Source organism: Coloeus monedula (genome assembly GCF_965178545.1).
Source record: "Coloeus monedula genome assembly, contig: HAP1_SCAFFOLD_81, whole genome shotgun sequence".
Lineage (NCBI taxonomy): Eukaryota > Metazoa > Chordata > Aves > Passeriformes > Corvidae > Coloeus > Coloeus monedula.
In genome coordinates, this window is record NW_028120817.1 from 187,355 (window position 1) to 329,022 (window position 141,668).

General features: G+C 52.7%; 1 pseudogene across 1 annotated transcript; it reads right to left on the minus strand.

Annotated features, from left to right (window-relative positions):
- Positions 1 to 37,710: 37,710 nt before the first annotated feature.
- On the minus strand, positions 37,711 to 105,774 carry LOC309585622 (epidermal growth factor receptor kinase substrate 8-like protein 2; annotated as a pseudogene). Its single transcript has 6 exons — positions 105,634 to 105,774; positions 104,748 to 104,867; positions 103,750 to 103,897; positions 102,479 to 102,662; positions 101,940 to 102,072; positions 37,711 to 37,743 (listed from the first exon to the last, which is right to left on the minus strand). The product of its transcript is annotated as an epidermal growth factor receptor kinase substrate 8-like protein 2 (transcript).
- Positions 105,775 to 141,668: the final 35,894 nt, after the last annotated feature.

Genomic DNA, 141,668 nt, shown 5'->3' on the forward strand with positions numbered 1-141,668 from the left:
AGCTCTTGGGTTCTCTTCATTCCCAGATATTCTGATTCCTGCCCAAGTCCAAGTTCATTGTGCTGTGCAGGATGCAAGTTTAATCAGGTTTTAGTGCTGGTTTAGCTGAGTGTTTCTAGGGCTTGAGGATGAAGCCAAATGCTCTGCACTGAAAAAGTGATGGATGTTCAGCACAAGATTCTCTTCAGGAACTGGCACGAAAAGTGGTTGCTGAAGCTGAGGGAGGAGCAATTCACAGCTTGGCTGGAAGAGGGAGAAGTGCTCACTGCTGGTCTGTCACTTCATCCTCATGAGTGAGTCTGGGAGCTCCCGAGATCGGCCAGGCTGCAATTTCAGATAGTTTAGATGGGCTGGCCTTGAAAAAATCATATTTTGGTGCCTGGAGCAAAAGCTGAAGGTGGCAGGAAGTGGCAGCAGTGGCAGGGAACTGAAGTGACACCACCCTGAGCTCAGAACTAATTTTGGTTGTGACCTTGAGCAGTCCCTGGGCCACACCAGAGCTTTTTGTGTCACCTGCTTTGGGAGGTTCTTCCTTGCCCGTGGAGAAGTTGGGTCTGGCACAGGTCTGCTGTGGAGCACCTGTGCCACCACCTTTAAAGAGCCACCCTGGAGGTGTCAGTGAGCCCCTCAGTGCCTGCCCAGCCTAGAGCAGGGCTGGGAGGCCAGGGGGCTCAGGGAGTGCTCATTCCTGGTGGTGTTGGAGCTCTGAGCCCAGCCCTGAGCTGGGTTTGTGGCTCTGAGGGCACGGGGAGTGTCTGGAGCAGGCCTGGCCTGGGCAGAGTAGGAACTCCTGGAGTAACTCCTGAGTAAGCCACACCTTCCACGCGAGAGGGAGGCACTCCCAGAGTCAGGCGCTGTCTCCTCAGAGGTGCTTTGGGGTTTAATTCTGTTCTCACAGTGACTCCTCTCACCTGGGAACCCCGTGGTTACCTCCAGAGGGTCTGAGGCCTTAGGGATGTAAATATGGACAGGAGGGGTTGGAATCTGCCTATCAGGGAATCTTCCCCTTGCCCACAGGAGAGTGTGTAGAACTCTTCTGTGTGATGATAATGTTTTCATACTTTAGGTGTAAAAATAAAAAATGGGAGAAATCTCGTTTTTCTGGCAGCACGCAAAGAACTTTCTTCTGTGTCACCGCTAAAACTCTGTGAGGGGATGAATACCTGGGAATCTGAAAGAGACATAGCTGGAAAGCATCAATATGAATGGATTTTTCTGCTTCTTTTTGCACTTGAAAGAAAGGTGAAAGTTACAGGCTGAGTCAAGCTTTTACCCTTTATTTCAATCAATTCAGTTATTGCTAAATATGGCTACACACAGGTAGCCCAGGTGACAGAGCTGCTCCAGCTGCTCCTTGGCCCCAGTGTCCCACGCGGGATGCTTGAGTTATCCACTGAGAGCCCCCTTGAGACTGGAGCACAGGTAAATCTGCCTGTCTGAAGGGCAGGATTGTGTCCTAAGTCCCTCCTCATTCCTTCCTTTCCTCAGGCCCCAGCTGTGGCTGGGCCCACCATTGTGGCTTGGGTGGCAGTGGCACGTTGGAAAGGCCTGGGGGTGCCAGCTGGGGGTGAGAGCTCGGGGTGCCAGCCCAGGCTTCACCAGCACTTGGCCCACACTGGGGCACAGATTGAGAGATGAACTCTTGGAAGCTTGTCCTGAGTGCGGGAGCTTTGGGGTTCAGTCTGGACCGGGCGGTGACGAGTGGAGACGAGAGATCTCTGAAGTCAGATCTTGGAACATGCGGTTTATTGCAAAGGGCGTGGGTACAGGGGCACTGCTTAGAGCTGCCAGCTGCAGCTCTGAGCAGGCCCAAGAGAGCAAGAGTGTAAGTGGGTAAGTAAAGAGAGAGAGAGAGTGAGAGGAATGAGAGTGAAGAAGTAGTGAGAGAGAATGTCTGAAGTCTTGGTTACAACACAATAAATCATCTTCTGTACTGAATATTCTAATTGTCACTAACCAATCTAATACAAGATACAAATCCTATAGCATTTACATACAGCCTGTAAGAGTTCTTGTATTACCATAGAGTGTTACATCTTAACTCTTAAAAACTACTCTTTGGACCCCTTCTGCTGAGCTAGTAGGGTCTGCTCTGACCCTTGGACCTGCCTGCAAGCAGAGGGTATTATTCAATCAAGAGGGGATTACCTTCAGTCGGCCATACCATTGTTTTCCAGTTGTTCAGTAACTAAGATTTGGTATTTCAAAAATGGCTTTCATTTCGATGTCGCTTATAGTTTTCATATTGTCAAAATCTTTTGTCAGGCAATCATATTTATAAGGCTTTCCTGTTTCATCTTCCCCAACACTGAGGAGGATGAATGGTACCTGCTGGCAAAATTCAGTGCTTTCACAGAGCTGTGATAAACCCCAAAGTCTTAGACTGCCAACCTACAGCCTCTGCACCGTCACATTCCCCAGTTGCATTTTGTATTGGAATTTTACCTGCTCCCACCTGCGTCCTCCTGCTGGCAGTGCCAGCAGCCCACGTGCTGCCTCTCCTGAGAGCAAGTTCCTGCCTGTTTCCTCTCCCAGCCCCAGCTCTTGCTTCCCTCTGGCAGAGGCAGCTTTAGGTGCAATATCCTGATGTTTCTGGGAGTGGGTTTTGGAATAAACCTACACACGGGATGTTCATGGGTTGCTGCTATGGATTCTGTGAAAGGTGATCAGGAAAAGCAAGTTCAGAGTTACTCAGGGGATCCTCTGATTCCTGCCCATCTCACGGAGCTGCTCAGGGTGAAACTACTACTCCCATGCTTTTTATTTTGCTCCTCTTAGTGCTGGTTTTTCCCCAGGTAAGTCAGTGCTGGAGCAGCCCTTGTGGGTTTATCTGTGATGAGCAGTGGTTGCGTCTGCACACGGAGATAGCAGATTCCAGCTGTAGTGTGCAAACGTCGGTGCTTTGTGCCTTAGTGCACAGCCACATTTGTCAGCTGACAGGGCTGATGCGATGAGAAAACCTCGCACTCTCCAATAACCTGAGCACAGGCACTTCCTGCGTTGTTACATTTAACCAAAGCTCTGATAAAAAAATACTACATTAATTTTTCTAATGGAGACCAGATTCCGCATTATCATAATTTATGTTTTTGGATAGTCTTTGATTGACTCTGGTGGGAAGGGAGGTGAATCAGTATCTTGTACTTTAGGGAAAGATCTAGGGGAGAACTGAATTGTACTTCCTTGGAATTCACATCACCCGCCCTTAGTCGGAGATGTTGATCTTGAGAACAACAAGCAGAGAACAGCCCAGGAAGGGCTGAACGTGACAAAACAGTGCAGAGCATACAGAAATCCTCTTTGCTGTGTTCATCATTCTGTCTTCATCTTGGATTGTTTCCACCCTTCTCCTCCACCTGGAAGTCACAAGCATCCTGCAGTGGCAGGTACTCTGGGTTCTTCAGCCAGGAGTAGTCTAAGAACAGCTTTTGCTGGGAGTGGCTCTGACCTTGCTGAAATCACTGCTGAAACCTCCCCTGACTCTTGCAGTGCCAGAATTTCAGGGTGCCAGTGGTGAGGCAGGGACTGAGCCTGGTTCATTGTCCCCAGAGCTCGGGTAGTACAGGACAGTCAGGCCAGTAAAGCCCCTGCTCAGGGCTGGGAACGAGATCCTGGCCGGCTTTCCCTCTCTGCCCCTCTCTGCAGTCCTGCTGGGCTATGTCATGCTACTATGTTACAGCATTGTTCCATGTCTTTTTTTTTTTTTGGAAGTAATGCCGGATATTGGCAGTCAGGGGCGATGGAGCGAGGTGAGCAGTGACCGGTGGACAGAATGAGTTGTTACGGCCTCGGTCTCAATGTTTGGAGCAGCTCTAAGCATCCGTTGTTGTTTGTGTGTTTTAGGTGGTCCACTTGCAGGATGTCCTGGCCCTGGATGCTGGAGGGTGCAAGCCTAAGGTATAGGTGTGGTGTACTTCAGTCGGAGCAGGGAGGCTGTGGTTTCACAGTCTCTCAGCATGTTTTGTGTGTTTTTGCTTTGCTTCTCTGCAGGTGTTGCTGCTGCCCTGGGCGTGCCAAGGGCCAGAGGCGAGCAGGTGAGTTGGCATTTAGGTGGGGTGGCTGATAGGCCAGCGGTCTATGGCAGCGTGCTGAGCGTGTCCCTTTTCATTGTGCAGGTTTGTCCTGGCCACCTCCAGAGTCAGATCAGGATTTGAGGTGAGCCGGGGCAGTGGTGTGGAGTAGCCCGGGGATGCTCTTCTTGAGGGCAACAGTGACGTTTTCTGTTTTGTTGTCTTAGGTACCGTGAGCAGGTGTGGAGCTGAAGTTTGGAGAGAGCAGGTAAGCGCTGAGCCTCGGCAGTTTCGAGGGAGGGGGCCTTGCGGAAGGGGTCTCTTTTGGCGTGTGTTGTCAGAGGCTGAATTTTCTCCTTGTTCTCCATCTTTCGCAGCTGCCAAAGCGGACCGTGGGGAACGTGTTGACATCCGAGGTGCTGATGCATTTTTTCTGTCAAGGATGGATTTTGTCCGTTTGTCTTCAGAAAGCTAAGTGTTGGGAGCGGTGGTTGGGAGAAGGGAAAGGCCTTTGGAGTTCCAGGAGGCAACTGGAAGTTAGCTTAGAGGAGAGGGCTGTTGTGGGAGGGCCCCTTGGAAGTAAAGGGAGAGGGTTTCTCCTCAGCATCACCCGAGCCTTTGCTGGGCAGGGCAGTTCCCACCCATCTCTGTCATCGGCCTTTGAGTCTCGACATCATCGTGGATCTTTTTGCCCGAGGAGCTCGCCTTCGGGTCTGGCACGATCGCCACGGTCTCCATTTCACCTACTCGCTGGCGTAGCCGCCCGCGGGCATCTTGGCCACTTGCTGGTTGGTCACGTTTTGCAACGTCACTTCAGCCTTTGGTGGCAGAGTCCTTCCCTAGGGATCCCTTTGTATCACCTGGCAGTCATTGCCTCCTTCTCTAGGCCTGCCGAGCTTCTCAAGCATCCTCTGAGCTGCTTTGGCACTGCCTTCTTGGAAGGAGTTACGTTTCACTGCCGCGTGCTGTTGCCATAGAGCCTTCTTTCCTTCGGCATCGCCAGCTTCTGGCTCATCTTGCTCTAGGAATCTTGTGCCCGTTGCTGGGCAGGTTCAGCTCGTGTCTGTGTTATGTCATTTGTGTCTGTGTTCTGTAGTTTGTGTCCATCCTCTCCTGTGTCACAGGGCTTTGTTACGTCTCGGTGCTTTATCGGCCTCGTTCTGGGCCGTAGCGGCAGCGGGGATCTCTGCTCGCGTCCTTTCCCGGATCGGGCTCATTCCGGCATCTTTACAGTTTTGCTTTTGGAGAGCAGAAGGAGTACACAAGATGTTCTCATCCATCTTCCTTCTCACTTTTGGTAGTATCTTTTTTTCATGGGCCATGGACTTCTCTGGACCCTCCTCACTGTGGTAGTTCCATAGGTTCCATTGCCTCCAAGCATATCGGGTCTAGAATTTATCTTCTGGAGAGTTATCTCAAGTCCTCGTGTCATCTTTGCTTCTATTTGGTGTGCTTACACTTGGAGCTGCCCTGCCCTGGCACGTAGAGTCGTGGCTGGGTTGAACAGTTGTAAAACTTTGTGGTTCATCTCTTGTCTGTGGGGTTTTGTGTAGAAAACTTACGGGCCTGGTGTATGGGGATAACTCCGAGCTGTCAGCTACTTGTAGACTGCCTCATGTTGTCTTGCAGGTCCCCAAGGCCGATTCCGATCCCTGCAGTCACCGATGCTACCGCTTTTCCCAGAATCTGCCCTTCCACGTCAGGGAGCAGCAGTTGGAAGATGTGTTGAAGCATCTTCATCAGTGGAGTGTTGTGAGTAAGGGCTGCAGTCAGTGTGTAAGCTGAAGAAGGGGTGTCTGTCTGTGAGAGTGTGTGTCTGTCTGTGTGTGTGTGTGTCAGTCTGTGAGAGCGTGTGTGTTGACTGGTTCTAACCTTGTGTGTGTGATTATTGCCTTTCAGTTTTTTCAACTGATTTTTAACTTTATAATAAGAAAACAGCCAGCTGTGAGGTTTTTTTTCTCCCCCATCTGGGTTTTGTTTTTCCTTGGTCCCGTCCTGTCTGTGAGGCGATGTTCATCGCCAAGGTTTGGGTGCAGCCAAACAAAGAGCCTCCCTAACAGGGTGGAGAGTACACAGTGGAGGTTAGGAATACAGGGAAAAGGTGCACCAGCCCTTACACCACCCCTAACAGCACCATTTTCCCCCCACCAGCAGCACAATGCAGCAACCCTGGAACCCTCAGTGCAGCACAGCTCAGTAAGCCTGGTGCTGGGATAACCCTGGAACCCTCAGAGGAGGCCAAGCCCCACACCAAAAAGGTGGGGATGACATCTGCAGGCTGGAGAGTGACAGGTACGAGTTGGGGGCTGGGGTGTGTAGAGCAGGAGTGAGGGGTTCCAGGCAGCAAGAGCAGTGCGGGGTATAAAGTAGAGGGGGTTAAAGGTTAGGGGATAAAGGGACAAAAGTCAGGGCAAAGGTTGGGGGGTCAGGGAATCAAAGGTCAAAGTCCAGGGGTCAAAGGTCAAGGTGGTCAATGTCAAAGCACAGAGGTCACATGTAGAAGGTTGGGGCAAAGGTCACAGGGCTCAGGGGGGTCAAAGGTCCTGGGGTCAGGTGTCATGGGTCAAAAGGTAAGGGTCAAAGGGCTAAGGTTGGGGGTCAAAGGTCAGGGATCAAGGTGTAAAGGTGGATGGTCCAAGGTCAGGGGTCAGGGATCAAAGGTCGGGTTGTCAAGGAATGGGTCAAGGGGTCAAAGGTCAGGGGATAAAAGGTCAAGGCTCGGGCTCAGGATTAGAGGTTCCAGCATGATTTTCCGTGGTGGTTCCCAGTGTGGGGACACGGGGTGTGGGGTCAGTGGCGCTGGGGGCGGGCAGGAGCCCCGTGGGCAGTGGCCGGCAGCGGCGGGGACGCCTCCGTACGGTCGCGCCCCTCCAGTGCCAGCAGAAGCCCCCCTGCGCCGTGCGGTGCCCGGCCCCACTCCTTGCCCTCCCCGCCGCTGCCTTCCCGCACTCCCACCGCACCCCCTGCTCCCCTCCAGCCCAGGGAAATGCAGGAAAACACAAAATCATCGAGGTGGAACAGTCACCGGAGCTGCCCGAGCCATCCCCCCGCCTGAAGGCGGCAGCTGCCCAGAGCCAGGGGCACCCAGCAGGATGCAGCTCCCCTTTCCCAGGAGCTGGAGGCAGGGTTTCCCAGGCAGGGGGAGCAGGGAGAATTTCAGCTCCCAGCAGCTCTCTGTGAGTGCTGGATGGACTCTGGGCTGAGCCAGGTGGGAGGTGTGGGTGGTGTTCATGTCCCCAGGAGCTGCTCAAATCCACCTTAAACTCCTGGAATGGTCTGTGCTGGCAAGAACCTTACAGACCATCCTGTTCAGCCCCTTGCCATGGTCAGGGACACCTTCCTGGGGTGTCTGTGCCAGAGTGGTGGAATGGGCAGGACTTTCTCCCTGAGCCCAGTCCCGGGCAAGATTGGGGTTCCCATGGGAAGAAGCCTGTGAGCTGCATTTCCGGAGCTGGGAGCCTCCATGCCCGGGAGTGTTTCCAGTACTGTTCTTTGGCTTTTTCCATAACTGGGCATGATGTTTCTCCCCAGAGCAAGGTGGTTTTCCCTGGATTGTTGGGGTAAGACACTGGCTGTTTGACAGCTCTGTTGTCTCTTTGTCCTGAATGGAAGAGTGAGGAACGGGGGATGCTCCCGACTGTCCCAGGGATGTGGGAACAGCCCAGTTCCAGTGAGGAATGTGACGCCCAGCTCATGGCGTGTGCCCTGAGATGGTCTTTGCTGTTGTTTTGTCCTTAGAGCCTGTTGGAGTGCTGGCCTGGATTTGGGAGGAGCCAAGTAGCCTGGAGCAGTGAGGTTTTTCCTGTCAGAAATCCATGCTGGGGATGTTTTCCCTGGCTGTCCCAAGGGGAAGGAACAGCTCTGGAGTTTTTGCAGCCACAGGCTGGGGATGCATCCCCTGAAAACCAGTTCAGGATCGTTCATCTGACTCTGTCCCTGACCTGTGGCTTCCAGGGAGCCTTCTGGTCTTCCGGATATTCCCAGGAGAGGATATTCCACCACCTGACTTTTAAGCCAGGAATTCCAAACCCAGTAAGTCGGTCACATTCTATGGGAGCTGCCCCAATGGTGGGATGGCAGAGGGCACACCCCACGCTGCTGTTTGGGACATTCCTGACTGGAACGGGAGCCAGCTGGGCATTTTGGAGCACTGAGGCCACCAGGGCAGCCTTGAGTGGCATTCCCAGGCAATGCTGAGGCATCCCATGCCTGTGGCAACACATGCCTGATGTGGAGCAGAGAGAGGAAGGGAGAAATTCTGAGTTGATGGGAGGAATGGAATTGGGCTTTCCAGAATGGAATTGGTATAGGTGCTGATGGTATCATGGAATCATGGGGTGGCTTGGAAGGGACACAAAGACCCTCTGGGCTCTGTTATCCCATCCCGTGGCAAAGAACACGTCCAAAACTGCCTCCTCACCCTCATGGAATGGCAGTGGGTGTTGGGAGCTCTGGCTGGAGCACCTGGAGACCAGGTAAGAATAGCAGTGGCATTGTTTTGGCTGCTGCTGGATGTGGTTTTCTCTTGTCAAGATGTTCCTCTGATTGATGTTTTCACAGTAGCTTGCTAGGCCTCATTTGAGGATAATTCCAAGAATTTGGAAGTCGTTGGAAAAGAATGAGGAAAAAAGGTGAACCTGATCCATTTCTAGTAATTCTGAACTTCTCTTGCAGCACCGTTCCAGGGGAAAGCTGGTGAAAGGATAAAGATGCAGAGGAACAAGTGTTGTAAACCCCCTTGCCTCCCTGACAAAGCAAACCTTTCTGCAATCCCAGTAAATCTCTTGGAGAAACTGTGGGATCATAAGGTTTCCTAGGAAAGGAAAACTAAGGACAGAGATGAGGAAATAGGCTTCCAATTAACAATGATTTGATGGAGGTAGGAATGATTCTTGTATGTTTGATGCACCCCTTTTTATTCCTGGGATAATTTTAAATGATTTCTTTAAAAAATCATTTCGATTTGGGAATTCAGATTAGAGAGGAAACGATGCAAAATAAATGCAGGGAGAGATCACAGAATCATCCTGGAATGGCGGAATAATTTGGGTGGGAAGGGACCTTAAGGATCACCTCATTCCATCCACAGGGTGCTCCAAGCTGCGGCCAGCCTGGCCTTGAACACTTCCAGGGATGGGGCAGCCACGATTTCCCTGGGTTTACGGGCACAAGAGGAAATTTCCAGCAGGAACTGAGGGGTTTCCCTTGCTCTGCCTGGCCCTAGCAGGGCTTTGGGAGGCAGAGGCTGTGGGGACAGGAGCTTTGTCCATTGCCTTGGGGGAGTCTCTGATGTCCCAAAACCCAGCAGAGCAAGTGGTTGTGGTTTAACATCCCGTTCAAAGGAGATGCCAGGCCAGGAACGGGAATGGACTGCAGAGCAGGGATGGTGGCCAGCAGAGGGGTGAGTGTCCAGGGGGTCCCAGCAGTCCATCCCTGCTGCCCAGGTTTGGGATGAGCAGGCTGGTGAGTGTCCCTGTGCTTGCTCTGCAGGATGAGGAAGCCAGGCCTGCTGAGGAGGAAGATGAGGAGGTGTGGGAGGATGGAGACAGCGGCCACCAAAGGCTGGGGAAGGCACAGATCCAGGTAGGAGACGTTGCCTTGCGAGGAGAGGGACTTGTCTGTCCCGTTGGAATTTGGGGCGTGAGGCCAGTGGAACAAAGGCTTTGATTCCATTTTCTTGCTCGGGTTTTCACGTGCCTTAAGAGAGCTTTGTGAAAATGTCATTATCCCTGATTGAGTCTCTGAAAAACAGGGATTGAAGCTTTCAGAAGGGGCCCAACCCTGCCTGCATGTATCCAAGTGCAGCCCCCACTCCCTGTTTTTGTGTACAGCTGGGATGAGACCTCAGCTGCTGTTACTTGCCAGCTCACAAGTTGTGTAGCTCAGAGCCTCAGCCATGAAGGGCCAGGCTGTGTTTAAAACAGCCCAAGGTGCCAGAGAGCTGGAGTAATTTCCTAGCAGGTAACTTGACTTGGAAGCTGCATTCTAAAATTTGTCCGCATTTAATTGATGTCCCACATGGAGACACCTAAAGAAGCAGAGGTGGGGTGTTCCTAAGAAAAGAGCATCTAAATTCTTTGGTGGTAGAGGGCTTAAAGTCTGAGTGAGGTGCCTTTAGGACACTTCCATTCCAGTATCTGAATAGAATTTAAATGAAGTAGCCAAATCCTGACAAGCTTGTATGAACTCCAAAGCCTCTGCAAGTGGTTTACAGCCAGGGAAGGAGATAAGAGTCTGGAGTCTCTTCCCCAAAACCTGGCTCCTGGTTTCTTTGGCCAGGCATAGGAAGAATTGTGTATTCCCTGGGGCTCTCCTTATGGGGAGAGGTTTACTTATGTGCCCTGGGTTTATTCAGTGCATCTTCAAAGTGATGGAAACTGATTGCATTGAAATGCCAGGGGTGCCAAATGTTTTCCCCAGGCAGAGCTCGGAGCCAGCCCAGTGGGAAGGGGTTTAGTGGCCATTTTCCCGCTCCCTCGGGGCAGCAGCACTGGAGCACTCGCAGCCACCCGTGCCCGAGGTGCCGAGTACTGGCAGGAGGCAAAGCCAGGGACTGGGCAGGAGGAGCTTGCAGTGCTCCTGGAATCGCAGAGCTGGAGCTGTGGGTTAGAACTGCCAGGAGCTGCTGCCTCACTCAAACCTTGTTTAAAGCTCAGCATCCCTCCTGCTCCCTTGGAATGATTGTTGCTTCTGTTGTTGCTCTTTCCCGATCCATTATGATTATTATTGTAAATTCCCACTCCATTTCTTCCATAGCCCTTTGCTTCCCAGAGGTGGTGCTTTAGGCAAGCCCCTCCAGCCTGGGAAGGGGCTTTTGGCTCCAGACTCAGTCCCAGTCCCCATGAGCAGCTGGAGCTGTGCTGTCCCCAGCAGGTGCCTTTCCTTCCTTCCCTGCTGCACTTTGGCTTTTTGAGGGCTCTCTAGGGGGCTGAGGGAGAAGTTCTTTGTCATTCCAGGGCAGCATAAGCCCTGATCCCACTCAAAGCAGGAGGAATCATTCCATCCTTGTTTTTGGATACACCTTTGGTGTTCTCTCTCTTTTGCTGACACTGTGTGGTGAAGCAGCAGCTCCCTGGAATAACTTTTATTTGTAAAACAATGAATTCCCTGCTGGAATCCCAGTCCCAGCCCCCCAGATCAAGGTGCAGTTTAAGGCCTTACACCCTGACCAGGACAAGTTCCTGTCCTTAGACATGGAAAACAGGGGAAAACTCAGACTGGATTGGAGCCAGCATCCAGAATGGGGAGAGTGAGGCAGCGTGCTTGGCCCAGGCTGGGGCTGGTACAGGGGGTGTTCCCCATAGGATGACACCCGTTTGGAGCAGATGCTTCTCTTCCTTTGTCCAAAGTCCAATGGCAAAGGAGTGAAGAACCCACAAGTGGGGCCTGGAAGGAAAACGATTCTGTTAAAATTAGGCAAAGAATGCACTAAGAAAAAATGGACATCCTTTTATGTATGAAAGTAAGTAGGGGAAAAATGTTGAAAAAGAGCTCTTTTATTTGGTGCCACCTCTCATTTTTTTATGGATAAAACCCTCTAGTGAGCAATCAGAACAGGAGTGGGAAAGCCAGGAGCCTTTGACTTCCACAGTGGACTTAATTGCCATGCTTAATTTCAACAATTTCTTCTCTCTCTCAGGACAGGAAAACCCACTTAACTTGTCCCATCTTTGCCAAAAGCTTTGGTGTTTGAGCAGCCAAACCCAATGGGCTCTGGCCCCACCAGCCTGTACTGGAGGGCCCCTGGTCCTGCCCATGGTGTGGGATGAATCCCCAATTGTCCCCAGAGGGGGCTGCCCTGGTCCCTGCAGTGCCCAGCACCTGAGACACAGAGAGAGCCCTGTCCAAAGGGGCTCCTTGTCAGGAATGTGGCAGCAGCCCCAGGAGCAGGCTGGAGGTGAGAACTGGGGCTGTGTTTGAGACTGACCAGGTCAGCTCAGTGTTTACCTGTGGGGGGAGTTTGGCCCCCCATGCTGAGTTGAAGCTGGATCAGGGTGACAGATGCTGCATTTTGGGCACCCTGAGAGTTTCTCTCCCCCTTGGAGATTTCCTGCAGGGATGGGGCAGGGCAGGGAGCAGAATTAACCCTGCACCTCCTGTGGGCACTGCTGGCCTTTGTCTCTCTGCTGTGCCATCAGCCTGTGGGAATTTGCTGCTGCCGCTGCCACCCCACCTGGGGGCTGCGTGCTCCTGGCAGCCCTTCCCAGCCCCACACCCGAGCTCCAGCGCTGCCTCCAGGCTGTGTTGGGAGAGTTTGCTGGGAATGTGCCTCATCCCTGGGACTATCCTTTCCTTCCAGAGTGGCTGGATGGAGCTTCTGGGCTTGTCAGCTTCAGAGTTTGCTTGCAAAAGTCACTGCAGGGAAGAATGACAAGGAGGTTTGTCAGAGTGCTGCTGTCAGACCCCACCTGCCAGTCTGTGCTTTGGCTTGGAGGTTGTTGTGTATTGGCCCTGCAGGGAATGAATGTCCCCTTCCCACCTCAGCCCAGCAGATCCCAAGGGCTCTTCCTGGAGTACTTACTCTTTGCTTCCCTTTGGGATAACTTAATCTGCACCCTTCCAGGAGCAATTCCTTGGCTTCTCCTGGAGAAAACCCCCATGGCAGAGGCAGTCTGCAAAGGAGCCCCGAGCTGTACTTGGAGCAGGGAGTGCTGAGAGCTGCGTGTGCCTCTGCTGCCCCAGGCTGGCAATATCCCCATGGAACAGACTGGGCAAATGGCATTAGAGGGAGCACAATCCCTTCCTGGAAGAGGTTTTCTCCTGTGCAGATCAGGCATGGGGCAGGAAGGGAACTTTGGAGATCAGCTGAATTCCCCCAGAAAGCATCACTCACACCAGCATGGATGACATGACCTGTGCCCACTGCTCACCATGCACCTGGCCAGAATCAAGAGCAAAGGTGGGTTTGGGGGTGAGCACTTGAAATAACTTTGAAAGAGAAGCAATCACCTTTTGCTGCTTCTTTCTTTCTTGCAGATGCTGGGATTGCCTCTGGGCACATGGGCTGAGCTCTCCCTGCAGGGAACTGTCAGGCCTTAACAGCTGTGAGGTTGTGTTCTTCTCAGTGGGGAACTGGAAATAATTATTAATTAATTGCAGAAATGTTTTCTGAACCTTTCCCCTTTCCTGGTAGATCTTCTCTCTCTGCCTCTGAATTTACAGCTGTTCCCTGGTGTCATTGGCCCTGCCTGAATTCCTTGCAGCTCCTCACTGGGAAAACCTGGGATGACTTTGAGGGGACAGAGGAGACATTTTCAGCTGAAAACCTGGGGTGACTGAGAGGGGACACAAGAATTGTTTGTGTAGGAAAATGGGAGGGGATGTCAAGCAGAGCAAGGTGGCATTTTTGAGGGAAAAGCTGAGGTGATGTTTAGGGGAAAGAATGCACATTTTTGGGGCAGAAAAGAGTTAATATTGTACAGGAAGGAAAAACTGGGGGGTAAAACTTGATGTAATCTGTAGGGGACAGAATGAATATTTTGGAGCAAAAATGAGGTACTCAGTAGTAGACAAAGAAGGAAAATTTTGGAGGCCAAACTTGACAAAGTCTCAAGAGCAGAGAATGAACGCTTGGAGGGAAAAAGGAGGTGATGAATACTGAGCATGTGGGGAAAATTTGGGGGCTAAATCTGAGCTAATCTCTAGGGGAGAGCATGAACACACTGAGGTAACATGAGGGAATCAGTTGTGGGCAGATAGGGAAACTTGTGTAAAAATAATATTAAATAAGCTGTAGAAAGAACATTTTGAGGTAAAAATGAGGTAAGCAGTAGTAGACAGATGGAAAACTTTGGGGGTAAATCTTGATAGAAGCTACATGGTAGAAAGGAAATAAATATTGAAGGAAGAATGAGGGAATCAGTAGTGGACAGGTAGGGGAATTTTGGGGGGTCAAACTTGAAATGATCTAAAGGTTGAGAATGAATCTTTTTTGGTAAAAATGAGGTAATAAGTTGTGGACAGTTAAGGAAAATTTTGGGGGTTAAACTTGAGGTAATCTCTAGGGAGAGTGTGACCACTGACATGAACTGAGGCAATCACTGGGGCTAGGCAAGGAAATTTGGGGTGTAAAACTTAGGAAGATCTGTAGGGCAAAGAATGAACATATTGAGGAAGCAATGAGGTGATCAGTAGTCAAGATGAGGTAGAATGTGGGGGGCAAACCCTGAGGTAATTATGTAGGAACCATAAGTGGTTTTGAGAAAAAATCTGACCTAATTTGTAGGGGACAGAATGAACATTTTGGGGGTAAGACAGACATAACCTGCGTGGTTTGGGTTTTAAAATCTAGTCAGTGTACAGGGGACAAAATAGACATTTTGGTGATAAAATCCGAGTTCATCTGTAGAAGAAAGAACTCATGTTTTGAGGTAAAAAGGAGGTGATCAGAACTGGGCAGGTAGGGAAAACTGAGGGGGTAAAATGTGAGGTCATCTCTAGGAGAGAGCAGGAGCATCCTGAGGTAAACTGAGGGAATTGCTGTGGACAGGTGGGTAAATCTGGCAGGTAACACTTGAGGGAATCTCCATGGTAGAAAATGAGTATTTGGAGGTAAAAATAAAGTACTCAGTGCTGGAGATGTACAGAAAATGTTGGAGGTAAAATCTGAGGTGATCTGTAGCAGAGAGCATGCACTTGATGGGGTAAACTGAGGTAATCACTTATGGACAGGTAGGGAAGTTCAGAGGGGTAAAAATTGAAAGCATCTGTAGGGCAAAGAATGAAAAGATTGAGGTGGGAATGAGGAAAGAGGTAGTGGACAGGTGGGGAAAGTTTTGGGGGCAAATCTTGTGGTAATCTCCAGAGCAGAGAAAGAATGCTTCCTTGTAAAAAATGAGGAACTCAGAAGGAGGCAGAAGGGGACATTTTGGGGGTAAAATCTCAGGTCATCTCAAGGTGAGGGAAGGACTATTTGGAGGTCAACTCAGCACTCACTGTGTCTTCCTTCCTTGGCAGCAGCTGGCAGGGAAGGGAGAAGAGGCCTCAGGCTGGAGAGGGGCAGGAGAAAGGCACTGTGGGCAAAGGCACCTCCCTGGCATCCCCAGGGCACCTGTGGGGAACACAGTGGACACTTTGGGAGCAAAGGGAGGTGATGGCATTGTCCCTTTGGGGGATGCTGGCATTTAGATCATTCCATCCATTTGCCTGCTGACATTTCCCAGCCCAGGGGCTTTGGCTGCCAGGGCAGCACAAAGATTGTTCCCTGGGTGGTGCGCAGATTTGGGGGTTGGCTTTGCTAGTTCAGATGAATTCTACCCAAAGCCCTGAATTCCCTGCTGAATTGCCACTGGCATAGCCTCCCAGCGCCTCCTGGAGCATGGATATTCCCATGCAGAGCTGCCTATTTAACACCAGCTGTGGCAGGAACCAGCAGAGCTTCCAGGGAAGCTCAGCAGGGTCAGGGCAAGGACAGCTTCATGTTCCATAGAATTTGCTGTTTGTAACCCTCATCCCCCAGCCCCCCCCCCCCCCCCCCCCAATGTCCCTGGGGGCACCTGACAGAGTTCCCTGGAATTCAGCTGCCTGCACCCCCCGAGCTGGGGCTCCAGGTGATATTTGAAAGCAGGAACAGGCGCTGGCTGGACACGCTCCCAGCCCGTGCTGAGGCAGCCCCTGTGCCCACGGGAGGACTTCTCTCCCTGCAGGAGTTGATTTCATTCCAGAGCCTCAGGAGTGGCCTCTGCAAGTTCTTTTCCCTCAGGAAAGGGATGCACATCCCTGCCTTCAGGGCACCTGCAGTGGGAGCCACCTGGGAAAGCTTTCCATCAGTTGTGCAGTTCCAGCTGGCTCCCCAAAAACTCCCAACTCAATCCAAAGAGATTTCTCTGACTCTGACCTTTCATTTGAAGGCATCTCTGAGGGCATTGCTTGGCATTTCATTGCTGTGGGGGAAGCTTGCCTTGGCTTTAACACTGCTGAGGGATGATGGCCTCAGGCTGGAAGGGAAGGCATTTTGGGTGGCTGGGACATAGCTGGCAGGTGTGTGGGAGGTCAGCACTGGGAATTGCTGTCTGAGCCCCTCTGCAAACAGCCCATTCTGACATTGCCCAGTGCCAGCTGTTCCTTGGGGCATTTTTGGGGTGTCAGTGGGGTCTGTCAGGACTGAAGCATCTCTGGGTGCCTGTTCAGAGCAGCCCCTGGCCGAGGGGCCGCGGGCAGCCCTTTATCCATGTCCATCCCAGCGCTGCCCGGGCAGCCCAGTGCCCGTTCCGGGGATGTGTGTTTGGCACACTGCGTGCCACGGGCAGGACACTGCAGGCACAGCTCCTCTCTGCAAATCCAAAGCACAAGAGCTGCTGCTTCCCTTCCTGGGCCTCCTGGCCTTCTCCTTCCCCCCATTCCCTGCCAGCTGGGACACACGGAAGGAGCACCAAGGAACACTCCTGGCAGTGAGCAGGAGTTGCTGAGAGCTCTGTGCAGCTCTGGGCCACAAAAGCTGGCCCGGCCTCAGCAGCCCCTGGGATTTTGGGCTGTGAACACTCACCTGTGGGAAAGGCCCCTCTGCAGGCAGGAGCAGCCCTGACCTTCTCCAGAAGAGCTTTGGCCGTGGACCAAGTGAACCCTCAGGACTTGCCTTGCTCATTTCTCCCTGGAAAGGGCCATGGAACAAGCACCTTTGCAGCTGTTGGGTAAATCCTGGAAAGGGCAGGAAATCAGGGTTATGGGAAGAGTTCAGTGCTGTCACACAACTGCTCACCTGTGTTGTTGCATGATCAGGTGCTGGCCATGGAGCTCTGCCCTATGGCAATTACAGGGGCTGGTGTGGCAAGCAGCATTAGCATAAAAGAAGGAGTTGTATTTGCATAGGAATGATCTTGCTGGCACTTGGCATTCCTATCCCAGGCAGGACATTGCCAGGAGCTGAGATTGGCTTGGCTGGAGCAGGCTGCTGAGAGTGCCCAGGTGTGGGTTCAGTGGCCAGAGGAGCCATTCACATAAGGGTTCGACTTGGTGGTCCTTGTGTAGCCATTGCCACTCAGGATCTCCTGTGCTCTGGAAATAAAGAAGAAACATTTTTCCCTGGCCTTTTAAAGCCAGAGGTTTTTGCAGTGGAGCGTGCAAGCCGCAGAGAAAGCGGGGGGGAGGAAGGAGAGCATCAGGTCTCAAGCGGCAGTTGTGGGATGAGCGGCTCAAGCAGCAGCGAGCCCCGGCGAGGCCCCGGTCCCGCAGCGGGCGCAGTCAGAGCAGGAGCGGCAGCAGCGGCCTCGGCGCCAGCGGCCGGGCCGGGGGAGCGGCTCGTCCCGCTGCAGGCGCGCTGGTTGGGCGGGGGCGCGGCGGGCGGGAGGCCCCGGGGGAGCGGCCCGGGGCAGGGGGAGCGGCGGCCTCGGCAGTGCCGGGGCTGGGGGAGCTCCGCGTCCCCGCGGGGGCTGCGGGCGGGGCCGGGCCGGGAGCGCCGGCGCTCCGGTTGCGCCAGGGGGCGCCCCACAGGGCGGGCGGCGCTGAGGGAGCGGCGGCCTCGGGGGGTGCCGGGGCGGGCACGGGCGGTCCCCGCGGCCCGGCCGCTTCCAGGCGCGATCCAGCGCCTGCTGCGGGGAAGCGCCGCCCTCCCGGCGGGCCCGGCACCGGCACGGCCCCGGCTCCCCACGGCCGCAGCGGGAGCGTAGCCGGAGCTCCGGCGGGAGCCCAGCCCCGCGCTGGCCGCAGCCGGAGCGGCAGCGCCGGGCTCGGCGCCAGCGCCAATCCCGGAGCGGCACTTGCCAGCCGCGGCGATCCCGATGCCTAATGCCATCCCCCATCCCACCTCAGTTCTCCGAGCCCGGCAGCCGCACCCCGCCCGCCGAGAGACAAGCGGCTCGGCCCGGGACCCCCAGCAGACACCGACAGGACCCAGCCCCGAATCCCAGGGCCCGGGTCCCGTTCCCACCTCAGCGCCTCGGGCTCGGCGCAGCGCCGGGAGCAGCCCCCGGTGCCGGGCTCCGCACAGCGCTCCGAACGACGGTCCCGCCACAGCCCGGGAGGAGCAGGATGAGCATCCACCGCACAAAGCGGAGCGGGCGCGGATCCGCCGGCATTTACGGGCGCGGGCGGGGCGGGGCGGGCCCGGCACAGGTGTGAAGGGCGGGGTCCGCACAGGTGCGCGGGGCCCCAGAGCGGCTGCGCGGGGCGGGGCCGAGGGGATTTAAGCCTCGGGAATCGGCGCCGCCGCCATTTGCTCCCTCGGCGCTCGGTGGGAACGGTTGTGGCCGGACCGGGCTCTAGATCTCTGTATTTCCATATTTCTATGTCTCTGTAGTTCTTTTCCTTTATATTTGTGTTAGTTTGTCTTCTTCTAACCCTTCTCCGTTCTCCCCCCTCTGCCTCCCCTCCCCCACCCCCTACACCCCCCCCCCTACCCCCCCCCTCTCCCCCCTAGCCCTCCCCTCCCTCCCCCCCCGGCCCGGTCCCCCCCATCCCCCCTCCCTGTCCCCCTACACACCCCAACCCTGCCCTACCCCTCCACCCTCTCTCCCCTTCTCCACCGTTCCTTCGCCCCCATCGCGGGTCCCCCCTGCCCCCTCACCCTGCTCCCCTTCCCCTCCCAGTTCCCCCCACCTGCCCTCAATCCTCCCCCTCCGTCTCCCACCTTTCCTTCCCCCTCCACCTCCCCCTGTTCCTCTTCCCTCGTTTCCCCTCTGCACCTTGACCCCCCACTTGTGCTCCGTCCTCGTCTTCCCCCCGCCTCCTTTCCTGTCCCCCCATCCCACCTCTCCCTGCACACCCCGAACCCCCCACCTGCGCTCCTTCTTTGACCCCCTCTGCTCCCTTATTCCCGTCCTCTGTCCCGTCTTTCCCCCGCAGCCGCGGGGCACGGGGCGCCGGAGAATAAAGCCCAGAGGGCCGGAGCCCGGCGCCCCTGCCCTCGCTGGAGCCCCACACGGGCCGGGCCCGCTCGGCGGGTCCCCCGTGCAGTACAACAACAGCGCCGGGGCTCCGGCTTTCCACACATCACACTGGGGATCCCCTCCTCAGGAGGGGTTCCCGGGGGGGTGGTGGGTTTCAGGGAGGGTGGTGGGTTGGGGTGGGCCCCCTCCTCAGGAGGGGGTCCCGGGGGGTGGTGGGTTTCGGGGAGGGTGGTGGGTTGGGGTGGGCCCCCTCCGGAGGAGGGGGTCCCGGGAGGGGGTCAGGGTGGGCCCCCTCCGGAGGAGGGGGTCCGGGGGAGGGGGGTGGGGCGGAGGGGGGACTTTCCCCCCCTCCAGTCCCCGCCCCCTCTCCCGGACCCCCTCCTCCGGACGGGGCTCACCCCAGCCCCCTCCCCGGGACCCCCTCCTTCGGACCGGGGCCTCGGGGAGGGGGGTGGGGGGGGGGGAAGCAGAGGGGGTCACGTCACTCTGTAGCATGAACAGACATAGAGCTCACAGGCCAAACCAACAGCCCCTCCCGCCCGGACCCCCCCCCCACCCCACCCGCCCCCCCCCTCCCTCCCCCCGGGGCCCCGGTCCGGAGGAGGGGGTCCCGGGAGGGGGCCGGGGGGAGCCCCGTCCGGAGGAGGGGGTCCGAGAGAGGGGGCGGGGACTGGAGGGGGGGAAAGTCCCCCCTCCGCCCCACCCCCCTCCCCCGGACCCCCTCCTCCGGAGGGGGCCCACCCTGACCCCCTCCCGGGACCCCCTCCTCCGGAGGGGGCCCATCCCACCCACCCCCCCGGGACCCCCTCCTAAGGAGGGGGCCCACCCCAACCCCAACCCACCCCCCTCCCCGAAACCCACCACCCCCCCGGGAACCCCTCCTGAGGAGGGGGCCCACCCCAACCCACCCCCCTCCCCAAAACCCACCACCCCCCCCGGGAACCCCTCCTGAGGAGGGGATCCCCAGTGTGATGTGTGGAAAGCCGGAGCCCCGGCGCTGTTTTTGTACTGCACGGGGGACCCGCCGAGCGGGTCCCCCGTGCGAGGCTCCAGCGAGGGCAGGGGCGCCGGGCTCCGGCCCTCTGGGCTTTATTCTCCGGCGCCCCGAGCCCCGCGGCTGCGGGGGAAAGAGGGAACGGGGAGGGATGAGATGGGGTAGGGAGAGGAGTCGGGGTGGGTTGGGGAGAACGAGGGGGGAAGGGAAAGGTCGGGTGAGGGGGAGGGATGATGGTCAGAGGAGGAGGAAGAGAGGGGAGTCGGGTTGGGGAACGGGGTACGGAGAGGGGAGAAAGGAGGGGTGGGGGAGAAAGGAGGCGGGGGGGGTCGGGGATGCACAGGGGAGCAGGGAGAGAGGGTGGGGGGGCGCTGGGGAGAGGGCAGGCAGGGGGCTGGGAGAGACAGGGAGGGTGTGGGGGAGAGAGAAAGAAACTGGGGGGGGGTAGGAAAGAGGTGATAAGCGGGGGAAGGAGGAGAAGGATAAGGGCAGGAGAAAGAGGGGGAAGAAAGACGGGGAAGAAAGAGGGGGAGCGGGGGCCTCTCCCGGGCCACGCCGGGGGAGCCCGGCCCGGCCGCAGCCTCCCCGAGCTCTGAGGGAGCAAATGGCGGCAGGGGCGATTTCGGGGGCTTAAATCACCTCGGCCCCGCCCTGCGCAGCCGCCCTGGGACCCCGCGCACCTGTGCGGACCCCGCCCCGCGCACCTGAGCCGGGCCCGGCCCCGCCCCTGAAGCCGCCCCCGGCCCCGCCCGGCCCCGCCCCAGAGCCCCGGCCCCGCCCGGCCCCGGGGCCCGCCCTGCCCGGCACGGGGGCGGCTCCATCGCTCGGGGCCCCGCCCCTCTCTCCCGGGCCGGGCCCGCCCCGCGCACCGGGGCCGCACCGGGGCCGCTCTCGGGACCCTCCCCTCCGCTGACAGACACCGCCCCGCTCGCTCCCGCTCCTTGCCACGCTCGGCAGCCACCGAGGCCGCCGCCCTCTCGGCTCAGCCGGCACCGGGCGGCAGCAGCGCCGCCCAGCTCAGCCCGGGGGCAGGCACAGAGCACAGGGAAAAGCCGGCTCCGGGCGCTCTGCAGCTCCTGCAGCCCGAGCGTCTCGGCTCCTGGGGCCAGGCGCTTGCTGCTTTCCTTCCTACAGAAAAACGCCGGCTCCTTATTCTCAAAACCTGCGGATCTCTATTCCCAGCTTCTTATATTGCTGTATGTGACAGAGTAGAGAGAGAGGGCTGGCTCATTTCAAAATGAATTTACATCTAAATCAGTAGCATTTGCCTATAGATGTAAAAATGAAGAACTTAACAGGTTTTAGTATTCTGCACACAGCCCTCCCTGGGAGGAATGGTAAAAAGTTAAAAACAAATGAAACTTTAAAAGTAGAAAGTTAGAAACAAAGTTACAACGGCAGAAATTTAGAAACAAACAAAGAGGTAAAATACAAGAAACAAACAAATTTCTAAAGGGAGAAAGTTGAAAACAAACAAAGTTAGAAACAAACAAAAAAAAATTAGAAACAAACAAAATTAGAAAGGTAGAAATTTAGAAACAAAGTCAGAAAGGCAAGTGTTGAGCCTTTGACAGGGTACCCCTCCTTCACGGACCAGGGTGAAAGAGCAGAGGAGGCTGCTGTTCTGCTGAGTTCTTTATTTCACGGTCTCACAGCTGTCTTGAAGGCAGAGTTCGAATGGGGTTACATGATACAGCCAAGCAGCAGCAGCAGGCAAAAACAGCTTCTTCTATATGCTCCATACACTCTATTTTTTCTTATAGAAGTGTGGATTCCATTTGTTCATTGACCAGTAAGATTAACACACGATTCTAGTTTTCCTTAAACCCATCCTGGTCTAAATCTAACAGTCGTAAGCCTCACACAAGTGTCATCTGCCCTTGTTCCATAAGGAATCCCTCTACAGACAGGGAGTTGTCACCGGCCCCGTGCTCATGGGCTGCAGGGGACACCTGCACTGAGGAGGAAATGGAAATGGGAAAGAGGGAAATGCAACCGGAGGGGACGCACCTCTGGCACCACACCTCCTCTTGTTCCTGCTGTCCTGGAAAGTCCCAAGTAAATCCAGTCCCTCAGACCTTGCATCCCTGAACGCCAGGAGAGCTGGAGTTTTACCCAGATCCCAGTGCCCTGCACGGCTGCGCTGACACGAGCACAGGCCGATCGCTCCGCCCAGCACCATCCCTCATTTTCCTCCCACGGCTCCCCAAGCGTCCCCAAAGCACCCCAGCGTGTCTGTGCCGGGGCCAGGGCCTGCCCCGAGCCCGACCAGAGCCCTGCACCAGCTCCCACCCCCGGGTGAGCTGGGAATGCACTGAGAGCTCGGCTCCCCGGGCTCCCCAGCACCCAAACCGGTCCTCAGACACACAGAAATGCCCAACCTGCCCCTCTGGGCACAGCCAGACACCACAATTCCATCATCCCCAAGCAACTCTGGCACTTGCCTCTTCACCTCCGCCCATTTCCAGTAGCCGGGGCTAGGACCGGGCTGTCAGAAATAGCATTCCCTAGGCAGTTCATCCCAGCACAGAGGAGAAGAGGAGCCTGTCCCTGACCCACACCATGGGCAGGACAAGGGGGGCCCTAGCTGGCTTTGCCTACTCCAGCACCAAAGCTCTTGGTCCCAAAGATGGGGCGAGTTCAGTGGTTTTTCCTGTCCTGAAAGAGAGCAGAAAAGGGAAGTTAATCCCACTGTGGAATCCAAGACTCCTGCATTTCCTATTTCTGCTCTGATTGCTCACCGTGGAGTTTTAGCCATGGAAAAAAAAGGAGAATGACACCATATCAAATAAAAAGTTGATTAATCCACGTAGGGGCTGTGGAGAGGATACAAAGGAGCTTTTCCATGATTTTGGGGCTTGAAGAGGGACTGAATTTCCCTCAAAGCTGGGAAGGGCCTGAGGATAATAAAGCAAAGGAGCAGCTTCATCTCTCCCTGGCAGAGAGCTCGGGGCTCCATTATGGATACAAATCAATCCCAGCAGGATTTCAAAGGGTTTCTTTAGGATGTCAGGTCCCTCTTTATCAGATCCCTGCTGGGATTCAGGGCCTGCCTGGTCACGGGGTGCTTTGATAAGGGCTGGATTTAAATCCCAGATCTGAGAACAGACATGAAAGGTCCCTGGGTTTCTAGGGGGTTGAAAAACTCAAGCTGGATTCGCTGCAGAGCTGAAAAATCAGGGTAAGAGAGAGCAAGGAGTGGCCAGCAGGCCCAGGCTCCTGATCACGCCCCTGGGATCCACGGGATCCATAGGATCCACGGCCTCTGGCACGCTGCTCCAGCACCCTGCAGGGTGACTGACAGCCGGGCAGGGGAAGGAGCCACCAGCAGCTCTGCCATGTGCACCATCATTCACCTTGCACGTGGCCTAAACAGCCACCAAGCACTGATGGACTGACTGAGCCGAAAATATCGGAGAGATCTCAGTTTGCACTCCAAATTCCCTGCAGCCTGTTCCCTTCCTGATCCATCCCTTCAAGCAGCAAGAGTGGAATTCCTTCCATCGTTGCTCTTTCCCTCCTGTTTTCCACTCAACAAGAAAAAGAGCAGCCACGTGAACAGGAGTAAAAGCCCCAAACCCACAAAAAAGCACATTCTCAGCATCACTAATCCCTGCCAAACTGCCAGGAACCTTCCAAAACTACATCCAAGCTTGGAAACAGGGATCCAGTTGTTTGTTTAAGCAGCTATTGATCCAGTCTCTTCCAGCTAATTAAACTATTCACTATTTAAACTCATTAAACTGCTCATCCTGCTCCTGGCAGCCAGAGGCAAAGAAGAAATCGTGTCTAGATTAAATGGTGTTGGTGAATGTGCCCATCCCAGTCCTTGGAGAGGTTGGAATTGCATCCCTGTTCCTCTGCTCTCTTTTCCTTCCTTTTTCTTGGAGTGATTCCCACCCGGATTCCTCAGCTCCAGCTCTCTGAGCAGCCTCAGGGGGAGCATTTCATCCCCTTGGAGCCAACTCCATTTGTTGCATCCTTCATGCCTCAACCACCCCTAAAAGCAGGCAAGTGCTGATGGGCAGTGCAGCTGCTTCCACTTGGGAATGTTTCCAGTGGAACAGGGAGGGAATTCTGAGAAGCTTCCACCCACTGCACGTTATTGCTGGATAAAAGGTGAGGCAGCAAAGGATCAACAAAGGGAGATTTCAGCAAGACAAAGTCCAGACAGAGAGGCTGCAAGTGTGGCTGGGGCTGCTAAACTGGGAAAACTGCAAGGTCAGGCTGTGGGAACATGGATTATACTGAGGTCTGGAACTGGTGTTGGGAAGAGAGGGAGAAAGAAGGAGAAGGAGAAGGAGAAGGAGAAGGAGAAGGAGAAGGAGAAGGAGAAGGAGAAGGAGAAGGAGAAGGAGAAGGAGAAGGAGAAGGAGAAGGAGAAGGAGAAGGAGAAGGAGAAGGAGAAGGAGAAGGAGAAGGAGAAGGAGAAGGAGAAGGAGGAGGAGAAGGAGGAGGAGAAGGAGAAGGAGGAGGAGGAGGAGGAGAAGGAGGAGAAGGAGGAGAAGGAGAAGGAGAAGGGCCCGAAGTAACTGCACAGTGAATTTCCTTACCATGAGCCAGGCTCATTCCCTGAGCTGACCAATATCTCCGAGCTCCCCTTCATGGCACAGCCCTGCCAGTAAAGAACAGAAGTTCCTGCTGCTCCCACTGGAATTCTGTAGCGTGCCTGGCATTCCATACGTTCTGCTGCCTGAGAATTCCTGCAGCCGTCCTCGGGAAGAGCAGTTCACTGCCACAGGAGGAACAAGAGGAAAGCAGCTGCCACTCTCGGGTTCTGTGCCCTGTAAAAAGTAAAACCAGATAAAGATCAAAGCTCCATAAAGCTGGAACCATCTCCAACCTCGGGACAGCACTTCTGTGGGAAAAGCGTAGATGGGCAATTAGGAAGGAGATCATCATGCAAATGGGCAAGGGGGGGGAATTAAATTCTGCTGCTTTCTGATTGAGGCCTGCTTCAATTTGCAGCCTTTATAATATCAGTTTAATGGGACTTTTTGTGCTTTAAAGAGGTTTTTATTAGCTGGGGGTTGTCCCTGCCTGGACTGAGGCACAGCACAATGAGTCTCCTGCCTCCTGAAGCCGTGTCGTTATCCCAGCATCTGAAATTAAAAACCAGCACTCTGGGAAACCTCTCTACTCTGAGGAGAAGTGTGAGGAGCGTTTGGGTCTGTGGAAAGCCTGGAACAGCTCTGAGAGACACCAAACATCCTGTGGATCCCAATAAACAGCAAAACATTCCAGCAGCTCCTTCCAACGCCGCCCTTGTAGGGAACTCTGTCACCCCAGTGGGTATTTGTGGGAGTAAGGAAGAAATCCCACTGATGACCTCAGTGTGATCACCTCTGGTTCGTCTGGGGATAAATCTCCTTTATCCTTCTGGGAGAATAAAGGAATCCAATGCTGCCTTAATCCCCAGCTCCTCAGAGTCTGCATTTCCAGAATCCATCTCCTGGCCCAGCATGGGAAGGGTTGTCCAGCGCTGGAACAGCTGCCCAGGGCAGTGGTGGAGTCACCAACCCTGGAAGTGCTCATAAAATACATGGATATGGCACTTGAGTGTTCATAAAATACCTGGGGAAATACATGGGTAAATATAGGGATAAATTCATGGGTAAATACGTGGATAAAAATATGGATAAATGTATATGGATAAACATATATGGATAATCCATGGATAAATATAGGGATAAATATGTAGGGATAAATATGTATGGATAAATACAGACCTTGCTTCCCTGAACACCAGGAGAGCCGGTGTTTTACCCAGATCCCAGTGCCCTGCACGGCTGCGCTGACACGAGCACAGGCCGATCGCTCCGCCCAGCACCATCCCTCATTTTCTTCCCATTGCTCCCCAAGCGTCCCCAAACCACCCCAGCGTGTCTGTGCCGGGGCCAGGGCCTGCCCCGAGCCCGACCAGAGGCTGTCACCCAGCCCTGCACCAGCTCCCACCCCCGGTGAGCTGGGAATGCACTGAGAGCTCGGCTCCCCGGGCTCCCCAGCACCCAAACCGGTCCTCAGACACACAGAAATGCCCAACCTGCCCCTCTGGGCACAGCCAAACACCACAATTCCATCATCCCCAAGCAACTCTGGCACTTGCCTCTTCATCTCTGCCCATTTCCAGTAGCCGGGGCTAGGACCGGGCTGTCAGAAATAGCATTCCCTAGGCAGTTCATCCCAGCACAGAGGAGAAGAGGAGCCTGTCCCTGACCCACACCATGGGCAGGACAAGGGGGGCCCTAGCTGGCTTTGCCTACTCCAGCACCAAAGCTCTTGGTCCCAAAGATGGGGCGAGTTCAGTGGTTTTTCCTGTCCTGAAAGAGAGCAGAAAAGGGAAGTTAATCCCACTGTGGAATCCAAGACTCCTGCATTTCCTATTTCTGCTCTGATTGCTCACCGTGGAGTTTTAGCTATGGAAAAAAAAAGGAGAATGACACCATATCAAATAAAAAGTGCCCTTTTCCAGCATTTTTATTCCAGGCATTAAAAGGATGCTCATTTCTCTTCTAGCATTGTTTCCCTCATTTTAGGAGAACCGTTTTCATCCCAGGCCCCACTCGTCAGTTGTTCGATCCTCTGGCACTGGATTTGGACAAAAGAAGGGACGCACCTGGACTGCAGGAAATCACTGAGAGAAACCCTTCCAAAACGTGACAGAGAAAAACAACAGGAGATGCAGGAAGACACATCCCTCATTTGCACGTCTGCAACGCTTTACTAAAGACTTCTCTGCATCTGGATGCTCTTTGCTCTTGGCTTTCTTCACAGGAATGCATTTGCTGCTAAACACGTCTCAGACCCTTACCTGATCGGGATAAGGTGGGATGGAGATGAAGACTCCCACAGGGAATAGCCAGGGAGATGCAGGGCCTGGGAACATCAAGGACGGAGAAGAGAAGGAACAGGGATTGTTTCTCTTGTTTAGAGCCAGCAGTGCTGTGAGCTTGGAGAACACACGGCACCGCAGGGATCCAGGGCAGGAGCGGGATAACTGCGGGATAAGGGGAATCTGCTCCCACTCCAGGGCTGTGCCAGTGAAGGAGGGGAATTTTTTAGTGCCTTCATTACACACAAAAACCAAACCCAGCACCACCGAGCTGGGCTTTCGTGAGCTGCAAAACAAAGCGGCCCCTGGCCTTTGGGGGAACACAACCTCACCGAGTCATGGAGCCAGGGGATGACACTTGGGAATGATCCTTGCTGCTGCCTGCAGGCAAATCGGATGAGGGAGCCACAGGAGCTGCGGGGTTTCCTGCTCTTCCTGCAACGCCATCGGGCCAGACCAGGAGACCTTTCCTGGAACAGATCTTCCCTGTAAAGGGAGCTACACCAAAGCTCAAGCCCTCATTTAGAGACCCTTGGAAAAGCAAAGGTGAGAGGGGATTACCTGGAGCCCCAGGGGACCGAGGCGAAGGCGATGAAGAAGCAGACAGCAAAGTGCTTCCACTGCTTCTCACTCCAGCAAAGGGAACATCCCTGGAATTTCATGGCCGGCGTCGCTCCCAAACCCCACAGGTGAACCCACACGTACTCCAGGACTGATCTCCTTCAAACTTCCAGCAGCACAGACTCACCGGGAGGAACTGCAATCCAAGGACACACAGCAGCAACCGTCTTCCCGCTTGCCCCTCTCTCCACATTTTCCCTTTCCAGCGGGATGCAGGTGCCACCCCCCAGAGGCAGGAAAACTGCCTTGCAATCCGCTACAAAACCTGCCTGGAAAGCCCAGGATGCCCGGAGCCAGCAGCCGTTTCTCCTGGAGCTCCTGCTGACAGGCATTTGAAGCCTGCTGTGCCTCACAGCTGCTTTTCTGCCAAGGGCATTCCCATCTTTTCTTTTTTAGCCCAAAGAAAGGTTTGCAAAGCTGAGTTTTGTGAGAAGCGCTTCATATTTGGATCATTCTTAACTTGGAGTTTCCCTTGGCACCAAAATCAGGGGCTCACCTTTTGCTTGGAGCTTGGCTGAAGTCCTCAGCAATGCCAGGGAATGTGGCCATTGGAGGCTTTGGGCAGATTTGGCTCATCTGCCTTTTTAGGCCTTGTTTCTTTCTCTCAGCCTTCCCACTGGATTGTGGCCTCCGAGGAATACGTAAAATCCCATTCCATTCCTATTCTTTCGGACAATTTTTTGCACCGTCCCTGTACAAAACGAGGCCCCCTGTTCGGATGCTTTTCCCCACCGTTCCCCGGCACTTTTATCTGCCGGTGCATTCCCTGCGTTGCTTGGGCTCTTCCCAGCTCTCTGAGCTCCTTCACAAGGCAGGAGATCGATTTGGCCCAGGAACTAAACCCTCCCGAGGAATTGTCTGATGCCATCTCCGCATTTGACACCTGATCCTTGTGCTCAAAGGATCCCTCTTTCTTCCCTTCAGCCAATTCCAAGGCTCGCTGCCCCCAGCTGCGATCAGGCCCCAGCCTGATCCCTGCAGTCTTCCCTGCCGGGATCCTGCTCAGGAATCCCTGGGCTACAAATGTAAGAATTCGTTCTTCCCACCCCTGCCCAGTTCCAAAGGATTTGGTGTCTGCCTTACCCGGCTGGAGCCTGCTTCCAACTCTGTTCTTGCTGCTTCTGCTGCTTTCCAGTTCCCAGGAATTCCACCGACGGAGCGACAGCGTTTTCCAGCTCCGCCAGGATTCCCTCTGCTGCGTTTGGGTGCTGGAAGGATATCAAAACCAGGCTCTCTGGGGCTTTACTATCAGGAAATTACATCCCCGGATTTGTTCATTTCCAAATATTATCTCTTCCCAACGAAGCACTGGGCATCCAAGGAATACAGAAAGTGATGGGCTGACCACTGCTTACTCCTCTGGAATGTCAGAGCTTGGAAAAAAAGGGCACTTGAGGCTTCTCCTGGTGCTGCCCGTGAGGTGTATTTTACTTGAGAGCCCCTTCCCGTGTCTTTCCCTGTATCCACCAAAAAATCCACCCCTTCATTCCCCAGCTGCTTGCTTCCTCCCTCTTTTCCTGTATCCAACAGAATTTTAACAGGTCAATAGTCCCCTCCGCAAGAGCACCTTTCATTCCAAACCTAAGAACAAACGAATCACTTCCCTTCCACCGTCCTTATTAGGATTCCACTGAGAGCAGTGGATGGAAAATGATCCTCTCCTGGTCCCTGCTGGATTCCCGGAGCAGGGATCCTTTCCCTCTTTCCCCCCACCACGGTGCCCTCCTCCCCCTCCCGCCCCACCCCACACCCTTTTCAGGCTTTGTTCCACAGCTTTTGCCTCCAGGCCTCAGATCCTTTCGTTCTCCACGAGCTCCCAGCAGCTCCACAGCCTTTCCTCTCCCATCCCGACCATTTCTCCGGGAATGGAGCTCCGCATTTCAATTGCCTTCTCTTTTCTCTGACAATTCCCACCAATCCAGAAGACCTAAAGCTGACACAAGGAACACTCGGTGCCCACAAATCCAAACCCAGACCCGGCCATCCCCAAACCAGCAACTCCCGGACAATTTGCGTTCATTCCAACCTAACACTGAGGACTCACCCAACCCTTCAAAATTCCCAAGAAATATCCTGTTGCCTTCACAGCTCCCAGGGGATTCTGCTTCATGCTCACACGAAGGATTTGGGACTTCCCTGAAAAAACCCGTGCAGGGCACGCTGGAATCCCCGATCCCGTGAATCCGGGGAGCGTTAAAAGCTCGGTCCAGCCTGGGCCCCCGGAAATTTTTGCCAAGTATCCCCCAAGTCCTCGGGATAACAGAACTCTCTGGTACTGCATTTTTGGCGTTGTAAAGCCTGGAATTCCTTTATTCCTAGTGCTGGGCTCTGCATATGGCCGAGAAAATCCCGGCCTCCACACAGACCCAGGTTCCAAACTTTTGGATACATTTCAGCAAGCCGAGAAATTCACCTTCCCTACTTCTTCTTAAGGGCATCCTTCTCTTCCCTTACCCGGCGCGCTCTCTCCCACTGGGGGTGGGTTTTCCCCTTCCCATGCTAATTAGTCCCTACTTCTAGGAGGTTTAGGTACCTTTCTTCCCTGGGACGGATTTCTTAACACAGCTACCGAGGCTTTGGGAGTCTCCTTTATCTTCTACTTTCTGGATCCATAAATGCCACAATCCAGACGCCCAACTTCAACAAGACATCCTTTCTACCTAAAAACACACACTCTCAACTCTTAGATCTTTTAAAGTTTTACCCCCGCAAAATTCCCCTATTTTTCCACCACTGAATTCCTCAGTCCTGCTTCCAAGGATTTCTTGAATACCACGGGGCTTTTCTCAAGATTTACCCCCACGACCTTCCCTACGTGCCCACTGCTCATCACCTCATTTTTCCCTCAATGTGGTCGTTCTCCACCCCAGAGAGTTTGTCAAGTGTTGCCTCCAAAATGTTCCCCATCTCTCCACTACTCAGTTCCCCATTTTGCCTCCAAAATATTCAATCTGTCCCCTCCAGACTGCATCCACTTTTACCCCCAGCGTTTTACTTCCTCTACAATATTGATTCAACCTTTTCCACCCCAAAAATCTGCATTCTCTCCCTTAAACAGCACCTCAGCTTTTCCCTCAAAAATGCCCCAGAGGGAAACTCAGATTCAGCCCCCAAACTCCCATTTGCCTACACAAACAGTTCTTGTGGCCCCTCTCAATTCCCCCAGGCTTTCAGCTCAAGGAAGAACTGGAAGCCCATTCCCTCATCTCCACCCTTGTTTTGCTTTCCTGGAAAACCTTGCGATCCCACACTTTCTCCAAGAGATCTGCTGGGACTACTGGAAGGTTTGCTCTCTCAGAGCGCCAGGGGGCTTTACAGCACTTGTTCCTCTGCATCTTTACCCTTTTATCAGCTTTCCCCTGGAACGGTGTTGTGGGAGAAGCTTGGAACTACCAGAAATGGATCGCGTTCACATTTTTTCCCCACCAGTTTTTATCTGGTTTCAGATTCCTGGAATTACCCTCAAATGTGCCCTAGAACACTGCTGTGAAAGGATCAATGAGAAGAACAGCCGGAAAGCAGAAAACCACCTCCAGCAGCAGCCACAATGATCCCATTTCTCTTCTTACCTGGTCCTGCCAGAGCTCCCAACAGCCATTCCCATTCCAAAACAAGAGCTATGGAAGACATTCCTGCTGTCCGTGAGGGTGAGGCGGCAGTTCTGGATGTTCTTCGCTGTGCAATCAGACAACAAACAGAGTGTAAATGATCCTGGTGGTCCCTTCCAAGCCAAACCAGCCCGTGATTCCATGCGTGGATCAGCACCTGTCCCAGCTCCATTCCAGAAACCTCCTCCCACTAACCCAGAACTTTCCTTTTTCTGCTCAACATCAGGGGTTTGCTGCCGAGTGCCCCGGGCAGGGGACGCCTCAGCCTTCCCTGGGACCGCAGCATTCCCTGGGCTGCCTCAGCATCCCCTGCGCTGCTGTTCCACGCCCATCCCGTGGTCCAGCGCCTGCGCGGGCTGCAGTGCCGGGCTCTCCCCACGAGGCGGCAGCACCGGGAGCGAGCAGCCCCGGCCGGTCCCGCTGTCTCGGGGCAGCTGCGCCTTTAACCCGCCCTGAGCCGGCGGGGCCGTGAACACAGCGGGCACAAACGCCACCGCTCCCCTTTATTTCACCCTCAGAGGCACAGGATCGCAGCATTTCCTGGGCTGCAAGGGACCCACAGGGAGCATCGAGTCCAAATCCTGGCCCTGCACCCCAAGAATCCCACCCTGTGCCCGAGAGCCTTGTCCAGACCCAAACCCTGCCCCCAACACCCTGAAAACACAGCGGGGCTGGGAGAAGGATGACCACGGAGGATTTTTTTATACAGATCTCCTTGCACGATCGTTAAATAATATTATTAGACAGTCCAGGAACGCATCCCTGTGCCGGGACAGCCACCCCTGTGCCGGAACACTCATCCCTGGGCCGGAATACCGATCCCCCGCGGCCCCCACCGTCCGCTCGGGGCTGTCCCCGTTCCCCGCTCACCTCCGAGCCCGGAGCACCCGCCCCGGTGCCCCCGGCCCGGCAGCGCTGCTCCCCGGGCTCCCCGCCATTGCCGCTCCCGGCGAGGAAGGGCGGAAGTCACCGGTACCGCACCGATGTGGCTATTCGACCTTCTCAAGATGGCGGCCGGAAGGACCCCCCCCCCCCCCCCGCTCCGTCTATTCGACTGCCTGAACGCTCCCGCCTGCCCCAGGCGCCGCTGACCCCACAGTCGGTGTCCGCGTAGCGGGAAACGCCTCAGAAAATTGCGCGCAAGCGCTGGGCTGGCGTCGGCGTCGGCGTCGCGTTCAGGCAGCCGAGTAGACGCAGCTTGGGGGGGGGGCCTTCCCTGCCGCCATATTGAGAAGGTCAGAAAACAGTGCACACGACCGCCATCTTGAGTGTGGCAGTGACGACACTTCCGCCCTTCGCCGCCATCTTGGGTGCTGGCAGAAGCCACTTCCGGTCGAGCCGCCATCTTTACTGTGGTACACTTAGGGCCCCCGCCGCCCCTCACAAGGGCTTCTGTCTAGTCGGCTGCCTGAATCCGGCCCCAACTCCGACGCCGGCCCCGCGCTTTCCGCGCGATTTTCCGCCGTGCTTCCCGGTGCGAGGACACGGCTGGCGGGGTCAGCCGCGCCGGAGGCGGGCGACGGCTCCGCGACCGGCGGCAGGCATCGGCAGCGACACCTCTCGCAGGGGGCCTACTGCGTCCGCCATCTTGAGTGTGGCGGAAGTGTAAACCACCCTCTGCAAGGTCCTGGCAGATAATAAAATAATAAAATAAAATAAAGACTGTCATATTCTAATAAAAACGTCACTTAACGCCGTCCCGAGAGCGCGGAACTGCGCCTTCCTTTCCGAGCCGCCTCCTTGAGAGCGACACGCGGGCGGCTCGATTCCGACCGTGCCCGCCCGGTGCCTCCCGCCCGGGTCGCGCTGCGACCGCGCCTCTGCTGCCCGGCAAAACCGGCCCCGCCGGGCCGCCCCCCGCGCTGTCATTCCCCGCGGTCGCCGCCCCGCACGGCGCCCGTTCCTTTCCATAGCTGTGGCCCCGCTCATGCACGGCCGTGTCCCTTGGCGCTGCGAACCGCCCTTCGCCCCTCCCCTCCGCTGACAGACCCGGCCCCGCTCGCTCCCGCTCCTTGCCACGCTCGGCAGCCACCGAGGCCGCCGCCCTCTCGGCTCAGCCGGCACCGGGCGGCAGCAGCGCCGCCCAGCTCAGCCCGGGGGCAGGCACAGAGCACAGGGAAAAGCCGGCTCCGGGCGCTCTGCAGCTCCTGCAGCCCGAGCGTCTCGGCTCCTGCGGCCAGGCGCTTGCTGCTTTCCTTCCTACAGAAAAACGCCGGCTCCTTATTCTCAAAACCTGCGGATCTCTATTCCCAGCTTCTTATATTGCTGTATGCGACAGAGTAGACAGAGAGGGCTGGCTTATTTCCAAATGAATTTACATCTAAATCAGTAGCATTTGCCTATAGACGTAAAAGTGAAGAACTTAACAGGTTTTAGTATTCTGCACACAGCCCTCGCTGGGAGGAATGGTAAAAAGTTAAAAACAAATGAAATTTTAAAAGTAGAAAGTTAGAAACAAAGTTACAACGGCAGAAATTTAGAAACAAACAAAGAGGTAAAATACAAGAAACAAACAAATTTCTAAAGGGAGAAAGTTGAAAACAAACAAAGTTAGAAACAAACAAACAAAAAAAATAGAAACAAACAAAATTAGAAAGGTAGAAATTTAGAAACAAAGTCAGAAAGGCAAGTGTTGAGCCTTTGACAGGGTACCCCTCCTTCTCGGACCAGGGTGAAAGAGCAGAGGAGGCTGCTGTTCTGCTAAGTTCTTTATTTCACGGTCTCACAGCTGTCTTGAAGGCAGAGTTCGAATGGGGTTACATGATAAAGCCAAGCAGCAGCAGCAGGCAAAACCAGCTTCTTCTATATGCTCCATACACTCTATTTTTTCTTATAGAAGTGTGGATTCCATTTGTTCATTGACCAGCAAGATTAACACACGATTCTAGTTTTCCTTAAACCCATCCCGGTCTAATTCTAACAGTCGTAAGCCTCACACAAGTGTCATCTGCCCTTGTTCCATAAGGAATCCCTCTACAGACAGGGAGTTGTCACCGGCCCCGTGCTCATGGGCTGCAGGGGACACCTGCACTGAGGAGGAAATGGAAATGGGAAAGAGGGAACTGCAACCTGATGGGACGCACCTCTGGCACCACATTTCCTCTTCTTCCTGCTGTCCTGGAAAACCCCAAGTAAATCCGGTCCCTCAGACCTTGCATCCCTGAACACCAGGAGAGCCGGTGTTTTACCCAGATCCCAGTGCCCTGCACGGCTGCGCTGACACGAGCACAGGCCGATCGCTCTGCCCAGCACCATCCCTCATTCTCCTCCCACGGCTCCCCAAGCGTCCCCAAACCACCCCAGCGTGTCTGTGCCGGGGCCAGGGCCTGCCCCGAGCCCGACCAGAGGCTGTCACCCAGCCCTGCACCAGCTCCCACCCCCGGGTGAGCTGGGAATGCACTGAGAGCTCGGCTCCCCGGGCTCCCCAGCACCCAAACCGGTCCTCAGACACACAGAAATGCCCAACCTGCCCCTCTGGGCACAGCCAAACACCACAATTCCATCATCCCCAAGCAACTCTGGCACTTGCCTCTTCACCTCTGCCCATTTCCAGTAGCCGGGGCTAGGACCGGGCTGTCAGTAATAGCATTCCCTAGGCAGTTCATCCCAGCGCAGAGGAGAAGAGGAGCCTGTCCCTGACCCACACCATGGGCAGGACAAGGGGGGCCCTAGCTGGCTTTGCCTACTCCAGCACCAAAGCTCTTGGTCCCAAAGATGGGGCGAGTTCAGTGGTTTTTCCTGTCCTGAAAGAGAGCAGAAAAGGGAAGTTAATCCCACTGTGGAATCCAAGACTCCTGCATTTCCTGTTTCTGCTCTGATTGCTCACCGTGGAGTTTTAGCTATGGAAAAAAAAAGGAGAATGACACCATATCAAATAAAAAGTGCCCTTTTCCAGCATTTTTATTCCAGGCATTAAAAGGACGCTCATTTCTCTTCTAGCATTGTTTCCCTCATTTTAGGAGAACCGTTTTCAGCCCAGGCCCCACTCGTCAGTTGTTCGATCCTCTGGCACTGGATTTGGACAAAAGAAGGGACGCACCTGGACTGCAGGAAGTCACTGAGAGAAACCCTTCCAAAACGTGACAGAGAAAAACAACAGGAGATGCAGGAAGACACATCCCTCATTTGCACGTCTGGAACGCTTTTCTAAAGACTTCTCTGCATCTGGATGCTCTTTGCTCTTGGCTTTCTTCACAGGAATGCATTTGCTGCTAAACACGTCTCAGACCCTTACCTGATCGGGATAAGGTGGGATGGAGATGAAGACTCCCACAGGGAAGAGCCAGGGAGATGCAGGGCCTGGGAACATCAAGGACGGAGAAGAGAAGGAACAGGGATTGTTTTTCTTGTCTCGAGCCAGCAGTGCTGTGAGCTTGGAGAACACACGGCACCGCAGGGATCCAGGGCAGGAGCGGGATAACTGCGGGATAAGGGGAATCTGCTCCCACTCCAGGGCTGTGCCAGGGAAGGAGGGGAATTTTTTAGTGCCTTCATTGCACACAAAAACCAAACCCAGCACCACCGAGCTGGACTTTCGTGAGCCGCAAAACAAAGCGGCCCCTGGCCTTTGGCGGAACACAACCTCACCGAGTCACGGAGCCAGGGGATGACACTTGGGAATGATCCTTGCTGCTGCCTGCAGGCAAATCAGATGAGGGAGCCACAGGAGCTGCGGGGTTTCCTGCTCTTCCTGCAACGCCATCGGTCCAGACCAGGAGACCTTTCCTGGAACAGATCTTCCCTGTAAAGGGAGCTACACCAAAGCTCAAGCCCTCATTTAGAGACCCTTGGAAAAGCAAAGGTGAGAGGGGATTACCTGGAGCCCCAGGGGACCGAGGCGAAGGCGATGAAGAAGCAGACAGCAAAGTGCTTCCACTGCTTCTCACTCCAGCAAAGGGAACATCCCTGGAATTTCATGGCCAGCGTCGTTCCCAAACCCCACAGGTGAACCCACACGTACTCCAGGACTGATCTCCTTCAAACTTCCAGCAGCACAGACTCACCGGGAGGAACTGCAATCCAAGGACACACATCAGCAACCGTCTTCCCGCTTGCCCCTCTCTCCACATTTTCCCTTTCCAGCGGGATGCAGGTGCCACCCCCCAGAGGCAGGAAAACTGCCTTGCAATCCAGTACAAAACCTGCCTGGAAAGCCCAGGATGCCCGGAGCCAGCAGCCGTTTCTCCTGGAGCTCCTGCTGACAGGCATTTGAAGCCTGCTGTGCCTCACAGCTGCTTTTCTGCCAAGGGCATTCCCATCTTTTCTTTTTTAGCCCAAATAAAGGTTTGCAAAGCTGAGTTTTGTGAGAAGTGCTTCATATTTGGATTATTCTTAACTTGGAGTTTCCCTTGGCACCAAAATCAAGGGGTAAACCCAACATGGCCTCAAAGGGCCATAAGATCCCAGATATCCAATCCCCAGTTCCCTCAGGATTGGTTCATTAAAGCTTTTCAGGGGTAATTTGGCAAACTTCAGGGTTTGGTGATTTCACCATCAAAGCAACATGAAACCTGTGCAAAAGGAACTTAACTAAAGCTGGCTAAAAGTGGTCCCTGCTGATGACTCATTAAAACACCCCCTTAAAAAGGAGCTAGGGCTGATTCCATACTCACAAACCCCCCTTGCCACGAGCGGCGCTCTCTGCCCGCCAAGGACACGGCACCGGGCAGGGACATTTCTCCCACTCCCCGGCAGAGACCTCCTCCTGCCACATCCAGGGAACCGCAGCCGCTCAGGGAACACCAACTTGGTCCTGGGCTGGGAACAGGACAGGGACAAGGAACACTTTGAAGTCATTCCCACCTCGGTGCTGTCCAGACCTGGCAGAAAGCGCTTCCCACACCTCTCCTGGAATTCTCTTCCCTGGCCCTTCCAGCTTCGGACGGCTTCTGTGGGAGCCTCAAGTTTCGGTGCAGCTCAGAAGCTGCACGCGCCTAAAGCATCCCCACGGGAACGCGAAGCTTCCCTCGGGCATTTCGTTTCTTTATCCCAAATATTCTCCCCACTCAGCCACAACCTAGAAAGAACAAAAGGGAAAAGAAGGAAGACCAATTAATTCTGACAGAAGGAGTCTTGACTATCCCAACACACTGCCAGGTGAAAAAACATCCCTGCCCCTCTAACAAACCCCTCTGATACTGTCTCCATTCAGGATCAATTATTTAAACGTTGTATTAAGGAGCGTAAGAACACAACGCTTGGAATTCTCAAAAACAGCTCAGCTCTCGGCTGCTCCAAGCACTGTCCCACCCGGGGAGCTGAGCTGTCCCAGATTTAAACGCCACGTTTGATCCAAATCCGACAGAAATCTGATCTTGTTTGGCTACTGAGCTTTCCCAAAAGCTCTGCAGTCAAGCCTAGAAATCCTCGCTGAAGCTTTGCCATGTCACATTGGGATTTACCCTTGGGAAAACCCCACTCTGAGCACTTGGGTTTCAAGAGGTTGCACCCGATGTTACAGACACAGAATTCCTGTGGCGTTTGGCATTTCCTGCACCTCCAAACACGTGAAAAGAATGAAGTGCAGAGTCCCAAGGCTCCATTATTGCCATTCTCCTCACATCCCTTTCCTCAGCTCCACGTGGCTTTGTGCCTCCTCGGAAGGGCTGGAAAGGAATTTGGGAACCCCCCCTCAGTTTCTTCGGTTTTCAGCTTTTTCTCTGAGGCGGCCCAAAAGGCAAACAGGAAAAAAAAAAAACCCAGAAGTGCACAAAATCCCAGCCCCTCCCAAGATGCAGCTCCTCACACCAAACCTTGGGAGAATCCCTGGTGCTTCCAACACCGCTGCAATCCCACCTGGAGCTGAGCTTCCGGGGTGCTCTGCCTAATCCACATGCAAGCCTGGATAGCCCAAAGCCTGCAAGAAAAGAGGAGGCAAAGTGAAGGGGAGAGGGGGGGAAAAACGGAATTTTGGGTTTTTCCCGTGTTTGCAACAGGATTGAAGGGCAGGATGGAGAGGTTTTGTGGAAAAGAAGTACCAAAGGCTGCTTCATTGCCAGCAATTAGCGCTGCTCAGGTTGAATCCAAGAGGACAAATGCACCAGGATCAAACAGGAGCGGCCGACAGGATGGGTTATGACACAGATCTGTGAAGCTGGAGCCTTCTTTCTTCTCCCGGGCTCTCCCAGAAATTCTCCATGGCTGGACATGCTCCCGCTCTCCCCGCTGGGATAGCCCGGGTGACTGGTGAGCCTAAAACAAGAAAGTGATGCAGTGATCCAAGTGTTTTTCCTGAGGAAATGACATATTCTCTGGACCTGGGATAACCCATATCCCATGGCCTTCTCCAGGAAGGGTCCCAGCTGGATATGGTCTCCCAGAAAGGATTCCATAGGGGCTCACCTTTTGCCTGGAGCTTGGCTGAAGTCCTCAGCAATGCCAGGGAATGTGGCCATTGGAGGCTTTGGGCAGATTTGGCTCATCTGCCTTTTTAGGCTTTGTTTCTTTCTCTCAGCCTTCCCACTGGATTGTGGCCTCCGAGGAATACGTAAAATCCCATTCCATTCCTGCTCTTTTGGACAATTTTTTGTACCGTCCCTGTACAAAACGAGGCCCCCTGTTCGGATGCTTTTCCCCACCGTTCCCCGGCACTTTTATCTGCCGGTGCATTCCCTGCGTTGCTTGGGCTCTTCCCAGCTCTCTGAGCTCCTTCACAAGGCAGGAGATCGATTTGGCCCAGGAACTAAACCCTCCCGAGGAATTGTCTGATGCCATCTCCACATTTGACACCTGATCCTTGTGCTCAAAGGATCCCTCTTTCTTCCCTTCAGCCAATTCCAAGGCTCGCTGCCCCCAGCTGCGATCAGGCCCCAGCCTGATCCCTGCAGTCTTCCCTGCCGGGATCCTGCTCAGGAATCCCTGGGCTACAAATGTAAGAATTCATTCTTCCCACCCCTGCCCACTTCAAATTCCAAAGGATTTGGTGTCTGCCTTACCCGGCTGGAGCCTGCTTCCAACTCTGTTCTTGCTGCTTCTGCTGCTTTCCGTTTCCCAGGAATTCCACCGATGGAGTGACAGCGTTTTCCACCTCCTCCAGGATTCCCTCTGTTGCGTTTGGATGCTGGAAGGATATCAAAACTTTATTCCTAGTGCTGGGCTCTGCATATGGCCGAGAAAATCCCGGCCTCCACACAGACCCAGATTCCAAACTTTTTGATACATTTTAGCAAACCGAGAAATTCACCCTCCCTGCTTCTTCTTAAGGGCATCCTTCTCTTCCCTTACCCGGTGCGCTCTCTCCCACTGGGGGTGGGTTTTCCCCTTCCCATGCCAATTAGTCCCTACTTCTAGGAGGTTTAGGTACCTTTCTTCCCTGGCAGGGATTTCTTAACACAGCTACCGAGGCTTTGGGAGTCTCCTTTATCTCCTACTTTCTGGAAAAACACCCTGTGATCCAGAAATGCCACAGTCCAGACGCCCAACTTCAACAAGACATCCTTTTTACCTAAGAACACTCACTCTCAACTCTTAGATCTTTTGAAGTTTTACCCCCGCAAAATTCCCCTATTTTTCCACCACTGAATTCCTCACTCCTGCTTCCAAGGATTTCTTGGGGCTTTTCTCAAGATTTACCCCCTCAACCTTCCCTACGTGCCCGCTGCTCATCACCTCATTTTTCCCTCCATGTGGTCGTTCTCCACCCCAGAGAGTTTGTCAAGTGTTGCCTCCAAAATGTTCCCCATCTGTCCACTACTGAGTGCCCCATTTTGCCTCCAAAATATTCCTTCTGTCCCCTCCAGATTGCATCCACTTTTACCCCCAACATTTTACTTCCTCTACAATATTGATCAAACCTTTTCCACCCCAAAAATGTGCATTCTCTCCCTTAAACAGCACCTCAGCTTTTCCCTCAAAAACGCCCCAGAGAGAAACTCAGATTCAGCCCCCAAACTCCCATTTGCCTACACAAACAGTTCTTGTGGCCCCTCTCAATTCCCCCAGGCTTTCAGCTCAAGGAAGAACTGGAAGCCTATTCCCTCATCTCCGCCCCTGTTTTGCTTTCCTGGAAAACCTTGTGATCCCACACTTTCTCCAAGAGATCTGCTGGGAGTACTGGAAGGTTTGCTCTCTCAGAGCGCCAGGGGGCTTTACAGCACTTGTTCCTCTGCATCTTTATCCTTTCATCAGCTTTCCCCCGGAACGGAGTTGTGGGAGAAGCTTGGAATTACCAGAAATGGATCAGGTTCACATTTTTGCCCCACCAGTTTTTATCTGGTTTCAGATTCCTGGAATTACCCTCAAATGTGCCCTAGAACACTGCTGTGAAAGGATCAATGAGAAGAACAGCCGGAAAGCAGAAAACCACCTCCAGCAGCAGCCACAATGATCCCATTTCTCTTCTTACCTGGTCCTGCCAGAGCTCCCAACAGCCATTCCCATTCCAAAACAAGAGCTATGGAAGGCATTCCTGCTGTCCGTGAGGGTGAGGTGGCAGTTCTGGATGTTCTTCGCTGTGCAATCAGACAACAAACAGAGTGTAAATGATCCTGGTGGTCCCTTCCAAGCCAAACCAGCCCGTGATTCCATGCGTGGATCAGCACCTGTCCCAGCTCCATTCCAGAAACCTCCTCCCACTAACCCAGAACTTTCCTTTTTCTGCTCAACATCAGGGATTTGCTGCCGAGTGCCCCGGGCAGGGGAAGCCTCAGCATTCCCTGGGCTGCCTCAGCCTTCCCTGGGACGCCTCAGCCTTCCCTGGGACCGCAGCATTCCCTGGGCTGCCTCAGCATCCCCTGCGCTGCTGTTCCACGCCCATCCCGTGGTCCAGCGCCTGCGCGGGCTGCAGTGCCGGGCTCTCCCCACGAGGCGGCAGCACCGGGAGCGAGCAGCCCCGGCCGGTCCCGCTGTCTCGGGGCAGCTGCGCCTTTAACCCGCCCTGAGCCGGCGGGGCCGTGAACACAGCGGGCACAAACGCCACCGCTCCCCTTTATTTCACCCTCAGAGGCACAGGATCGCAGCATTTCCTGGGCTGCAAGGGACCCACAGGGAGCATCGAGTCCAAATCCTGGCCCTGCACCCCAAGAATCCCACCCTGTGCCCGAGAGCCTTGTCCAGACCCAAACCCTGCCCCCAACACCCTGAAAACACAGCGGGGCTGGGAGAAGGATGACCACGGAGGATTTTTTTATACAGATCTCCTTGCACGATCGTTAAATAATATTATTAGACAGTCCAGGAACGCATCCCTGTGCCGGGACAGCCACCCCTGTGCCGGAACACTCATCCCTGGGCCGGAATACCGATCCCCCGCGGCCCCCACCGTCCGCTCGGGGCTGTCCCCGTTCCCCGCTCACCTCCGAGCCCGGAGCACCCGCCCCGGTGCCCCCGGCCCGGCAGCGCTGCTCCCCGGGCTCCCCGCCATTGCCGCTCCCGGCGAGGAAGGGCGGAAGTCGCCGGTACCGCACCGATGTGGCTATTCGACCTTCTCAAGATGGCGGCCGGAAGGACCCCCCCCCCCCCCGCTCCGTCTATTCGACTGCCTGAACGCTCCCGCCTGCCCCAGGCGCCGCTGACCCCACAGTCGGTGTCCGCGTAGCGGGAAACGCCTCAGAAAATTGCGCGCAAGCGCTGGGCTGGCGTCGGCGTCGGCGTCGCGTTCAGGCAGCCGAGTAGACGCAGCTTGGGGGGGGGGCCTTCCCTGCCGCCATATTGAGAAGGTCAGAAAACAGTGCACACGACCGCCATCTTGAGTGTGGCAGTGACGACACTTCCGCCCTTCGCCGCCATCTTGGGTGCTGGCAGAAGCCACTTCCGGTCGAGCCGCCATCTTTACTGTGGTACACTTAGGGCCCCCGCCGCCCCTCACAAGGGCTTCTGTCTAGTCGGCTGCCTGAATCCGGCCCGGACTCCGACGCCGGCCCCGCGCTTTCCGCGCGATTTTCCGCCGTGCTTCCCGGTGCGAGGACACGGCTGGCGGGGTCAGCCGCGCCGGAGGCGGGCGACGGCTCCGCGACCGGCGGCAGGCATCGGCAGGGACACCTCTCGCAGGGGGCCTACTGCGTCCGCCATCTTGAGTGTGGCGGAAGTGTAAACCACCCTCTGCAAGGTCCTGGCAGATAATAAAATAATAAAATAAAATAAAGACTGTCATATTCTAATAAAAACGTCACTTAACGCCGTCCCGAGAGCGCGGAACTGCGCCTTCCTTTCCGAGCCGCCTCCTTGAGAGCGACACGCGGGCGGCTCGATTCCGACCGTGCCCGCCCGGTGCCTCCCGCCCGGGTCGCGCTGCGACCGCGCCTCTGCTGCCCGGCAAAACCGGCCCCGCCGGGCCGCCCCCCGCGCTGTCATTCCCCGCGGTCGCCGCCCCGCACGGCGCCCGTTCCTTTCCATAGCTGTGGCCCCGCTCACGCACGGCCGTGTCCCTTGGCGCTGCGAACCGCCCTTCGCCCCTCCCCTCCGCTGACAGACCCGGCCCCGCTCGCTCCCGCTCCTTGCCACGCTCGGCAGCCACCGAGGCCGCCGCCCTCTCGGCTCAGCCGGCACCGGGCGGCAGCAGCGCCGCCCAGCTCAGCCCGGGGGCAGGCACAGAGCACAGGGAAAAGCCGGCTCCGGGCGCTCTGCAGCTCCTGCAGCCCGAGCGTCTCGGCTCCTGGGGCCAGGCGCTTGCTGCTTTCCTTCCTACAGAAAAACGCCGGCTCCTTATTCTCAAAACCTGCGGATCTCTATTCCCAGCTTCTTATATTCCTGTATGCGACAGAGTAGAGAGAGAGGGCTGGCTCATTTCAAAATGAATTTACATCTAAATCAGTAGCATTTGCCTATAGACGTAAAAGTGAAGAACTTAACAGGTTTTAGTATTCTGCACACAGCCCTCGCTGGGAGGAATGGTAAAAAGTTAAAAACAAATGAAATTTTAAAAGTAGAAAGTTAGAAACAAAGTTACAACGGCAGAAATTTAGAAACAAACAAAGAGGTAAAATACAAGAAACAAACAAATTTCTAAAGGGAGAAAGTTGAAAACAAACAAAGTTAGAAACAAACAAACAAAAAAAATAGAAACAAACAAAATTAGAAAGGTAGAAATTTAGAAACAAAGTCAGAAAGGCAAGTGTTGAGCCTTTGACAGGGTACCCCTCCTTCTCGGACCAGGGTGAAAGAGCAGAGGAGGCTGCTGTTCTGCTAAGTTCTTTATTTCACGGTCTCACAGCTGTCTTGAAGGCAGAGTTCGAATGGGGTTACATGATAAAGCCAAGCAGCAGCAGCAGGCAAAAACAGCTTCTTCTATATGCTCCATACACTCTATTTTTTCTTATAGAAGTGTGGATTCCATTTGTTCATTGACCAGCAAGATTAACACACGATTCTAGTTTTCCTTAAACCCATCCCGGTCTAATTCTAACAGTCGTAAGCCTCACACAAGTGTCATCTGCCCTTGTTCCATAAGGAATCCCTCTACAGACAGGGAGTTGTCACCGGCCCCGTGCTCATGGGCTGCAGGGGACACCTGCACTGAGGAGGAAATGGAAATGGGAAAGAGGGAACTGCAACCTGATGGGACGCACCTCTGGCACCACATTTCCTCTTCTTCCTGCTGTCCTGGAAAACCCCAAGTAAATCCGGTCCCTCAGACCTTGCATCCCTGAACACCAGGAGAGCCGGTGTTTTACCCAGATCCCAGTGCCCTGCACGGCTGCGCTGACACGAGCACAGGCCGATCGCTCCGCCCAGCACCATCCCTCATTTTCTTCCCATTGCTCCCCAAGCGGCCCCAAACCACCCCAGCGTGTCTGTGCCGGGGCCAGGGCCTGCCCCGAGCCCGACCAGAGCCCTGCACCAGCTCCCACCCCCGGTGAGCTGGGAATGCACTGAGAGCTCGGCTCCCCGGGCTCCCCAGCACCCAAACCGGTCCTCAGACACACAGAAATGCCCAACCTGCCCCTCTGGGCACAGCCAAACACCACAATTCCATCATCCCCAAGCAACTCTGGCACTTGCCTCTTCACCTCCGCCCATTTCCAGTAGCCGGGGCTAGGACCGGGCTGTCAGAAATAGCATTCCCTAGGCAGTTCATCCCAGCGCAGAGGAGAAGAGGAGCCTGTCCCTGACCCACACCATGGGCAGGACAAGGGGGGCCCTAGCTGGCTTTGCCTACTCCAGCACCAAAGCTCTTGGTCCCAAAGATGGGGCGAGTTCAGTGGTTTTTCCTGTCCTGAAAGAGAGCAGAAAAGGGAAGTTAATCCCACTGTGGAATCCAAGACTCCTGCATTTCCTATTTCTGCTCTGATTGCTCACCGTGGAGTTTTAGCCATGGAAAAAAAAGGAGAATGACACCATATCAAATAAAAAGTTGATTAATCCACGTAGGGGCTGTGGAGAGGATACAAAGGAGCTTTTCCATGATTTTGGGGCTTGAAGAGGGACTGAATTTCCCTCAAAGCTGGGAAGGGCCTGAGGATAATAAAGCAAAGGAGCAGCTTCATCTCTCCCTGGCAGAGAGCTCGGGGCTCCATTATGGATACAAATCAATCCCAGCAGGATTTCAAAGGGTTTCTTTAGGATGTCAGGTCCCTCTTTATCAGATCCCTGCTGGGATTCAGGGCCTGCCTGGTCACGGGGTGCTTTGATAAGGGCTGGATTTAAATCCCAGATCTGAGAACAGACATGAAAGGTCCCTGGGTTTCTAGGGGGTTGAAAAACTCAAGCTGGATTCGCTGCAGAGCTGAAAAATCAGGGTAAGAGAGAGCAAGGAGTGGCCAGCAGGCCCAGGCTCCTGATCACGCCCCTGGGATCCATGGGATCCATAGGATCCACGGCCTCTGGCACGCTGCTCCAGCACCCTGCAGGGTGACTGACAGCCGGGCAGGGGAAGGAGCCACCAGCAGCTCTGCCATGTGCACCATCATTCACCTTGCACGTGGCCTAAACAGCCACCAAGCACTGATGGACTGACTGAGCCGAAAATATCGGAGAGATCTCAGTTTGCACTCCAAATTCCCTGCAGCCTGTTCCCTTCCTGATCCATCCCTTCAAGCAGCAAGAGTGGAATTCCTTCCATCGTTGCTCTTTCCCTCCTGTTTTCCACTCAACAAGAAAAAGAGCAGCCACGTGAACAGGAGTAAAAGCCCCAAACCCACAAAAAAGCACATTCTCAGCATCACTAATCCCTGCCAAACTGCCAGGAACCTTCCAAAACTACATCCAAGCTTGGAAACAGGGATCCAGTTGTTTGTTTAAGCAGCTATTGATCCAGTCTCTTCCAGCTAATTAAACTATTCACTATTTAAACTCATTAAACTGCTCATCCTGCTCCTGGCAGCCAGAGGCAAAGAAGAAATCGTGTCTAGATTAAATGGTGTTGGTGAATGTGCCCATCCCAGTCCTTGGAGAGGTTGGAATTGCATCCCTGTTCCTCTGCTCTCTTTTCCTTCCTTTTTCCTGCAGTGATTCCCACCCGGATTCCTCAGCTCCAGCTCTCTGAGCAGCCTCAGGGGGAGCATTTCATCCCCTTGGAGCCAACTCCATTTGTTGCATCCTTCATGCCTCAACCACCCCTAAAAGCAGGCAAGTGCTGATGGGCAGTGCAGCTGCTTCCACTTGGGAATGTTTCCAGTGGAACAGGGAGGGAATTCTGAGAAGCTTCCACCCACTGCACGTTATTGCTGGATAAAAGGTCAGGCAGCAAAGGATCAACAAAGGGAGATTTCAGCAAGACAAAGTCCAGACAGAGAGGCTGCAAGTGTGGCTGGGGCTGCTAAACTGGGAAAACTGCAAGGTCAGGCTGTGGGAACATGGATTATACTGAGGTCTGGAACTGGTGTTGGGAAGAGAGGGAGAAGGAGAAGGAGGAGAAGGAGGAGAAGGAGGAGAAGGAGGAGAAGGAGGAGAAGGAGGAGAAGGAGGAGAAGGAGGAGAAGGAGGAGAAGGAGAAGGAGAAGGAGGAGGAGGAGAAGGAGGAGAAGGAGGAGAAGGAGGAGAAGGAGGAGAAGGAGGAGAAGGAGGAGAAGGAGGAGAAGGAGGAGAAGGAGGAGAAGGAGGAGAAGGAGGAGAAGGAGAAGGGCCCGAAGTAACTGCACAGTGAATTTCCTTACCATGAGCCAGGCTCATTCCCTGAGCTGACCAATATCACCGAGCTCCCCTTCATGGCACAGCCCTGCCAGTAAAGAACAGAAGTTCCTGCTGCTCCCACTGGAATTCTGTAGCGTGCCTGGCATTCCATACGTTCTGCTGCCTGAGAATTCCTGCAGCCGTCCTCGGGAAGAGCAGTTCACTGCCACAGGAGGAACAAGAGGAAAGCAGCTGCCACTCTCGGGTTCTGTGCCCTGTAAAAAGTAAAAGCAGATAAAGATCAAAGCTCCATAAAGCTGGAACCATCTCCAACCTCGGGACAGCACTTCTGTGGGAAAAGCGTAGATGGGCAATTAGGAAGGAGATCATCATGCAAATGGGCAAGGGGGGGGAATTAAATTCTGCTGCTTTCTGATTGAGGCCTGCTTCAATTTGCAGCCTTTATAATATCAGTTTAATGGGACTTTTTGTGCTTTAAAGAGGTTTTTATTAGCTGGGGGTTGTCCCTGCCTGGACTGAGGCACAGCACAATGAGTCTCCTGCCTCCTGAAGCCGTGTCGTTATCCCAGCATCTGAAATTAAAAACCAGCACTCTGGGAAACCTCTCTACTCTGAGGAGAAGTGTGAGGAGCGTTTGGGTCTGTGGAAAGCCTGGAACAGCTCTGAGAGACACCAAACATCCTGTGGATCCCAATAAACAGCAAAACATTCCAGCAGCTCCTTCCAACGCCGCCCTTGTAGGGAACTCTGTCACCCCAGTGGGTATTTGTGGGAGTAAGGAAGAAATCCCACTGATGACCTCAGTGTGATCACCTCTGGTTCGTCTGGGGATAAATCTCCTTTATCCTTCTGGGAGAATAAAGGAATCCAATGCTGCCTTAATCCCCAGCTCCTCAGAGTCTGCATTTCCAGAATCCATCCCCTGGCCCAGCATGGGAAGGGTTGTCCAGCGCTGGAACAGCTGCCCAGGGCAGTGGTGGAGTCACCAACCCTGGAAGTGCTCATAAAATACATGGATATGGCACTTGAGTGTTCATAAAATACCTGGGGAAATACATGCGTAAATATAGGGATAAATTCATGGGTAAATACGTGGATAAAAATATGGATAAATGTATATGGATAAACATATATGGATAATCCATGGATAAATATAGGGATAAATATGTAGGGATAAATATGTATGGATAAATACAGACCTTGCTTCCCTGAAGACCAGGAGAGCCGGTGTTTTACCCAGATCCCAGTGCCCTGCACGGCTGCGCTGACACGAGCGCAGGCCGATCGCTCCGCCCAGCACCATCCCTCATTCTCCTCCCATTGCTCCCCAAGCGTCCCCAAACCACCCCAGCGTGTCTGTGCCGGGGCCAGGGCCTGCCCCGAGCCCGACCAGAGGCTGTCACCCAGCCCTGCACCAGCTCCCACCCCCGGGTGAGCTGGGAATGCACTGAGAGCTCGGCTCCCCGGGCTCCCCAGCACCCAAACCGGTCCTCAGACACACAGAAATGCCCAACCTGCCCCTCTGGGCACAGCCAAACACCACAATTCCATCATCCCCAAGCAACTCTGGCACTTGCCTCTTCACCTCCGCCCATTTCCAGTAGCCGGGGCTGGGACCGGGCTGTCAGTAATAGCATTCCCTAGGCAGTTCATCCCAGCGCAGAGGAGAAGAGGAGCCTGTCCCTGACCCACACCATGGGCAGGACAAGGGGGGCCCTAGCTGGCTTTGCCTACTCCAGCACCAAAGCTCTTGGTCCCAAAGATGGGGCGAGTTCAGTGGTTTTTCCTGTCCTGAAAGAGAGCAGAAAAGGGAAGTTAATCCCACTGTGGAATCCAAGACTCCTGCATTTCCTATTTCTGCTCTGATTGCTCACCGTGGAGTTTTAGCTATGGAAAAAAAAAGGAGAATGACACCATATCAAATAAAAAGTGCCCTTTTCCAGCATTTTTATTCCAGGCATTAAAAGGATGCTCATTTCTCTTCTAGCATTGTTTCCCTCATTTTAGGAGAACCGTTTTCATCCCAGGCCCCACTCGTCAGTTGTTCGATCCTCTGGCACTGGATTTGGACAAAAGAAGGGACGCACCTGGACTGCAGGAAATCACTGAGAGAAACCCTTCCAAAACGTGACAGAGAAAAACAACAGGAGATGCAGGAAGACACATCCCTCATTTGCACGTCTGGAACGCTTTTCTAAAGACTTCTCTGCATCTGGATGCTCTTTGCTCTTGGCTTTCTTCACAGGAATGCATTTGCTGCTAAACACGTCTCAGACCCTTACCTGATCGGGATAAGGTGGGATGGAGATGAAGACTCCCACAGGGAATAGCCAGGGAGATGCAGGGCCTGGGAACATCAAGGACGGAGAAGAGAAGGAACAGGGACTGTTTTTCTTGTTTAGAGCCAGCAGTGCTGTGAGCTTGGAGAACACACGGCACCGCAGGGATCCAGGGCAGGAGCGGGATAACTGCGGGATAAGGGGAATCTGCTCCCACTCCAGGGCTGTGCCAGTGAAGGAGGGGAATTTTTTAGTGCCTTCATTACACACAAAAACCAAACCCAGCACCACCGAGCTGGGCTTTCGTGAGCTGCAAAACAAAGCGGCCCCTGGCCTTTGGGGGAACACAACCTCACCGAGTCACGGAGCCAGGGGATGACACTTGGGAATGATCCTTGCTGCTGCCTGCAGGCAAATCGGATGAGGGAGCCACAGGAGCTGTGGGGTTTCCTGCTCTTCCTGCAACGCCATCGGGCCAGACCAGGAGACCTTTCCTGGAACAGATCTTCCCTGTAAAGGGAGCTACACCAAAGCTCAAGCCCTCATTTAGAGACCCTTGGAAAAGCAAAGGTGAGAGGGGATTACCTGGAGCCCCAGGGGACCGAGGCGAAGGCGATGAAGAAGCAGACAGCAAAGTGCTTCCACTGCTTCTCACTCCAGCAAAGGGAACATCCCTGGAATTTCATGGCCGGCGTCGCTCCCAAACCCCACAGGTGAACCCACACGTACTCCAGGACTGATCTCCTTCAAACTTCCAGCAGCACAGACTCACCGGGAGGAACTGCAATCCAAGGACACACAGCAGCAACCGTCTTCCCGCTTGCCCCTCTCTCCACATTTTCCCTTTCCAGCGGGATGCAGGTGCCACCCCCCAGAGGCAGGAAAACTGCCTTGCAATCCGCTACAAAACCTGCCTGGAAAGCCCAGGATGCCCGGAGCCAGCAGCCGTTTCTCCTGGAGCTCCTGCTGACAGGCATTTGAAGCCTGCTGTGCCTCACAGCTGCTTTTCTGCCAAGGGCATTCCCATCTTTTCTTTTTTAGCCCAAAGAAAGGTTTGCAAAGCTGAGTTTTGTGAGAAGCGCTTCATATTTGGATCATTCTTAACTTGGAGTTTCCCTTGGCACCAAAATCAGGGGCTCACCTTTTGCTTGGAGCTTGGCTGAAGTCCTCAGCAATGCCAGGGAATGTGGCCATTGGAGGCTTTGGGCAGATTTGGCTCATCTGCCTTTTTAGGCTTTGTTTCTTTCTCTCAGCCTTCCCACTCGATTGTGGCCTCCGAGGAATACGTAAAATCCCATTCCATTCCTATTCTTTCGGACAATTTTTTGCACCGTCCCTGTACAAAACGAGGCCCCCTGTTCGGATGCTTTTCCCCACCGTTCCCCGGCACTTTTATCTGCCGGTGCATTCCCTGCGTTGCTTGGGCTCTTCCCAGCTCTCTGAGCTCCTTCACAAGGCAGGAGATCGATTTGGCCCAGGAACTAAACCCTCCCGAGGAATTGTCTGATGCCATCTCCGCATTTGACACCTGATCCTTGTGCTCAAAGGATCCCTCTTTCTTCCCTTCAGCCAATTCCAAGGCTCGCTGCCCCCAGCTGCGATCAGGCCCCAGCCTGATCCCTGCAGTCTTCCCTGCCGGGATCCTGCTCAGGAATCCCTGGGCTACAAATGTAAGAATTCGTTCTTCCCACCCCTGCCCAGTTCCAAAGGATTTGGTGTCTGCCTTACCCGGCTGGAGCCTGCTTCCAACTCTGTTCTTGCTGCTTCTGCTGCTTTCCAGTTCCCAGGAATTCCACCGACGGAGCGACAGCGTTTTCCAGCTCCGCCAGGATTCCCTCTGCTGCGTTTGGGTGCTGGAAGGATATCAAAACCAGGCTCTCTGGGGCTTTACTATCAGGAAATTACATCCCCGGATTTGTTCATTTCCAAATATTATCTCTTCCCAACGAAGCACTGGGCATCCAAGGAATACAGAAAGTGATGGGCTGACCACTGCTTACTCCTCTGGAATGTCAGAGCTTGGAAAAAAAGGGCACTTGAGGCTTCTCCTGGTGCTGCCCGTGAGGTGTATTTTACTTGAGAGCCCCTTCCCGTGTCTTTCCCTGTATCCACCAAAAAATCCACCCCTTCATTCCCCAGCTGCTTGCTTCCTCCCTCTTTTCCTGTATCCAACAGAATTTTAACAGGTCAATAGTCCCCTCTGCAAGAGCACCTTTCATTCCAAACCTAAGAACAAACGAATCACTTCCCTTCCACCGTCCTTATTAGGATTCCACTGAGAGCAGTGGATGGAAAATGATCCTCTCCTGGTCCCTGCTGGATTCCCGGAGCAGGGATCCTTTCCCTCTTTCCCCCCACCACGGTGCCCTCCTCCCCCTCCCGCCCCACCCCACACCCTTTTCAGGCTTTGTTCCACAGCTTTTGCCTCCAGGCCTCAGATCCTTTCATTCTCCACGAGCTCCCAGCAGCTCCACAGCCTTTCCTCTCCCATCCCGACCATTTCTCCGGGAATGGAGCTCCGCATTTCAATTGCCTTCTCTTTTCTCTGACTACTCCCACCAATCCAGAAGACCTAAAGCTGACACAAGGAACACTCGGTGCCCACAAATCCAAACCCAGACCCGGCCATCCCCAAACCAGCAACTCCCGGACAATTTGCGTTCATTCCAACCTAACACTGAGGACTCACCCAATCCTTCAAAATTCCCAAGAAATATCCTGTTGCCTTCACAGCTCCCAGGGGATTCTGCTTTGTGCTCACACGAAGGATTTGGGACTTCCCTGAAAAAACCCGTGCAGGGCACGCTGGAATCCCCGATCCCGTGAATCCGGGGAGCGTTAAAAGCTCGGTCCAGCCTGGGCCCCCGGAAATTTTTGCCAAGTATCCCCCAAGTCCTCGGGATAACAGAACTCTCTGGTACTGCATTTTTGGCGTTGTAAAGCCTGGAATTCCTTTATTCCTAGTGCTGGGCTCTGCATATGGCCGAGAAAATCCCGGCCTCCACACAGACCCAGATTCCAAACTTTTGGATACATTTCAGCAAGCCGAGAAATTCACCTTCCCTACTTCTTCTTAAGGGCATCCTTCTCTTCCCTTACCCGGCGCGCTCTCTCCCACTGGGGGTGGGTTTTCCCCTTCCCATGCTAATTAGTCCCTACTTCTAGGAGGTTTAGGTACCTTTCTTCCCTGGGACGGATTTCTTAACACAGCTACCGAGGCTTTGGGAGTCTCCTTTATCTTCTACTTTCTGGATCCAGAAATGCCACAATCCAGACGCCCAACTTCAACAAGACATCCTTTCTACCTAAAAACACACACTCTCAACTCTTAGATCTTTTAAAGTTTTACCCCCGCAAAATTCCCCTATTTTTCCACCACTGAATTCCTCACTCCTGCTTCCAAGGATTTCTTGAATACCATGGGGCTTTTCTCAAGATTTACCCCCACGACCTTCCCTACGTGCCCACTGCTCATCACCTCATTTTTCCCTCAATGTGGTCGTTCTCCACCCCAGAGAGTTTGTCAAGTGTTGCCTCCAAAATGTTCCCCATCTCTCCACTACTCAGTTCCCCATTTTGCCTCCAAAATATTCAATCTGTCCCCTCCAGACTGCATCCACTTTTACCCCCAGCGTTTTACTTCCTCTACAATATTGATTCAACCTTTTCCACCCCAAAAATCTGCATTCTCTCCCTTAAACAGCACCTCAGCTTTTCCCTCAAAAATGCCCCAGAGGGAAACTCAGATTCAGCCCCCAAACTCCCATTTGCCTACACAAACAGTTCTTGTGGCCCCTCTCAATTCCCCCAGGCTTTCAGCTCAAGGAAGAACTGGAAGCCCATTCCCTCATCTCCACCCTTGTTTTGCTTTCCTGGAAAACCTTGCGATCCCACACTTTCTCCAAGAGATCTGCTGGGAGTACTGGAAGGTTTGCTCTCTCAGAGCGCCAGGGGGCTTTACAGCACTTGTTCCTCTGCATCTTTACCCTTTTATCAGCTTTCCCCTGGAACGGTGTTGTGGGAGAAGCTTGGAACTACCAGAAATGGATCGCGTTCACATTTTTTCCCCACCAGTTTTTATCTGGTTTCAGATTCCTGGAATTACCCTCAAATGTGCCCTAGAACACTGCTGTGAAAGGATCAATGAGAAGAACAGCCGGAAAGCAGAAAACCACCTCCAGCAGCAGCCACAATGATCCCATTTCTCTTCTTACCTGGTCCTGCCAGAGCTCCCAACAGCCATTCCCATTCCAAAACAAGAGCTATGGAAGACATTCCTGCTGTCCGTGAGGGTGAGGCGGCAGTTCTGGATGTTCTTTGCTGTGCAATCAGACAACAAACAGAGTGTAAATGATCCTGGTGGTCCCTTCCAAGCCAAACCAGCCCGTGATTCCATGCGTGGATCAGCACCTGTCCCAGCTCCATTCCAGAAACCTCCTCCCACTAACCCAGAACTTTCCTTTTTCTGCTCAACATCAGGGATTTGCTGCCGAGTGCCCCGGGCAGGGGACGCCTCAGCCTTCCCTGGGACCGCAGCATTCCCTGGGCTGCCTCAGCATCCCCTGCGCTGCTGTTCCACGCCCATCCCGTGGTCCAGCGCCGTTCCGGGCTGCAGTGCCGGGCTCTCCCCACGAGGCGGCAGCACCGGGAGCGAGCAGCCCCGGCCGGTCCCGCTGTCTCGGGGCAGCTGCGCCTTTAACCCGCCCTGAGCCGGCGGGGCCGTGAACACAGCGGGCACAAACGCCACCGCTCCCCTTTATTTCACCCTCAGAGGCACAGGATCGCAGCATTTCCTGGGCTGCAAGGGACCCACAGGGAGCATCGAGTCCAAATCCTGGCCCTGCACCCCAAGAATCCCACCCTGTGCCCGAGAGCCTTGTTCAGACCCAAACTCTTCCCCCAAGATCCTGAAAACACAGCGGGGCTGGGAGAAGGATGACCACGGAGGATTTTTTTATACAGATCTCCTTGCACGATCGTTAAATAATATTATTAGACAGTCCATGAACGCATCCCTGTGCCGGGACAGCCACCCCTGTGCCGGAACACTCATCCCTGGGCCGGAATACCGATCCCCCGCGGCCCCCACCGTCCGCTCGGGGCTGTCCCCGTTCCCCGCTCACCTCCGAGCCCGGAGCACCCGCCCCGGTGCCCCCGGCCCGGCAGCGCTGCTCCCCGGGCTCCCCGCCATCGCCGCTCCTGGCGAAGAAGGGCGGAAGTCACCGGTACCGCACCGATGTGGCTATTCGACCTTCTCAAGATGGCGGCCGGAAGGACCCCCCCCCCCCCCCCCGCTCCGTCTATTCGACTGCCTGAATGCTCCCGCCTGCCCCAGGCGCCGCTGACCCCACAGTCGGTGTCCGCGTAGCGGGAAACGCCTCAGAAAATTGCGTGCAAGCGCTGGGCTGGCGTCGGCGTCGGCGTCGCGTTCAGGCAGCCGAGTAGACGCAGCTTGGGGGGGGCCTTCCCTGCCGCCATATTGAGAAGGTCAGAAAACAGTGCACACGACCGCCATCTTGAGTGTGGCAGTGACGACACTTCCGCCCCTTCGCCGCCATCTTGGGTGCTGGCAGAAGCCACTTCCGGTCGAGCCGCCATCTTTAGTGTGGTACACTTAGGGCCCCCGCCGCCCCTCACAAGGGCTTCTGTCTATTCGGCTGCCTGAATCCGGCCCCAACTCCGACGCCGGCCCCGCGCTTTCCGCGCGATTTTCCGCCGTGCTTCCCGGTGCGAGGACACGGCTGGCGGGGTCAGCCGCGCCGGAGGCGGGCGACGGCTCCGCGACCGGCGGCAGGCATCGGCAGGGACACCTCTCGCAGGGGGCCTACTGCGTCCGCCATCTTGAGTGTGGCGGAAGTGTAAACCACCCTCTGCAAGGTCCTGGCAGATAATAAAATAATAAAATAAAATAAAGACTGTCATATTCTAATAAAAACGTCACTTAACGCCGTCCCGAGAGCGCGGAACTGCGCCTTCCTTTCCGAGCCGCCTCCTTGAGAGCGACACGCGGGCGGCTCGATTCCGACCGTGCCCGCCCGGTGCCTCCCGCCCGGGTCGCGCTGCGACCGCGCCTCTGCTGCCCGGCAAAACCGGCCCCGCCGGGCCGCCCCCCGCGCTGTCATTCCCCGCGGTCACCGCCCCGCACGGCGCCCGCTCCTTTCCATAGCTGTGGCCCCGCTCATGCACGGCCGTGTCCCTTGGCGCTGCGAACCGCCCTTCGCCCCTCCCCTCCGCTGACACACCCGGCCCCGCTCGCTCCCGCTCCTTGCCACGCTCGGCAGCCACCGAGGCCGCCGCCCTCTCGGCTCAGCCGGCACCGGGCGGCAGCAGCGCCGCCCAGCTCAGCCCGGGGGCAGGCACAGAGCACAGGGAAAAGCCGGCTCCGGGCGCTCTGCAGCTCCTGCAGCCCGAGCGTCTCGGCTCCTGCGGCCAGGCGCTTGCTGCTTTCCTTCCTACAGAAAAACGCCGGCTCCTTATTCTCAAAACCTGCGGATCTCTATTCCCAGCTTCTTATATTCCTGTATGCGACAGAGTAGAGAGAGAGGGCTGGCTTATTTCAAAATGAATTTACATCTACATCAGTAGCATTTGCCTATAGACGTAAAAGTGAAGAACTTAACAGGTTTTAGTATTCTGCACACAGCCCTCGCTGGGAGGAATGGTAAAAAGTTAAAAACAAATGAAATTTTAAAAGTAGAAAGTTAGAAACAAAGTTACAACGGCAGAAATTTAGAAACAAACAAAGAGGTAAAATACAAGAAACAAACAAATTTCTAAAGGGAGAAAGTTGAAAACAAACAAAGTTAGAAACAAACAAACAAAAAAATTAGAAACAAACAAAATTAGAAAGGTAGAAATTTAGAAACAAAGTCAGAAAGGCAAGTGTTGAGCCTTTGACAGGGTACCCCTCCTTCTTGGACCAGGGTGAAAGAGCAGAGGATGCTGCTGTTCTGCTAAGTTCTTTATTTCACGGTCTCACAGCTGTCTTGAAGGCAGAGTTCGAATGGGGTTACATGATAAAGCCAAGCAGCAGCAGCAGGCAAAAACAGCTTCTTCTATATGCTCCATACACTCTATTTTTTCTTACAGAAGTGTGGATTCCATTTGTTCATTGACCAGTAAGATTAACACACGATTCTAGTTTTCCTTAAACCCATCCTGGTCTAATTCTAACAGTCGTAAGCCTCACACAAGTGTCATCTGCCCTTGTTCCATAAGGAATCCCTCTACAGACAGGGAGTTGTCACCGGCCCCGTGCTCATGGGCTGCAGGGGACACCCGCACTGAGGAGGAAATGGAAATGGGAAAGAGGGAACTGCAACCTGATGGGACGCACCTCTGGCACCACATTTCCTCTTCTTCCTGCTGTCCCGGAAAACCCCAAGTAAATCCAGTCCCTCAGACCTTGCATCCCAGAACACCAGGAGAGCCGGTGTTTTACCCAGATCCCAGTGCCCTGCACGGCTGCGCTGACACGAGCACAGGCCGATCGCTCCGCCCAGCACCATCCCTCATTTTCTTCCCATTGCTCCCCAAGCGGCCCCAAACCACCCCAGCGTGTCTGTGCCGGGGCCAGGGCCTGCCCCGAGCCCGACCAGAGCCCTGCACCAGCTCCCACCCCCGGTGAGCTGGGAATGCACTGAGAGCTCGGCTCCCCGGGCTCCCCAGCACCCAAACCGGTCCTCAGACACACAGAAATGCCCAACCTGCCCCTCTGGGCACAGCCAAACACCACAATTCCATCATCCCCAAGCAACTCTGGCACTTGCCTCTTCACCTCTGCCCATTTCCAGTAGCCGGGGCTAGGACCGGGCTGTCAGTAATAGCATTCCCTAGGCAGTTCATCCCAGCACAGAGGAGAAGAGGAGCCTGTCCCTGACCCACACCATGGGCAGGACAAGGGGGGCCCTAGCTGGCTTTGCCTACTCCAACACCACAGCTCTTGGTCCCAAAGATGGGGCGAGTTCAGTGGTTTTTCCTGTCCTGAAAGAGAGCAGAAAAGGGAAGTTAATCCCACTGTGGAATCCAAGACTCCTGCATTTCCTATTTCTGCTCTGATTGCTCACCGTGGAGTTTTAGCCATGGAAAAAAAAGGAGAATGACACCATATCAAATAAAAAGTTGATTAATCCACGTAGGGGCTGTGGAGAGGATACAAAGGAGCTTTTCCATGATTTTGGGGCTTGAAGAGGGACTGAATTTCCCTCAAAGCTGGGAAGGGCCTGAGGATAATAAAGCAAAGGAGCAGCTTCATCTCTCCCTGGCAGAGAGCTCGGGGCTCCATTATGGATACAAATCAATCCCAGCAGGATTTCAAAGGGTTTCTTTAGGATGTCAGGTCCCTCTTTATCAGACCCCTGCTGGGATTCAGGGCCTGCCTGGTCACGGGGTGCTTTGATAAGGGCTGGATTTAAATCCCAGATCTGAGAACAGACATGAAAGGTCCCTGGGTTTCTAGGGGGTTGAAAAACTCAAGCTGGATTCGCTGCAGAGCTGAAAAATCAGGGTAAGAGAGAGCAAGGAGTGGCCAGCAGGCCCAGGCTCCTGATCACGCCCCTGGGATCCATGGGATCCATAGGATCCACGGCCTCTGGCACGCTGCTCCAGCACCCTGCAGGGTGACTGACAGCCGGGCAGGGGAAGGAGCCACCAGCAGCTCTGCCATGTGCACCATCATTCACCTTGCACGTGGCCTAAACAGCCACCAAGCACTGATGGACTGACTGAGCCGAAAATATCGGAGAGATCTCAGTTTGCACTCCAAATTCCCTGCAGCCTGTTCCCTTCCTGATCCATCCCTTCAAGCAGCAAGAGTGGAATTCCTTCCATCGTTGCTCTTTCCCTCCTGTTTTCCACTCAACAAGAAAAAGAGCAGCCACGTGAACAGGAGTAAAAGCCCCAAACCCACAAAAAAGCACATTCTCAGCATCACTAATCCCTGCCAAACTGCCAGGAACCTTCCAAAACTACATCCAAGCTTGGAAACAGGGATCCAGTTGTTTGTTTAAGCAGCTATTGATCCAGTCTCTTCCAGCTAATTAAACTATTCACTATTTAAACTCATTAAACTGCTCATCCTGCTCCTGGCAGCCAGAGGCAAAGAAGAAATCGTGTCTAGATTAAATGGTGTTGGTGAATGTGCCCATCCCAGTCCTTGGAGAGGTTGGAATTGCATCCCTGTTCCTCTGCTCTCTTTTCCTTCCTTTTTCCTGCAGTGATTCCCACCCGGATTCCTCAGCTCCAGCTCTCTGAGCAGCCTCAGGGGGAGCATTTCATCCCCTTAGAGCCAACTCCATTTGTTGCATCCTTCATGCCTCAACCACCCCTAAAAGCAGGCAAGTGCTGATGGGCAGTGCAGCTGCTTCCACTTGGGAATGTTTCCAGTGGAACAGGGAGGGAATTCTGAGAAGCTTCCACCCACTGCACGTTATTGCTGGATAAAAGGTCAGGCAGCAAAGGATCAACAAAGGGAGATTTCAGCAAGACAAAGTCCAGACAGAGAGGCTGCAAGTGTGGCTGGGGCTGCTAAACTGGGAAAACTGCAAGGTCAGGCTGTGGGAACATGGATTATACTGAGGTCAGGAACTGGTGTTGGGAAGAGAAGGAGAAGGAGAAGGAGAAGGAGAAGGAGAAGGAGAAGGAGAAGGAGAAGGAGAAGGAGAAGGAGAAGGAGAAGGAGAAGGAGAAGGAGAAGGAGAAGGAGAAGGAGAAGGAGAAGGAGGAGGAGGAGGAGAAGGAGAAGGAGAAGGAGAAGGAGAAGGAGAAGGAGAAGGAGAAGGAGAAGGAGAAGGAGAAGGAGAAGGAGAAGGAGAAGGAGAAGGAGAAGGAGAAGGAGAAGGAGAAGGAGAAGGAGAAGGAGAAGGAGGAGAAGGAGGAGAAGGAGGAGAAGGAGGAGAAGGGCCCGAAGTAACTGCACAGTGAATTTCCTTACCATGAGCCAGGCTCATTCCCTGAGCTGACCAATATCTCCGAGCTCCCCTTCATGGCACAGCCCTGCCAGTAAAGAACAGAAGTTCCTGCTGCTCCCACTGGAATTCTGTAGCGTGCCTGGCATTCCATACGTTCTGCTGCCTGAGAGTTCCTGCAGCCGTCCTCGGGAAGAGCAGTTCACTGCCACAGGAGGAACAAGAGGAAAGCAGCTGCCACTCTCGGGTTCTGTGCCCTGTAAAAAGTAAAAGCAGATAAAGATCAAAGCTCCATAAAGCTGGAACCATCTCCAACCTCGGGACAGCACTTCTGTGGGAAAAGCGTAGATGGGCCATTAGGAAGGAGATCATCATGCAAATGGGCAAGGGGGGGAATTAAATTCTGCTGCTTTCTGATTGAGGCCTGCTTCAATTTGCAGCCTTTATAATATCAGCTTAATGGGACTTTTTGTGCTTTAAAGAGGTTTTTATTAGCTGGGGGTTGTCCCTGCCTGGACTGAGGCACAGCACAATGAGTCTCCTGCCTCCTGAAGCCGTGTCGTTATCCCAGCATCTGAAATTAAAAACCAGCACTCTGGGAAACCTCTCTACTCTGAGGAGAAGTGTGAGGAGCGTTTGGGTCTGTGGAAAGCCTGGAACAGCTCTGAGAGACACCAAACATCCTGTGGATCCCAATAAACAGCAAAACATTCCAGCAGCTCCTTCCAACACCGCCCTTGTAGGGAACTCTGTCACCCCAGTGGGTATTTGTGGGAGTAAGGAAGAAATCCCACTAATGACCTCAGTGTGATCACCTCTGGTTCGTCTGGGGATAAATCTCCTTTATCCTTCTGGGAGAATAAAGGAATCCAATGCTGCCTTAATCCCCAGCTCCTCAGAGTCTGCATTTCCAGAATCCATCTCCTGGCCCAGCATGGGAAGGGTTGTCCAGTGCTGGAACAGCTGCCCAGGGCAGTGGTGGAGTCACCAACCCTGGAAGTGCTCATAAAATACATGGATATGGCACTTGAGTGTTCATAAAATACCTGGGTAAATACATGGGTAAATATAGGAATAAATACATGGGTAAATACATGGATAAACATATGGATAAATATAGGGATAAATATGTAGGGATAAATATGTATGGATAAATACATGGCACTTGAGGTCATGGGTTGGTGTGACCATGGTGGTGGTTGATGTTTGGACTTGATGATGCTAAAGGCCTTTGCCAGCCTCAACAACCCCAGCATTCCATGATTTTCTGCCTTTTTCTCCTGCTCTGGGGCTGAGAAACTCCTTGAGCGGAGCAGCAGTGGGAGCAGGGAGCCACAGGCTGCACATCAGAGCTCTGCAGGCACTTTTAATCCACCTCTCTTCATGTTCATGGAAGATGGCACAGGAAATCTCTCAGCCCGAAAGCATCTCCCCAGCTCTGCACACCCGGGACAAAGCCGAGGTGAATGATCCCCTCCAAGCTCCTTCCAGAGCCATTCCAGCGGCAACCAGAGGCAGCAGTTCCTAGAGAAACGGCTCCTATCCAATTCAGGAGCCTTCCCTTGGGGAGGAGACATCCATTTCCCCTTCTACCTGTCATTCTTCTTCATTCATGGACTCGATAAGGCAGGAAATCTGGCAGGCTTGAAGTAAAAAACGAGCTGTTCACAGCAAAGAGAGCCTCAGCGGGTAAAAAAAAAACAAACCCCAAACTGTTGGAATCAAGATGAAGTTAATAGGAGCAAAAATAAATAGAAACAGACCCTAAATGTAAATGAACATTACATCACCACTGGCATTTCAGCTCCTTTTCAAATACAGAAATAGCAGCAGATTTAACTTGCAGAAAGTTGCTGTGTTCACACAGCCAGAGCTGCTTCAGGGGCACAGCCCTGAACCTTCTGCTCCCCAAAACAACTCAAGACTCGAGAAAGGAGAAACAGGGATCAGGCAGAGGGGGAAAATCCCAACTTCCCGGTCAAAAGAGGTTAAGAGAAATACAATTCCATCCCTTAACTCTGTGGAGATGGGATCTGTTGGCGTTTGCCAGCTCCAGAGGAGTTCACTCCACCTCGGGCAGATCGGAGGTGAAAGCAAATAATGCAACTGCAGCCCCGGAGAAGGCTGGGCTCTTAATTGACAGAGATTCCAGAGAGAGGGAAATAACCTCCAGTACCATTTGGGCAGCAGGTTTCTCTCCCAGCTGCCACCTCAAATCCTCGAGATCCCCGTTGGCCACCCAAAATTCCAGGCACCATTTCCAGCCTGGAAACAAACTCAGAATGCTCTCAGAGTGAGACCTTAAAGCTGGAGCACCTCAGCCCCCACACCTGCTCAATCCCTGCTCTCCCAGGGGCTCAGCCTGGAGAAAAGGAGGCTCCAGAGAGACCTTTTCTCTCTCTGGAATTCCCTGACAGGAGGGGGCAGCTGGGGGGGGGGGGGGGGGGGGGCGGGCTCTGCTCCCAGGGAACAGGGACAGAAGTTCTGAGTCATTTCAGGGAGTGAAGAGTTACAGGGCAGGAAACAAAGGCAGCTGAAGAAGATCTGAGACGATTTTCCCTTATTCTTACACACCTCAGACATTCAATTTTGTCCAAGTTTGTGTCTCGAATTTAAACCCAACTCCTTCCCTGTGGGAAGGAGGAGATGATCCCGGCCTGCCATGTGCCAGAGCGAGAGTGACAGAGGGAAGGATGTTACTTGGGGAAGGGTGGCACACTGACATTTCATCGTGGCTGATATGGCAGAGAGACTTCATTTTTTTTAACAGCAAAAGCTTCAATATTTCACAAAATCTGTGTTCCCTGTGATTATTTGTAAAGCATTGTGGATGGGCTTGGCACTTCCCTGACAGAAACACTGGCAGGGCTCTGCCTGGAGGGATCTATAATTGAAGATGGGAAGAGTGGATGGGAGGACAGGGATGCAGCAGAGGGAGATCAGAAAGAGAATTACGAATTCTTTCATTCTTTTCTGGATTTTTTGGGTTCTTTTAATGTGATCCATTTTAAATCCAGGCTTAAGATCTGATTCAACTTCAGATTTTTTTTGCTGCCCAAACTTTCTTCTGTCCCTGGCTGGAGCAGAAAACCAAAATTTCAAAATTCCTCATGAAATAAATAGGAGGGTGGTGTGGGAACAGCCTCACTTTCCCAGGTGGAAACACTTCCCTCCGGGTTTATCATTCTGGGAACAATTCTGGCCCAAAGAAGGGGAAGCACAGAGTGGCACTGCCAGGGTGTGACACGGCCAGGGCACAAGGAGGCCCTGGGTTCTCCTCCAGGTTTGTTTGTGGAAGGTTTGGGGTGGTTTGGGGTGGCTGAAGGGTTTCTGACAGCATTAATTGGGAGTCAATCCCCCTACGGATCCCCATTCCCAGTTCTCCCAGGAAGCTCCTGCAATGGTCTCTAAGGGGTTAATGGAATATCTGCTTTTCCCTGCACGGATGACGGGGCCCAAAGCACTTCCCTGGCCCTGCAGGAGCCCCAGCACTGAAAATCCCCGAGCAACACCTCGGAGCTGCCGCAGGCACCCAGACAGAAGGGGAAGGTGCCCATTCCCTCAGCTCCCGGCTGCCAGATGGGGGAATATTTTGGGCTTTTGGGAAAAGCGTTGGGTTTCCACCTTTTCCCTGCGTGTGAGGAAGCGCCTGGCACCAGGGAATGCTCTGCTGAGCTGGGAGGCCCCGGCATTCCTGGAGAGAAATCTTTAGGATTAGGTGGGGGATTACACCACCTGCTCCCTTTCCCTGTGGCTGGGGGCACCAGGCTGAGGGCACAGCGGGCGGGATGTGCCGGAGACCCAAATCCCACTGGAACCACGGCGTTTTCCATCCCCTTGGGTCCAATTCCGGGCAGGAGCAGCACCTGGAGGACAAAGCTGCGCGGCAGCCGAATGCCGGGTGACAAAACCCCTGAAAAACAGGCTTGAGGAAGTGGCTGGGTGGAAGGGTGAGCTGAGGGAGGTGGTAATTAGAGCACTGGGGGAAGGTGGTAATTAGAGCACTGGGGGAAGGTGGTAATTAGCTCTGCTGCTCACCGTGGCTCAGCCTTCAGCTGTCACTCACCCACGCCTGGAGCCTGTGGAACACGTTTCTGTCCCATCTGCGAGGGAAACGCTTCCCCTTCCCTCTTCCTGCAAAAGCAGAGGAATCCTTGTCCCTGGATGACCAAGGCCGGGCCAGGGGTGGAGACGCCATCCCTGCAAGGCTTCAAAAACCGTGGATGTGGCGCTGGAGGACAGGGGTGGCTGGGGAGCGTGCTGGTGGGGCTGGGTTGAGGGTTGGACTTGGCGATCCCAAAGGTCTTTTCCAGATATTCTCCTGCAAATAGAATGTTTATATAATAAAGCACACAATTTGGAGCTCGTTAAACAGTTATATTTCAGTCAAAACTCTGCACATAATCTCTTCATGAGGGGTTTTGAATTCCACCTCCCCTCTGCAGCAGCGATCCCGTGATTCCAACACGGATCTCCAGTCCCCTTTGGCATTTTCTGATTTCCAGGCAACATCTCATGGCCTCAAAAGCCTTGGTAGACTTAATCAAAACTGGGCTGAGTCTAAAGTGGACTCGAGCACAACGTTCAGGTGCAATGGATGCTGCTGGAATGGGGGCTCTAATGCCAGGTGTCACATCCTCCCAAACTTCCAGCTCCCGGAACTAGAAAGGAGCTTTAATGGATGGAAAAGAAATCCCCAAACCACAACCCCGTGGGAATCAGGGATGCAGGACTCGGCTGTGCTGCCATCACTCCCTCAGGAATAGCCAGGTTTAGCTCATTCTGTCTGCCCAGAGAGGAGGATTTGCCCCTGGATGCCCTGGAATGTTCCAGGCCAGGCTGGACACTGGGGCTGGGAGCAGCCCGGGACAGTGGGAGGTGTCCCTGCCCGTGGCAGTGCTGGCACTGGATGAGCTTGAAGGTCCTTCCAAGCCCAAATGGTTCTGTGAGTCTTAGAGCCCTGAAATTCTCATGACAGAGGTGGAACTGCAAGAGCTTAAGGTCCCTTCCCAAAGAAACCCCATTGCAGGACTCTGCAGCTTCTGGAGCCCTGGGTCCATGGAAATGCAGTTTCAGAGGAGCTCCGAGGAAATGGGTGTTTTGGGGAGAGCAGAGTGGCTGGAACAGAGGAACAGGAACGGTCTCCTCGAGCAAGCCCTTGTGTCTCAGGGAGCGGGATCGGCTCGCTCCTAACGCACCTGGTGACTCCCAGAGCGGGGGATGGAAATGCAGCCCAGGTCCGAAAGAAACCTCTGCGCATCATGCGCGGGCGCGCTGCCCCACTGCGCGCGGCCCCCGCGCGGGCGCGGTTGCTACTGCGCATGCGCGGGCGCGGTTGCTACTGCGCATGCGCGGGCGCGCGGGCTACTGCGCATGCGCGGGCGCGGTTGCTACTGCGCATGCGCGGGCGCGGTTGCTACTGCGCATGCGCGGGCGCGCGGGCTACTGCGCATGCGCGGGCGCGCGGGCTACTGCGCATGCGCGGTTGCTACTGCGCATGCGCGGGCTACTGCGCATGCGCGGTTGCTACTGCGCATGCGCGGGCGCGGTTGCTACTGCGCATGCGCGGGCGCGGTTGCTACTGCGCATGCGCTGGCGCGCGGGCTACCGCGCATGCGCGGGCGCGGTTGCTACCGCGCATGCGCGGGCGCGCGGGCTACCGCGCATGCGCGGGCGCGGTTGCTACTGCGCATGCGCGGGCGCGCGGGCTACTGCGCATGCGCGGGCGCGGTTGCTACTGCGCATGCGCGGGCGCGGTTGCTACTGCGCATGCGCGGGCGCGGTTGCTACTGCGCATGCGCGGGCGCGGTTGCTACTGCGCATGCGCGGGCGCGGTGGCTACTGCGCATGCGCGGGCGCGGTGGCTACTGCGCATGCGCGGGCGCGCGGGCTACTGCGCATGCGCGGGCGCGGTTGCTACTGCGCATGCGCGGGCGCGGTTGCTACTGCGCATGCGCGGGCGCGGTTGCTACTGCGCATGCGCGGGCGCGGTTGCTACTGCGCATGCGCGGGCGCGGTTGCTACTGCGCATGCGCGGGCGCGGATGCTACTGCGCATGCGCGGGCGCGCGGGCTACTGCGCATGCGCGGGCGCGCGGGCTACTGCGCATGCGCGGGCGCGGTTGCTACTGCGCATGCGCGGGCGCGCGGGCTACTGCGCATGCGCGGGCGCGGTTGCTACTGCGCATGCGCGGGCGCGCGGGCTACTGCGCATGCGCGGGCGCGGTTGCTACTGCGCATGCGCGGGCGCGCGGGCTACTGCGCATGCGCGGGCGCGGTTGCTACTGCGCATGCGCGGGCGCGCGGGCTACGGCGCATGCGCGGGCGCGCGGGCTACCGCGCATGCGCGGGCGCGCGGGCTACGGCGCATGCGCGGGCGCGCGGGCTACCGCGCATGCGCGGGCGCGCGGGCTACCGCGCATGCGCGGGCGCGCGGGCTACCGCGCATGCGCGGGCGCGGTTGCTACCGCGCATGCGCGGGCGCGGTTGCTACCGCGCATGCGCGGGCGCGGTTGCTACCGCGCAGGCGCGGGCGCGGTTGCTACCGCGCATGCGCGGGCGCGCGGGCTACCGCGCATGCGCGGGCGCGGTTGCTACCGCGCATGCGCGGGCGCGGTTGCTACTGCGCATGCGCGGGCGCGGTTGCTACTGCGCATGCGCGGGCGCGGTTGCTACTGCGCATGCGCGGGCGCGGTGGCTACTGCGCATGCGCGGGCGCGGTGGCTACTGCGCATGCGCGGGCGCGCGGGCTACTGCGCATGCGCGGGCGCGGTGGCTACTGCGCATGCGCGGGCGCGCGGGCTACTGCGCATGCGCGGGCGCGGTGGCTACTGCGCATGCGCGGGCGCGCGGGCTACTGCGCATGCGCGGGCGCGGTGGCTACTGCGCATGCGCGGGCGCGCGGGCTACTGCGCATGCGCGGGCGCGCGGGCTACTGCGCATGCGCGGGCGCGCGGGCTACTGCGCATGCGCGGGCGCGGTGGCTACTGCGCATGCGCGGGCGCGGTGGCTACTGCGCATGCGCGGGCGCGCGGGCTACTGCGCATGCGCGGGCGCGCGGGCTACTGCGCATGCGCGGGCGCGCGGGCTACTGCGCATGCGCGGGCGCGCGGGCTACTGCGCATGCGCGGGCGCGGTTGCTACTGCGCATGCGCGGGCGCGGTTGCTACTGCGCATGCGCGGGCGCGCGGGCTACTGCGCATGCGCGGGCGCGCGGGCTACTGCGCATGCGCGGGCGCGCGGGCTACTGCGCATGCGCGGGCGCGCGGGCTACTGCGCATGCGCGGGCGCGCGGGCTACTGCGCATGCGCGGGCGCGGTTGCTACTGCGCATGCGCGGGCGCGCGGGCTACTGCGCATGCGCGGGCGCGCGGGCTACTGCGCATGCGCGGGCGCGCGGGCTACTGCGCATGCGCGGGCGCGGTTGCTACTGCGCATGCGCGGGCGCGGTGGCTACTGCGCATGCGCGGGCGCGGTTGCTACTGCGCATGCGCGGGCAAGGTTGCTACTGCGCATGCGCGGGCGCGGTTGCTACTGCGCATGCGCGGGCGCGCGGGCTACTGCGCATGCGCGGGCGCGCGGGCTACTGCGCATGCGCGGGCGCGCGGGCTACTGCGCATGCGCGGGCGCGGTTGCTACTGCGCATGCGCGGGCGCGCGGGCTACTGCGCATGCGCGGGCGCGGTTGCTACTGCGCATGCGCGGGCGCGCGGGCTACTGCGCATGCGCGGGCGCGGTTGCTACTGCGCATGCGCGGGCGCGCGGGCTACTGCGCATGCGCGGGCGCGGTTGCTACTGCGCATGCGCGGGCGCGCGGGCTACGGCGCATGCGCGGGCGCGCGGGCTACCGCGCATGCGCGGGCGCGCGGGCTACGGCGCATGCGCGGGCGCGCGGGCTACCGCGCATGCGCGGGCGCGCGGGCTACCGCGCATGCGCGGGCGCGCGGGCTACCGCGCATGCGCGGGCGCGGTTGCTACCGCGCATGCGCGGGCGCGGTTGCTACCGCGCATGCGCGGGCGCGCGGGCTACCGCGCATGCGCGGGCGCGGTTGCTACCGCGCATGCGCGGGCGCGGTTGCTACTGCGCATGCGCGGGCGCGGTTGCTACTGCGCATGCGCGGGCGCGGTTGCTACTGCGCATGCGCGGGCGCGGTGGCTACTGCGCATGCGCGGGCGCGGTGGCTACTGCGCATGCGCGGGCGCGCGGGCTACTGCGCATGCGCGGGCGCGGTGGCTACTGCGCATGCGCGGGCGCGCGGGCTACTGCGCATGCGCGGGCGCGGTGGCTACTGCGCATGCGCGGGCGCGCGGGCTACTGCGCATGCGCGGGCGCGGTGGCTACTGCGCATGCGCGGGCGCGCGGGCTACTGCGCATGCGCGGGCGCGCGGGCTACTGCGCATGCGCGGGCGCGCGGGCTACTGCGCATGCGCGGGCGCGGTGGCTACTGCGCATGCGCGGGCGCGCGGGCTACTGCGCATGCGCGGGCGCGCGGGCTACTGCGCATGCGCGGGCGCGCGGGCTACTGCGCATGCGCGGGCGCGCGGGCTACTGCGCATGCGCGGGCGCGCGGGCTACTGCGCATGCGCGGGCGCGGTTGCTACTGCGCATGCGCGGGCGCGGTTGCTACTGCGCATGCGCGGGCGCGGTGGCTACTGCGCATGCGCGGGCGCGCGGGCTACTGCGCATGCGCGGGCGCGCGGGCTACTGCGCATGCGCGGGCGCGCGGGCTACTGCGCATGCGCGGGCGCGCGGGCTACTGCGCATGCGCGGGCGCGCGGGCTACTGCGCATGCGCGGGCGCGGTTGCTACTGCGCATGCGCGGGCGCGCGGGCTACTGCGCATGCGCGGGCGCGCGGGCTACTGCGCATGCGCGGGCGCGCGGGCTACTGCGCATGCGCGGGCGCGGTTGCTACTGCGCATGCGCGTGCGCGGTGGCTACTGCGCATGCGCGGGCGCGCGGGCTACTGCGCATGCGCGGGCGCGGTTGCTACTGCGCATGCGCGGGCGCGGTTGCTACTGCGCATGCGCGGGCGCGCGGGCTACTGCGCATGCGCGGGCGCGCGGGCTACTGCGCATGCGCGGGCGCGCGGGCTACTGCGCATGCGCGGGCGCGGTTGCTACTGCGCATGCGCGGGCGCGGTGGCTACTGCGCATGCGCGGGCGCGCGGGCTACTGCGCATGCGCGGGCGCGGTTGCTACTGCGCATGCGCGGGCGCGGTTGCTACTGCGCATGCGCGGGCGCGCGGGCTACTGCGCATGCGCGGGCGCGCGGGCTACTGCGCATGCGCGGGCGCGCGGGCTACTGCGCATGCGCGGGCGCGGTTGCTACTGCGCATGCGCGGGCGCGCGGGCTACTGCGCATGCGCGGGCGCGGTTGCTACTGCGCATGCGCGGGCGCGCGGGCTACTGCGCATGCGCGGGCGCGGTTGCTACTGCGCATGCGCGGGCGCGCGGGCTACTGCGCATGCGCGGGCGCGGTTGCTACTGCGCATGCGCGGGCGCGCGGGCTACTGCGCATGCGCGGGCGCGCGGGCTACTGCGCATGCGCGGGCGCGCGGGCTACTGCGCATGCGCGGGCGCGCGGGCTACTGCGCATGCGCGGGCGCGCGGGCTACTGCGCATGCGCGGGCGCGCGGGCTACTGCGCATGCGCGGGCGCGCGGGCTACTGCGCATGCGCGGGCGCGCGGGCTACTGCGCATGCGCGGGCGCGCTGCCCTTCTTATATTAAAACTAAAATTTTCACTCTGTCCCCTGTAGTTTTCCTCGTATGTACCTTCAAAACGTTCATTCTGTCCCTCACAGATTAGCTCAGGTCTTTTCCCTCAAATTGTCTCTGTCTGTCCCCTACCGATAAGAACCTCAATTTTCATCCCAAAATGTCACCTACTAATTGCCCCGATTTTACCTCAAAACGTTCATTTTCTCCCATACAAATTAACTCACATTTTACCCCCAAAACGTTCGTTTTATCCCCTACAGAACGTGCCCACCATCCGAGCAACAGGACCGCGAATGCCTGGCGGCAGCAGCGCCACCGCTCCGCGATTTGCGCTCTGGCCACTGAAGCCCCACACGGCCGGGACAAGCATGAGGCGGCGGCACCCACGGAAATCGTGAGGTCGTGGCCTGCGGTACGGGATGTTACCCCCTGAGCGGCAGCACCGAGCGTAAAAAGCCGCTGCGCCCGCACGGCCTTCCCGCGGCGCTGCGCGTGGGTAGCTGCGGCCGCTCCCTGCACACGCGCAGCTTTCTTCAGCCGGCATCGTTGGGCCAATGCGCGCCTGCAGCTGCTCCCCGGGGTGGCTGCAGTGCCTCCTGTGCACCAGCAGGTGGAAGCAGCGAGCAGCACCACGCGGCTCTCCCGCTTCCCTGCGCGCACGTCGCTTTCTGTCGTTGCACCCGTGCGGTTTTCCGCGTTACTGCACGGGCACGGCTTCTCAATTTACTGCGCGTGTGCCGCTCTCCAAGTCGTTGCTCATTCCTTTGCTTTTTTGAGTTCTGCCGCTTATGTGCAGGTATTTTTGCTGGGGTTTTTTTAGGTTTGAGGAGTTTTATTACTGCTTTTTAACTGCACGTGCACGGCGCTGCTGAGTTCACATGCACGGGTGCGGTGTTCTTACTTGCGGTGTTAGCGAGAAGGAGAAGAGCCCAGCCCGTGCTTGGGTTCGGGAGGAGTGCAGCAATGCGCAAGACGAACGTTTGAAACAACGCAGGTCAGCGCGGTGCAAACGACCTGGCAGGTGAGGGTAGCGCACAGAGAAAGGCTACTACGCGCACAGTAGCAGAAGTCAGAATTGTGACACGGAAAAACATGCTTTCCTTCTCGCCCCCGATACAGGAGTCCAGGATGGACGCTTGGAGCACGTCCATCAGAGCACCAAGGACCTCTGCAGGAGCCACAGCCCTAAAGACTCACGATGGCACTGAACACCTCTGTGCTCTGTTAACCAAAGACTGGGGCAGATCATGCCTGAAGAAAGAGTGGTCTCTGTTTTTTTCCAAGCTGCTACAGAAACAAACAAAGGTAGAAAGGTAAAAATGAACAAAGGAGGGAAGGTGAGAAAGGTCGTTTGAAAGTCAAAGTCAGAGAGAGAGAGAGAAAGAAAGTCAAAGTCAGAGAGAGAAAGTCAAAGTCGGAGAGAGAAAGTCAGAGAAAAGAAAGAAAGTCAGAGAGAAAGAAAGTCAGAGTCACAAAGAAAGAGAAAGAAAAATAGAGAGAAAAAGGAATAGAGAAACAGAATAGGGTTTGAGAGAAAAAGAAATCGAGTTTAAAAGAGAATTAGTGTTGAAGAGAAAAAGAGAAACTGAGAAATAGAGTGACAGAGACATCCAGAAACAGTTAAACAGTGAGAAAAAGATAAAGAGTTAGAAAAAGTCAAGGGAGGAATAGACTGAAAAGTAAAGCAAAGCAGAGCAGCAAAGCAAGAAATACGGCGAAAAAATTACTAAACCACACCAAAGGAAGAGAGCAACCAAAAGGGGGGAGGGGGGGTATCTTTATTAGGGTTTATTCAACTTGATTGAACGAGGGTTTTTTATTTACACTTCAGCAAAGCAAGTGGAAATAACAACATACACAAGCACAAATACAATCCATACGCACACTGGTCAAAGTCCAATTGACATACAGAGCAATATGTGCAAGTGCAGCAGCAAACACCAACACAGAGCAACACAAGCCAACCCCCTATCAGTACAATGTAACAATTGTTCTATTTCTGGAAAATTCATTACATTTTATTGTTTCAGGAAACCCAAAACAACAGCAGCACAGGGAGAAGAAAACACTCATCCACCACACACCTCCTTCAGCTGACACACAAACCCACCCTCGCTCTCGTCTCGAGAGCACCCCATGGGAACGCGGTTCCCGGGAGCCCCAAAATCATCCCGCCTGACAAATCCCCGGCACGGTCGGCACCCAAACCCTGGCGATGAACGGCACCTCACAGACCGGCCGGGTCCCAGATAAACAAACCCAGCCGGGAGGGAAAACATCCCCAGACAGCGCAGCTGGGTTGTTTTTACTCTGAGTTTAAAAAGCAGCTGAAAAGCCTGAAAGGCAAAACTCACACACACAAGGTTAGGACCATTCCACACCCGCACTCTTCTCGCAGGCAGACAGACACAGGCACACACACACACAGTCACACACCCTTCAGCTTACACCCTGACTGCAGCCCTTACTCCAAACATCCCAGCCATGGAGATGCTCCGACACAGCTTCTGGATGCCGCTCCTCGACGTCGAACGGCGCGCGCCGGGAAAATCGGCAGCGTCGGTGACCGCGGAGATCCGGAGCCGCCTCGGGGACCTGCGAGACAACGGGAGGCGGTCAACGAGACGCCGAGGGCTGGGAGTTATTCCCACACCGGGCCCATAAGTCTTCTGCCCAAAAACCCATGAAAAAGAGATGAACCACTAAGTTTTATAACTCTTCTACTTAACCGTGACCCTACGTGCCGGGGCAGGGCAGCTCAAACCCAGAAAGCACACAGGGAAGTGTTTTACCATGTACAGCCCCGTGAAACAGAGTGGGCCGAGAGGCAAGAACTAAAACGCAGGGGAAAGCAGGGATTAGATACAATAAAATGTCGGTAGGGCCTTTTTTAAGCTGAACCTAAGTCGATCACTACATCAGGTTGAACTCTATGTTCACTTCCAAAGACATATGTCTTTTCAAATCCAGACAGCTGGTTTAGAACTTCTGTGTTGCTGTTTAGACATCAAGCTTTGGGGCTGAGGTTTTTTTATTCCCAGGTGCTTGCTGGCAGTAAAAATACACTTCACATCTGCAGTGTGTGCACGTGGCTTGGGCTGTGGATTCTGGGGCAAAAAAAATTCAGGAATCAGGGAAAGAAAGAGACGGAAAAGAGAAAGAGAAAGGGAGTGTGAAGGGAAAGGGAAAGGGAAAGAAAGGTGGAAGAGAGAAAGGGAAAGGAAAGGGAAGGGAAGGGAAAAATTAGACATAAAAATAATATTAAACCCAAAAATAAAAATAAATATGATGCCGCTCCCCATCCCGTTCCCCAGTTCCCCATCCCATCCCCCGCTCTCCATCCCGTTCCCCCACTCCCCCATCCCGTTCCCCCGCTCCCCCATCCCGTTCCCCGTCCCGTTCCCCCCCGTTCCCCATCCCGTTCCCCGTCCCGTTCCCCATCCCGCTCTCCCGCTCCTCGCTCACCGCCCGGGCCCGTCCGTGCCCGCCCGCCCCAACCGCTCCCGCCGATTCCAACTGGCCACGCGCAGCCCCGAGCCGCCTCCCCATTGGCCAGCCCTCGGCCCGCCCCGCCTTCCCATTGGCCGCTGGGCCCGTCAATCACGCGGGAAACCCCGCCGCCCGCAGGCGCTGTCCCACGGCGGCCGCTGGAATGCGGCCCGGGCACATCCCCAAGGGAAAAGGAGGCACAAAATGAGGAATTGGGAAGTAAAAGGGGAAGGCTGCGCAGCGCCCGCGGCGCCCCGACAACGAGGAGCAGCCCCCACTCCTCTCCCCATCTTCGTTTTGCACCCCCGAGCCCTGCACGTTATCAGGGAGCAGCCCCAACCCTCTCCCATCATTAACTCGGAGATATTCCATGGTTTTTCCAAACTGCTGAATTTATTGTGCTGAAGAGCCGCTTCGTTCAGCACACACCGGTCCATAGAGCTGCATAGAAAAGTGCTGAGATACAATTCCAGGCTTCCCCAGCCCATCTCCAGGTGTCACCCCCAGCCCTCCCAGGGGCTCCCAGTTCCCAGGGCAGAGCAGAACCAGCACCCAGCCAGCAGCTCCTCGGTCCTGCGAGGTGTGTGGCACTTCCAGAAGTACACGATGCCTTGGAGCAAGCTGGCCAAACAATTCCACACCTAAACCCTTCAATCCCTGCACGTCAAGGCAGACTCACAAATGCCCAAGAATTCGCACCTGCCATGGAAAAGTTAAAAGATCAACGTCTGCCTGAACTGCATTTGCAGAGTCCAATTGCACCCATTTTGCTCTGCCTCACGCTCGCAAATTGCCCGGAACGTGCTGTGTACAACAGCCTGGAAACCATGAAAAACTCCTGACACTGGTATCCTGACGCCTCTTGCAGACACCCAGCTCAGGGAAAGCTTTGCAGCAAAGCACATCCCAAAGGAGCTGTTTTCCCCGAGGAAGCCCAGCAGCGGCAGCGCTGCCCCAGAGCACAAAGCAGCAGCTCTGCTGGGGAAGAGCATCCTTCAGTTCCTCTGCTGCTCACTTGACCAGAGAGCTGTTCCTAGGCCACATTCACTGCCCCACCCTGGATGAAATACCTGCACCCCCCCCTTCCAAGTGCTCACTGCTCCCTGCTGTTCACGTGACCTTTTCTACATCAAACTACCAGGAACAGTACCCAGACAAATGGAGACCTTTCAAAAAAAAAAAAAAAAAAAACCTGGGTTTGCATAAATAAGCACTGAACCTAAAAACTTTTATGTTTCCAGTATTCCAACCATGTCCAGATGGTGAGCAGGTGCTAAAAATAACAACAGAAAAGCACAAAAAGACACAAATCTTCCTTCTCGACCTTCAATATCCTCAATTCAGGAAAATCACCAAACTCAACAGCTCTATATAGAAGGGGAAAAAACCCCACGTGTACTTTGAGCTGGTGAGAAGAACAGGAACCTGCAGCAATTAAGGCTGCACAGTCCACAGCAGCGAGAGCTCAGCACACGTCCAGACAGGCAATTCCAGCACCTAAATTAAAAAAAGAAGAAAAAGTTGATTACTTTTTTTAAAAGTTACTCTAAGTTAGTAAAACCAAACCAGCCTTTGCTCTTGATTTTGGCTCACTGATGCACACACACACACACAAGAAGCCAATGGTCACACAGGGCCCCCTTGCAGAATTCCTGATCCAAACCCTCGCCTTTCCTGCCCAGCACTGAGGGAAATCTGACAGAGGATTCATAAAGAGCCCTCGCTGAGAGCAGTCATCGCCCCAGGCCTTCAGGCTTGGCAAGATCCTGAAGTGAACGGACCCAAATTCAATTCCTAAATCTGAATCTCTGACAAGTCCTGTTAGAAAAACAGCGGACAGTCCATCAGAACACAGAATTAAAAGGCTGCACAAGGAATAACAGAAGCTTTTCCAGGAATAGCACAAGTTCCTTCTCTCCCTCACCGGTCCGGGACCGTGAGACCGAACCTTGGGCCCCAGGAGACAGGAGAGCTGTTATCAACACCCGAACCTCCCAAGCGTTGTTATTGCTCAGAGAGCTGCGCCGGCACTGAGCTACTCCCATGCGCCTGCAGGGCTCTGGGGAGGGGCAAGACGACCTCCCACTCCTGCCTGGAGAAATTTCAACACCCTAAAAAGTCATTTCCCTTCTCTCTCTCTGAGCCACGGCCAAAGCAGCTGTGTAGAACGACCCGGGGGATTTATGGGAGGGCTGATTCTCTCAGGAAAGACCCCAGACCCTGAGGAAACAAAACCACCCCAAATTTCCAGCTGGAAACACGCTGCCTCCTGAACGGGAGCGCACAAAACTCTCTAGAGCCAGACAGGAGGTGACAGACCGGCAAAAGCCAAAAGATGTGCTCTGCTTGCATGCACTCTCTGACTGGTAATTCCACAGGAAATTCCCCACGGATCGTCAGCAGTCGCCTACAACTTGTCCTCTGCAATCATGACTGCCTTGGCTTTCTGTGGAAGTGTTTCAAACATCCAGGGAGGGTTCAGGGCCTCGGCTGGCTCGTTTATGGCTCTTCCTGACAGGCCCAGGCCAAACCCAAGCACCCCCCTCACTGCTCCAGCCCCAGTTTCAGGGAAATATTGATACGGCTTAGAAATACTCTCCTTCCCTGAAACTCAGTCCCTCCCTGCGCATCCCCTGAGAGGATTTACTCCGTCCTTTGTTCCCGACAGCACCTCTCCAGCGCAAATCCCGCTTCACACAGACACTGACTAAGCAGACCTAAGGCAATGGTTCCAGCAGCAGCTGCAATCCCGAGCTCCCTGTCTCCTGCACAGCTCATCCAAGCACTCCCAGCAATCTCACCTCGGCCCAGACACTCTCTGTCCTCAGAGGGAAACACAACCCGATGGCACGCAGCTCTGGCACCACATTCCCTCTTCCCTTCTCCCTTTTTCCAGCACACCAGGCTGCTGGCAATGGCATTCCCATGGCAGTTCATCCAAGCACAGAGAAGAGGAGCCTGTGACTTACCCACACCATGGGCAGGACAAGGGGGGCCCTAGCTGGCAGGGACGGGTTCTTCTAGCACAGAGGTTTCTGAGCCCAGAAAGGAGCCTTGCTTTGGCTTCCCTGACTTATTCAGCAGCCCTCTGGAAACACGTGGCAGGGAGGGAAGCTGCTTTTCCTGACACCATTCAGCTGCCAAAACCAGTAACCCCTCCACAGTGCTCCTGCAGCCTTGCCTGGCCCTGGGGCCATAGAGCAGGAGCCTTGTGGGCATGAACCTGCCCCTGATTCATCCCCTGAGCAAAACCCGCTAGTGAAAGGTGGTGAGAGCAACCAGGGCAGGGGTGGTAAGCAAATCTGGGACCCCTTAGGAGAGGCCTGTGCCACCAGAAATGTAGAATGGTGTCTTTCAGTTGAAGGGGACATACAGTGTTCATCTAACCCAGTTGCCTCACCAAACACGCTATCTGACATACAAAATAATAAGCAGAAACCTTATTTCTGATATTTCCTCACTTCTAAGTCGCAGAACTTGCAACTAAACCTACTCCATCTGAAAATCTGCGAATGTCATTTATTAGATTATTTGTAATCGTCCTCGCTGCTGAAGGGTTAACATGGTGTCCTTACATCCTGATGCTTATCAATAATTAAGGACACAGCAGAATTCTTCACTAAAATCTACTGTAGTCTTTTCCAGAACTGATTTCTAATCCTTTCCAAGACAGCTGCACAATTTATTATTAAAAAAAAAAGTGCTGAACCATATTTCACAACTTGCCAGCTGCCTGCCAGGGCAGAGGGGTGCATGGCTCTGGCAGGGAGGGCACAGCCTCAGCACCAGCCTGCTTGGAGAACCTAGCTCTGCTCAGTGCCTCAAGCAGCAGTGCCTCAGGAAGGACCCTTTCCCAGCCCATCCAAAAGGACATAGGCACTTACTGGTCTGGCCACAGGGAGGGGGTGAGTGCTGCAACGGGGAGGCTCCTGCACAAGTTTGGAGTGGGCAAAGAAGGCACAACTGAGAAGGAATGGCCACCTCAGCCCCTCTCCTTCATTACAGCTCTGCACCTTCCCCTACCTGTAGGTCATAGGGAGAGGTGACAATGGGCACGGAGGGAATTAGTTGGCTGAGCAAGCTGGTGGGCAGAAGGTCCAAGAAGCTGACTTGCAAAAAAACCCCAAAACCTAGAACGGTTCATCGTGATTAACCACATATCAGAAATGCCTTCCTCTCTAATGGTAAAGCCACTGACACACTACTTCTTCTCTTGCTTTGTCATTTATCTCGTAAATCAACCCATCTGCTTTCAAACCAAACGTGCCAAGTAAATATGAAGATTATTAGGAAGCCTTTTTATTTCCCTAGAGCAAATTAAACAGCTGGAGGTTACATTTTTTTTAACATTGCCAAGCTGTTACCAGGCGTAACAAAAGGCAGTTGGCTGCACACACAGCCCCGCAATGTTTCACTGGGCTGATGCAGCAAAATCAAGGAACTTGTGCCTTGCACCCAGCTGCAAATGCCGGAGACGCACCGCTGATTTTATGGCAACTGTCACACCAGGAGAGCTGATCCTCCCAGACAGTGGAAGTACACAATTAGGTCACATTAAACATCGAGAAAATGCCACAGCAGTTCCACATGCCCACTACAAGGGAGTGACACTGGAAAACAGTTCCTAGCTGGCAAGAGCCATCCCAGCATCAGTGCATAATAAACTGCTAAAAGTTGACAGATGAAGTCTGAGGGTGCAGAAGCGTGAGCAATCACCCAAACAGAGGGATTCGTAACATTTTCCCACAAGGCAGAGAAGTAAGACAGGCAAGCACCAAAGCCTGGTTTATTCCCCCTGGGAAGCCACCGCTACCTCCTGTTCACAGAAACAGAGGGGCTGGGTACAGCATTCCTTCAGGAGGGTTTCCTTTAGGGCCAGAATAACAAGATGAAGCAGTGGTGCTCACAGCAGAAGCTTCAGACTTGTGTAGGCTTTTTTTCCATGTACAACACCAAGCTCCTAGCCTTACCACAGGAGCAAAAGTGTTTGCAGTGTCCTGACCATTGCACCCACACACTACAGAGTACGTCCTTGGCCAGAGGTGGACTAGCGAGAAAAGCACAGCCCACTCTGCTTACAGAAAGCCTTTTGCATCCTGTCAGCACCACCTACGTTCAGCTTAGTCCAGTCTTGCACACCTGAAATCAAAGGTAGTTATGAAAGGCAGCTGTTGTCACAGATAACAGACATTCTGTTGCACAATTATTTGGTGCTCGCCACAAATTGCACCGAAACAACTTCTATGCCATTGCCACAACAGTGGTAATTCTTTAAAACATGAATAAAAGGGCTCTGTACAGGAGGGCAATGCTGCATGGGGAGAGAACACACCACACCATGTAAACTTCAACACTGTGAGAAGTGTCAGTCTATGTCTTTTTACTCCCATATACTCCCATGTATCTTGAAACTACTTGTGGAGTCTACTGATTACAAAAGCATGCTTAATTTTGCCTGTGATCAAAGACACGGCCATGATGCAGCAGCAAGCAGTGCACCTCAGGGAAACGTCACACAGTTTTTGGGATGGTAAGTGGGCAGCACAGCTTTCTCAGCACATGAATTAACACCTCAATTCTTTAAAAGTTTCCATTTTACCAGTTTCTTCACCAGCACTAGTTGTCGTGATCAGCAGTCCTGTTGCAATATCTCCTCTGCATGCATCCTCACAGAGCATCCCCATGGTTCGCTCCCCAACACAAGAGCAAGGCTATTCTTTACACTTTTAGGTCAGCCCTTTAGCACAGGCCAAGAGCAGCAGCTCATCCCAAAAGCAGCTGTCAGAAAGGCACAGGCAGATACGCACGCAGGAAGTAACCTCCTGAGGTACTGCTGCTGCACTGCCCGTGACCAGGTCTGAGAGCAAAGCCACGCACCAGCACATGCTAAGAACCAAGCTGAGGGCTTAGAGGAAACAACCAACCTCCAGGATATTTTGAATTGTGAAACTTAATTTAAGCTACAGCCCAGAACAAAGAAGTTATGACACCCTCATAAACCAGATTTAGTCTGCTCTGTCATGGCACAAGATTACAATGTCACACTTTCACAGAATGGTTAAAGATTGGAAAGGGACCACTGGAGGTCACCTAGTTCCCAGACATGCAAGGGTCCCCCAAAGCAGCTTATTGAGGATTGTGTCCAGATACCTTCTGAATACCTCCAAAGAGGGAGACTCCACAACTTCTCTAGGCAATCTGTTCCAGTGCTTGGGCATCCACACAGTGAAGCTCTTGCTCATGTACATCAGTTTCTGCCCGCTGCCTTTTGTACTATCGTTGGGCAAAACCCAACCAGAGCCTGGCTCCATCCTCTTGGCACTCTCCCTTCAGATACTGATAGACTTTGATGAGGTTCCCTCTCTGTCGTCTCTTCTCGAGGCTGACCAGGGCCAGCACCCTCTGCCTTTCCTCACACATGAGATTCTCCTTAATCATCTTTGTCACTCTAAGCCGGACCCTCTCCAGAGGCTCCATGTCTCTCCTGTCCTGAGGAGCCCAGAACTGCACACAGCACTCCAGATGCGGCCTCAGCAGGGCCGAGCGAAGGCGCGGGGTCCGTCCCTCCCGGGGAGGCTCCGGCGGCCTGTGTGAGGGCCGGGCAGGAGCGGGGCGCGCCGGCCGCTCCCTCTCGCGGCCGCGGGGCCGCGCTGGGCTCGCAGCGCTGCGGCTGCCGGGCCCTCGCTCCCGGCAGGGCCCGGCCTGGGCCCCACCGCCCGTGCGGGAGCACCGGCCGCCGGACCCGCCTCCCGGGACACAGCCCCGCTCCCGCCCGACCCCGGCCCCGCTTACAGCACCTCGAGCCCTAAGTGACAGCTGGGCTTCGCAGGACCGAGCGCCATGGAAAAAGGGAATCCAGCCGAAATACGCACGCCTCACACTCCCAAGCTGTAGGGTGGGCTCTGATGAGAGCAAGAGCTCATCAAGACAGGCCCAGCCTAACCTGGGGGAGACCTGCGACAGAGGAGCTTGAATGTCCCATACCTGGGAAAGCAACAAAAAGCCTTAACCCAAAATTATTTAAGTAGTTCATATTCAGCATAAGTTTTCCTCCCTAATTCCCCATGCCCTCCCCACGACCCCAGCCAGCCTGGGTTTTGTAGAGTAATTTTAGGGCTCCGTGTTTCTGACCAGATCTCATCTACCGTGACATGTGACAGAGCCCAGTGAGTGGAAGGCTCCAGCCCACAGATCCCCAAGAAAATCTAAGATTTCCTTGCTGCTCATGCAGTTTTCTCAGACTCTTTGTCAAAAGTTATTGGTGGCTATTTTTTAAATGAAAGGAGTAGAGGGAACATAGCTTTGAGGCATATTGGGCTAGCATATTGTTCAGACTCTGTACAGGGACAATAAAGCTTTTAGGATCTTTTGATTGACATATATAATGAAGGTAGCTGTCAAACCTTTGTGCAGCAATTTTATTTCGTATTGACAAGCTATTTCACTGGCCAGGGTTTTGCATAAAAGGAATCATTCACATTGCTGTGGTGCTGCTATTTACAGAGCCTAGAGGACAGTGGCATCACTACAATATAAAGATTAATATTCAAATTTCTTTTGAAATACATAACTCTGTATGCAACCTATCCTACGTGCGCATCTTCATACAGGGAGAAAGGCATTGTTCTGCAGAGAGAAGGGGGCCTGAAGCTGCTGGGGGTTGTTGTTCATTCACTGAATCATCATGTAGCCTTTGAAAAGCCACTTAGTCACTCTGCAGTTGAATGTTTCTCTCTGGGGAGCAGAGAACAAAGCCTCAACACAAACTGCCATCACTGTTACCAGTCAGTGGCAGAGCTCACAGAGCCAGCATGGGGTCAAGGGGCTGCTCTGAGCAGCCCTTGTGTGCACAAAACCCAGGACAGCTGTGCTCCTCCCAAAGAAGCTTCTTTCTCCTGCCAAAGCAGTGGCAGGGTCAGCTTGGGCTACCTGAGACAGCAGTTGCTGCTTGCCCACTACCTTTCTTTGATTATGAACAATAACTTGCCAAGAAATCACTAGCCTCAGAGAAAACAGGCAGAAAGCAAACGAGAGGGCAAAGCAAAACATAAAGGAGAGGGGGGAAAAAAAAAATCCACATAAGCAAGGATGACTCTCACACCATTTGCTATGCAGTCAAGCCCACAAGTGGGTTGTGTATCTGAAGGTGGAAATACAAAGACGTGTCCTGTTCCCTGGGGAAAGGTAAGCAACTTCTCAAATGATCTTTAGAGGCTATTATCAGTCTCGCACTAGCACTGACATACCCTGTGCCCAAAGCCACAGCATGCACACACTGTATCCATAAAAAGAGATATTCATAGCTCTGCAGCTCATAGAAGTGCTGTGCCCGTGCTCTGGTACCAGTATCATTTAAAACAAAACAAAACAAAAAAAAGTTTGAGTTGCAAGTGAGGGCATGGAAGAACTTGCACGGCAAGAATTTGGAAAGAGCATGGTAATCCAGCTTGGTCAATGGGCACACAATTTTTTAAGAGTGTACCACGTTTGTTTGTTCAGTCATTCCTATATTCATTTTCAAGTCCAGAGACAGCAGCTTCATGTCTAGCCCCAAAATAACAGCACTGTCTGAGACAAAACCAGCTTGGTCAGGGGTACCAGAGCTTTTCCCAGCCCGTTTATGTAATAAAGCATTATATACAACTGTTGGAAAACATACCAGTTTAAAAATCTTTTATCTATGACTTTAGCCAGGTTTGCTCATCTTTGCCCCAGGGGAAGGGAACTGAAGCTTCTTTCCAGGGCATTGTTTCTCTAGGTGAGGCCTGATGGGCTTAGCATTTCAACAGACTGGGAGTAGCCCCAACAAGATAAAGCCATCGATGGAACATCAACAGAACCAACAGAACCTCAGTGGCCATCTAGGAACATCTACCCCAGACTCTGCCTCCAGCAAAGACTGATAAGAAATTCAAGCAATGAAGATCTAATTAACATCAGAAGCGAAGAAATCCGGATCTAATAGGAGAGCAGATACTAGGAACTACACAACTTGAGACCAATGAACACTGACCCAATTCGTTTCTATGAGTTTTGACTGCAAAAAAGATCTGAAAATTCTAGTAAAGATCATGTGTCATGGAATGATTCTCTCTGCACACCCGGGCTATGTGCGGATGAGATGATTTCTGTGGTACATCCTGGCCAGAGAAGAAAGTAGTGCCTTGACTCTCTAACATTAAAAATGTTGTTGGAGGGCTTTTTGTTTTTCCTGCAGTTTCAGTGACACAACCAGGAAGCAGAACAGGAGCTATATGTCCCTGTTACTTGGGTCCTAAAATACAGAGAAAGAAGACAGGGCAGAAAGCAAAGAAGAAAAACAGCTTTGTCCTCATTCACATGATAGCCCTGTAAGGCTCTAACCCAAAAGATGTAACTGTATAGTGAAACATCTATGGGGGACTCTCTTGCCTGGCACAGAGGGGTTCTGCAGATAGACTTCCAGGGTGGGGAAAGAGTACCAAGTCGGCAACACAAATTACTTCAGGCCAAACTCCAATACATAACTAGAGATTCCATAGATACATCCAGCCTTAAGCCCAGGAGCAATACAGGTGGAGAGAACGGAGCCTGGGTGATTAAAACTACCTATTTAAGCAGTTCAAGGTAGCTGGAAGCAGCACTGGTGCCTCTGGGTTTCTCTGTTCATTATTTAAGGTGAACATAAAAACACAGAGTGCAGGAGCCCAAGGATGTTCCTCACTGGCTTCAAGCTGGCAGTTTGCTAAAAGCAGCGCTCCTTGGTTTCCTTGGTTTGCCGACCAGCAGTGCCACCTCCCCTCCCTGCTGCCACGGTGCTCAGCCTTCCCCAGGGTTAACAAAAGGGCACGTTACTCTGCTTCGCCAGATTTCAGCTCTGAGAATTTCATTCTGAACAGTTCAGCATCTGCTTTAGCCAAAACAGTTCCGCTATTTCCAGGAATATTATTAAAGGAAAAATATACTGCTTGGCACACGCTACCTAAATTCAGGCAACCTTTTATATGAGGATCTCTAGCTTCGGAAGGGAAATTTTGAAATCTGGCAGAGAGGTGACCTTTGTGGTAGAAATGTGTCTATCCCTATCAAAACCTAACTACCTTTGGCCAGATTACAGAGCAGGGAAATACTGCAGTTAAGGGCGCAGTAACGAGTTCTGAGAACTGCAGTTACTTGCTGTTTCTGCTGTGGGCAAGAGGTCCCTGATCTCCTGCAGAGCTGCAGCTTGTGCTCACCCACTGCCTTGGCCAGTTACGGCTGCACAGGTCCTCCATGGCTGGATGACGAAATTACAGAGCCAAGGGTGAGCGGAGAGACCAGCATTCCATCTGACGCCTACATACATTCCCGTAACTTTCGGATACGGGACAGCCCCATCTGCCACACAGCCCAGGGTCAACGTCAGCATCACGAGTGCTGCGCAGGCACGAGGGCACTGCAGGAAACAAACTGCGACCAAAAAACCAGGGCCATTACAATACATCGATGCACAGCTGGAAGAATTAATGTCAAGCAGACAACGGCATTGCAGACGTCCCCTAATAACGAAGGCTTGAATCTGCTGTCTCAGTAAAACTCTCTAAACGAGGTTTGTGTGCAGCTTATGGGGAGTTTCTGAAAGAAATATAAATATAGGCCATCATTCTGCAAAGCTTCACAAACCCAAACCCTTGCATTCAGGTGCCATGTCTCGGACTTTGCTGCAAAATCAAGGCCATTCACGTTAAAAGCACAGACAAGAACATCTGCTCAAACTGATGTGTTTTAACTGTATTAGTTAATTATCCAGACAACTCTTCTTATGTCATGGAAATGCAGTTTGAACACTGGCAGATAAATGCTCTTGCATTAAAAAGGGAGAAATCAGTATTTGCTGTTGGATGTAAGCAGCCATTAGAAGAAACAGTCCCACCTTTCACCCAAGCATACCTTCTCCCCATCTTCAGCACATTATGCAGTCCTTCTGTGTATCCGTGTGTGGGATCTCAGGACTCATATCCATATACCGAGAACTGGCATGTCATCATCATCCTGGAGAATGATTTCAGTTCATTAAGTGCTGCTAGGAAAAAGATATAATTCCTCTCACCAAAAGCCTCAACAGGCTACAAAGGAAGAGTACAAGGAAAAGTTAACTTCTTTCTTCATTATATGTATGCCCTTTCCTCATGCATAAAGCAGGAGCAACACAGAACTTCTATACATATAAAGAAGTTCTATAGATAGATAGATTATATACTTCAGTACATATATGTACGTAGATAGATACAGATCTATGTATTATTATGTACATACTTCAGGTCTGGTTAAAGCACAGCGGCGAGCAGAGGGGGTCTGTGGCGCTTTCATTCCGTGAGAGAAGAAAACCGTACCTCCTGCAGAAGGCAAACTGTCCGTGCAGACTGCAGAAGGCACTCAACAAACAATTTTGGTTTGTCACTCAAGTGCTTGGTTAATGATTCACCCTGAACAACCAGGCAAGGAAGAAGCGAGCTTGTCCTCCTTCAGTGCACTGGCTGCATTAAGAAGAAAGAGCTCAATGTGGAGCCAGTGCAAGAGAGAAACTTCCCACCTGCACTGCTGCAGGAAACTCTTCCCAGGAGTATGAACTGGGATTATGTATCACAACAGCAGGTACGGCTGGAACTATGGAACCAACCCAGCCACACACGGACCTTGTGATATATTTTTCATTAGCAGAACCCAGATCCTTTACGCAGTAGTTGCCTCCCAAATGTGGAAACTGCAAGATAAAAAGCACATTTGGGTGACTTCTTGATGGGTGACTGCAGAGCCACAGGCTCATCTCAGATCTCCCACAGACCCAGCCTTGGAGTGCCTGCAAATTCCTTTTTTCCTCTTATGCTTCTGAATGGTTAAGGCAGCGTGGCGAGCCATTTTACAGGGGATTTCAAGAAAATGACACGCTTGATGTTTACATGTTTTTGCCCATGAGACAACTTTGATATGCCTTGTGAAACACATGCTTTCACAGAAATCTGAGGAGGAAAACGACATCACCAAGAACAGTAAAATCTTGTTCTGTTTGGAACAGACAATTTTAACAAGACTGTTTTAACGGGAATAGCATTTGGTAGATATTTTTAAATGTTGGCAGCAGTTTTTGCTAGACAAAATTTTATGATATCATTCCTTGGATAGATTGCTAATCTGCAAAAACCCATCATTTGAGACCCATTCTAACATTACAGAAGTCCCTTGATTTCCATGTACACAAGGTCAGGCCATTTATGAGTGTAAAGTGTCCCCAGTACTTAATTTTTCCAGGTGACACCCGGTGCCACTTGGCTGTTTGAAAGACAATTTGAGCCAGTACACTTCCACATAGGACTGCACAGAATAGCCATGTTCTTCTTCCCTTCTAAGAGTTGCATAAGCAGATATAAATGTTTCTGTGTTCAATAACTAAAATTAAGATTCCCTTTGCTTGTAGCCTCCTTCAAGAATGTCACTATTCTGTTTGAGAAACCACATCCTGCTCTGCATCCTATGTGGATTCATTCTGTCAATCCAGGGAGATCAAGTTTAATAATCTCCTGAAAGTCCACAGTAAACATTTCTTTACACACTGGATCAGATCTGATGAGCTATACAACTTCACACCAGCCAGGAAAGTGTGTGGGACTGACTTTTTAACCAATGCAGACGTGGGGGTACACTTACAGGCCAACTATAATTTTCCCTAGAGAATGCTGAGCATATATTTTTTCCACTCAGAGCTATTGTTCCATGTTTTCCCAGGACTTCAGAGTATGTCCAGCAGTGACTGGAACCCCCATGCAGTAAACCCACTCAGGCTTACCAGGAAGCTTCTGTGGGAGCCTCAAGTTTCGGTGCAGCTCAGAAGCTGCACGCGCCTAAAGCATCTCCACGGGAACACGAAGCTTCCCTCGTGCATTTCATTTCTTTATCCGAAATATTCTTCCCACTCAGCCACAACCTAGAAAGGAAAAAAAAGGAAAAGAAGGAAGATCAATTAATTTTGACATAAGGAGTCTTGACTATCCCAACACACTGCAAGGTGAAAAAACATCCCTGCCCCTCTAACAAATCCCCCTGATACTGTCTCCATCAAGTATCAATTATTTAAACGCTGTATTAAGGAGAGTAAAGACACAATGCTTGGAATTCTCAACAACGGCTCAGCTTGGCTACTCCAAGCACTTTCCCACCTGGGGAGCTGAGCAGTTCCAGATTTAAACACCACATTTAATACAAATCTGACAGCAATTTGATTTGATTTGGCTGCCAGCATCGGAGCTGCTTCCACACAGACACACGAGGCTGCTCCGAGCTGCCATTTCATCGGCGCCTGGGGACAGGAACAGCACCCGCACCGGCCACCTGGCTCAGCCCGGGCTCCATCCAGCACCCACCGAGAGCCGCTGCGAGCTGAAATCCTCCCGGCCCCTCCTGCCGGGGAAAGCCTGCCTCCGGCTCCGGCTGTCCCCAGCTCCCACCTCCCGGGGAAAGCCTGCCTCCGGCTCCGGCTGCCCCCAGCTCCCACCTCCCGGGGAAAGCCTGCCTCCGGCTCCGGCTGCCCCCAGCTCTCACCTCCCGGGGAAAGCCTGCCTCCGGCTCCGGCTGCCCCCAGCTCCCACCTCCCGGCAAACAGCAGCTCCATCCTTGGTGCCTGCTCCCGGCTGCGGGCAGCCGCCGCCCTTCGGGCAAGCCGATGGCTCGGGCAGCTCCGGTGCCCGCTCTTCCTCGATGCTTTTGCGTTTTCCTGCAGCTCCCCGGGCCGGAGGGAGCGGGGGGCGGCGGGGGCGCGGGGGGGGGGGAACGAGAGCCCGGCACGGCACCGCGGGGCGCGGGGACCTCTCGTGGGAGAGGCGCGGCGCGCGCGGCACGGAGGTGTCCCCGCCGATGCCTGCTGGCCGGCGCCCACGCGCCTCCCGCCCGCCCCCGACGCCGCTGACCCCACAGCCCGCAGCAGCCCCAGGTGTGAGCGGCCAGGATGAGGAGGGGGCGGCTCCTGCCAGAGGCCGCTCTCCGAGGGTTCCCCGGGCACAGCTGTGCAGGGAGCTGCTGGTCCAGAGGGGCAATGGGGGCATCCCGAGTGTCCCTCCAGGGACAATGGTCGGAGCATCCGGCAGGAGCTGGGGAGCAGCCGGAGGCACCTGGGCACAGAGCACTGCTCCCAGAAAATGCCCAGGGAAAACCCCTCGTGCCAAGGGGCAGCACCTGAGCAGGCAGGGCAGCATGTGGGGTCCCAGGGAAACATTCCACTTTCCCCTTTCATCTTGGCAGCCCTTCCCCAGTGCCCCCCCTCAAAAAGGGGGGTTATGAGGAGAAAAGGGATTTAAACGGAGGGAAAAAAACTTCCATAATTGTCTGTGTTTAAATTGAGGGGGAATCCCCTTCCTCTGCAATTTTAAGGGCATCAGTTGAAGAAAACCCTGCCTTTTCCATGCTCTTAGGGGTATCACTTGACAGGGAATCCCCATTTTCCATTATTCTCCAGTTTAAATAGAAGGGGAAAACCTTGACAATGCTATTTTATTGATTGGAATTGAGCATAACTCCCCCATTTTCATCATCCCAAGGTTTAAATTGAGGGGAAAGCCCGGTTGTCCCTCCTTTATAAGGGTGTGAATTGAGGGAGAAATCCCCCTTTTTCCATCACTGGAGAGACCTGAAGTAAGGAAAACCCCTCTTTTTCCAGTATTTTAGGGGATTCAGAGGAGAGAACCCATTTATTGCTATGGCATCTATTTAAGTAGAGATAAACACTCCCTAGTCTCTCATTTTAAGGGGTTCAATTGAAGGAAGCTCCCCCTTTTTCAGCATTTTAAGAATTTCAATCTGTACTTCAGGGCACTTCTAGCTGGGTACTGGCACCTAATCTCTCACAAGGGAGCGAGCCCAGCACTCACAAAACCTTCCTGTTGCCAGAGAGCCCATTATTTTTTCAGTTTTATTTATAATGAATACATCCCTAATTAGAGACCCCAACAGGAGTTACACCATGTATATTATTACTATTCTTCTCCACCCTCCATAGTCCTGTGACTCAATAGCCACCAATGAACAATTACAGAACTTAACAAGGAATCATGCAACTCATGTGTCTACGCTGCCAAAACAAGAAGCTTTTTTACCCTTTCAGTGGATGCAGCTGTAGTAAAACAGAAGGCATCTACAGAGCCCTTTAGTCACCTAGAATTTAAGGCAGAGCAGCCAAACAGCTGCAGCTCCTCCCAGTGCTTTTATCCCTTCTGGTAAAATTGCCTCCTCCCTTTTCCCGGGCATTGTGGGAACGAGAGGCGGGCCCGGCCAGGGGTATATTAACCCCAGCCCTGGGTAAAAAGAGGCCCATTCTTTCTGTGGGGTTAGTTGGGTTGAGGGTGTCTTTTTATTTCCATGAAGGGGGGGGGTCATTCAGGTTTTCTCAGCTTTCTTTCAGCAGGTGCTTTTGGCATCTAAAGCAATAGAGGCTTTGAAGACACTGTGAAGAAGATAGCATTGAGTGCATAGTTCATGATTTTTGGATTGAGTGTTCAAGGTTGTTAAGGTGCTTGGTGCTTTTTGTATTTTTTTTTTTTCCTTTGCCTTGTTTTTCTTAGAAGCACTGCAATTTCCTGAAATTCCAGATTGTGTCAGTATTACACTCCAAATTTTTCAGCAGGTTCATTGTGCTGCAAGAGGGAGCTACCCTGGGTCAGAGATGACATTGGAGATGGAGGCTTCTGATAGGTAAGTTAAGGACTGCAAGTATGAGTGGGAGCGGGAGCAGGGTCCCAGTTAGTAGCTGACTTGTTGGGATTTGGTTTGTATGCCACTACACTGGTGGATTGATTTTGGTTTTCTTTGTCATAGCTGACTAAGAGGCCAACCTGGTGATCCCAGTGCCTTTGGAGATGGCTGAGGTGGACTCCTTTGCATCCAGTGTGGATTCACATCACCGGTCATCTGAAAGCTAAGTTGGGGGCCAGGGCCCGGAGAAGGGATGATAGCAGGGTAGTGGGTTGGAAATTGCTGGGAGAGATTTAAAAAGTAGTGTAGGGGAAAGGGATGCTCTCCAAGGGCCTTCTTAGGTAAGCTAAAGGGAGTAGCCCTACTTTTGACTGCAACTGTAGGGTGTGCAGCGCAGAGCAGTTCCAGTGTGTGTTGTCTTGTCCGGTGTGTGTTCTGTGTCTTTGGCTTCCCTTGGATCAGATCTCTCTGCCTTTTACCCTTAAGGGGCTCATCATAATCATTGGCCAATCATCTCTAGGTTCTTGATCTTTCGTACTTCTCGGTAGGATGCCAATATCACTTGTTCTTTTACCAGTGGGCTTGGCCACATCTTGGAATCACATCTTGAAAGCATTGAGTCGGATCTCTTTGGAGGCCTTGTTCCTGGCTGTACTGCCATCCATCCTTTCCAGCCTTGAGCTGTAATGTCCTGGGGCTTGTAAGATTGTCAGGATATGGGATCATTCTAAATGTGGCCTTGTCTCTCACAGCCATCTTGATCATTGTGACTGACAGTTCTTAGAACAGGTCACTGTTCCAGTCTTTTCTTCTGCTCCTTAGAGCCTCTTTCATCCACCATTGCCATATCATCAGTTGTCCCTTTTGGCGTCGTCCCTGTCCTTGCTATCGTTCTTCTTGCTGAGAGCTTTTTTTATCATCCTCATGTCACACTGCTTGTAGTATAATGTGTTGTTTGAGTTTGTGTCTAGCCTGGAATTGCTCTGCTCTGTAGAGTAGTCCTGGGGGGGGGGGAGTAGGTGGAGAAGAAAGGAGACTTTACAGGGAGCCTTTTGCTTTGCTCAGCCACCTGAGCCACGCCTCGGATGGAGTGACTGTGGCCAGTCTGTGTGGTGTTCAGTGGAGATGTGGGAGTGGTGCAGTGGTGTCTTGCAGTTTCATAGTAGTTTGTCCTAAGGCCGACTACTGTGGGATCCTAGGCAGTTTGCTTTGAGGAATGAGAACTTGGGAGAGGCTAAGCTTTCCCTGTCTGTCTGGGTAACTTTGACAAATAATTCTTTTGCAGAGGGAGAGCATGTAAACCTGATATGAATGGAGGAGACCAGAGGAGCACAGCAGCGAGGTGGGTCAGTGCCTGAAGTCCAAGCTATGGCCTGACTTTGGGCTCTATGTTTACCTCACTGTTGGGATTTTCATTTTGAAGATGCGAAGCACTTGGCACAGCAGGTTATTGGCACCGGGGGGACCATGAGCTGGATGAGTATTGATTCCAGCACAGAACTGGATGCTACTGGAGTTGTTGTATTAGTGATGAAACTATAAGTAGCCTTTGATTTTTTTTTTTTTTTTTTTTGTGTTTTACAGGTGGTCTGCAGCATTCAAATTGCTACTCCAACATGACAGACACCCTTGCAGAAAGAGGTCACAGCCGAGCACTTTCAGGTGGAACCTATCTCGGCAATGCAACCCTTTTGGACACTACATGGGCATGTGCCTTTCCATTTTGTTTTGCCCCTTCTCCCCTGGGAAGGTTGGTCATCATTCAGCTTTTCAGGGGTGGTGTTTCATTTTGGTTATGTTGCAGGGCTGTTCTTTGTCTTTATTTTTAGGAAGTAAACCTGGATATCAGCAGTCAAGGTCAAGTGAGTGAGGTAAGCAGTGACCAGTGGACGCAACCAGTTATTGCTCGGGTGCCAAATTCTGGGGCAGCTCAAAGCATGCATTGTCTGAGCATCCATTTGTGTGTTTTAGGTGGCCCACTTGTATTATGCCTACAGGGGCTGAACCCCCTCATGGACCAGCTGATGGAGCCAGTTTATCACCCTTGAGCTGCCTGTCCCTGTGAGCCTTCCAGAAGTATTACAGGGCTCTGCGATGAAGCCTGTACCTTTTCTGTTTGAAGGTGCCATCTGGGCAGCCTTTGGCAATGGCTGAGGAGTTGTGGCGAGTCGGGGAAGGAGGGAGGAGCGAGGGTCCCCTCAAGTTTCAGCAATGCCACATCACCTTGTCTCCCCTTAACCCAGGGATACCCTGCGACGTCGGCCTCGGAGTGCAGCCCCAGCGTGTGAGCCGAGGACCGGGGCGTTCTCAGGAGCCGGTGAGTAGTGGAATTGTTGGGTTTTGGCCGATGTGCTGCTGAGTTCAGGCACTGATGTTGGGTTTTCTTTATTGTAGTAGACTGAGAGAGAACAGCCCTCTGAGGGCAGGAACTTCCCAGATGATGAGGTGGCCTTGTTTTGCACCTGATGAGGATTTGCATCCCTGGATATCTGAGAGCTAAGTCGAGGGCTACACCTCAGGAAGGGGGATGAGAGTGGGGTGCTGGGTCAGGACTTGGTGGGAGGGATCTTTGAATTAGCTTTGGAGATGGGGATGTCCACGAGAGGGCCCCTTAGGCCACGTAAAGGCAAAGTCTCGCTGTTGATCGCAATGCTGAGGTGTGCAGGGCAGAGCAGTCCCGGTGCGTGTTGTGTCACTTGTCTATTGTGTGTTCTGTGTCTCTATTGTGGGCATCTTGTGTCACATATCTTTTGCCTTACCCCTTTGAGGGGCTTATCAGAAATGCTGGGCATCATCCTCAGCAGCTCCTTTGCGTTCCTTGGCCCGACGCTGGTACCCTTGAACCTTTGACTTGCAAGCTCGGACATGCATCGGAATCGCATCTCTCTTTAGCACTATTGAGTCAGACACCTTTTACAGTCTTGTTCTGAGCTGTATTGACAGCTGTGCACTGCAACGATCCCTTATAACAGATTAGGACTTGGGAGAATGTGAGGATAGGTAGAGGCTTCCAACCGTACGGTTCTCAGGCGTCCATCTTTGCGGTTCTTGGCATAAGTCCTTCTGTTAAGGTCTTTTCCTGCCAGAGTTCTTTGAGCCTCATCTAGGTCATGTCATTGGTAATTCTTCTTGCTGAGACTTTCCTCTCCTTGTTGCATCCCCTTGTTTGTCATCTCCTGTGTCACAGGTGTCTGTGTGTTTGGCCTGGGGCTGCTTTGCCCTGCTACATAGTCTGGGTGTAGGTGTAATAGGATAAGTCCTAGGGACTTGACATTTGTAATGTAGGGATTAGTTGGACTCAAGATGGTATTTCTAGATTAACACAAAGTGTCTGGAGCTGCTAAGTTATGATGCAGTACTTTGACTTTTGTCATCACTTTCTTTCAGATGCAGATGGATTGAATCTGTGGCAGAGTGCCCCATACCAGGTGAGGTGGTTCCCACAGGAAGGTCAGTCACTGTTTGTCTTTGCAGGGCAAGTGTAAATGGTGACTATGTTACAGCTTTGTTCTTCATCTTTATTTGTAGGAAGTAATGCTGAAGATCAGTGGTTGAGGTCGATGGAGCAAGGTGAGCGGTGACTGGTGGCCAGAATGAGTTGTTACTGCTTGGGTATCAGTTTCTGGTGCAGCTCTAAGCATCCGTTTTTGTTTGTGCATTTTAGGTGGTCCACTGGGAAGGTGTCCCAGCCCTGGGATGCTGGAGGCCAGGTGGGTGCAAGCTTAAGCTATAGGTGTGGTGTACTTGAGTTGGAGCGGGGAGGCTGTGGTTTCAGTCTCTCAGCATGTTTTTTTGCTTTGCTTCTCTGCAGGTGCTGCTGCTGCCCTGGGCATGCCAAGGGACAGAGGCGAGCAGGTGAGTTGGCATTTAGGTGGGGCGACTGATAGGTGAGAGGTACGTGGCAGCATGCGAAGCGTGTCCCTTTTCGCTTTGCGGGTATCGTCCGGGCCACCTCCGGAGTCGGATGGAGATTTGAGGTGAGCCTGGGCCAGTGGTGCAGAGGGAGCCCAGCCCGTGCATTTCTTCTTCTGGAGGGCAATAGTCGCAGTTTCTGTTTTGTTGTCTTAGGTACCACAAGTAGGTGCAGAGCCTAAGTTTGGAAACGGCTGGTGAGCGATGAGCCTCAGCAGTTATGAGGGAGAGAGGCATTGTGCAAGGGGTCACTTCTGGGACATGTCATCACAGTCTGAATTTTGTCATTATTCTCCATCTTTTGCAGCCGCCCAAGTGGGCTGTGGGCCATGTATTGACATCCACGGTGCTGAAGCGTTCTTTTTTGTTGAGGATGGATTTTGTCTGCTGGTCTTCAAAGAGCTAAGTGTGGGGACTGTTGGTTGGGAGAAGGCAAAAACCTTTGGAATCACAGGAGGCAATTTGAAGTTAGCTGAGAGGAGAGGGCTGTAGTGGGCCAGGCCCCTTGGAGGTTAAGGGAGAGAGGGTTTCTCTTCAGCATCACTCGAGCCTTTGCTGGGCCGGGCAGTTCCAACCCATCTTCATGTTCTTGTGAGCTTTGCATCATTGGATTTTGAGTCTCGATGTCATTGTCCATCTTTTCACCCGAGGAGCCTGCCTTCGGGTCTGGCATGATTGCCACGGTCTAAAGTTTGCCTACTCTTCAGTGTAGCCATGCTTTTGAGCACTTTTGAGCATAGCAAGCACGTGGACATCTTGCATCTTGGCCATTTGTGGGTTGGTCATGTTTTGTGATGTCACTTCAGCCTTTGGCAGCAGAATCCTTCTCTAGGGATCCCTTTGTATCAGCTGGCAGTCGTTGCCTCCTTCTCTAGGCCTACTGCACTTCTTGAGCATCCTCTTACCAGCTTTGGCACTAACTTCTCATAAGGAGTTTACCTTTCACTGTCACGTACTACTGCCGTAGAGCCTTCTTTCCTTCGGCGTCATCAGCCTCTGGCTTATCTTGCACTAGCAATCGTGGGTCCATCAGGTAAAACTGCTGGGCAGTTTCAGTTTGTGTCTATGTTATGTGGTCTGTGTCTGATGTCTTCAGTGTCATAGGGCTTTGTGATGTCTCAATGCTTTACAGGCATCGTTATGGGCCATATCGGCAGCAGGAGCACTTGCATACTTTCCTGGATCGGGCTTATTCTGGCGTCTTTATGGTTTTGCTTTTTGAGACCAGAAGAAGTACACAAGGTGTTCCTATCCATCTTCCTTCTCAGTTTTGGTAGTATCTTTTTTTTCATGTGCCGTTCTCTTGGACTTCTGTATGAAGTGTACTAGACCCTCCTCACTGCAGTAGTTTTGTAGCTTCCGTTGCCTCAAAGCATCCTGGTCTCAAAAATTTATCTTCTGAAGCGTTATCTCAAGTCTTCATGTCATCTTTGCTTATATTTGATGCACTCTGTGTCCATGTGTCACTTATGCTTGGAGCTGCCCTGCCCTGGCACATTCAGTCATGGCTAGTTTGAACAGTTTTAGAACTCTCCTCTCCTGTCTATGGGCTTTTGGGTAGAAAGTTTATGGGGCTGGTGTGGGGATAACTCCTAGCTGTCAGCTACTTGCAGACTGCCTCATGCTGTCTTGCAGGTCCCTAAGGCAAATTTTGATCCCTATGGTCACTGATGCTACCAATTTTTCCAGGATCCACTGTTCACATCAAGGAGCAGCAGATGGAAGAAGATGTTAAAGCATCTTCTTTAGGGAGGACTGTTTCTAGTAAGGGCTGCAGTCAGCGTGTAAGCTGAAGAAGGGGTGTCTGAGAGTGTGTCTGTCTGTGTGTGTTGACTGGCTCTAACCTTATATGTGTGTTGTTTTTTGCCTTTCAGGTTCTTCAGTTCATTTTAAAATTTAGAATACAAAGAACCCAGCTGGTCCTGCCCATGCTGTGGGGTCAGTCAGAGGGACACAGGGTTCCTCTTCTCCTTTGTGCTGGGATGAACTGCCTAGGGAATACCATTTCTGACAGCCCAGTCCTACCTGTGTCCTTTGGAAAAGGGCAGAGGTGAAGAGGCGACTGCCAGAGTTCCTTGGGGATGATGGAGTTGTGGTGTTTGGCTGTGCCCAGAGGGGCAGGTTGGGCATTATTTGTGTGTCTGAGGACTGGGGAGCCGAGCTCTCAGTGCATTCCCAGCTCTCCCAGGGGTGGGAGCAGGTGCAAGGCTGGGTGACAGCCTCTGGTCGGGGCAGGCCCTGGCCCCGGCACAGACACGCTGGGGTGGTTTGGGGACACTTGGGGAGCCGTGGGAGGAGAATGAGGGATGGTGCTGGGCGGAGCGATCGGCCTGTGCTCGTGTCAGCGCAGCCGTGCAGGGCACTGGGATCTGGGTAAAACTCCAGCTCTCCTGGTGTTCAGGGATGCAAGGTCTGAGGGACTGGATTTACCTAGGGCTTTTCAGGAACAAGGGGAAATGTGGTGCCAGAGCTGTGCCCTATCAGGTTGTGTTTCCCTTTGGGGACAGGGAGTCTCTGGGCTGAGGTGAGATTGCTGTGTGAGTGGCAGGGAACAGGGAGCTCAGAATTGCAGGCACTGATGGAATAATTGTCTTAGGTCTGTTTGGTTTGTGTTGGTGAAAACTGGGATTTGGGCTGGAGAGGTGCTCTTGGGAACAATGGATAGAGTACATTTGCTCCATGGATGTGTCAGGAAGGACAGAGAAGGGGAGTATTTATAACCTGTTCTCAGTATTTCATGCAAATTTGGGGTGGAGCAGCGATGCAGGTGGGTGGGTTTGGCCTGGGCCTGTCAGGACTAACCACAAAGAATCCAGCCAAGCCCCTGACCCCTCAAGGCATCTGTGAAACACTTCCACAGCAACCCAAGTCAGAAATCCAGTGATTAGGGAGGTAAAATTATAGGTAATTGCCTATGATCTGTGGGGAATTTCCTTTGGAATTATCAATCAAGGCAGGGCCTATCTTTCAGCTCTTTTCCTGGTGTGCAGTTTGCTCTCTGGTTTAAATGAGTTTGTGTGCTCCTGTTAACAAGCAGTGTGTTTTCACCCTGAAATTTGGGGTGATAGGCCTTCTTTAGCGTTTTTCCCACAACTGAATCATCCCTTCCATGAGTAGTCCATGTTGTTCTACACAGCTGCTTTGGCCGTGGGTCAGAGAGAGAGAAGGGAAATGACTTTTTAGGGCATTGAAATTTCTCCAGGCAGGAGTGGGAGGTCGTCTTCCCCCTCCCCAGAGCCCTGCAGGCGCATGGGAGTAGCTCAGTGCCAGCGCAGCTCTCTGAGCAATAACAACGCTTGGGAGGTTTGAGTGTTGATAGCAGCTCTCCTGTCTCCTGGTAGCAGTCCTAGGCGGAGGAGGGGAAAAAAGGAACTTGTGTTATTCATGGAAAACTTTCTGCTGTTTCTTGTGCAATGTTTTAGATCTTTGTATGATTTACTATCCAGTGTCTGTAGGTAGAGAATGACTTATTGGAGGTAAAAATTGAGATAATCACTAATGGAAATGGTAGGGAAAACTTTTGAAGTGAACTTGAGGTGACCTGTAATGGAGAGCATGAAGATTTTGAAGTAAACTATAGCAATCAGTTGTGCACAGGTAGGGAAACCTTTGGGGGTAAAATACAAGGTCACCTCTAGGTGAGGGAATGAACACTTGTTGAGGTAAACTGAGTGAATCAGTTGTGGAAGTATTAGTAAATTCTGGGGGTGAAACTTGATGTAACCTCCATGGTAGAAAATAAATGAATCTTTTGAGGTAAAAAGGAAGTAATCAGTGTTGGAGAGGCAGGGAGATTGAGAGTAAACTTGAGTCTGTAGTCCAGAGAATGAACATACTGAAGTTAAATGGAGGTAGTAACTTGCAGACAGGGAAAAAATGTGGGGGTCAAGTCTGAGGTAATCTCTAGGGGAGACAACATTTTTGAGGTAAACTGAGGCAGTCACTAGGTGACAGGTTGGACAAGTTTTGGGGGGTAGAAATTAAAATGACCTGTTGGGCAGAGAATGGACATACTGAGGTGAATATCAGGTAATAAGTAGTGGACAAGTAGCAATAATTTTGGAGGTGAAAGCTGGGGTGATGTGTGGCAGGGAGAGCGTACATCCTGAGGTAAAGTGAGACAGTACTGGAAAGATAGTGAAATATTTCAGGGTAAAACTTGATGAAATCTCCAGGATAGAAAGAGAATATTTATAGGTCAAAAAGAGTAAATAGTTAGTGGGCAGGTAGGGAAAATACTGGGGGTAAAACCTGAGGTTATCTCTAGGGGGAGAGAATGAACATAGTGAGGTAAAAATCAGGCAATGACTAGTGAATGTTAGGGCAATTTTGGGGGGGTAAAACTGGAGCTAATCTCCAGAGTAGTGAATGAATACTTTCTTGTAAAAAAGAAGAAATCAGAAGTGCACAGACAGGGACAGCTTGGAGGGAAAATCTGAAGCAATCCCCAGGGAAGAGAATGAACAGCATGAGGTAAACTGAGGTAGTCACTTGCAGAGACACAGTGAAAATTTTGGGGATAGACACTGAGACATTCTGGAGGACAGAGAAAATTACTTTTTGGGGTAAAAATGGGATGATGGGTAGGGCAAAGCTTGTGGGAAAAACTTGAAATAATCTGTAGGAAAGAGCATGAGCATTTTGATGGAAAAATGAGATATTTATTCTTTGCTTCCCTTTGGGATAACTTAATCTGCACCCTTCCATGAGCAATTCCTTGGCTTCTCCTGGAGAAAACCCCCATGGCAGAGGCAGTGTGCAAAGGAGCCCAGAGCTGTGCTTGGAGCAGGGAGTGCTGAGAGCTGCGTGTGCCTCTGCTGCCCCAGGCTGGCAGTATCCCCATGGAACAGACTGGGCAAATGGTATTAGAGGAAGCACAATCCCTTCCTGGAAGAGGTTTTCTCCTGTGCAGATCAGGCATGGGGCAGGAAGGGAACTTTGGAGATCAGCTGCTTTCCCCCAGAAAGCATCACTCACACCAGCATGGATGACATGACCTGTGCCCACTGCTCACCATGCACCTACCTGGCCAGAATCAAGAGCAAAGGTGGGTTTGGGTGTGAGCACTTGAAATAACTTTGAAAGAGAAGCAATCACCTTTTGCTGCTTCTTTCTTTCTTGCAGATGCTGGGATTGCCTCTGGGCACATGTGCTGAGCTCTCCCTGCAGGGAACTGTCAGCCCTGAATGCCTGTGCAATAACTGCAGCTGCCCAGGCAGACACAGGAAACTATTCCACACATGAAATTGCCATGACCCAAGGCACTCCTGGAGAGAGAGTGTAGAGAGTTAGAGCACTGATCCTGCTCCCTGCTTTCCCAGTAGTGCATGAACATGATTTCATCCTGATCCTGAGAGCTCCAAGGACAGTAACAACTGAGGTGCCACTGAGGCTGCCACTTTTCTGATGGGCCTGGCCCAGAACCATAGCCCAGCAGGGGTCTGTGGGAGCAGTTCAGTTCCCCCTCCCTTCCTGCACTCTGGGCAGTTCCAGGAGCCATCTGATCCCTTTCTGAGGTTGCCACCACAGCCTAAGCTCCCCCCCCCCCCCCCCCCACTGGGCCATGATGGCATCTGCATTCCCAGAGCCAGCGAACGGCTCCGGCCCTCGCACCACTGCTGCACATCAGGCCCGGCCAGGGGAGCTGAAATAAAGCCTGGAACTCTCAAGGGTAAACTAGCACCACAACCACAAACCTCCCTCACTTGAGAGTAAAGAGGTGTCCCTGTATTTACACATGTCCAGGAACAATACTCCTCTAGAGCAGTCGTGGATTTACTTTTTTATCAGTTGAACTGGCACTGCTGCCACCTGATGCCATTAAATTCTCCATCCCCACAATCCCTGGTTCCCCTTGGCTGTGGGGTTTTTGCTGTCCCACAGTGAGTTAGGAGGGATCTCTGGCCAGCCTTGTTGCCCAAGAGCATTCAAAATCCTAATCCTCACTTCTCTGACTACTGAATACCTTAAACGCCACTCTGCGTTGTGCAAAAAAGTGCCTTGGTCCCACTGGGAACTGCACATCTCTAACAGCTGTTCTCAGTTATTCCAACTGAGTAAAATAATTATTAAGGAAAAGAGGAACCAGTTAAACCTAACAGCTTTTGCCTGATGTTTTCCTCAGGAATGAGTTAGGAGCTCAGTAGCAAGGCCCTCAGACAGGCACAGTGTCTGATATAAACTATATCTGGGCACACATAAAAAATAGGTTATATATAAATAGATAGCTATATGCCCTAATATATAATACATATTTATATTACAGAGTTATGTAAGGCATAAATATCTGCCCTACATATAACCAAAAATATTTATCACCAACTACCTCTAAATTACCCCCTGACCCCTGATGCTAGGAATGTAACATTTTTAGGGATCCTAAAATCAAACATATGCAGGAAAGTAAACCATGATTTTATGCCATTAATTCCAAGATGTTTTCCTGGATGTGTGCTGCTGCGTCTGTTTTTCTGTAAGATCTTGTGCCTTATCCCTGAAGTGCACTCAGAATTGTCAGGATCATGAAATCCATTTGGGATTTTACTGTTGCTGCAGTATCCAGTGAGATGAGTTTTTTCAAAATTATTTCTCTTGGACCGAGCACATCTCCTCAAGTTCCTTCTCACTTTCTGCATCCTGGAAATGCAAAAAGGGAAAAGATCAATGTACAGCTCAAGTGAAACAAATAAAAAGCATCATTTCCCTTCTTTCTCTCCAACCCCAAATCAGTTTTTAAGCATATCATGGAATCCTGGAATGGTTTGGGTTGGAAGGAGTCTTGAAGCTCATCCAGTTCCACTCGCTTCCACTGGGCCAGGCTGCTCCAAGCCCCGTCCAAGCGTGAGTCTGAAAAACCCCAAACAAGTCCCAGATCTAGACAGCCCACTGGAAGAAAACCCAAAATTAATTAGAGCAGCAGAGCCTGGCTTCAGTCTGGCACTTCTCCTTGACAGCACGCAGAGCTGAACGGAGTGGTCAGGGCACACTCGAGGGCAAACTGGGAGAAATCACGGCGGGGTCTGCCCTGGGATGGAGACCCAGCGCCGCGACCGAGCGCCGTCCCGCTCGCCCCCCCTCCGGCCCCAGGGTGGGTCGGTCCCCGCAGCGCGCGCCCCTTCGGCCGGGCTCGCCCACTCTCCGTGAAGAGGGGCGGGAGAGGGGGCTAAGCAGAAGCTGCGGAGACAGGATCCCCTCATGCCGCTTCTCACCGTTGAAGTCCCCGGTGTCGGCCACCACCGTGGTGTGGTGCTTGAGCTGGTCCAGCGCCGACTCCACCTTCTGCCGCTTCACGGGGGACACCGACACGTCCGCGGCTCCGGGGGACTCGCGCGCCCAGGAGGGACGGTACGTGCCCGAAGGGCACCGGCCCGCGCGCTCCCGCCGCCCGCCGCCAATCCCAGCCTGGCTGGGCGGCAGCGGCCAATCAGGAGCGCGGACAGGAGACGGACGAGGCCGCGGGAGGGAGAGCGATTCTGATTGGCTGGTTCGTGAGGGCCGGGCGGGGGTTCGCCTTGGCGACCGTGACGCCGCCATCGTCCCCGACGGAGCGTATCGGGGGAGTCTCCTGGCCCCGAGATCTCTCGGGCCCGGAACCTCCTGTCCCCGGAGTCTCCGTGTCGCCAGAACCCCCGGCAGTCTTCCCCGCGGCCGGTACGGCGCCCGACCCGCCCCTGAGCCACCCGCCCCTCGTGGCCGCGCGGGGCCCGGGCGCGGCCGGTGCCGCAAGGTGGCGGCGGGCAGCCCCTGAGGGAGGCGGCCGTGAGGGAAGGCTCGGGGCCGCGTCGGTGGTGCCCCGCTGCAGGAGCTGAGCGCTCTGGGCTCCCTTCCCCGCCGTTGTGGCAAGGTTCGAAATGGTTTATCGAGTGCAGCTCCAGGCGCTGAGAGAGCCCTCGGCCCAGTAAGGCAGGTGTTTTGGGCTCGTGGTTCGCCTGAACTTTATTTAGGCTGTAAAAGAGGTGATCTTGTTAGTGTGGGCCCACTTGGAAATTGTACTCTCCAAAACATCTACAGAAGGAATTACCAGTTATTTCAGCTGGGTAATTTAATTGTTAAGGAAAAGAGAAGACAAACTTTTGCTTCTGGAAACAGGATGGCTCTTGGCTGGAAATGTTGGAGAATCCGTGTAACAGGCTCCTAGTCATGGGGTTATGCTGTTCCCTCTTTCTGTATGGTTCCACTTGGGACAGCTGCCACAGTCGTTCCCCTTCCAGAGAGGCAAGAATGTGCTTTTGTGCAGCCTTCTCATGCTTTGCCCCTATTCTTAAGACACAGCTATCCAGGCCGTAACATCCTTCCTGTTGAATGTCAGTCCCCAAACCCAAAAGGAAATGTGTGGTTTCAGACATTCTGCTGAGTTTCTGAGACTCTCAGTGACAAAGCATTATGAAAACCCAGTGAAAGAGACGGAGATGGAGTTATAACTTAACTATTTTAATAAATCTTGTACAGTGCATGGTTATATCATTGTCTCCTTCGCTCAGTTACATCAATGTACAGTACTTTATAGCAGTGTCTGCAGGCAGTACAAACAGAACAGATGCACAGCTCAGTCGCGTGGAAATTTGTAAAAGTGGCCTCTGCAATAAGGTCTACTGAGCTATTTGTTTTAGGAAGTGCTCCTGTGGCTCCCGGCTTTACAGAGCTGTCATGTACACTCCTGTTAAAATCCCAGATAACTGTAATTCCCTGTGATTTGCTTTCCTCTACACCCCAGGACTAGAAGATGGTGTGTTTCCTAGCTCAACATTCGTTTTTATTTTCATTTTAGAAACTTTTTCGCCTCCCGTGCTTGCCATCCTGCCTCCCATCTCCACCCTAATCCGGAGCCAGGGCTTCTCAGGAGGATTGTCCTCTTCATCCCTCCCTGACAAGGTGAGTGCCCTTCTCAGATCCTAGCAGGGCTGTGACTAAACCCAGGATCCTCCCCTGCCTGCACCCTAATTCTGCTGGTGAGAGCAGTGTCCTGTTTCAAATGAAGAAAACAGATTATCCATTGGAGACGCTTAAGAATGAAGCGAAAACTAAGGTGCACTGGTGTTCTCAGTTTTAGACATGAGCTCCCCAGATGCTGTTTTAAAGCTTTTTCCATTAAATGTGCAATGACAGGCACAAATTTGGACGAAGACTCAGCATGTGCTGAGAGAGAAAACCCAGCTGTCCCTGGGCTGTGGGCAGCTCTGGAGCTCTGTGTGCTTCACTGCTTTGCAATCAGATTGGTCTGTCAGTCAAACAGAGCTAGAAATGCAATGTGCCAAACTTGCTGTGGACAGGAACTACGCTGCTTGCTTGAGTTTTGAAATGGTGAGTAAATTTTGGAAGCATAATCACTTAATTCTGCTTCTAGGGAGAGGGATTTTCCTCACCCCTATTTACAGATTGCTATATACAAATGCACATAACTTTATGAAGGAAAACGGGAAGTAAAGAGCAACACCCTGTGCTAAATTAGAGGGGTTTTTTTCTTGTGGCCATTTAATTTGTGTTAAACCTGCCTTTCCCAGTGTGCTTTGGGGTTTCAGCTATTTGGGAATCATTTCAGCTGACTTTTTGCAGTGAAAATGTGAAGATGGGGACAAGTGACCAACACCCTGGGAAGGGCTGTGGGTGTGCCTGGGTCGGGAGCAAACGGTCAGGGCTTATCTTCTCCTGGTTTGAGGCCCGGTTTGGCAACACCACCACAACATTCCAGTGCAGGATCCGTGCCCCAGGGAAGGGCTGCACAGCTGCCCCGAGCCCCAGCCTCTGCATCAGCAGCGGTGGGCGGGTGGAACTCACCTATTTCCAGATTCAAATCCCTTTGTTTGTCACTCCTCATTTCTAGGCACTGAAAGCTCATTTCAGCTGTTCAGAGATAGCACTAGCTGGTCCATGGATTTAAGGAAGCAGCCAGACTTTGGGAATGTGTGTTGCCATTCTAGCCTTGTCCAACGAGGGGGCACAGGGGGACAGGACAAGGACAGGCAGTTGTCACCGGCCCTGTGCTCGTGGGCTGCAGGGGACACCTGCACTGAGGAGGAAATGGAAATGGAAATAGAAAGGGTTAGGTTGCCCAGAGAGGTCATGACTCACCATTCCTGGAAGTGTCCGAGGCCAGGTTGGACAAGATTTGGAACAACTTGGGCTTGTGACAGGCATTCCTGCCCATGGCAGGGGGGTGGAATGGGATGAGCTTTAATGTCCTTTCCTTAAACCTAAACCATTGCAGGGTTCTAAAGCCTTATTCCTCTGGTCCAGGCTCCAAGCCTTGAGGCTGGCCTCTCTTGTGCTGTGTGCCACGCCTGCTCTGCCAGGGGAGAGTGGGGAGCAGGGGACAGCCCTCGGAGAAAAGCTTTGGGGGTCTTTTTTTGCTTGAAGCCAGCCCTTGTACATCCAGCCCCATGTGAATCCTGCTCTGATCGCATGCACGGAAAATTTCAGTATAAAATATATAGTTATAAAAAAAATACTTCATGCAAAATTAAAACACCTTTCCCAGTGGGACATGGTCTTATTGTCAACCCTTCCCAACAGTGTTCAAGGAATTGTCACTCTGATGGCAGCTGGACCCCAAGGGGAGCTCTGCTGCATCTGGCCTGGGCCAGGAATCATTGCTTTCATTCCCTTTTTTTCTGCACTACTTAGGGCTAAGAGCTGAAATAAAGCAGAGAGACTTTAATTTGCAGAATCAATCCTTTCCTGGCGGCGCTTCGTGATTTCTTGGAGCTCCGACTCCCCTCTGCTTTTCTGGAATGGAAACAAAACAGGCAGTTTGGATTTGAACTTCAAGCTGCAGTTAAGTGACAGTATTTAATTAATGCTGTAAAAGTAGAGCTAGTTTCAAAGAGATAAGTGATATCAGTAAAAAGCAGATTAATTAGTGGAAACAGGGGGATCTTACAGATTTGCTCAAAAGACACTTCGGAATTTTTACGTGTGTTTTATTGCTGGTGTAGGTTTGGTTGCATTTTTTTTCCCCACAATTGTATTTTTTAAAATGCCTGTTTAATGAGCTATCTGATGCTGCTGGTACAGCCCCCATTCCAGCAGGAATTATCCAGAAAAATGCTTACCTCCAACTGGTTTTTCTCCACTGTGATCTTGCTGTAGACTCTGTTTCCCTCATCACCGCACACCTTCTTCAGCTCCTCTCTGTTGAGGGAGAAGAGCTGAGCTCCGGTGAGGATGCCCAGGTGTTCCACGGTCCTGGGGAGACACAAAGTAGGGAGGTGACGATTGTGCTGCACGTGGCCTCGTGTCAGAGGTGAGGAGTTGGAGATGGGAGGCCAGGAGCTGCAGTGGGACCATATCACGGGGCCCTGGGGCTGTTCCAAGGCGGCAGCTGCAATTCCAGTAGCATTTCAGGCCTTGGATTTAGTTAGTTAACTGTTTATCTCCAAGAAAATATTTATACCAGAGAAAGGGAGTGACTTTGGGCTCTGAACATTCTGGTTATAGAGCCTGGATTGAACAGGGTTGAAATCTAATTTGCAACACAGGCTCTGTAAGTAAATCCAAGTGGCTTGTCCCAGGTGAGATGGTGCCGGTGGCCTCCCCCGCTCCTTCTCCAGGGAAGGACGAGCATTGCACGTGGCAATAGGGCAAATCTTACTCTTTGCTGAATGACTTGGCCTCCAGCCAGGCTTTGACTTCTTCAGTGCTGGATTCAAAGGTGAGGGGCACGAAAACTTGCTGAGGCTTTTCCACTTTGAAATTCCTGTGGGGAGGCTGAATTTTATTGTTTGTGATCTTCTTTAGCAGCTCGTCGTTCAGCTCATCTGTTTGGTGAATAAGTTCTGTAGAAACAAGTAGGGAATGAAAGCAAGTCTTCAGTCAAAAATGCCATTAAATGTTTGTGGGGAAACTGTAAGGCAGATGGGGATGTGGCTCAACATTCTTATTTAAATTCAGCCCAGAAAAGTGATTCCCATTTTCCTGTGCCCCTGTGTTGCCATTTATTTTGCTCCCATCACCCCTTGGCTGTTGCCTGATGTGGAAGCACAGTTCTGTGAGAATCTACAATTGGAGGTTTGGAATTGAGACCTTTTCAGTCCTCTCTGCTGCTTCTAGTCACTAATTTGCTGATCGCAGAGCTCCAGGTTTTGCTCCGCAACAGAACAGAAGCGGCAGGAAGCACAAACTGGGAATGAGCAACACACTCATGATGGGATGAGCTTGAAGGTCCCTTCCAGCCCAGGGCATCCTGTGCTTCTGTGAAAACTCCAGTGACTCTTCATCCAGTATCGCTTTCCCCATGAAACTCCTGAAGACTGTGGAGAATAACTCAGTGATACGAACAGATTTGTGTCCTTGTATTGTGGGGCTTCCTGTCGTCCCAGAAGGGCTCCTGCTTCCAGGAGTGGACAGGGTGGGATAAGGGGTGAGGTGAGCAGGGCCCCTGATCTCTCTCCTGCTCTGTGAGCCCCACAGCACGTGCAGGGTGAGGGAGTGATGCGGATCTCCTGTTTGGCCGGGAATTCTGTGGAACCACATGAAGGAAGCGGCCAGGCGGGCACTGTGTGTGTGCCGGGAGATGAGCAAAAGGAAGTGAGAGAAAGGGATTGACCTGAGCTGTTCCTTAGACACACTTAAACATTTTGGAAGAGAAAGGAAACTCTCTCCTTGGGAGGAGGAGGAGGAAGTTAGAACTGGAGGAAGGAGGCATGGGGTGATCACTTATTGTCCTGCTCGGCCCGGGCCGCCCGAGAGCCCCGGCGGTGTCACAAGCCCCAGGGCTGCTCTCTTGGCTCTTGTCCTGCCTGGAATGGCCTCCAGACACAGTGCTGCTGCATTGCTGTGATCAGTAAAAGGTGCAGGGGAGCCCCTTGGGCAGGTCTGGTCCCCCGAGCGCCCAAACCCAGGGGAGCCCAGAGTGGGACACACACGTGCGTTCTTTGGCGTCCTGTGCAGAGTGGCGCGACAACATCTCAGTGCCCCACTTATCCCCGGCGTAGCTGGCAGGCAGCTTGTGGGTTGGGCTGGATGGGCCATGGCCCCTGGGGCTCAGGTCTCCTTTGTACCTCTGGTTAGACTGGTTAGAAAGGGAAAGAAAAGTAAGAATTTTTTTTGGTCGTTTTTAATTTTCTTAAGCTTTCTGCCTCACACCCACGGAGGGACAAACTGCCGTGTTCTCCTTGTGCTGATGTGGGGCTGGGGAGACCTCAGGTGGAGCTGCATGGAAGAAGTTAATTTCTGGGAATGAAGAACCCAAAGCAAAGTCTGAAGTTTGCGCAAGGGAATTCCTAGTTGTGCCAAACATGTTCGATCTCATTGGAAGGCAGAGCCTCACTGCTCCGTAGCTGGGATGTGAAGCGGGACCACTGCCAAGGGCCTGGAGCGGACTGGAAAGTTTTTTGACGTTTTGATTAAACTAGCAGGGATTTATCCAGAAGCCTGCTGGGCCGCCTTAGGCTTTGCCCAAACGCTGCAATACCAAAATGGGGAAGCAATTCCATGCTTCCCTAGGGTGTTTAGAACACTCCAGCTCCACATTTCTGCAGTGCAAGTTGCAGTATTCAGTTAATTCTCACTTAGATGGTGTTTCCATCTGCCTCCACTCCAGTAACGTGTTCCTGGTGCTGAACTGAACTGGCTGAGGGAAGTGTCCATCTTTAATTTAACCCCCAAGAAAAATCTTGATGTGGAAAAATATGGAAAGCAGGAGGCTGGTGCACAAATAGGAAGGATAGGCCTTATTTGGGAAGACGATCGTAGCAAAATGTGAATTTTATCATAGGAGACTCAGGAATCTCCTGGCTTTGTCTACTTCTGAAGGTCTGTCCTGATTGGTGCATAGTATCCTAAGAAATCAGGGAGGTCTAATGACAACATTATTCCCAGAGGCAGATTGTGCCCTGCAGCTGATACCAGTCAGGTATTACCTGACTACAGACCTGTTTGAGCTCTTCCAGTTTCACCACATCCAGGATATTGTACGGAACATAACCGGCCTGCCCACTCCGGTTGAGCAACTTCCACCACTGCTTATTATCTTCCAACACCTGAGAGAGGGACAAAAATAAATCTGCTGTGGGAAAATGGGATTTCAGGCATAAACAACCAGGATATAGCGGGGCCGAACCATCCAAAAGGTGAAGTTGCCAGAAGGACATCACTGAGGCCAGGAGCTCTAATCAGATCTGTTGCTCTCAGATGCAATCCAGGACTGAAACTTTTCCTGGAAAGCATCAGAATGTATCGTAAGGATGAACAGGAGAGCACCTCTGCGTGCTGAAGAACTCATAGTTCCTACATAATGTCCCTGTTTCTCCAGACCTTTTTTTCCTAATGACTGAGTTTCTGATGTCTTTTTGCATTAAAATAAATAATTAAATAAATAAAAAGCCACATTTTGCAGAGAAACCTTTTCCTCAGGTCACAGATCAGTGTCAGCCCAAGTCACGTCCCACCTTGTCCAGCTGCCAACAGTGCTGCAGTAAGAGAAAGGTTATGAGAAAGGTGCTTTTCAGAGAAAACAAATCCTCGTGGAGGAGGAAGTGGTGATAAGGAACCGACCCAGCGGGGGATGAGCAGGGCTCTAGAGCGAGTTGTTGTCCTCCCTCCTCACTGTGGTTAAAATGGGACCGATGTCTTTGAGCTGAGGAAATGACACGACACAGCACAGGCAGCCTGCTCCAGCTTTGGGTTTGAGCAAAGCTTTGTGTCACTGCTGAGATACCACCAGGGAAAATGGAGTTGGTGCTTGTTGCTATCCCGAGCTCTCTCCTGCCCCTGGGGGACACACCTTTTCCAGGAGCGGTCACGTACCTCCAGGATTTCATCCTTCAGCACCGAGAGCTCACTGGCGTTTCGCGCGGTGAAATCGTAGCGGATTTTGGCAAATCTCTTGGGCACAGCCACCCCCTGGGCCTCGAAATTCCTGCAGAAGAGAAGTGTCCTGAAGTTCATTAACCTGAGCTAGACTGTTGGAAGGACTCTGTGTGGAAGCTGGAATTGTATTAGAGGATCATCATAAACTAAAAATATATGTGACAATGTGGCCAGATTGCAATGAATCTAAAGACAGGACAGGGTTGGCTCGAGCTCACAGAGCTGCTGCCTCCAGTGTAAACTAACCGCCTCGTGAAAGCAAATGGTTTTTCACAGACATTATTCAAATAAAAGGGGAAAGGGGAAAAAAAAACCCAACCAAGAAAAAAGGAAGGTTCCCATTAGCAAAAAAAGCCTACATGAAAAAGTGAGGTTGTGAGCTATGGCCGAAGGGCCGAGTTTGGTGCTGATTCTCAATCAATTCAGCAAATGACAGTGCATTGATGCAACTGTTTTTTTAGTCAAATTTAGTCCTGATTCTTCACAGTAATTTGCCTCAAGAAAATGAGCCCCATATCCTTTGGTGAGTTCCCTGTTGGCTGAGGCCCAGACCTTCAGGCCGTGACTTCTCAACATACTTGCAGTGAGACTGGCTCCCTCTTAATTGCTTCTTTTTGAAGTATGGTTTGTCACTATCATCCTGCTGAAGATGAACAGGGCTGGTGTCTCATCTTCATATATTCTTCCCCCTTGTCCCCTCTCCTTCTTTTCCCCTTTTTCACCTCTAAATAAATTTCTTAAAGGCGATTTAACCCTGGGATAGTCTAATCCACTTTAGTCCTTCGTGGTCCACCCTCAGATAGATGTGTTGGCACAGAAGAAGTAAGGGTGTTCCTTTAGGATCTGATACTGTAATAAAGGGAAGAGAAAGATGAAACAGGCATTTCATGTTTGTCTGTTTTCTCTCCATGTCATTTCGTGAACATGTACTCACACTTGGCCAAGAGTAGTGCATTCAGACACTGCATATGAGTGTTGAAGAGGGGACTGAGAAGGAAGAAGCTTAGTGTTCTGCAATAGGAATTATGCTTTGGGGATTTTACGAATTGTTTCCCTCTTTTTCACCATCATGCTCTTCTTGCACACTTCCTTGTCTTTTGCTATTGAGCGAAAGTCTGGAGGCTCAGAAAGCCCAAGTTTCATCTGAGAAAGATTTCCTGTGTCAGAGAGAACGGAAGGGATTCTGTTTCCATCCTTTCATGCCAGGAAGGATGAACTGCCTGTATCAGGAGGTGCCGAATTGGTTCTGGGTGCTGCTGTAGCTCACAGAATTGCAAGACCCAGTGCTGCAGGAGTTCAAATAACAGACCGGTGGAAAGGCTCAGGGGCCACAAGCTGTGCTGCATCTCTCATGGACTTGCAAGGAACCTCTCCTTTGGTGTCTGTGCAAGTGCTGGCTGATGTGGGCACTAGGATTGCTCTTTTAATCAGGCAGCTCCAGTACCTTTCAGAAAAGAATTTTCATGGCACATCATGAGCCATTAATCTCTTGACTAACCATAACATTTCCTTACTCCTTGGTTTTACAGCATTACTCAAACACTGACATTTGTCATTTCACCAGCCATCTCCCTTGACCTCTAGCATCAGGCACTTGCAGGGGGAAGGATCTGGTCTCACAAATATTTTCATACTCTGATCTCTGTGATTTATTAACCATGAAGTTTTGCCTTCAGAACTCAAGATGCCATTTCAAATAATTTCATGTGCAAAAGTCGAGTTATTGGGCAAAAGGGATCCTTGATAGCTGGGCCCAAAGGACAGCAGGACTGCTGTTGCTGTTTTCTTTTCAACTACTGTGCTTGCTGTGTGACCTTGAGGAAATAGGTTCACTGCAGCTTTATGGTTCCGTTTTTGCATAGGGAAAATAAGGGCAGTGATAATTGCTTTCAGTTGTAAAACACTTCAAGATTTATGGAATATGAATGATTCTTACTAAGTGAAAAGTGTTGCAAAGCTGGCTTAGTTGCACACTGTGCTAACAAAATCCCCTATCAGCCTATTGACCCCAGCCTGAAACACTCATTAAAGTTTATAGGACATTTTGGTGGATGAGTTGAGGCAGTTGTTCTGCTGGAAATATCATACTGAAAGCACTTTTAAATCCATCATCCGCTTTGACTTTTTTCTCTATTAAAACTAAACACAACTGCTTGCTCTTTCCAGTTTTCTTAGTTTAGTTTTTGATGGGTAAGTACTCACTGTTAACTCAGCTTGTACCCCCATGGCATCTGAGACATTACAGTTCATTCTAGTCATAGCATAAACACACAATAGCTGTTGTACTGAGACAAAAAGAGTTATAAAACATGTAAGATATCCAATGGACTGGTATTAACTATCAAGTTGCATGGTCACTTTTGAATGTCAAATGTTCTTTTTATGGATACTGCATTAATTTAATTTGTGCTTAAACGTTAGCTAGGCTAGACATTGGTGTCTGAAAAGCACATATTTTTCCAATGTCAAAATGTGTAAATTTATTATTAAAGAAACAAAACTATTTACTTGTACTAGAGGAAAAATACTTTCGTAGCAAAGAAATTAACTGAGGTGCTCTTTAGAAATAGGTCTGGCTTGCTTACAGAATTGTTGCTTATGCAGTAAAGCAGATCTACAGATGTTTTCTTTTTTTCTTCCAGATAAAACTTGGATTGTTTGAAAAGTGGGGAGATATTTCACCATAGTACAAAAGAAGATACAGAAGAGGAGAGCAGAATGAGAGCTTTGCAAGTGCCACATGCCTGCAGCCTGCTGTCTTTAGCAATGCTGTTCCTTCCAGTCACTGGAACGTCAAAACAAAATATCCCAAGACTGAAGCTTTCCTATAAAGGTAAACTTTTCAGTAGTTTTTCTGATTCTGCCACTTTGGTTTCGATGTGATACTGCCAGCAGTTCTTTTTGTATTACTAACCAGGAAATACATAATAGAAGCCTTAAAGATGGATGAATTCTGCCTCGGGGCAGTATTAAAATCTGGGTTTTTTGTTGTGTTGGGGCACATGTTTCTGAAGTATAAATGTCTTTTAAAAGTATTATTTCTGTTTGCTCCAAGAGGATGTTAACAGACTATACATAAATTAGAGGGGAGTGGTCCTTGAAAGGCTCTGAGGTGCATTGGAGACATTCCTGTGTGGCTGGTGCAGATGATGTGACACATGGAGGACATTCACACCTTCCTACAGCATCAGAGAAAGTTGAGAGCGCTGACTCAAGTGTTTCAAGGGGACTGACATTTATTTTTGTAATAATTCTTTTTCTATCACTAAGTGGGTATGTTAAACTCTTCATATGTGGTTTTCTTTCTCCTTGCCTCTTTGGATCACAAAAGCGTGATTCTCTGCAGAATTTCTTAGTCTTGTGTGTAGTTCTTGTTAAGAATGGTACCGTCTGAGGGATTTCAACACAGACATATTTATGTATTAATGGCCAATTTTTTAAAGAAGGTGGATTTCTTTTTGCTTTGAATGTACAGTACACCTCCACAGGCACAGAGATGTGTCACTGACACTTCCTTCTTTAGTGAAAACAAATGCTCTCCAGTTACTTATGTTTCAGCTATGTCAGCACCTTGCCCTTAGGGGAGCTATTTCTGCTCTGTTTTTCAAACTTATGTCTTCCTATGCATTGCAGAGTTACACTCAGGATGGTGTGATGGGACAGGCTGTAGAGCCTTCATCGGGGCTTATGATATGTTTATCATGAGTTTAACACCCAGAGAAATGTATTGAGTAAGCAGAATGACATGCTATTTATTTACAAGCTTCTCTTTTGCTAGATTTGCATGCCACTGTGCATGCTATTCCACTGTGTATATAAATGTGTTTGGATGTGTTTGTGCGAGAGAGACAGAGGAAGCAAGATCAAGGGATCTTGACAACATTTTTATAAATTCAGGGAACAGTTGCACTCCCTGAAGCCAATGCATACAGAAACTGAAAGAGCTGACATGAGTTATGAAAGTTAGCAGTAAAACCCTCCTGACATACAGCCGGCCTTCTCACAGCTAGGCCTTTTGAGCTAATTCCCAAAAGCAGCATATACCATATGGCCATGGCATTTACTGTGGATTTGACACTCACGATTAGTGAATTCCTCTCAACTTCAAAAGCAGATAGCCTTTGGCAAAATCCTGATGGATGCCTTTGGCAGGTAAAGAGGGGGAGAAAGAAAAATTAGTGAGGTCAACACAGGGGAAAAAAAATGGCTGAAATCTTAGTTTAAAATAGTGGCAGAGACCTGCTGGGAACAGTTGGGAAAATGCCTGAGCTCGTTTAAAAAGACAGTGAGCAGATGATTGATATTTAGGCCCTGACCCAAACTTTTCTTAGCAACTTTATAAACCTTTCAGTTTGGCTTGAGGGATACCGTTTCCTGTCCAAACTTATTCACCTATATCCCTGTAGGGGGGGAAAATCAACAACAGATACAGATGCAAAACAGCACATAAATCTTAGTTTTGAGAGCTGTGATGGAACTGAAAAGTCAGAAGAAAGAGAATTACCAGAATTTATTGTGCCTTGTCTTACTTTCTTGGGGGGTTGGAAGGTGTATATTTTTCCACATGGAACAAGAAATAATTTAATGCTGTTTTTTCACATTTATGTATTGTAAATGATTCCAGTATGGCTTATCATAATTAAACTATATTTTGCGTGTTGACAACAGAATATCAGATGTACTGAATATTTAATATAGTTGTGAGAATTAAGTCCACCTTCCTCCCCCCAAATCTTTCAGACAAAACAATTCCAAGGTTTCTGAGAATAAGATGTAGGAGAAATGAACTGTTTTGCCAGTTCTCATAAAATTGTTAGTCATGTCACTGACAAGTCCTGGCATCTCTGTTCTTTGGAATTCATACTTGAACTATCATGAAGAGGAGAATACAGGGCTCTTTTCCTTCTTTATGGAAAACAGATGAGAACTGGCCACATCAGGCAGTTCCAAAAACCTGGTCACATGTGTCTTTGAAGGGAAGGTTTCACCTCCTTTCAGGTGCAATGTGCTTATGGCATAGCTCCATCTTCCCAGAAGAGCTGAGCATTTGCTGGGCCAGGAGAGCTGGAAGTAAGCGGGACTTTGCTCTGCAGTTACTGAAGCTTCCAGTTGCATCAATCAGTGGTGGATGGAGGAAGAGGGAGAGGGTAGGGTGGTTAAAGATGTGTCTATAACTGCAGGAGTGCTTCAATAAACCACAGCATGTCAAAGCTCCTTTGTGTTCAAACAGCAATTGAAATTTTAGACCTTCTCTGAATGGCAGTTATAGGTTTCCTTCTTCTCAAGGTTGTCATCTTAACGAATGGGAATCTGTGCAGGAAATGTTAAGATATTCCAGTGAGTGATGTTGGGATCAATGTAAAGTCATACAATGGATTTCCTTTATTGTTTGTCCCAGTCTAAAGATGTGTTCTAAAAAATTGTGCATGTATAAAACTAAAACTACACACAAATCAATTAAAATATGTTGTAGTACAGAATCAAAGTCATATATTTTCCACCTGTGTTAATCGAATACACTATGATCTTTAATCACATATCTCATCCTTTCACATTTTCCCTGATCCATTAGTTGAAAAATTCTCTTATTCACTCAGACTTAACGTTTAGATACTCGTTCATGTCATTACTATCCCAGAAATTGTCACTCCTCTTGTGATGTTTTTAGGGTGCTCTCACTGCATATACCTTACTTATTCTGTGTATCTTAGATACTTCTACAAGATTGAGGTGCTTTTACTATTGCAGCTTTAATATTAGGAGAAGGTAACAAACTGTCTTCTAATAGAAGATTATGATCTTTAGAAAACCAGGGGATGATTTTGAGTAATATTCCATATTTTGACTCTCTTTGCCTAGTACTGCTTTCAGTCTAAGACCAACAGTGTGTATTTATCACTCATTTTCATGTAGCTGGAGATAACCTGTGACCTTCATCCAAACTGCAGAACTCCACAAGCACAGAAGTGATATTCAGCTTCCCTAAGCAGCACGTCCTTGTTGTCTGCTGCCTCATTTAACATCCTCATTCCAACCTCTAGAGCAGATGCAGAAGGTTTTCATATACCAGTCTAATTCATTAATGTCATTTTCAGGACAGCATCAGTTCTGTTACTAAAGAATGGAAGGCTCAGTGTCCTAATTCATGTATGTTTAATTCATACAGTGTAGACAGTCTTGTTTCTGTTTGATCTTCTGAGTAATAATTTTTCCTAATTCATTGGGAGGTCCTTCCATAAATATCGTGTGTGTGTCTTTTTAGATTTTACTTCATAGGGAGAAGTAAAGAATAGCCAGACCAGAAGGTTGATTGCCTTCTGAGAAAAAGAAGAAAAAAAAGCAAATTTTTCTCAATTTGTGGCTATCCTAAAATTTTCCTGCCGAAAGAGAGAATCCTAATTGCAAATTTAACCCTATTGATTTGATTTACTTGGCTGCTTTTCATGGACATTTTAGTAAGTGTAGTCTGTGTTCTCAGTGAATGCATTTATATTACAAAAGTGTGCACCCTAGTTTCTTGGCTGGGGGGCATGCCCTAGCCCAGATTTGGACATTGTCACCAGTGACATCCACAAACATCTATCATTCCCGTGTGGGAATGTGGCCATTCCCCAGAGCAAGCCATGCTTACTGTGACAGTGGTGACTTGGTCAGAGGACCAGGAATCCTGCATTGTGACACAGTACAGAGGAATAAGCAGGACTGAAGGCAACGTTTGGCTTTTAAAGCAGGATTTACTTAGCACTGTTAAAAACGACTATGGTAGTAATTTACATCTAATAAACAAAAGCATTATTCTCAGCTGATTTGTTTTTCTCCATATAGAATGAATTAAGATGCAGTCTCATTCTCACTGAAGTCATGGCAAGAGTTTTTCCACTGAAGTAAATTGAAGCAAGATCAAATTCACGCTCTTCACTTTTTTCATCTTACCTAAATAAACTAAAGACAGGTAGTTCTTTCTCCTCTGCTGAAGGATGACAGTGCTAAATCATCAGCTCCACATGGAAATTAGCCATGTTTAAGGATTGTTTAGTTTCACGCAGTGTTTTGCGCACAGGATTTTCTTCCCCCAGAGTGATCCATTCTTAAAACATGGTGAAAAAGCAAACAGAGAACATTTTGGTGCCAGGAATTCTTTTGAAAATTTGACTGGGTGAGTGCATTTCCTTAATGTTCAAAAATTATCCTTTGACCATGCTATTTAACAGTGTCAAGCATTCTGTTCTCTATATTGTTTTTGCTTTAAACCTGTTTCATTTTAGAACTGATGAGATGCTTAACTGTTGCATCAGAGCAGTTAGTTTGTTCAGTTTCAGTACAGCTGGCTTATTCCCATGTCATGCATCATTTAATTATACATATAAAACATAGTTAAAATTGTACAGCTCCATGAGCCTCACTTAAACTGTCTGTGGCACTGCAGTAATCCCAGTACCCTGACGGAGTGTTGCACAGCTGTGACTGGTTGGAATGTGGTAAACTGGTGATGTGTAAGAGAGCCTAGAAGTGAGCTTGCATTTTGCAGCTGTGCTTGCTCTACTGGAAGAGGAAGTTAAACCAGAAAAAAACTGCTCTTGTGGCAATATCAGCATCTGTAAATCTGAATGCTTAATGAAAATCAAGGAAAATGTGCTGAGTGAGGAAGTGGTGCTTTTCCCTTGTTTGTCATTTAATTAATTTTTGGTGGTTTGTTATTTCTCAGAAAAATCTATCTCAGATTCCTCTGTGGAAAAACATGAAGTGTTTATGTGAGAGTGAAGATCCTAGTATTGGATGATTGTCTAGATATGCAAAAGACTTTGCCTGTTTTGTCTCAAAAATGCTTTCTGGAGGCAGTGATCATTGACACTTAAAATGTACCCTAGCTTGAAGATGGATGGGCACTGCTGTCCATGTGTATATGCTGTCGACTGAGTATAAACTTGAAGGCATTTATTACATCTTAGTAATGGGAAAAGCAGCAAATTTCTTACAGACATTTTTTTCCTTTTTTAAGCTAGTGAACTTGAAGGTCAGATTCAACTATATGTTGCATTTTCTGTCATATAATTATCATATCTATAATGTCCTGAAGAGCAGCCTCCAGTCAGTGACATCAACAGTTACACAGCAGTTGAACTAAGAATAACCTTGGAGAACTGACCCATGTCAACCTCTTATGAGTGTAAACTGTAGTTCACAACAGTTTCTGTTTTTTCATGATCACAGAAGGGCCTCAGTTGGATAAAAGAAGAATTGTGTTCAAAAAATACAAAACTATTCTGCTGAATGTTCACTTTACTGTATCTCAGAAGAGGAGAGGAAACAAAACTGAAAGAGTAATACTTAATAAAGTATTTTTGCTCCCTTATAAAAAGAAGGACAGGACAACATCAAAAACAGCTTCCCTAGAAGAATGCAGGGAAGATACATGATAAGTGGCATCAACTTGGAAGAGGGATCAAAACTCTTTCTTTGATTGCTTTTACTAATGACATCTGTTTAAGCAAATCCAATTCAGAGCAGTTTCAGGAATCCCAAACTTGTTCTCTTTCTGAGCACTATTTGGAGGGCATGATCTGCCTGACATCAGTGTCTGTCTAGCAGTGGACATCTGTGGTCACTATGCAGGTGCTCGATTCACATCCTGTTTCCTTTTCCTCCCTCCCCATTTCTGCAGTTCCATTTATAGGTGAGTTCCCCAAAGAAGAGCTGAGGAACATAGGGGATGACTCTTCCGTACTCACAGTCCTTTGGAGATAAATACACAGAGATAGCAGAAAGAGTCAGAATTTCCTTTAATAAACCAGCGCAATATCAGACAGGAAGGGCCAGGAAGTGCTCCAAGAGCTAGAGCATTACACAGACGGGCTGGGAGGGCTGGGAATGTTCAGCCTGGAGAAGAGGAGGCTCTGGAGAGCCCTTAGAGCCTTTTCCAGTGCCTAAAGGCGCCCCAAGAGAGCTGGAGAGGGACTTGAAGAGCCTGGAGTGAAAGGACAAGGAGGAATGGCTTCCCGCTGCCAGAGGGTGGGTTTAGATGGGATATTGGGAAGAAATCCTTCCCTGTGAAGGTGCTGAGGCCCTGGCACAGGTTGCCCAGAGAAGCTGTGGCTGCCCCTGGATCCCTGGCAGTGTCCAAGGCCAGGCTGGACAGAGCTTGAAGCAACCTGGGATAGTGAAAGGTGTCTCTGGCCATGGCAGGGGGTTGGAACGGGATAATCTTTAAGGTCCCTTCCCACCCAATCCCTTCTGTGATTCCATGATTCCAGCATCTCTACACACATGGAGAGCCAAAGCGCAGTGCAGCATCTTTGGCACCTGATCCTTAAGGTCACTTTGCTGGGCTGATGTTGGGAAACAAGACCTATGGATGGACTGATGAAGTCAGTCAATATTTTTGCCTCCTGCGGTGGAAAACACCTGCGATTCCTTTCCTTGCAGAGCTGCTGGGGGTTAAACAGCAGACAGTGCTTATGGGAATAAGCCCTCAGCTGATCTTTGTCTTCCCTTGGTGGTTATTAACAGTGGCAGGGAGTTGTCTCCAGGATGCCCAAACGTCCCAGTGTCACTGTACGTGTCCGTGTGCGTTCATGAGGTTCCGAGGTGGGAGCCAAAGCTCCGGGCGTGCGGATCCATCACCTATTTCCATGTAGAGTGATGTTCTGTTTGAAGGCATCCCCGACCTGTGTCTGCTCAGCCGTCTGGCCACGCTTGAGTGAGGAGTTCCAGTAAGGATATCCATTGGCTGAGGAGAGCTGGAAAGGCAGACATGGAGTCAGTGTTACCAGGAAAGGGGAAAGCTGATCGGAGAAAAGGAGAGGGATAGTGGTAGATGAGTCATGGTCTGGCAGATTTTGGTCAAGGTGTTCTCCAGGGAAGCCTGTGTCCCTGGAGCTCAGTTACGCTGTAGGGTGCTGTTGCCTTGGATTGGGAGAGGCTCATTATTGCTGCCCTTTTCCAGCCTCATTTGCTTTCTGTATTTAACTGGGGCAACCAGATCCAACTGAGTTTTGAGCCAACTACTTGTTGCATGCCACCACTACCCCTGCAGCTCCATTTCTCCGGAAAAGGGGGAGGGAGAGTGAAGAGACAGGGACACAGGACTAACCTTCCTCTTGCAAGTGTCCAATGTCTATTTCCCAGGGAGCTCCACGGAAGATTTCTGTGGGTGGTTCCCAGCCGTTGTGGAATTTGGGGATGTAGGTGGGGACGTTCGTGTCTCGGGGCCACTCGGCTCTAGGACAGAAAGTGGGAATATGAGGTGACATTCACGAAGAATGTGTCTTTCAGGGCATCCCCTGAAAGAAGAAGCAGGAGCATCAGGGAATCCAAGCATCCCGTCTGCGTGGGGAGCCTGGGGAGATGGCAGCTCTGTCCTTACCTGGATCTGGTCCATGTCTCCCCCAGGGAATCCCAGAGGTTTATCTCTTTGGGTGTCAGGTGTCCTCTCAGGAAATCGGTGGTGTCTTTAGAAAGCAGTGGGCTGAGGACAGACGGGGCCAGCTCGGGGCCACCGCAGCTGTTGATGATCTGGGTCACACACAAACCACACAAAGAGGAGAGAACTTGCAGGAAACGGTCAAAATGTCAAACCAGGGACACACAGATGAGCAGGAAGCGAAGACAAAGCTGATCCTTGGATCAGCACAGTCACTGCAAGAAACATCAACCTAAGTCTTTGAAGGAGACTGGACAGTTCAAGGGAACATGAGATTTTTTTGGATTGGAGTCAAAGGAAGAGCTGATCTACAAATGAGCTGTTGTTACAGACGAGTGAAGTGTCAGAAGCTGACACTTCAAAAAATGGAAAGTATCTTGCTATTCCTTTGTGGCTCCTTTTCCAAGTTGGGATTTCTGCTTCCAAGCATTTTCAGTGCAAATACTGAGCCGTATTTGCCTGAAGGTGAGACCAGACAGATTCCCAGTGGGGACTCCAGCTGGCTGCCCCTTTTGTTCACAGTAATGCCTTACTGACCCGGTGGAAGGATTCATATTTGCTGGGATTCCTGTATTTACTTCAAGCTTCAAACCGGATCAGAGGCCAGGAACAACCGGCATCGCTTCTGGAAGTTCCTGAGAAAGCTGTGGCCAGGTATGAGCAGTTTTCCAACCCTGTTGCACAATCTATCTACTTGTAAGTGTGAACTAGAAATAAAAGGAGTTCCCAGTGAGACCTGGGAATAAGATTTACCAGTTCCAGCGGCCTGAAGAGGAAATGCACCAACTCTGAAGCACGGGGGTTTTGGATGTGCTTCCTTAGTTTGGCCTGAAAAGAGAACGTAAACACAGTTTAACCCTAACCTGAGTGTGCCTTCTCTTTTCTGTCACATGGGGCGAGTGTTGTGGACTGATGAGAAGAGTAAGGGATGGAGGAGTAGGAATCATTCATTTTTATTTTGTGTCCATTTCTAATTCCCAGTGAATTTCAGGCGGGGGGGAATACCCTCTCTGTTAAATCAGTGCCTTTAAAGCTAATTTGAACAGACACAGAAGACCTTGGCTTATTTTGAAAGTCCTAGTGAGGAAGGGCCAGGATTGCTGGTGCTTCTGCCTCTTGCAGGGTTGAGAATCCCACTAGTTCCATGGATGAAAACAACAGGATAGGTGTTCTGAGGGTCCCCAGGCAAACTGCTGACAAGGGAAAGTCTCCACCAAGGTCTTGCCTGGGGCACCCAGAGCTGCCCTGGCCACTGAAAGGCTCCAAATCCAGTGGTATTTGAGGTGAGCTGTGGCAGAATGGAGGAGCAAACACTTGGGATTGATTTACTGCAAGAACTGGGTTTCAGTAACAGCAATCAGCTGAGCTGTGGTGAGAAACCTCTCCAGTTTGTGCTCCCATTCAGCTCCTTCTCCTGTCCTGGACTCCTGGCACTGTTGCCATGGGAGACAGGCTCCCCGCTCCTACCGAAATGCAAAGCATTTGAAATGCCGGAGATGAAACATTAATGTGGAGTGGGAAGTGCGAAACAACTGCTGGCAGCAGGGTGACCCAATGAACGGGCACTTCCCAGGGACTCGGCAGCCCCATGGTGAGGAACGTGGCAGGACCCCACCACAGTGTCCCAGCTCTGCTGCGTGCTCCACCCTGGGCTCTTGCCAGGAGATCAGCTGCTCCTTCTGATTCTGAGCAGGCACAAATTAGCCATATTTGCTTCTCAAAGAAAAGGCTGGAGCTTGGTATCCTGCTTTAAGGTTGTTTACAGTCTCTTGGTTTTCCTTATTAATAACTGCCCAGGAAGGAGCTTGTAGGATGTGTTCGCTGGACAAGTTTGGTCACAACTGACAGAATTCCTGCTGCAGTGGTGAGGCAGGGACTGAGCCTGGTTCATTGTCCCCAGAGCTCGGGTAGTACAGGACAGTCAGGCCAGTAAAGCCCCTGCTCAGGGCTGGGAACAAGATCCTGGCCAGCTTTCCCTCTCTGCCCCTCTCTGCAGTCCTGCTGGCCTATGTCATGCCCTGGGGCCACTCTGCCGTTGCTCAAATGGCCAAAATCCACTCATCCAGGAGTGGGAAAGGGAGGGAGGGCACAGGAATTCATCTTAGGTGGTGAGGCCTGGAAATTTTCAAGGCAACAAATTGATCTTTGGATAATTACAGCAGAGCAGAGAACACGGTGCCATGGGCTCTGGCAGGGCTGTGCTCAGCTCTTTGTTCTCTCCCAGGTCCAAAAGTGTGACCAGTTCCAGCAGCAGCAGCAGCAGTGACAGCTCAGCCAGCGACTCCTCTGACAGCCAGGACTCCTCTACCTCCTCCGAGGACAGTGACAGTGAGGACAGCTCCTCCTCTGTTGAGAGTCTTTCTGAAGAATGGCTAAAAAGCAAAGGTCATGATAACACAGCAGGCTTAGTAAAGATGCAGACACTGAGTCCTTGAGCAAGAGGTTGCATAGATAACAGAATGTGCATTCAGATAAGTAAGAAGACAGAAACCATATGGAAGAGGAAGATAAGACCACCGTGTTTGCAGATCCCACGGAATAGCTCCCACCAATGAGGAGCTCGACTTTTGCAATATGTATGAGCTAATTAAAGGTACTATAAGTAAGTGTAGTTTTGAAAAATAAATCGAGACTTGCTGAACACGATGCCTTGAGTGCTTGTCTCCCGCGACTCCACCCAACACTCCTCCTCCTCCCCCTCCTCCTCCTCCAGCAGCTCTTCCTCCTCCTCCGACTTCGACTCGGATCCGAGCTCCTCCAGCAGCAGCAGCAGCAGCAGCTCTGAGGATGAGCCCCCAAAGAAGAAGAAGAAGAAATAGCTGGGGAGCTGCAGGACTGGTGTGGAGTGGGGGACAAGCCCCTCCCAGGGGCTGGAGCACACGGCTGCCAAACATTCAATGGTCAACATTTCTACTGCTCACACTTTCCAAGTGTTTTGCCTAGTTGTTCCTAGGACATGGAAGGTATTAAATGGCTTCCTGAGACGTACTGAGAGAGTATTTTTGTGCTTTATCCTTTTATGGAAGATTTTACTTTTTTAGTTCCAAGAAAAATTAAAAAAAAATCTATCATCAGATTCGTTTCCATGAGCTGAAGTCCAGTAACCTGGATGCTTACATGCTGGAAAGCAAAAGCTTTTTATTGCAGGTTATGTTGTGCATCGTGTGCTGTTCCTCTGTTAATGACAGCTTCACTTCCATTGAGAAAATCCTCTCCAACTGTTAAAAGCAGAAGTTTTTCAGCGCTGCTGTGGAGCTGTGGCATAGTTGAAGCTGAATGCACAACGTGTCCCACACAGAGCCTCCCATCTCATCAGCTGGTGCCAAATGGATTCTGTGCTGCTGAGCTTGTGTTCCAATGGCTTTTCCTGATGCTTCCAGGTCCAGTCTTAAGTGCACCATCCAGCTGAGCTGTGTTGGTTTGTTACTGATCAATGGAGTGCTTGTCCTGCCCGCAGGCTCTGGGCTTTTCACTCCCCTGTGGCCTTGGCTCGTGCGTTGGAAGTGTTTGCTGAGACACAGAGTGTTGGTGGTGGGAAGCAGCAGCTCAGTGACTTGGGGCTGCTGCTGCTTTAGGAGTTTCATCTTTGTGCCTTTTTTTTGTCAATTCGGTGTGCCCCAGTGAGACAAGGGCTGCAGTGGGTGTTCTGCAGAGCTCCAGCTCAATATTGCCACGCAGCAAAAGCAGAGAAATAATAACAGCCACAACTGGGCACTGTTCTCACTGGATGCTCAGTAAAAAAGAGACTCCTTGAAATAAAGGGCTCAAAGGAAAGTGTTTCCCTTTGCATGTGTGAAATGCAGGATTGCCGAGTGACAGTCTGCAGAAATTCAGTCATTCTTTGTTTGTGGGAACTGCCCTGGAGAAGGAAGTGAATGCAAAAGCCCCACAAGCCCTACAAAAGCAGATGCAGACAGGCTGCAGAGCAGGGATTGCTGGATGCAGAGTGGGAACTCGTTGTTCTTCTGGTGCATTGAAGCAGTTGCCATTAGGATTTTATTTGGTGATGCAGTCTCCTGAATTTCTTCTTGTCGGAGTGCCCTTTGTGGGGAGGGGGCATCACTTGTGGAAGAATTCTCAAGTATCTTGGTTTAGGTAGAATACAGTAACTAAAGTATTTTTAATAATTTTTATGGAAAAAGTAGTGCGTAGACTTCCTTTGGAATAAACTGTAGTTCTTTAAATGTTTGTGCGTGTGTGTCTGTGTGCACTCCTGTGTTTTACAGAACACGCTGCAGACTGTAAATAAAACTACCAGAAAGGTGTTGAAGTCTTGTGGACTGAATGTACCATTTAATGGGAAAGGGAATAAATTATTAAGCAGCAGTTGCTAAGTGGATGCTTCCTGCAAATATCTGAAATCTTTGTGGTGTTTGTGTGCAGGTTTCAGCTGGAGTTGCCCTGGCATTGCCTCCCAGAGGGGCAGGATTGCTCCCCAGGAAGTTCTCCAGCCAGAAGTCCCTCTGGATCCAGATTATTTTTTTAAAAAAGTTTAGTTTGTCTTGGCTTTTTCTTTTTTTCCTGCCCTTTCTGGTTTGTCTCTCCCTGTTCTTCTTTTACAGAGGAACCCCTCCCCAGCCCGGCCAGAGCCGCAGCCTCCTTCATGTGCCGCTGCCTCACTCGCTGCTGCTGGTGCTGGCTCAGGAATGTGCTCAAAGCCCGGCTAAGCAGGAATTGTTCCGGGCCTGCTCTGTTGAATCGCTGCCGCCGCGAGCAAAGCTGCCCCTGCTCCTTGAGGGGAGCGCTCGCTGCAGCCCGGCAGGAAAAGAGCCCAGGAAAAGCCGCGCCCTTTGCAGGAGAAGCGCTGGGAGCAGAGGGGAGAGCGGGAAAAGGCAGCGAGAGCAGCTGGGCGGGCGGGGCGGCATCAGCGCTGATCCCTCCGCGGGCAGGAGCGCATCACAAATAGTCCCTCCGGCGGATCACTCCGCGGGCGGGCACCATCACCGCTAATACAAGTATTTATAAATTCAAAAGAACTCATTAACACAGAAGAAAGCAAGTATGCTTCATGCTGGGTGGGAAACATAGGGTCTAAGGGATAAGAATTTTAAAGTTTTTTTTTTGGTTTTTTTTGGTTTTTGTTTTTTTTTTTTTTATTTTATGAGAGAACTACATATCCCATGGCACCCACAGAGTTCAGGACGGGTAGAGAGGATGAAACAAACTTTAAAGAGAACCTTAACTGAATTAATAATTGAAACTCAAATGTCATGGGGTATGTAGTTCTCTCATAAAATTAAAAAAAAATAATATAAAATAAACAACTTTAAAATTCTTATTTTATTATTATTCCATGTTCTTCTCCCCCTCCTGGATGAGGAATAGGGGTCGGTATTTGCGGCTGTGCACTGTAAGGAAATAAACGAGGAGTGGCTGAACCTGCCATCGCAGGTGGCTGTGATCTGGCCACTGGAGGAGAGGGTGCAGTGGATCTGGGTAGGGTACTGCCAGCATGCGGGATGGGTGAGGGGTGGGGACCCAGTGCTGCAACCTCTGGAGGCAGATAATCTGCACGTTCTCTGAGTCGGAAATAAAGGTGACGAACAAAGTCATCCGAAAGCTGAAAGCGACGGTGGAAAAATGAGGGATCAGATGCCTGTTGTGGATTTCGAAGCTGTGAAGAAGGCATATGAGAAGTTGGAGTTGTATTGGTTGTTGTAAAAAAAGGAGATGAAGCTTGGGAAGATAGAGGAATGCTTTCTGAAGCTGTGCTGGTCACTATATCCTTCTCACTGAAGTGTTGAGCAGGCATTTGAGGATGAAAAAGTCCCATAAAATCAGCTGAATGTCCCTGAGAAGTTCGAGAAGAATGTGCATGAAATGGAATGTCTCGATGCGAGACGTCACTATTAATAACACGTGCTTGGTCCTGTTGTGATGGAAGAGGTGTCCACGTATAGTTGAGAAAGTCCTCTTTCTGTTCTGGAGATAAAATCGTATTTGTTTCGCTGAAATGGCACGGGAAACATGGTTCAGCATCGTGTGATTGTTGTGATAATCCTCTGAGTGGTGTTATCAGAGTGATGATAGGGGGTACATGCCGTGGTGACACGGCAGCTGTTGAAATGTCTCTGCTGTGTGTCCACGGCTGTGGCTGCGGTGCAGACGGGGGCTGTGTGGACACAGAGCTGGTAGGAGGTGTAGCTGCCGAAAGCTCCTAGGATGGAACTGCAGTAGCCGAACGAATTGCACTGCTGGCTGGAGGTGCTGTGCTTATCGGTCGTATCGGCGTGGCAGCTGAAGCGTCCGTGTGTGACTGGAGGTGCCGGGCAGCGGGGCCGTGGCTGGGCTGGAAGCGGGGCCGGGGCTGGGTTGGAAGCGGGGCCGGGGCTGGGTTGGAAGCGGGGCCGGGGCTGGGCTGGAAGCGGGGCCGGGGCTGGGTTGGAAGCGGGGCCGGGGCTGGGCTGGACGCGGGAGCGGGGCTGGGCTGGCAGCGGGGCCGGGGCTGGGCTGGAAGCGGGAGCGGGGCTGGGCTGGCAGCGGAGGCGGGGCTGGAAGCGGGAGCGGGGCGGGGCTGGAAGCGGGGCCGGGGCTGGGCTGGAAGCGGGGCCGGGGCTGGGCTGGCAGCGGGGGCGGGGCTGGCAGCGGGGCCGGGGCTGGGCTGGAAGCGGGGCCGGGGCTGGGCTGGCAGCGGGGCCGGGGCTGGGCTGGCAGCGGGGCCGGGGCTGGGCTGGCAGCGGGGCCGGGGCTGACGTCCCGGGCAGGGCCGGGGCCGGGCCAGGAGCGGCTCGAGCCGCGAGCGGCGTTGCCGGGGTAACCGGCACTGAGGAGGGGCGGCCGGTGCCGCGCCGCGCAGGCGTGGAAGCGAGGGCTCCCGAAGGCGGAAGTAAGGCCGGGATGGAAGCGGCGGGAGTGATGACGTCAGCAGCAGGCGCCGCCGTTCAAACGCGGAAGCGGCCGCGAACCCGGGCCGCGTGGGGATAGCGGGAGGGCCCGATGGAAGCTCCGGGACCGCCCCTGGCCGCGCGCATGGCTCATCTGATGGGAGGACCCCAGGCTCGGGAGGTAGGGACCTGCCTCTGCCTTGCGCCGTAACAGATGGATCGGGCGAGATGGAAACCGAGAAATATTCTCGGCACTCTCGGTTCCTACACTCAGGTGTATTCCTGGTTCCTGACATTCCTTTAAAACTACCGAATTCTTCTCTCAGGTCCCTGGCAAATGGGGCTTTGCAGCCTGGGGGAGTTCTTGCAGAACGGGCTCTAGTGAAGCGCTCTGCAGGAGTGGTTGTGCACCTGAGCGGTCATTAATTGTCTCCTCTAATGAGGGAAACGTGATTAAACTCCCGGTGCTGTGCTGCTGTTGTGTGTCGGCCTCGAGGTGTGAGACAGTCCCTGTGTCACACTGGAGTTGCTTAGTGGCTGGACTGGGACTGGGACAGGTCTTGTTGGTCAGGAACAAAAGGGAAAATTTATCTTTTGGCTTGCTTAATATCTTGGCTTTATTAATGTATCAATGTCAATTGTTGTCATTTGCTGCCTCCTGCACAGTGTGTTTGCAGCTCTGTGTGAGAGCAGACTCTCCCCTGTTGGGGAGTGAGACAATCCTGGAATATCCTGAGCTGGAAGGGACCCACAGGGATCACCCAGTCCCACCCCCGTCCCTGCCCAGACCCCCCAACAGCCCCAGCCTGGGCATCCCTGGCAGCGCTGTCCAAACGCTCCTGGAGCTCTGGCAGCCTCGGGGCCGTGCCCATTCCCTGGAGAGCCTGGGCAGTGCCCAGCAGCCTCTGGGGGAAGAGCCTTTCCCTGATCTCAGCGTGAGCCTGCCCTGGCCCAGCTCCAGCTGCTCCCTGGGTCCTGTCTGTGTCCCAGGGAGCGGAGATCAGAGCTGTAGCCCCCGATGTGTTCTGACCTCACACTTCTCTACCAGAACAAACCCAGTGCCCTCAGCAGCTCTTTCATGGTCCTTCCACACCCTTCCCCATCCCCATGTCCCTTCTTTGGATGCTGTCAGCTTTGTATCTTTTGTATACTGTGGCGCCCAAAAGTGCCCCCAGGACTCCAGTACAGTTTAACAGCAATGAAAGAAAACAGTAGGTTTCAACTTTGATCTCAAAAGCTGTCTCAGGCCCCTGATACTGCCTCGAAATGTCTTTGCAGTTCTTGCTTTATGACTTGTGTCAAACACGGAGAGAGTGAGACTGAGCCCCTGGGGTCAGGTTCTGTGTGAGAAGCCACACAGCAAGCCAGAAATCTTTGCTCCAGATCACCAGAAATTTACAGTATTGAGGGCGGAAATACTGAGAGTTGAGTCTTGGGAGCTGAGCCAGGAAAGCAGCACCTCTGCCATGGGCAGATTTGGCACGTGGAGAGAGCTCGAGCAGCTTGCAAGAGGTCCCAGCAATGTGTGTGTGGAGCTGGGAGGAGCATGAGTTGCAGTGTCGTGTTTGGAGTCCCCCTGGGTGAGGATGTAGGAATAGACTGGAGTTTTTGGTGACTGAGGTTTCTTTTCTGTGGCAATAATTGTTCTTGGCCACATCATTTTGGTTTGTTACTCGCCTGTGGTTTGTTCTACAGGCCTGTTTCCTTTCTCTCCTACTATGGTGTCTCAGTTATCTTCAGCAGAGGCTCAGCAATAACTAAACTTGAGCTTAGATACTTAAACTTCAGTTCAGAGTAGATACATGGAAGAAATCCTTCCGTGTGAGGGTGGGCAGGCCCTGGCACAGGGTGCCCAGAGCAGCTGTGGCTGCCCCTGGATCCCTGGCAGTGTCCAAGGCCAGGCTGGACACTGGGGCTTGGAGCAGCCTGGGACAGTGGAAGGTGTCCCTGCCCTTGGCAGGGGTGGCACTGGATGGGCTTTAAGGTCCCTTCCCACCAAGGCCTCGTCTTCCTTTGCCTTCAGTGTCTGCCTCAGAGTTTGTACCCAAACCAAAGTGAGGTTGGTGTCACCTTCTCTAAACTGGGAGAACAGATCACTCCAAGCTGTGGGGAGGTGGAGAGGCTGTAGGATGGAGAGGGTGCAGCCCTGCAGACGCCGAGCTGTGGGGTTGCTGCTTTCAACAGCCTCGTTGTTGCTGCGGACACAGCTCAAGGTGGGTCTGAGAGAGACAAACTCTGCTTTTGGGGGTTTGTGTTGATGAGGAGGGGAGGGGAGGTCGCTGCTCTGCTTCTTGTAACTGCTGTGGCAGAGCCAGGAGCCCAAGGCAGGACAAGGGCAAAGCAAACCTCTCCGAGCTCTTGGGTTCTCTTCATTCCCAGATATTCTGATTCCTGCCCAAGTCCAAGTTCTTTGTGCTGTGCAGGATGCAAGTTTAATCAGGTTTTAGTGCTGGTTTAGCTGAGTGTTTCTAGGGCTTGAGGATGAAGCCAAATGCTCTGCACTGAAAAAGTGATGGATGTTCAGCACGAGATTCTCTTCAGGAACTGGCACGAAAAGTGGTTGCCGAAGCTGAGGGAGGAGCAATTCACAGCTTGGCTGGAAGAGGGAGAAGTGCTCACTGCTGGTCTGTCACTTCATCCTCATGAGTGAGTCTGGGAGCTCCCGAGATTGGCCAGGCTGCAATTTCAGATAGTTTAGATGGGCTGGCCTTGAAAAAATCATATTTTGGTGCCTGGAGCAAAAGCTGAAGGTGGCAGGAAGTGGCAGCAGTGGCAGGGAACTGAAGTGACACCACCCTGAGCTCAGAACTAATTTTGGTTGTGACCTTGAGCAGTCCCTGGGCCACACCAGAGCTTTTTGTGTCACCTGCTTTGGGAGGTTCTTCCTTGCCCGTGGAGAAGTTGGGTCTGGCACAGGTCTGCTGTGGAGCACCTGTGCCACCACCTTTAAAGAGCCACACTGGAGGTGTCAGTGAGCCCCTCAGTGCCTGCCCAGCCTAGAGCAGGGCTGGGAGGGCAGGGGGCTCAGGGAGTGCTCATTCCTGGTGGTGTTGGAGCTCTGAGCCCAGCCCTGAGCTGGGTTTGTGGCTCTGAGGGCATGGGGAGTGTCCGGAGCAGGCCTGGCCTGGGCAGAGTAGGAACTCCTGGAGTAACTCCTGAGTAAGCCACACCTTCCACGTGAGAGGGAGGCACTCCCAGAGTCAGGCGCTGTCTCCTCAGAGGTGCTTTGGGGTTTAATTCTGTTCTCACAGTGACTCCTCTCACCTGGGAACCCCGTGGTTACCTCCAGAGGGTCTGAGGCCTTAGGGATGTAAATATGGACAGGAGGGGTTGGAATCTGCCTATCAGGGAATCTTCCCCTTGCCCACAGGAGAGTGTGCAGAACTCTTCTGTGTGATGATAATGTTTTCATACTTTAGGTGTGAAAATAAAAAATGGGAGAAATCTCGTTTTTCTGGCAGCACGCAAAGAACTTTCTTCTGTGTCACCGCTAAAACTCTGTGAGGGGATGAATACCTGGGAATCTGAAAGAGACATAGCTGGAAAGCATCAATATGAATGGATTTTTCTGCTTCTTTTTGCACTTGAAAGAAAGGTGAAAGTTACAGGCTGAGTCAAGCTTTTACCCTTTATTTCAATCAATTCAGTTATTGCTAAATATGGCTACACACAGGTAGCCCAGGTGACAGAGCTGCCTCCAGCTGCTCCTTGGCCCCAGTGTCCCACGCGGGATGCTTGAGTTATCCACTGAGAGCCCCCTTGAGACTGGAGCACAGGTAAATCTGCCTGTCTGAAGGGCAGGATTGTGTCCTAAGTCCCTCCTCATTCCTTCCTTTCCTCAGGCCCCACCATTGTGGCTTGGGTGGCAGTGGCACATTGGAAAGGCCTGGGGGTGCCAGCTGGGGTGAGAGCTCGGGGTGCCAGCCCAGGCTCCACCAGCACTTGGCCCACACTGGGGCACAAATTGAGAGATGAACTCTTGGAAGCTTGTCCTGAGGAGGATGAGTGGTACCTGCTGGCGAAATTCGGTGCTTTTGCAGAGCTGTGATAAACCCCAAAGTCTTAGACTGCCAACCTACAGCCTCTGCACCGTCACATTCCCCAGTTGCATTTTGTATTGGAATTTTACCTGCTCCCACCTGCGTCCTCCTGCTGGCAGTGCCAGCAGCCCACGTGCTGCCTCTCCTGAGAGCAAGTTCCTGCCTGTTTCCTCTCCCAGCCCCAGCTCTTGCTTCCCTCTGGCAGAGGCAGCTTTAGGTGCAATATCCTGATGTTTCTGCAAGTGGGTTTTGGAATAAACCTACACACGGGATGTTCATGGGTTGCTGCTATGGATTCTGTGAAAGGTGATCAGGAAAAGCAAGTTCAGAGTTACTCAGGGGATTCTCTGATTCCTGCCCATCTCACGGAGCTGCTCAGGGTGAAACTACTACTCCCATGCTTTTTATTTTGCTCCTCTTAGTGCTGGTTTTTCCCCAGGTAAGTCAGTGCTGGAGCAGCCCTTGTGGGTTTATCTGTGATGAGCAGTGGTTGTGTCTGCACACAGAGATAGCAGATTCCAGCTGTAGTGTGCAAACGTCGGTGCTTTGTGCCTTAGTGCACAGCCACATTTGTCAGCTGACAGGGCTGATGCGATGAGAAAACCTCGCACTCTCCAATAACCTGAGCACAGGCACTTCCTGCGTTGTTACATTTAACCAAAGCTCTGATAAAAAATACTACATTATTCTAATGGAGACCAGATTCCGCATGATCATAGTTTACGTTTTTGGATAGTCTTTGATTGACTCTGGTGGGAAGGGAGGTGAATCAGTATCTTGTACTTTAGGGAAAGATCTAGGGGAGAATTGAATTGTACTTCCTTGGAATTCACATCACCCGCCCTTAGTCGGAGATGTTGATCTTGAGAACAACAAGCAGAGAACAGCCCAGGAAGGGCTGAACGTGACAAAACAGTGCAGAGCATACAGAAATCCTCTTTGCTGTGTTCATCATTCTGTCTTCATCTTGGATTGTTTCCACCCTTCTCCTCCACCTGGAAGTCACAAGCATCCTGCAGTGGCAGGTACTCTGGGTTCTTCTGCCAGGAGTAGTCTAAGAACAGCTTTTGCTGGGAGCGGCTCTGACCTTGCTGAAATCACTGCTGAAACCTCCCCTGACTCTTGCAGTGCCAGAATTTCAGGGTGCCAGTGGTGAGGCAGGGACTGAGCCTGGTTCATTGTCCCCAGAGCTCAGGTAGTACAGGACAGTCAGGCCAGTAAAGCCCCTGCTCAGGGCTGGGAACGAGATCCTGGCCGGCTTTCCCTCTCTGCCCCTCTCTGCAGTCCTGCTGGGCTATGTCATGCTACTATGTTACAGCATTGTTCCATGTCTTTTTTTTTTTTTGGAAGTAATGCCGGATATTGGCAGTCAAGGGCGATGGAGCGAGGTGAGCAGTGACCGGTGGACAGAATGAGTTGTTACGGCCTCGGTCTCAATTTTTGGAGCAGCTCTAAGCATCCGTTGTTGTTTGTGTGTTTTAGGTGGTCCACTTGCAGGATGTCCTGGCCCTGGATGCTGGAGCGTGCAAGCCTAAGGTATAGGTGTGGTGTACTTCAGTCGGAGCAGGGAGGCTGTGGTTTCACAGTCTCTCAGCATGTTTTGTGTGTTTTTGCTTTGCTTCTCTGCAGGTGCTGCTGCTGCCCTGGGCGTGCCAAGGGCCAGAGGCGAGCAGGTGAGTTGGCATTTAGGTGGGGTGGCTGATAGGCCAGCGGTCTATGGCAGCGTGCTGAGCGTGTCCCTTTTCATTGTGCAGGTTTGTCCTGGCCACCTCCAGAGTCAGATCAGGATTTGAGGTGAGCCGGGGCAGTGGTGTGGAGTAGCCCGGGGATGCTCTTCTGGAGGGCAACAGTGACGTTTTCTGTTTTGTTGTCTTAGGTACCGTGAGCAGGTGTGGAGCTGAAGTTTGGAGAGAGCAGGTAAGCGCTGAGCCTCGGCAGTTTCGAGGGAGGGGGCCTTGCGGAAGGGGTCTCTTTTGGCGTGTGTTGTCAGAGGCTGAATTTTCTCCTTGTTCTCCATCTTTCGCAGCTGCCAAAGCGGACCGTGGGGAACGTGTTGACATCCGAGGTGCTGATGCATTTTTTCTGCCAAGGATGGATTTTGTCCGTTTGTCTTCAGAAAGCTAAGTGTTGGGAGCGGTGGTTGGGAGAAGGGAAAGGCCTTTGGAGTTCCAGGAGGCAATTGGAAGTTAGCTTAGAGGAGAGGGCTGTTGTGGGAGGGCCCCTTGGAAGTAAAGGGAGAGGGTTTCTCCTCAGCATCACCCGAGCCTTTGCTGGGCAGGGCAGTTCCCACCCATCTCTGTCATCGGCCTTTGAGTCTCGCCGTCATCGTGGATCTTTTTGCCCGAGGAGCTCGCCTTCAGGTCTGGCACGATCGCCACGGTCTCCATTTCACCTACTCGCTGGCGTAGCCGCCCGCGGGCATCTTGGCCACTTGCTGGATGGTCAAAGGTAAGGGATCAAAGGTCGGGTTGTCAAGGAATGGGTCAAGGGGTCAAAGGTCAGGGGATAAAAGGTCAAGGCTCGGGCTCAGGATTAGAGGTTCCAGCATGATTTTCCATGGTGGTTCCCAGTGTGGGGACACGGGGTGTGGGGTCAGTGGCGCCGGGGGCGGGCAGGAGCCCCGTGGGCAGTGGCCGGCAGCGGCGGGGACGCCTCCGTACGGTCGCGCCCCTCCAGTGCCAGCAGAAGCCCCCCTGCGCCGTGCGGTGCCCGGCCCCACTCCTTGCCCTCCCCGCCGCTGCCTTCCCGCACTCCCACCGCACCCCCTGCTCCCCTCCAGCCCAGGGAAATGCAGGAAAACACAAAATCATCGAGGTGGAACAGTCACCAGAGCTGCCCGAGCCATCCCCCCGCCTGAAGGCGGCAGCTGCCCAGAGCCAGGGGCACCCAGCAGGATGCAGCTCCCCTTTCCCAGGAGCTGGAGGCAGGGTTTCCCAGGCAGGGGGAGCAGGGAGAATTTCAGCTCCCAGCAGCTCTCTGTGAGTGCTGGATGGACTCTGGGCTGAGCCAGCTGGGAGGTGTGGGTGGTGTTCATGTCCCCAGGAGCTGCTCAAATCCACCTTAAACTCCTGGAATGGTCTGTGCTGGCAAGAACCTTACAGACCATCCTGTTCAGCCCCTTGCCATGGTCAGGGACACCTTCCTGGGGTGTCTGTGCCAGAGTGGTGGAATGGGCAGGACTTTCTCCCTGAGCCCAGTCCCGGGCAAGATTGGGGTTCCCATGGGAAGAAGCCTGTGAGCTGCATTTCCGGAGCTGGGAGCCTCCATGCCCGGGAGTGTTTCCAGTACTGCTCTTTGGCTTTTTCCATAACTGGGCATGATGTTTCTCCCCAGAGCAAGGTGGTTTTCCCTGGATTGTTGGGGTAAGACACTGGCTGTTTGACAGCTCTGTTGTCTCTTTGTCCTGAATGGAAGAGTGAGGAATGGGGGATGCTCCCGACTGTCCCAGGGATGTGGGAACAGCCCAGTTCCAGTGAGGAATGTGACGCCCAGCTCGTGGCGTGTGCCCTGAGATGGTCTTTGCTGTTGTTTTGTCCTTAGAGCCTGTTGGAGTGCTGGCCTGGATTTGGGAGGAGCCAAGTAGCCTGGAGCAGTGAGGTTTTTCCTGTCAGAAATCCATGCTGGGGATGTTTTCCCTGGCTGTCCCAAGGGGAAGGAACAGCTCTGGAGTTTTTGCAGCCACAGGCTGGGGATGCATCCCCTGAAAACCAGTTCAGGATCGTTCATCTGACTCTGTCCCTGACCTGTGGCTTCCAGGGAGCCTTCTGGTCTTCTGGATATTCCCAGGAGAGGATATTCCACCACCTGACTTTTAAGCCAGGAATTCCAAACCCAGTAAGTTGGTCACATTCTATGGGAGCTGCCCCAATGGTGGGATGGCAGAGGGCACACCCCACGCTGCTGTTTGGGACATTCCTGACTGGAACGGGAGCCAGCTGGGCATTTTGGAGCACTGAGGCCACCAGGGCAGCCTTGAGTGGCATTCCCAGGCAATGCTGAGGCATCCCATGCCTGTGGCAACACATGCCTGATGTGGAGCAGAGAGAGGAAGGGAGAAATTCTGAGTTGATGGGAGGAATGGAATTGGGCTTTCCAGAATGGAATTGCTATAGGTGCTGATGGTATCATGGAATCATGGGGTGGCTTGGAAGGGACACAAAGACCCTCTGGGCTCTGTTATCCCATCCCGTGGCAAAGAACACGTCCAAAACGGCCTCCTCACCCTCATGGAATGGCAGTGGGTGTTGGGAGCTCTGGCTGGAGCACCTGGAGACCAGGTAAGAATAGCAGTGGCATTGTTTTGGCTGCTGCTGGATGTGGTTTTCTCTTGTCAAGATGTTCCTCTGATTGATGTTTTCACAGTAGCTTGCTAGGCCTCATTTGAGGATAATTCCAAGAATTTGGAAGTCGTTGGAAAAGAATGAGGAAAAAAGGTGAACCTGATCCATTTCTAGTAATTCTGAACTTCTCTTGCAGCACCGTTCCAGGGGAAAGCTGGTGAAAGGATAAAGATGCAGAGGAACAAGTGTTGTAAACCCCCTTGCCTCCCTGACAAAGCAAACCTTTCTGCAATCCCAGTAAATCTCTTGGAGAAACTGTGGGATCATAAGGTTTCCTAGGAAAGGAAAACTAAGGACAGAGATGAGGAAATAGGCTTCCAATTAACAATGATTTGATGGAGGTAGGAATGATTCTTGTATGTTTGATGCACCCCTTTTTATTCCTGGGATAATTTTAAATGATTTCTTTTAAAAATCATTTCGATTTGGGAATTCAGATTAGAGAGGAAACGATGCAAAATAAATGCAGGGAGAGATCACAGAATCATCCTGGAATGGCGGAATAATTTGGGTGGGAAGGGACCTTAAGAATCACCTCATTCCATCCACAGGGTGCTCCAAGCTGCGGCCAGCCTGGCCTTGAACACTTCCAGGGATGGGGCAGCCACGATTTCCCTGGGTTTACGGGCACAAGAGGAAATTTCCAGCAGGAAATTTCCCTTGCTCTGCCTGGCCCTAGCAGGGCTTTGGGAGGCAGAGGCTGTGGGAACAGGAGCTTTGTCCACTGCCTTGGAGGAGTCTCTGATGTCCCAAAACCCAGCAGAGCAAGTGGTTGTGGTTTAACATCCCGTTCAAAGGAGATGCCAGGCCAGGAACGGGAATGGACTGCAGAGCAGGGATGGTGGCCAGCAGAGGGGTGAGTGTCCAGGGGGTCCCAGCAGTCCATCCCTGCTGCCCAGGTTTGGGATGAGCAGGCTGGTGAGTGTCCCTGTGCTTGCTCTGCAGGATGAGGAAGCCAGGCCTGCTGAGGAGGAAGATGAGGAGGTGTGGGAGGATGGAGACAACGGCCACCAAAGGCTGGGGAAGGCACAGATCCAGGTAGGAGACGTTGCCTTGCGAGGAGAGGGACTTGTCTGTCCCGTTGGAATTTGGGGCGTGAGGCCAGCGGAACAAAGGCTTTGATTCCATTTTCTTGCTCGGGTTTTCACGTGCCTTAAGAGAGCTTTGTGAAAATGTCATTATCCCTGATTGAGTCTCTGAAAAACAGGGATTGAAGCTTTCAGAAGGGGCCCAACCCTGCCTGCATGTATCCAAGTGCAGCCCCCACTCCCTGTTTTTGTGTACAGCTGGGATGAGACCTCAGCTGCTGTTACTTGCCAGCTCACAAGTTGTGTAGCTCAGAGCCTCAGCCATGAAGGGCCAGGCTGTGTTTAAAACAGCCCAAGGTGCCAGAGAGCTGGAGTCATTTCCTAGCAGGTAACTTGACTTGGAAGCTGCATTCTAAAATTTGTCCGCATTTAATTGATGTCCCACATGGAGACACCTAAAGAAGCAGAGGTGGGGTGTTCCTAAGAAAAGAGCATCTAAATTCTTTGGTGGTAGAGGGCTTAAAGTCTGAGTGAGGTGCCTTTAGGACACTTCCATTCCAGTATCTGAATAGAATTTAAATGAAGTAGCCAAATCCTGACAAGCTTGTATGAACTCCAAAGCCTCTGCAAGTGGTTTACAGCCAGGGAAGGAGATAAGAGTCTGAAGTCTCTTCCCCAAAACCTGGCTCCTGGTTTCTTTGGCCAGGCATAGGAAGAATTGTGTATTCCCTGGGGCTCTCCTTATGGGGAGAGGTTTACTTATGTGCCCTGGGTTTATTCAGTGCATCTTCAAAGTGATGGAAACTGATTGCACTGAAATGCCAGGGGTGCCAAATGTTTTCCCCAGCCAGAGCTCGGAGCCAGCCCAGTGGGAAGGGGTTTAGTGGCCATTTTCCCGCTCCCTCGGGGCAGCAGCACTGGAGCACTCGCAGCCACCCGTGCCCGAGGTGCCGAGTACTGGCAGGAGGCAAAGCCAGGGACTGGGCAGGAGGAGCTTGCAGTGCTCCTGGAATCGCAGAGCTGGAGCTGTGGGTTAGAACTGCCAGGAGCTGCTGCCTCACTCAAACCTTGTTTAAAGCTCAGCATCCCTCCTGCTCCCTTGGAATGATTGTTGCTTCTGTTGTTGCTCTTTCCCGATCCATTATGATTATTATTGTAAATTCCCACTCCATTTCTTCCATAGCCCTTTACTTCCCAGAGGTGGTGCTTTAGGCAAGCCCCTCCAGCCTGGGAAGGGGCTTTTGGCTCCAGACTCAGGCCCTGTCCCCATGAGCAGCTGGAGCTGTGCTGTCCCCAGCAGGTGCCTTTCCTTCCTTCCCTGCTGCACTTTGGCTTTTTGAGGGCTCTCTAGGGGGCTGAGGGAGAAGTTCTTTGTCATTCCAGGGCAGCATAAGCCCTGATCCCACTCAAAGCAGGAGGAATCATTCCATCCTTGTTTTTGGATACACCTTTGGTGTTCTCTCTCTTTTGCTGACACTGTGTGGTGAAGCAGCAGCTCCCTGGAATAACTTTTATTTGTAAAACAATGAATTCCCTGCTGGAATCCCAGTCCCAGCCCCCCAGATCAAGGTGCAGTTTAAGGCCTTACACCCTGACCAGGACAAGTTCCTGTCCTTAGACATGGAAAACAGGGGAAAACTCAGACTGGATTGGAGCCAGCATCCAGAATGGGGAGAGTGAGGCAGCATGCTTGGCCCAGGCTGGGGCTGGTACAGGGGGTGTTCCCCATAGGATGACACCCGTTTGGAGCAGATGCTTCTCTTCCTTTGTCCAAAGTCCAATGGCAAAGGAGTGAAGAACCCACAAGTGGGGCCTGGAAGGAAAACAGTTCTGTTAAAATTAGGCAAAGAATGCACTAAGAAAAAATGGACATCCTTTTTAGGTATGAAAGTAAGTAGGGGAAAAATGTTGAAAAAGAGCTCTTTTATTTGGTGCCACCTCTCATTTTTTTATGGATAAAACCCTCTAGTGAGCAATCAGAACAGGAGTGGGAAAGCCAGGAGCCTTTGACTTCCACAGTGGACTTAATTGCCATGCTTAATTTCAACAATTTCTTCTCTCTCTCAGGCCAGGAAAACCCACTTAACTTGTCCCATCTTTGCCAAAAGCTTTGGTGTTTGAGCAGCCAAACCCAAGGGGCTCTGGCCCCACCAGCCTGTACTGGAGGGCCCCTGGTCCTGCCCATGGTGTGGGATGAATCCCCAGTTGTCCCCAGAGGGGGCTGCCCTGGTCCCTGCAGTGCCCAGCACCTGAGACACAGAGAGAGCCCTGTCCAAAGGGGCTCCTTGTCAGGAATGTGGCAGCAGCCCCAGGAGCAGGCTGGAGGTGAGAACTGGGGCTGTGTTTGAGACTGACCAGGTCAGCTCAGTGTTTACCTGTGGGGGGAGTTTGGCCCCCCATGCTGAGTTGAAGCTGGATCAGGGTGACAGATGCTGCATTTTGGGCACCCTGAGAGTTTCTCTCCCCCTTGGAGATTTCCTGCAGGGATGGGGCAGGGCAGGGAGCAGAATTAACCCTGCACCTCCCATGGGCACTGCTGGCCTTTGTCTCTCTGCTGTGCCATCAGCCTGTGGGAATTTGCTGCTGCCGCTGCCACCCCACCTGGGGGCTGCGTGCTCCTGGCAGCCCTTCCCAGCCCCACACCCGAGCTCCAGCGCTGCCTCCAGGCTGTGTTGGGAGAGTTTGCTGGGAATGTGCCTCATCCCTGGGAGTATCCTTTCCTTCCAGAGTGGCTGGATGGAGCTTCTGGGCTTGTCAGCTTCAGAGTTTGCTTGCAAAAGTCACTGCAGGGAAGAATGACAAGGAGGTTTGTCAGAGTGCTGCTGTCAGACCCCACCTGCCAGTCTGTGCTTTGGCTTGGAGGTTGTTGTGTATTGGCCCTGCAGGGAATGAATGTCCCCTTCCCACCTCAGCCCAGCAGATCCCAAGGGCTCTTCCTGGAGTACTTACTCTTTGCTTCCCTTTGGGATAACTTAATCTGCACCCTTCCATGAGCAATTCCTTGGCTTCTCCTGGAGAAAACCCCAGGGCAGAGGCAGTGTGCAAAGGAGCCCAGAGCTGTGCTTGGAGCAGAGAGTGCTGAGAGCTGCATGTGCCTCTGCTGCCCCAGGCTGGCAGTATCCCCATGGAACAGACTGGGCAAATGGCATTAGAGGGAGCACAGTCCCTTCCTGGAAGAGGTTTTCTCCTGTGCAGATCAGGCACAGGGCAGGAAGGGAACTTTGGAGATCAGCTGCTTTCCCCCAGAAAGCATCACTCACACCAGCATGGATGACATGACCTGTGCCCACTGCTCACCATGCACCTGGCCAGAATCAAGAGCAAAGGTGGGTTTGGGTGTGAGCACTTGAAATAACTTTGAAAGAGAAGCAATCACCTTTTGCTGCTTCTTTCTTTCTTGCAGATGCTGGGATTGCCTCTGGGCACATGGGCTGAGCTCTCCCTGCAGGGAACTGTCAGGCCTTAACAGCTGTGAGGTTGTGTTCTTCTCAGTGGGGAACTGGAAATAATTATTAATTAATTGCAGAAATGTTTTCTGAACCTTTCCCCTTTCCTGGTAGATCTTCTCTCTCTGCCTCTGAATTTACAGCTGTTCCCTGGTGTCATTGGCCCTGCCTGAATTCCTTGCAGCTCCTCACTGGGAAAACCTGGGATGACTTTGAGGGGACAGAGGAGACATTTTCAGCTGAAAACCTGGGGTGACTGAGAGGGGACACAAGAATTGTTTGTGTAGGAAAATGGGAGGTGATGTCAAGCAGAGCAAGGTGGCATTTTTGAGGGAAAAGCTGAGGTGATGTTTAGGGGAACGAATGCACATTTTTGGGGCAGAAAAGAGTTAATATTGTACAGGAAGGAAAAACTGGGGGGTAAAACTTGATGTAATCTGTAGGGGACAGAATGAATATTTTGGAGCAAAAATGAGGTACTCAGTAATAGACAAAGAAGGAAAATTTTGGAGGCCAAACTTGACAAAGTCTCAAGAGCAGAGAATGAACACTTGGAGGGAAAAAGGAGGTGATGAATACTGAGCATGTGGGGAAAATTTGGGGGCTAAATCTGAGCTAATCTCTAGGGGAGAGCATGAACACACTGAGGTAACATGAGGGAATCAGTTGTGGGCAGATAGGGAAACTTGTGTAAAAATAATATTAAATAAGCTGTAGAAAGAACATTTTGAGGTAAAAATGAGGTAAGCAGTAGTAGACAGATGGAAAACTTTGGGGGTAAATCTTGATAGAAGCTACATGGTAGAAAGGAAATAAATATTGAAGGAAGAATGAGGGAATCAGTAGTGGACAGGTAGGGGAATTTTGGGGGGTCAAACTTGAAATGATCTAAAGGTTGAGAATGAATCTTTTTTGGTAAAAATGAGGTAATAAGTTGTGGACAGTTAAGGAAAATTTTGGGGGTTAAACTTGAGGTAATCTCTAGGGAGAGTGTGACCACTGACATGAACTGAGGCAATCACTGGGGCTAGGCAAGGAAATTTGGGGTGTAAAACTTGGGAAGATCTGTAGGGCAAAGAATGAACATATTGAGGAAGCAATGAGGTGATCAGTAGTCAAGATGAGGTAGAATGTGGGGGGCAAACCCTGAGGTAATTATGTAGGAACCATAAGTGGTTTTGAGAAAAAATCTGACCTAATTTGTAGGGGACAGAATGAACATTTTGGGGGTAAGACGGACATAACCTGCGTGGTTTGGGTTTTAAAATCTAGTCAGTGCACAGGGGACAAAATAGACATTTTGGTGATAAAATCCGAGTTCATCTGTAGAAGAAAGAACTCATGTTTTGAGGTAAAAAGGAGGTGATCAGAACTGGGCAGGTAGAGAAAACTGAGGGGGTAAAATGTGAGGTCATCTCTAGGAGAGAGCAGGAGCATCCTGAGGTAAACTGAGGGAATTGCTGTGGACAGGTGGGTAAATCTGGCAGGTAAAACTTGAGGGAATCTCCATGGTAGAAAATGAGTATTTGGAGGTAAAAATAAAGTACTCAGTCAGTGGTGGAGATGTACGGAAAATGTTGGAGGTAAAATCTGAGGTGATCTGTAGCAGAGAGAATTCACTTGATGGGGTAAACTGAGGTAATCACTTATGGACAGGTAGGGAAGTTCAGAGGGGTAAAAATTGAAAGCATCTGTAGGGCAAAGAATGAAAAGATTGAGGTGGAAATGAGGAAAGAGGTAGTGGACAGGTGGGGAAAGTTTTGGGGGCAAATCTTGTGGTAATCTCCAGAGCAGAGAAAGAATGCTTCCTTGTAAAAAATGAGGAACTCAGAAGGAGGCAGATGGGGACATTTTGGGGGTAAAATCTCAGGTCATCTCAAGGTGAGGGAAGGACTATTTGGAGGTCAACTCAGCACTCACTGTGTCTTCCTTCCTTGGCATCAGCTGGCAGGGAAGGGAGAAGAGGCCTCAGGCTGGAGAGGGGCAGGAGAAAGGCACTGTGGGCAAAGGCACCTCCCTGGCATCCCCAGGGTACCTGTGGGGAACACAGTGGACACATTGGGAGCAAAGGGAGGTGATGGCATTGTCCCTTTGGGGGATGCTGGCATTTAGATCATTCCATCCATTTGCCAGCCCAGGGGCTTTGGCTGCCAGGGCAGCACAAAGATTGTTCCCTGGGTGGTGGGCAGATTTGGGGGTTGGCTTTGCTAGTTCAGATGAATTCTACCCAAAGCCCTGAATTCCCTGCTGAATTGCCACTGGCATAGCCTCCCAGCGCCTCCTGGAGCATGGATATTCCCATGCAGAGCTGCCTATTTAACACCAGCTGTGGCAGGAACCAGCAGAGCTTCCAGGGAAGCTCAGCAGGGTCAGGGCAAGGACAGCTTCATGTTCCATAGAATTTGCTGTTTGTAACCCTCATCCCCCAGCCCCCCCCCCCCCAATGTCCCTGGGGGCACCTGACAGAGTTCCCTGGAATTCAGCTGCCTGCACCCCCCGAGCTGGGGCTCCAGGTGATATTTGAAAGCAGGAACAGGCGCTGGCTGGACACGCTCCCAGCCTGTGCTGAGGCAGCCCCTGTGCCCACGGGAGGACTTCTCTCCCTGCAGGAGTTGATTTCATTCCAGAGCCTCAGGAGTGGCCTCTGCAAGTTCTTTTCCCTCAGGAAAGGGATGCACATCCCTGCCTTCAGGGCACCTGCAGTGGGAGCCACCTGGGAAAGCTTTCCATCAGTTGTGCAGTTCCAGCTGGCTCCCCAAAAACTCCCAACTCAATCCAAAGAGATTTCTCTGACTCTGACCTTTCATTTGAAGGCATCTCTGAGGGCATTGCTTGGCATTTCATTGCTGTGGGGGAAGCTTGCCTTGGCTTTAACACTGCTGAGGGATGATGGCCTCAGGCTGGAAGGGAAGGCATTTTGGGTGGCTGGGACATAGCTGGCAGGTGTGTGGGAGGTCAGCACTGGGAATTGCTGTCTGAGCCCCTCTGCAAACAGCCCATGCTGACATTCCCCAGTGCCAGCTGTTCCTTGGGGCATTTTTGGGGTGTCAGTGGGGTCTGTCGGGACTGAAGCATCTCTGGGTGCCTGTTCAGAGCAGCCCCTGGCCGAGGGGCCGCGGGCAGCCCTTTATCCATGTCCATCCCAGCGCTGCCCGGGCAGCCCAGTGCCCGTTCCTGGGATGTGTGTTTGGCACACTGCGTGCCACGGGCAGGACACTGCAGGCACAGCTCCTCTCTGCAAATCCAAAGCACAAGAGCTGCTGCTTCCCTTCCTGGGCCTCCTGGCCTTCTCCTTCCCCCCATTCCCTGCCAGCTGGGACACACGGAAGGAGCACCAAGGAACACTCCTGGCAGTGAGCAGGAGTTGCTGAGAGCTCTGTGCAGCTCTGGGCCACAAAAGCTGGCCCGGCCTCAGCAGCCCCTGGGATTTTGGGCTGTGAACACTCACCTGTGGGAAAGGCCCCTCTGCAGGCAGGAGCAGCCCTGACCTTCTCCAGAAGAGCTTTGGCCGTGGACCAAGTGAACCCTCAGGACTTGCCTTGCTCATTTCTCCCTGGAAAGGGCCATGGAACAAGCACCTTTGCAGCTGTTGGGTAAATCCTGGAAAGGGCAGGAAATCAGGGTTATGGGAAGAGTTCAGTGCTGTCACACAACTGCTCACCTGTGTTGTTGCATGATCAGGTGCTGGCCATGGAGCTCTGCCCTATGACAATTACAGGGGCTGGTGTGGCAAGCAGCATTAGCATAAAAGAAGGAGTTATATTTGCATAGGAATGATCTTGCTGGCACTTGGCATTCCTATCCCAGGCAGGACATTGCCAGGAGCTGAGATTGGCTTGGCTGGAGCAGGGTGCTGAGAGTGCCCAGGTGTGGGTTCAGTGGCCAGAGGAGCCATTCACATAAGGGTTCGACTTGGTGGTCCTTGTGTAGCCATTGCCACTCAGGATCTCCTGTGCTCTGGAAATAAAGAAGAAACATTTTTCCCTGGCCTTTTAAAGCCAGAGGTTTTTGCAGTGGAGCGTGCAAGCCGCAGAGAAAGCGGGGGGGAGGAAGGAGAGCATCAGGTGTCAAGCGGCAGTTGTGGGATGAGCGGCTCAAGCAGCAGCGAGCCCCGGCGAGGCCCCGGTCCCGCAGCGGGCGCAGTCAGAGCAGGAGCGGCAGCAGCGGCCTCGGCGCCAGCGGCCGGGCCGGGGGAGCGGCTCGTCCCGCTGCAGGCGCGCTGGTTGGGCGGGGGCGCGGCGGGCGGGAGGCCCCGGGGGAGCGGCCCGGGGCAGGGGGTGCGGCGGCCTCGGCAGTGCCGGGGCTGGGGGAGCTCCGCGTCCCCGCGGGGGCTGCGGGCGGGGCCGGGCCGGGAGCGCCGGCGCTCCGGTTGCGCCAGGGGGCGCCCCACAGGGCGGGCGGCGCTGAGGGAGCGGCGGCCTCGGGGGGTGCCGGGGCGGGCACGGGCGGTCCCCGCGGCCCGGCCGCTTCCAGGCGCGATCCAGCGCCTGCTGCGGGGAAGCGCCGCCCTCCCGGCGGGCCCGGCACCGGCACGGCCCCGGCTCCCCGCGGCCGTAGCGGGAGCGTAGCCGGAGCTCCGGCGGGAGCCCAGCCCCGCGCTGGCCGCAGCCGGAGCGGCAGCGCCGGGCTCGGCGCCAGCGCCAATCCCGGAGCGGCACTTGCCAGCCGCGGCGATCCCGATGCCTAATGCCATCCCCCATCCCACCTCAGTTCTCCGAGCCCGGCAGCCGCACCCCGCCCGCCGAGAGACAAGCGGCTCGGCCCGGGACCCCCAGCAGACACCGACAGGACCCAGCCCCGAATCCCAGGGCCCGGGTCCCGTTCCCACCTCAGCGCCTCGGGCTCGGCGCAGCGCCGGGAGCAGCCCCCGGTGCCGGGCTCCGCACAGCGCTCCGAACGACGGTCCCGCCACAGCCCGGGAAGAGCAGGATGAGCATCCACCGCACAAAGCGGAGCAGGCGCGGATCCGCCGGCATTTACGGGCGCGGGCGGGGCGGGGCGGGCCCGGCACAGGTGTGAAGGGCGGGGTCCGCACAGGTGCGCGGGGCCCCAGAGCGGCTGCGCGGGGCGGGGCCGAGGGGATTTAAGCCTCGGGAATCGGCGGCGCCGCCATTTGCTCCCTCGGCGCTCGGTGGGAACGGTTGTGGCCGGACCGGGCTCTAGATCTCTGTATTTCCGTATTTCTATGTCTCTGTAGTTCTTTTCCTTTATATTTGTGTTTGTTTGTCTTCTTCTAACCCTTCTCCGTTCTCCCCCCTCTGCCTCCCCTCCCCCACCCCCTACACCCCCCCCCTACCCCCCCCCTCTCCCCCCTAGCCCTCCCCTCCCTCCCCCCCCGGCCCGGTCCCCCCCATCCCCCCTCCCTGTCCCCCTACACACCCCAACCCTGCCCTACCCCTCCACCCTCTCTCCCCTTCTCCACCGTTCCTTCGCCCCCATCCCGGGTCCCCCCTGCCCCCTCACCCTGCTCCCCTTCCCCTCCCAGTTCCCCCCACCTGCCCTCAATCCTCCCCCTCCGTCTCCCACCTTTCCTTCCCCCTCCACCTCCCCCTGTTCCTCTTCCCTCGTTTCCCCTCTGCACCTTGACCCCCCACTTGTGCTCCGTCCTCGTCTTCCCCCCGCCTCCTTTCCTGTCCCCCCATCCCACCTCTCCCTGCACACCCCGAACCCCCCACCTGCGCTCCTTCTTTGACCCCCTCTGCTCCCTTATTCCCATCGTCTGTCCCGTCTTTCCCCCGCAGCCGCGGGGCACGGGGCGCCGGAGAATAAAGCCCAGAGGGCCGGAGCCCGGCGCCCCTGCCCTCGCTGGAGCCCACACGGGCCGGGCCCGCTCGGCGGGTCCCCCGTGCAGTACAACAACAGCGCCGGGGCTCC